Source organism: Pogoniulus pusillus, chromosome 17 (genome assembly GCF_015220805.1).
Source record: "Pogoniulus pusillus isolate bPogPus1 chromosome 17, bPogPus1.pri, whole genome shotgun sequence".
NCBI classification, from domain to species: domain Eukaryota; kingdom Metazoa; phylum Chordata; class Aves; order Piciformes; family Lybiidae; genus Pogoniulus; species Pogoniulus pusillus.
In genome coordinates, this window is record NC_087280.1 from 21,411,531 (window position 1) to 21,553,252 (window position 141,722).

General features: G+C 48.7%; 2 protein-coding genes and 1 long non-coding RNA gene across 10 annotated transcripts in view; 1 reads left to right on the forward strand and 2 right to left on the reverse strand.

Annotated features, from left to right (window-relative positions):
- Nucleotides 1-264: 264 nt before the first annotated feature.
- On the forward strand, nt 265-30,011 carry RGMA (repulsive guidance molecule BMP co-receptor a). Its single transcript, XM_064158041.1, has 4 exons — nt 265-428; nt 7,762-7,877; nt 23,190-23,701; nt 26,736-30,011. Exons 1-4 carry the CDS (start codon nt 415-417, stop codon nt 27,435-27,437), a joined length of 1,344 nt encoding a protein of 447 aa, XP_064014111.1. The 5' UTR covers nt 265-414; the 3' UTR covers nt 27,438-30,011.
- Nucleotides 30,012-37,174: 7,163 nt separating this feature from the next.
- On the reverse strand, nt 37,175-94,974 carry CHD2 (chromodomain helicase DNA binding protein 2). 8 transcript variants are annotated; one of them, XM_064158043.1, is made up of 39 exons: nt 94,134-94,908; nt 93,665-93,801; nt 79,057-79,264; nt 76,236-76,322; nt 69,929-69,990; nt 68,283-68,405; nt 67,835-67,984; nt 66,495-66,628; nt 65,624-65,849; nt 64,085-64,185; nt 63,411-63,455; nt 63,079-63,254; nt 62,305-62,429; nt 61,499-61,715; nt 61,107-61,196; nt 59,461-59,651; nt 57,917-58,105; nt 57,269-57,431; nt 56,773-56,925; nt 56,244-56,315; nt 54,986-55,135; nt 54,074-54,222; nt 53,491-53,587; nt 52,651-52,743; nt 52,017-52,190; nt 50,952-51,127; nt 49,367-49,408; nt 48,218-48,357; nt 47,043-47,181; nt 46,757-46,907; nt 45,046-45,168; nt 44,601-44,729; nt 43,752-43,892; nt 42,454-42,588; nt 40,825-41,003; nt 40,328-40,427; nt 39,602-39,818; nt 38,422-38,671; nt 37,175-37,522 (listed from the first exon to the last, which is right to left on the reverse strand). In XM_064158043.1, the coding sequence occupies exons 2-39, from the start codon at nt 93,724-93,726 to the stop codon at nt 37,189-37,191; spliced, it is 5,493 nt and encodes a 1,830-aa protein (XP_064014113.1). In that variant the 5' UTR covers nt 93,727-93,801; nt 94,134-94,908; the 3' UTR covers nt 37,175-37,188. The 8 variants fall into 8 exon arrangements, with proteins under 8 accessions (XP_064014113.1, XP_064014112.1, XP_064014115.1 ...); XM_064158042.1 differs by having other exon boundaries at nt 94,138-94,907; XM_064158045.1 differs by lacking the exons at nt 93,665-93,801; nt 94,134-94,908 and adding exons at nt 83,866-83,995; nt 84,944-85,612.
- A 42,568-nt stretch (nt 94,975-137,542) lies between these two features.
- The window catches only part of LOC135183164 (uncharacterized), a 4,432-nt gene continuing 252 nt past the window's right edge, over nt 137,543-141,722 (reverse strand). Inside the window, exons 1-3 of the long non-coding RNA XR_010305434.1 lie at nt 141,407-141,722; nt 140,875-140,984; nt 137,543-138,529 (exon numbers count right to left, since the gene is read on the reverse strand). The exon at nt 141,407-141,722 is cut by the window's right edge and continues 252 nt beyond it. This is a non-coding gene — a long non-coding RNA (uncharacterized LOC135183164). The remainder of the gene's footprint in view (nt 138,530-140,874; nt 140,985-141,406) is intronic.

Consider the following 141,722-nt stretch of genomic DNA (forward strand, 5'->3'; position numbering starts at 1 on the left):
GCTGCCTCTCACATGCTCCGGGGAGGGTGATGCGGCTCCCCGCGTCCCGCTGAGCGAGGCCGCGCTGCACCCCGCCGGGGCTGCCCAGCGCAGGGCAGGGGGGGGGCTGCCTGCGCCCTTGCGGTCAGCCTTCCCTTCCCCTCCCCCTCCCCCCCGCCCCGGCCTCTCCTGTCTTTGGTGGTTTGTTTTTTGGGTGGTTTTTTTTTCCCACCGGTTTATTTTATTTCATTTAGTTTTATTTTATTTCGTTTGATTTGGTTTGGATTTATTTGATTTGGGTTTATCTTTGTTTTATTTAACCCCACTTGGGGGGAAAAAAAAAAAAGAAAAAGAAAAGAAAGGAAACAAACCCCAAAACCCAAGCAAGCTGCTGCCGCTCCCCGCACCGACCCCCGCGGCGGGCTGGAGAGGCTGATGCGGCCGTTAAGGTAAGCGGGAGCGGGGGAGCTGCGCGGAGGTCCGTCCCCCCCCGGCTCCCTGCGCGGGACCTGTTGAGGCTGTCGCTATCGGACCCCGGCTGCCTCCTCCCTCCCTCCCACCCGAGCCCTTCCGATAAGGAACCTCGATCATCCCTTCCCATTTCCTCTGCCCAGCTCGCTGCCTCCCTCCGCCCGGCTTGACACTAGGCTGGCGGGCATGCGGGTGTTCGTCTGCCCTCCCTCCGGGTGGCTGCCACTCCACATGCGCCCTGCTGGGCCACGGCAGCCTTAGTAATTCCTAGCAGACCAGGGATGAGAGCTGGCAGTATCCTCCCCGGTTATTTACCCCTTGCCCTTGGGTGGCATATCCCGGGGCTGATCACGCTTTACCGTCCGCAGACACAAAGCTTCCCCATTCCTCCCGCTGGGTTGCGGAGCGCCGGGGTCTTGGCAAGCTCCGAGGGAGGGAAGGGGGGGGATGACAGCTGGACAGATGTGGGACATTGGCAGGGACAGCCACATCTGTGCGCAGGGAGAGGATGGGTCGCTGGAGAGTGGCTGGCTGGGGGAAGACTTTGCTGCAGTGCATAGCCCTCAACCTCAGACAGAAGTCGGGGAGGGGGGGCCATAGAGCCCCCAGGTGAGGACATTGCAGAGGCACCAGCCAGAGTAGCCCCTGTCGAGCCTTGCTTCCACTCTTGGGACCTGCATGGTGCCCTCCCTAAACGTTCCATACGTTTGAGGAAGCCGGGCTGTGTCTGCAAGACAGGTGCTTTGTGGTGTGGTGTGGTTGCAAGGCAGGAGATGAAAGTTTGGTGTTGTTTTGATGTGATTCTTGATTGCTGCCTGTTGGAGTAATTGCATCGCAATTGCTCAGAGGTAGAATCAATTTCCCCAAATTGAGATTTTAATGGGAGCTCGCAAGCTGCTGTTATGTCATGTGGTTAAAGGCGGCGTTCGATTGCATTTGTGTTATAAACTGGATACTTTCGCAGACGGTGCAGGGATAACAGCACCACCCAGTGGGGCCCAGCCCGGCCCCAGCCTCAGCCCAGCAACCCTAGCCCAGCCCCAGCTCTGCCCTAGCTTCAACTCCCAGCTCTAGCCCCAGCTCCAAATCCACCCCTGAGTGGGGTACACTCAAGACAACTCCACAGAAACACCTGGTTTCATTTACTGAAATACCTATAGGAGATGCTGGATTAAAGGCGTTTGGGGTTTTAGCTGTTCTTTTTTTTCCCCCATGATAAAGAATCTCACAGATGTTCAGGAAAAGCTTTTAAATCAGCTGATGACATTGTCACTTAGTGTTTCACCAATGAGACGCCAGGAAAGGTGTCCTGCAGTGAGTTATACTTCTGGCCACTACTGTCAGGAATTGGCAGAAGAGGACCTGGGAAAGGTGGTTTGGTTTCACAGGTTTTTTTTTTCCATAGGGTGTTTCAAACACCCCATTCTCAAAGGGATGAAGATGCAGATCTGCAAATACTTCAGATGAGATCCAGGAGATGTCCTTAGCTAACCTGTGGGTTACAGAGAGGGGAGATTAGGGAGCTGTGTTAGCATTTTCTTTTAGATATCCGTAGCTTTTAAAAGCAGGAGAGAAAGCCTGTCCCATTGCACAGAGTGGTTTCTGTCTCTGCTGATAAACTCCCAAGCTCTCTGCAGTTCTGTGCTGTTCATTTTTTGGCAGTTCAGACTTAACCCGTCTTTTCTGCTGAGCCGACATATGGCCATTTGAACTTGCTCTTGGGAACCTCCCAGCACACTGCATGTTCGTTTCTTTTTAGAGGGGAGCCCAGATGTGAAGAAGATACACTAAAGAGATAGTGCTTGATATTTACCCCAGCGAGGAGACTGGGCCAGGAAGACCAGCTCCCTGCAGAGAACTAAATATACAGATGGTGAATTCCAGCCAGCCCTCCAAACACTGCCGAACAAGGGATGGTTACAGGCTCCCATGTGTAGGAGTCAGGCCTCACCCCACTGGGCTTTGCTAGCAAGGGGAAGGGAGAGACAGGAATGAATGCCACCAGTCAAAAAAAAAGTTGACGTGATGAACTCTTACTTGCCTGAAAATATCCCTGCTTGTTTTGCTTTCTGTCATGGGTGAGACTGGAAGCTTTCCACCAGCCCATCTTTGCCCGGTCCAGCCTGGCTGGTTGTGAGCATTAAGAGGGGACTTTTATGGCTGTGAGCTTGGAGCAGGCATTTTGAAGAGAAAGCCCCACAGCAGGGATATACTCAGCAACTGAGTTAATATGCAGATGCAAAGACGCAAGTCAACGAAGCATTGTTTTATGTACTGGTGTGACAAAGCTGTATTTTGTTCCACTGGCCTCCTGTTAGCCAGACTGGTCTGTCTGATGTTCACAGGGGCAGCTGTGGGGAAATAGATTAGCTACACCAGCAAATTCTTCTCTGCTCTTTGCTATGCAGAAATGAGTCAGTTTCCAAAGCCCAGCTCCATGCCACCACCTCTGTCTGTCCCATTGCTGTGAGAGTTCAGAGCAGGGCACCAGCAAGACCTTAGGGGACACCTTTCCAGTCAGCTGCTCTACCAGGGTTGTACTGCAAGGCAACAGCTTAGGAAGGAAGGGGGGTTTAGGTGTATGTTTGGCATCTTCAAGGTGCACAGCTCAGGGAGAGAGCATCTGCTTGTGCTGTCAGCCAGGGAAACTGTAAAATGGTAAAAAACTGAACTATGCCTAAAAGGAGGTTTTTTAAAGTGAACTGCAGCAGTTTTCAGAACTGCAAACATCAGAGGTGTGGCTGTTACTGCAGAAAGATGAATAGGGGGTTGGGTGGGTTGGTTTTTTTGTTGCTTCTTGTTCAGAGTTTTTCTTTTTTAGTGAGGGACTTGTTCAGAGCACAGGTGTTTGGGTTTACTTCCACAAACATTTTGGGATCAGTTGTCCAACCTCTCCAGAACACAGTTTTGGGGGGTTTCCACCACAAACTTAATTTCTTCCACCTTTAGTGAGCATTTTGGTTTTCACTGCTCACCCCAACCCCTACCACTGCAGAACGTGTCAGGATTAGCTTTCTTCACGAGTGGTCCCATCTTTTCCCAGCCAGACCACAGGCAGCGTTCACTGAACACCTTGTCCCAGGGCGGAGCAGGCGAAGGCTCCTGCTGAAGCTGTGTGGAGATAGCTGCGTGAAGAGTGGCCACACAGAAAGTTCATGAAAGAGTCAGGAGCAGAGCAGCAGCCCTGACATCTATTCCTCTAACTGCTAGTTACAGTCCTCACAGATACCCATGTTTACTATTTACACCATATAATTACAGGTAGTGAATAATTCCATTAGGAAGGCTGCACGGGGAGGGATCCTCTGTAAACCTTAGGATTCAAATCAGACACGTTCATCCAGCCCCGCTGAAGCCCACAGCCACGCATGGTGTGACACAGGGCAGAGAAAAAAAGTTCAGATGAGCGATCCCAGCTGAGCTTCCCCTGGGAACTGGGAATCTTCCCGCTTATCCTGCAGACAGCTCAGCGGAGGCTTGTCGGCTGACCCCGGCTGTGATTTGCCTGTCATCCCTGCGTAAGGGCAGCGCGCAAGCATCACCGCCTGTGTGAGCGCGGAGGTGCCGCGGACCGCAGGCGCTGCAGCCGCGGTTCTGCTGTGCCCCGGGGCTTGTTTGCATTTTAGCGGTGGGTGGTTGCCCGCACGCTGTTTGCAAAGAGCGGCGGGCCCGGCGCTGCCGAAACGGGGAGCCCCAGCTGGACTTGGGGAAGGAAAAGAAGCTGGGAAAAAACATGGTCACTCTGCGTTTCCAAGCCTAGGCAGCCCCGTCAAGCTAGGCGGAGATCCTGATTGCACACAGGCTGCCATTCACGCCGCCACTTCTAAGTCTTTGATTCGGCTAATCAGAAAAGGTGAAGGTTCCCTGAAAAACGTGGAAGGAGAAGCAGGATTTCAGACTCGCACCTTATTTGGGGCCTTTTCCTGCTCTGCAGTTACGGTTTGGACACATCTGTTGTTTTCTCCAGCGAAATCCGCTGCTTTGATGGGTGCCAAGAACAGCAATCCCATTTGCAATGCATGATGCAACTGAGCAAAAGCAAGGAGAAATTCGTCCAGGCTGGAGCCAGGGGCATCAGGCTCTTGCTTTATGGCAGCGTAGTTTTCCCTACACCAAAGGCAGAAGCTTCAACATTTAAAGACAGTGCTTCAAAAGTGGGTTCCAGCCCTATTGTCCCTCTGTGTCGGTTTGCCACAAAACGGCAACACCAAAGTGGTACTTCAGGTCAAAAGCACCAAAGCAGCCTCGCTGCAGCTATTCAGCAGCTGGATTTTAGAAGTTCCTAATGCAGGTGGGAGGGGGGTTGAGATAAAGATAAATAGATCATGCTCTGTGTCATCAGCCAGAACAACAGCAGAAGTGGCGCTTTTCAGATCGAAACAGAAGCAAAAGTTGCATTGTAGGAGTACACAGTGCAAGCAAGAAGAAGGGATTTGGGGTCTGAGATCCCATCTCCTGGATCTGTGTCCCCTGCCTGGGCTCCCCCTAGCTCATGGACCATTCCCCACCCCACCCCCACCTCCCTAGGCTCCTTCCAGCTTCCCCAGGCCCCTTGCAGCTCCAGCTGCCTACACATCCCATCAGCAGGCATTTCTTCTTGGGTGGTAATAGCAGCTGGCAGGGGTTGGACATATTTGCCCCTGTTTGACATCCCCCACAAAGAGGTGCTTCGAGTAGGCGTCCCTCCCACACTGCCTTAGCTACAGGTCTGGATCCGGCCTGCCAGCTTTCATCTTCAGCCCGCTCTGGCAGCTCTTCTGCACACAGAGCTCCTTCTGCCTTTAGTGGACAGCACTTAGAGTGCAGCTGCAAGAAGATCAGGACCAAGACAGATCTCTGGTCAAGCAAGCAAGGCCTCAGGATTTTTGGATCCCATCTGGGTCCCAGATGGAGAAGTTACAGCATTTGAATTCCAGTTGCAGCCTGGATAAAGCCTCAGTGAAGCTCCTCCTTCATTTGAAGGCAAGGGGGCTCAGATTCTCCAAGGAGAAGTAGATAAGTGGTGTTAGATCCCTTTGTGGATATTTACTCCCATCCCCTCTTCCTCACTTCACCTTCCATGGGAGATTTGTTGTAGCTGAATCACAGATTCAGTCTGCAACAGAGGAGATGACAGGCAGATGACTCTTGGAAGCCTCAAGCTATCATCACTTCAGAAAGTACCCCTACAGGTGACGGTGAGGTGGATCAGAAGGGGATTTCCAAGGGCAACTAGAAGCCAAGTCAGGGAGGCCTATACCAAGCTGCAGGCAGAAAGACCTGCTGCAGCCCTTACAGAACTGGGAGATGGATTGTGTAAAACGACCAGCAACCTTTTATTCTTTGTACAAGATCCTCAGGTGAAAGGAGATGAATCATTAGGATGGCAAAGGGGCACTCAGACAGAGGAGGGCTGATGCTCTAAACCAGGGAAGTTAGAGCATATTAATTAAGCATATTATGCCCGTGGGCACTCTCCTTCAGAACTGGTCTTAGTTTACTGTGGCTAAAACATCCTTCATGAGAAATTTGCTAAGGGGATGCCTCCCTCCTGGCCTAACCCTTTTTTGAGTGGAGCAGATCCATGATGGGGCTGCAGGTCCAACCTGCCCATACCATAGAATCATAGAATCAAGCAGGTTGGAAGAGACCTCCAAGCTCATCCAGTCCAACCTAGCACCCAGCCCTATCCAGTCAACCAGACCATGGCACTGAGTGCCTCATCCAGGCTTTGCTTCAACACCTCCAGGGACAGTGACTCCACCACCTCCCTGGGCAGCCCATTCCAATGCCAATCACTTTCTCTGTAAAGAACTTCCTCCTAACATCCAGCCTATACTTTTCCCGGCACAACTTGAGACTGTGCTGTAGCATTGCAGGAAGTAGAGGAGAGTGGAATCCTGAAGCTCAGCAGGCCTTGTTTGTTCCAAGCTGCTGCTTTATTATCTACATGGTCAGTGAGCACAGAGAGTGCTCCCAGGACTGCCCCGTGGGCTGCCCAAAGGGTCTCTAAGGGATGCCTACAAAGTGTGATGCCAGGGCAGTTGTACCAACACAACTGGTGAGACCTTGTCTCAGGGAAGCGGAACATCCAGGTCTATACGTGGGCTGGTGGTACAGACTAGGCAGTTGTGGAGGTCCTGAGAGACAACAGGTACACCTTAATCCTCTCCATCAGTCCTCAGTAGGCTGGCAGCTGGATCTGAGGAGCCTTGGCAGTTGTTCCCTGTCTGAGAAGTGTCAATCTAACGATGTATGATGTTTGTTGTTTCTGAGTCACCAGGGCTTATTTCACCGCTGCCAGTGCCTGTGCAGGTGAATGACCTGGAAAGGTTGTGAAATGCTCACACCTACCAAGCAGCCAGGGCTCAGGTGGCATGGCGGAGCTCTTTGTACAGGGAGGACTGTATCTCCCAGTCGGCTGGCAGCCACAGCATAGCTCTTGATCCCTGCTCTGCGGGAGTGGCCTAGCATCTCCTGCCTCAGTTTCCCCCCTCTGCTATGCAATGGCCTCTTTGCTCCACACGGCTTCATTGCGAGGAAATCCAAAGCACTATCGTTAGACCCCTGGGAGAGAAGCAGGGAGAGCACGCCGCGTCTACAGACCCCCAAAAGGGTGAGACGAAGCCCCCTCGCCCAAATTGCGATGAAGCTGCCATCCACGACCGGGAGAGACGGCGCAAAATCCCAACAGCCCTTCCCGCAGCCCACACCGCCTGCCCGCAAAGCACGGGAGGATTTGGTAGTTCGATCCCCATCACTAGCCCCCTCGCCCGGGTCTCCGAAGCTCTTCCCAGCTTGCTGCCCGCCATGGCCGCGGCGCTCGGCGGCCGCTCCCCGCCCCTTCCCCGCCGCCAAAGCAGCATGGCCGGGGAGGCGGGCGGAGGGGAGGAGGCGCAGGCAGAGGATGCCGGCATTGGAAGGCGGCCGGGATGATTGATGGTTCGGGCTGTTTTGTAATGGGAGGGGAAGGAGAGGAGGAGGAGAAGAAGGAGAAAAAACTCTGTGTAATCTTGCAGTGCGGGGGCCACTGGAGCGCGGAGCTGGGGCCGCCCGTCCCTGCATCGCTCCGCGCAGCCATGTGGGGCTTTTAATTTTGGTTTTGGGGTTTGTTGTTGTTTTCTCTTTTTTTTTTTTTTTCCTTCCTTCCAATTATTTCTTTCGATTCATTTGTTTTTTCCCCTTTTGTTTGTGTGTTTGTTTTTCTGGTTGTTGTGTTGTTCGTGTTTTGGTTTCGTTGGTTGGTTTGGTTTTTTTTTTTTTTTGTTCGCTTTTATTTTTTTTTTCCTTTTTTTTTTTTTTCCTTTTTTTTTTTTTTAACTCTTCTTCCAGGGAGAGGATAGTGGTTAAAGCTCGAGCTGGATGGATGGGTATGGGGAGAGGGGCAGGATCCACAGCCCTGGGACTTTTCCAAATCCTCCCTGTCTTTCTCTGCATCTTCCCTTCAGGTAAGGAACAGCCTCTTTATTTCGAAGCATTTTTCCTTGTATTTCTCGCAGCCCTTGGGTAGCCGCCTCCGTTCCCCCTGTCTCAGGGCCTCTTTCTTTCTCCCTCTCTTTGCAGCAGTTTGCCACATGTTTAAAATACGCAAGTGGGGCTGAGTTGTGGGGGGTGTGCGCCCCCCCCTCCCCTCTTCCCATCCCCTTTTCCTTAAGCAGTTACGGTGGGTGTTTTTCCTTGACCTCATCTTCTTTGTCTCCCCGCTGCCTCATCCCACAAGGAAGGAGATGGTTGAAATCAAAGCAAGCCCCGGCAAAGGTTGTTTCTGACAGCGTCAGGCAGGTTGCGTTGTCCTCCCGTTCCCGGCTGTGCCTTGAAAGGAAGCGTGTGGGGGGGTGGACGGGCAGGGACCCGCACATGAACACCCCAGATGCCACCTTTCTGCCCTTGAGTGCACGGGGTGGTGGTGGGGGGAGTGGTGTCGCTGTTCTGAGCCCCTCGGTAAGAGAAAAAGCCAGAGAGCGGTTGCGGAGAGAGTGAAGGGGGTCGTTGCTTTGTGATTTGGGAAGATCGAGTGTCCGGGGGGGGCCCTCACGCCGGCAGGGAGCGGGGAGCGTGGCTCCGGGGCTCACCTGGGGCGGGCGGCGCGGCGGAGGATGCGCGGGCGGCACGGAACGGGCCCCTAACTGCTCCCCGCTGCACCTTCCCCGGCCTCGGGCGAGGGGTTTTGGGGGGGATCAGCGCCATTATTTCGCTGGAAAACTTTGCTCGGCCAGGCCCTGGGAGCTGTTGTGCTATCCGAGGGCGGGATGGCAACCAAATGGTCCGGCAAAGCATCGGCTCCCCCGGGCGAGCCTTTCCCCGCGCACCCCCGGCCGCTCGCACCTATAGCTGGGCTCGGCTTCCCCCCTCCCCATCCCCAGTTTGTTTGTATTGTGTCAGAAAAGGAGAGAATTTCAGAATTACAGCTGAAAACGCCATCTGTTTCCAATGAATCCCCCATAGTTTTTCACAATGTTTTTGGCAGATCTCTGCCTGCAAATTCCTTCAAGCCCTGAGTGCTTGTTTTTGTTGGGGGAGGGGAAACCCAGTCCACAGAGGCGGATTTGTTCCTTCCAAAACTCTCCAGTTTCTTTACCTCTTTTTTTTTTTTCTCTCTCTCTCTCTTTTTTCATTTGCAAAGTGGGGAGAAAGAAGAGAGCAAGCAGGAGAATGAAAAGCTCTAACACATAAACCTCCCTCCCCGGTTATCTTTTTTTAGTTTAGCAAAGCTTTTTTTCTTTTTTTCTTTTTTTCTTTTTTTTTTTTCCTCTTCTTTTTTAATGTATTTTTTTTTTCATTGCCTCTGCCTTTCTTCTGCATAACCGTAGGTGAAGCAGTCTTGCACACACATGCAGCAAATAAATAAATAACTGCTTTATGCCCTTCCTTTCCCCCCCCTTCTTTGCCCTGCTGAAGGAAAGCGAAGCCTTTTCAGCACTACCCTTAGCACTTGAGGTGTCTCTCCGGACCCCATTTTTCCCAGGGGACTTCCCAACAGGCTGGAGGCTGAAGCCGCCTTTTTTTTTTTTCCTTATATATGTTTTGGGGTTTTTTTTTCCTGGGAACTCTGGGGCTGCTCCCTTATGTGTTGCTTAACGCCCTTTTCGGAGCGTTTTGAGTTGCAAAGCGTCGAGGCCGTGAGATTTACGGTGCAAGAAAGAACTTGATAGGAGATCTGGCTGGCTGCTTTGTTTGATTCTCCCTTCAGCAGTCAAATAAGGTGCAAAGAACTGGCAGAACGAGGCAATCCGGAGCCCGCGGGAGCGGGGTGCAGGCGGAGACGGTGCTCCCCATGTGCAGGGGCTGGGAGCGCGCCGGGGGCTTTCGGCAAAAGCTTTTTGGGGTGGGAAGGTAGGAAAAAAGGGAGAGGATTTATTCCCTGCTATATCCTCTGCCCCCCTCACCCCGTTGTTTTTTTTTTTTTTCTCCTGAGCTTGCTGGGAATTTGTGGGTTCCCAGCAGGTTCCCTTCCTGGGGAAGCTTCGCACCCCTCCTGAGCGCCCTGAGTGCGCGGAGCTGCTGGAGGCTGCCCAGGTGGGTGCTCGGCGTGTCAGATCAGTGCCTCGCCGAGTCCTGCCCTATTTATTTATTTGCTTAAACTCCCCCCCCTACGCGCACACTCCGGGCTGGATTCCTGCTTGTGCTGCTGTCGCACCGATGGCTTCACCCTGCCGCCTCCTGGGCAGCCCCCGCTCTTGGGCTGGGAGCACTGGAGTGGGTGTCCTCTGTGTGGGTCAGGGTGACCACTGAGCTTGGGGCAGCTGGGGAAGGAGGTTTGAGCGGAGCAGGCCTCTGCTGAGAGTGTCCCCAGCAGAAGTCTTGCTCAAAGCTTGTGCCAAGTCCCAGTGTTGGATGCTCATGGGTTCTGTCTCCTGGCTAGGACCCTGGTTTCCTGGGGTGCTTGGCCAGCACCCCCTTGTGCCTCCCAGTACAGGCTGTGCTCAGTTTTCTTGCAGAGCCTTTTGTACTCTTTTGTACTTTCAAAATCTGGCCATGGGTGTTTTGCTCCAGATGTCAAGCTTCGCTCCCTCCCTTGTGCTCCACTGTGCTTTGGCTTTGCCGTTTCAAGAGAAACTGGGATTTTTCTGCCCTTGGTCCCAACATCTGGGCAGTGCAGTTGATTCCAGAAAAGGATCCTTCCCTTCTGGAGGTGTATGGGATCGGTTGATAAATGGCTTTTGTCTCAGCGGCAGGGAGGGATATGATTGCAGCAATAAGCTGAAATTGAGAAGGGGGGCTTAGAGGCTGTTAAAACAACACCTCCCCAGCGCCGGGAACGAGGAGCAGGGCTGGGGGCTGGGGAAGGTGGCAGCAGGGAAGGAGCGTGCCTGTGTGGGATGCTGTCAGGACAGAGAAGAAGGGGGAGATTCAGGTGTAATCCTGGAAATAGTCTGCCTTCCCTGTTCTGTTGCTTGTTTGGAGCCATCTCATGCTTATTTCTGTGTTGCCAGCAAGGCATTGTAGACAGCACCTTGATTTAATGTGGATGGGGTGGATGTGTTGCTTTTTTCCACAGAAAATCCCAAAATTCCTTTCCCTTGGTTACTGGGAACAGGGGGGTACTAATAGTGACTTTGGGGTAATTGTGGCCACAGCTGAGGTTTCCTTCTTTGTGGCCTGAACAGCTGTGCACATGAAAGTGCTCTCAGGGCTGGGCAGCCATAAAAACTTCCTAACCTGAGGGCTCTGCTCAGTCTCTGCACCAGCCTGCTGTCCCTAGAGAGCAGGGGCTTGGGCCCCAGTGACAACAAGTTTTGTGGTCTCTCCTCTGGCTCCCTGGTGGGTGCATCCCATAAAGGAACCCTAGGCTTTGGCAGAGCAGTACATGGCCCGGGCAAGCCGCTCCTCAGCCCATCCATCAGTCTTTCAGGAGAACCCACAGCTGAGCCCTACAGCTCTCAAGGGATGACTGCTAATGGAACAGCAAGGAAGGGCTTACTTCAGAAGGGCTGTGCTTTACCCGGGAAAGGGTGGACCAAATGATCATTGATATCCTTTTAGCCTGGTGCTCCATGATTCTGTGAAAGTCAGAGATGCAGGTTTGGTCTGTATGGGTGATCCTGATTCTGTTCCATATGCTTTTCCCGTTGGAGCAGACAGCAAACTGGGAATAAGAGAGAGTGCAGAAACCCAGGACTAAAAGCATTTGAGTCCCAAGTGGTTTGGAGGAGGCCAAGGTGAGCTGAAGGCTGCTGCAAGCCAGAGGTGGGATTTTAAGGAGGATGGAAGAGGCTCTGAGATGCAGCTGTGGTGGCCCCCTGACTGCTCTGGCAAATCCTGTCTTGATGCTGCAGATCAGGAGTGAGCTGTGCAGGCAGGGCCTTGAGCACAGCACTCAGAGTGCACTTGTAAGAGGAGAGCCCATAAATGCCTTTAAAAAGCTTTGTACCCTGCACTTGGTAACTGCTGGCATGAGAAGAAGAGGATATTTATTCCCTTGTCCGTGAGCTCTCAAAATAACAGGGCGTTCGATTGTAGCCTCAAGATTGCTTTGCACTCAAGTGCAGCCCGGCTGAGTAAATCACTGCTTCACCAGCTGAAATTCCTGCAGCAAGGGGGAGAATTGAATTATGGCCAACTGCAAAGCCAGATGCCATCCCCTTGATGAAGTCATCGGGCTCTTACTGCGGAGAACAAGCTGGCTCCTACACACACGCAGCCCTCGTAGGCGCAGACTGAGCTGCTCTGTCTAGCGGCCCGGCCGTGGTGTGTGGGGCAGCCGGGGGCTGGCGTCCCTGCAGATGCAGGAACAGTAAAGTCCTTCAGGGTGGAGCACCAGAAGGGTGTTGAGTCCCACTTTCTGCTGCATGAGCATCCAGGGGAGTTTGGCCTTTGAGTTCCCAGTAAGCAGAGCTGTTCCTGCCTGTGCAGGGTTTTTATGGGTCAGGCAGGGAGCAAGCTTCACTTGAGCCCGAAGTATTTTCTCCTCCCTCAGTTTCCTCTCCTTCCTGGACAGCTGTTGACTTTAGTCTCCAAAGCCTTAGTAGTGATCTATGGCATTCTGGTTTTCAGACAAGCTACCTTTTTTCCTTGCTGTGTGTGACACACTGCAGCCAGCACTTTCTGAGATGACAAGGACATGTGGCTGGACGTTCTAGGGCTGGATTCTGCCTCTAGGCTCTGCCAGACCACAGTGATGTGAGAGCATCACTGGGCTGAAGATGGGAGGGTGGAGGGCTAGGGGGATGGGAGAGTGGGTTTCAGTTAGAAAGTTGCTTTTTCTCTGAAAATTAAACCCTAAGCTCGGTGTGAGGGGAGGGTGAGCTGTCCATCAGACACACTGAAAGATAAATAAACCCCTGAAGGTCTGGGGCTGTGAAGGAGGAACAGATCTTGTGGCATCTATGGGGAACAAGAAGTGGAGAACAGGTCTGGTGCTGGGTGGGAGCCTAGCCTGCGGGAATCATAGTCAGTCAGGGTTGGAAGGGACCACAAGGATCATCTAGTTCCATGGGCAGGGACATCCTGCCCTAGATCAGGCTGCACACAGCCTCAGCCAGCCTGGCCTTAAACACCTCCAGGCAGGGGCCCTCAACCACCTCCCTGGGCAACCCATTCCAGCCTCTCACCACTCTCATGCTGAAGAACTTCCTCCTCATACCCAGTCTGAATCTCCCCACCTCCAGCTTTGCTCCACTCTCCCCAGTCCTGTCACTCCCTGAGAGCCTAAAAAGTCCCTCCCCAGCTTTGTTGTAGGCTCCCCTCAGATCCTGGAAGGCCACAAGAAGGTCCCCTGGGAGCCTCCTCTGCTCCAGCCTGCACAGCCCCAGCTCTTTCAGTCTGTGCTCACAGCAGAGCTGCTGCAGCCCTCTGAGCGTCCTGGTGGCTTCGAGGGGTTGCCCAGAGCCCCGCGGTGTTGTGAGGTGCAGCTCCAGCCCTGGCTGGGTGGCTGGTGGGCTGAGGGGCTGCCGTGTGGCGGGCGGGCAGCTGGCACCCCAGGCCCTGCGCGCAGCCCCACGCCTCCGCTGGGGATGCCGCAGCTCTTTGGCAGGCGTTTAATTGTGTAAAATTTGCCTCATCCAGATTTATGTGCTCCGGGCTTTCCTCCATCTCCTCGTTCCGTGTCTCATTTACCTCTGCGTTTGAAGGGTTGAAATTTCACAAGAGCACGGCGGGGATGATTATTCCTAGAGGGAATCCACACCTGTGAGCAGAAAGCGTTTCCCTGCCAGCCCTGCTGTGGCCTGGGCGAGGGGGAGGAGGGCGAGGGACCCGCTGCTACACCTGGGGGGCCCCGGGCGCTGGTGGGTGGCAGCCGTGCCTTCAAAGGCACCCTGGGAAAACAGCTCTGGCGTGGGGAGGGTGATGGCTGCTGGAAACTTGAAACACACGGCGGTGGGGGTGGCTGGCAGAGGTGGCCTTGTCCGGGTAATGCTGCTCCGGAGGGGTGGGAGCATGGGCGGTGCTGGCTGCAGGAGGAAGCCGGGGGTGATGCTTCATACAGGGGGTGGCAGGGTGAATCCACCTCTCTTCCCGTTGGGCTTGTCTTGGGTGAAGCCCTTTGCATCCCCACCTGTGAAGTGGATCCACGGGCTCTTGAGGGCTGTGGGTGAAAGTGGCTGGAAAAGTCAAGTGCGCAGCTCCAGCACCACCTTCCAGCCCCCGGCACGCTGTGGCGGGGAGCCAGCTTTGTTAGCACCCTTCTGCAGATGGAGAATCAGAGAGGATCACCTCCCTCCTTGTCCTCCATCTGCCAGCTCAAGGTGGAGCAAAACCTGCCTCTTCTGGACCATCTGCTGGAGCTGCTTCCTCCCAGCGGATGAAAGCTCAACAGTTGTGGCCAAGGCGACGCCGAAGCCCAAACCCCAGGCTGCAACGCCGCTGCTGGTTCATGCTTTCAGCCCATCACCCCTTCTGAATTTCCCGGGGTTTGCAGTAATCCTCAGTGTAGCATCACCAGCCGCTCCTGGCTAGCAGCTCCGCTCGGTGGCCTCTCCGGCGGTGCCTGCTCGGCCTGGGGGAGCGGCGCTGGCGGCGGGGCCGGGAGCGCTGCCGCCCGCTGAGCATGCCGGGGCGGCGGGAGGCTGACTGCCCGAGCCAGCCAAGGGAGCTGACTAAGGGACGGCAGCAGGCAGCGGCTCCTGCGGCAGCATCCAGCGCCTCCTGCTCGAGCTGCTGAGGACACGGATTCTGCTCTTCTCCTGCTCCTGCTCGCCCCGTGTCCCTCTGATGCCTGGAAAATAGAGGTGCGGGACTATGAACTCGGTGCTGAGGACAAAAGGGAGTTGGCGGTGGCAGGTCCTCCAGGTGCTTTAGTGACTGACGCAGGGGGAAACGAGAACAATCCTTCTCTGCCCCTTTTTCGACTGGAAAGAACCGAAGACAGCCTTGCCCCAGCATCCTCTTGAGCAAGACAAGGGCTGGTTTTAAAGGAGCTGCGTGGATTGAGGGATGCTCTCAGATACACTCCCATCAGCCGCGTCCTTTGCCTGGATTTAATGCATCTGCTGCTTTTGCCGGTGGAAGAGAACATAAAACCTAGGCTCCAGCATGGGAGGTGGCCCCTCCGAGCCAACTTCGCCATGCACGCCCTTGCAAAATATGAGCTCCAGCTCTTTAAGAGAGGCAGGTTTATTTTCCTCCTTCGGTTCCCTCCTCTCAGTCCTTCCCCCACTTCAGTGCAACTGAAACCTGATCTAATCCCTTTGCACATGGGTAATTTATTGGTCTATTGGGCTTTTCTTGATGGCAAATTGCATTGTCTTTCTTCCTGGGTTGAGGCTTTGGAGCAGTTTGCTGCATTCCTGCAGCTTTTTTTCTCAAGGCTGATCTTTCACACCCCCTCTGAGCACAGTCAAATCAGTTTTATTGGGCCTCTTTGTTATGCAAACAAGGCAATAATAACCAGGCTATTATTCTGCAAGATTGTGCTTGATTAACAGTTCAAAGGAGGTCGCTGGAGGAGCCCTCCGCTGCCATCCCGCACAAAATCCTTTCACCAAGCTTGGGTCAGGTGGCCCTTGGGTCTTGCTCACCCCACGGTGCCCTGTGGGGCTGCAGGAGGGCTGCCCCTGCCCCTGCCACCGCATCCATCAGGGCTGTGGACAGCACTGATGGGCCTCGTTTCTCTCCCTGGTGTGTCGAGGCGCCGGTTGATGTGCATCATAAAACAGAGCCATAGAATGGTTTGGGTTGGGAAGGACTTGGAAAGGTCATCCAGTCTCAACCTACTTTCCACTAGAGCAGGCTGCTCAGAGCCCTCTCCAACCCGTCCCTGAACAGTTCCAGGGATGGAGCATCTGCTGCCTCTGGGGAGCTTATTCCAGTGTTTTGCCACCTTCCTTGTGAAAAGAGTTTGTCTTTCTATCTGTCTAATCCCACAGATCATTCAGGCATCAAGATGTAGGTCCAATGTGGCTCGACCTACTCCAGAATCTCACCCCTGTCATCCTGAAGAGCTTCTTCCTCGACACTGGGGGAGTACAAGGGGTAGGGTTAGAGACTCTATGTCCAGCCAGATATCTTTCATCCCGTTTGCTTTTGCTTTGGTTTCCTAAAACCTTGCTGGAAGAGATGTCGCCAGCCAGGTTTTTAAGGAGCAATGTGATATTTTCTCTTTATTTGTTTTTCAATTTATCTCTTCTGGGGTCATTTTGGTGCTGGTGGTGGCTGCTGTCTGTCTAGGAGCTGAGCAGCTCACATCTTGAAGCTGGTATTTAGCACCTCGGAGAATTGTGCCTCTCGTCACTGAGGTGTCAGCATAAATATGTTTATTTAGATTACTTAAGTAAATATGTGTTTAGGAGCCTAAGCCTAGGTGCTCAGATCTGAGGCCAAAGGTAATTACCTTTTACTGTGTTCTCCAAAAAAGCCTTTTTATTGCATGTGTGAGGCTTGCACACCAACACTTCAGTCCATACATTTGGAAGGGCGCAGGGTGATGTATTTGTATTTCCAACCCGTTAGTGACCAAGAGGATATTAAACAACAGCTCCTAGCACTGAGCACTTGAAAACTAACAGATCTGGGTAACGTGTGCCCAAGAGTCTCACAAGAACTGCCTTTTCTTTACAGAATACTTTTGCTTACCTCAAATGCTGCATCCAGTTCCAGCATAAGAAGGGCACAGAGCTGTTGCAGTGAGTCCGGAGGAGGGACACAAAAGATGATCCGAGGGCTGGAGCAGCTCTGCTGTGAGGATAGGCTGAGGGAGCTGGGGGTGTGCAGCCTGGAGAAGGCTCCAGGGTCACCTTAGAGCTGCATTCCAATAGCTGAAGGGATTCTACAGGAGGGACTTTTCGTAAGGGTGTCTAGAGACAGGACAAGGGGGGATGGTTTGAAGCTGAGAGAGAGCAGGGTCAGACTGGAGCTGAGGAAGAAGCTCTTCGGGATCAAGGGGGTGAGACTCTGGAGTAGTTTGCCCAAGGAGGCTGTGGCTGCCTTCTCTGTGGGGGTGTTCAAGGCCAGGTTGGATGATGCCTTGAGCAGCTGAGTCTAGTTGAGAAGTGTCCCTGGGCACGGTGGGAAGGTTGGAGTTGATGATCTCTGAGGTGCCTTCCAACCTAAGCCATTCTGTGGTCCTGTGAAATTAATTTCCAGATTCCCTTTGCTAGAGGAATTGCAGGAGAAGAGATGAATTGGTTTGGGTCTTTTTTTGTGCTCGTTTTCTGGAAGAGCATGATTTGATGAACTGAAATGCAGGTAACCTGACCCCAGCTGAAAGGAAAATAGGGGGCAGTGATAATTAAAAGGCCGTTAGTTCGATGTGTGTGTAATATGCTTGAGCACTTAATGGTAACAGCATACAATATAACACAGAGGTGACAATGATCTTAAAGGTCTTTTTCATCCAAAATGATTCTATGAGAAGGGCCACGAGGATGATCAGAGGGCTGGAGCACCTCTTCTATAAAGAGAGACTGAGGGAGTTTGGGCTCTTCAGTCTGAAGAGGAGAAGGCTCCAAGGTGACCTTATTGTGGCCTTGCAGTATCTTAAGGGGGGCTACAAGAAAGCTGGGGAGGGACTTTTTAGGCTGTCAGGTAGTGATAGGACTGGGAGGAATGGAACAAAGCTGGAAATGGGGAGATTCAGACTGGATGTTAGGAAGAAGTTCTTCCCCTTGAGGGTGGTGAGAGCCTGGAAGGGGTTGCCCATGGAGGTGGTGGAAACTTCATCCTTGGAGGTGCTTTAGGCCAGGCTGGATGAGTGTCTGGGCAGCCTGTGAGGTGGCCCTGCCTATGGCAGGGGGTTGGATCTAGATGATCTCTGTGGCCCCTTCCACTGATTCTATAAAAAGGGCAGATCAGCAAGACCCCAACTGTGTGAGGCTCCTAAGCAAATGGGAGCAAGCTGGAGCAGGTGAACCACGGGGTAGTTGCTGACTGGAGGAGTGAAGTGCTTTGGCTCTGGAGGAAGAGGTCAGGGCACACCTTGGTGCCTTCTGTGGTGCAATGGCAAAGCAAAGGAGATGACCTCGGGAGAGCAGTGAGCTGTCCCAGTCAGTGTGCCCCGTCAGGTGTTGCAGGAAACAAGCCTGCCAGGCGAAGGTCTGATGGTGGGGCTGGGCAAACACCTTCCACTGAGGACTTTAAAGTGCAAACCGTTTAGCTTATCTGGAGGATTGACAAGCGACTTGATTAGGGCCTGTAATATCTTTGTGGGAAACAGGCTGGTTACTAACGGACCTTTTACTGCCTCGGAGAAAATCGCTGGGGCTTTTTATGTCCTTACAGCCAAGGCAGATAAAATCCACTTAGAAGCAAGACCCTTGTTTTGTAAAGGTCTCCTGGAGTAAAGGAACTCCTGGAGCAGTCTCTCAAGGGAAGGGAAGGGAAGGGAAGGGAAGGGAAGGGAAGGGAAGGGAAGGGAAGGGAAGGGAAGGGAAGGGAAGGGAAGGGAAGGGAAGGGAAGGGAAGGGAAGGGAAGGGAAGGGAAGGGAAGGGAAGGGAAGGGAAGGGAAGGGAAGGGAAGGGAAGGGGGGTGGCATTTCACACCCCGCAGACCACAGAAGTCCTCATGGGAGGTGTACGTGAACAGGCATGGGGCACCAGGCTACACCTGAGTGAGGGGGGCTGTGGTAGCCCAGGTGATTCAGTTTCTTCTGGCTTTAAACTTTCTGAAACCAGGTTGGATGGGGCCTTGAGTAACCTGGTCTAGTTGAGAGCTGTCCTTGCCTGTGTCTGGAAGAGACCTTAGAGACCATCTAATCCATCCTGCCTGCCACAGGCAGGGTCTCTAAGGTCTCTTCCAGCCTAAGCAGTTCTATGATTCTATAAAAACTTTGGTTTCAAGATACTGAAGGAAATTTTGTCTCTGGTTCAAGTGGCATCAAATCCTTGAAAGGAAAAGATGGATGGGGAGGTTTGGAGGTAGCTGGGCTGGGAGGGGTTGGAGTTGCCCATCCCGAGGTTGAAGGACCCTTTGTGATGGACGAGGGTGGTGGCATCATCGTAGACCTGGGGCTGTCTTAGAGATCCCAGGAGAGCCTCCTGCTTGAGAGGATTTGTTTCTGTGCTAAGTCATCTGTGGTTGAAAAACAGATCCATTGTGAGTCGATGGAAAATAGATTATGCAAAATTGAATAAACATCATTTCTTGGCCCGGCTACAAATGAGCCTGCACCACGCTGCCAAAGCCGCTGCCAGAGGGGACAAGGCCAGGCATGCCTGCTGGGAGGGGGACAGGGTCCTGTTTGCTCGGCCTTTATCAGGTGTGGTCAGGGGCTGCCAAACCTAATGGCCACTGTTGTGGTTGGGAAAAGGTCTGTGGGAAAGGCGAGGATTTGAGCAGCCCCCGTGGCACACCCCCTGTGCCACTGCGGCACCTGGCTGTAGAAACCTGGCCTTATATGGGGCCCTGAGCGAAAGGAGCCAGGAGCGGTGCCAGGACCCGAGCGATAGCATCTTGAAAGAGGAACACTCCCCCTTCAGGCCTCGGGAGGATGGAGATGGGCTTCTCTGACCTCCCTTTGCCTGGCAGTTCCTTAACTCAGTACCTTACACAGTTACGTGTGGCCCTGGGCAGCGCACGGTGAGGGATGCTTGGCACCAGGGTGCTGGGCAGCCATCTGTAGGCTGCCACCGTTGGTGGCTGCATCTCCTGATGCCAGAGGATGGAGCACGTCCTTAGGGAGCAACACAGTGTGGCTTTGTTCCCACCCTGCCCAGCAGCTGAAGGGCTGCAGCAGCCAAAGCGGGGTGAGGTGCGTCGCACAGTGGGTCCCTCTGCTTTACCAAGCTGTCAGGGGAAGCTGGCATGTGTGGGCCCTACATGTCCAGGGACATGTCCTGCAGCTCCTCCCGGGGCATGGTAGTCTGCAGTGACAGCCTGTTCAGCTGCATGCAACCCCAAGGCATCCCGGAGCTGCCAATTAGCATAACTACCAGGAGTGGAGTGATTTTAATTGCCCGATGCCACAACTGTTTGGGATAACCAGAAGTGGTGGCACTGGTCATGCTCCTGCAGGCTTCTTTTGACTCCTGTCTTCCACTGGGAGGCTCCTGGCAGAGCTACACTTGCAGCTTTCATCAGATGGGGTGAGCTGCAATTTCCTTATTTTCCACCCTGATAAACCCACATCCACCCCACCAGCATTTGGCCCTGAAATGCCACTGCTTACGTTGCCCCTGCCAGCAAACATGCTGGTTCCTGTCACTGCCCACTGTGCTGCTGTGTGCCATCATCCCCTGCACCAAACACCATCCCTTACTGGTCCCTCCACCTCTGTGCTAGCTATGGCATATTGCAGCAGCCACGCTGGAAGGTGTAGCCTCACAGAGGGGCAGAGCTTCTCTGCACCATTACTCTGCTCTGATGAGACATTGCCTGGAGTGCTGCGTCCAGCTCTGCAACCTTCAGTGCCAGAAGGACATGGGCCTGACGAGTGGGTCCAGAGGAGGGCCATGAAAATGACTTGGGGGCTGGAGCACATCTGCTATGAGGGCAGGCTGAGGGAGCTGGGGATGTTCAGCCTGGAGAAAAAAAGGCTCTGGGGAGATCTAATAGTGACCTTCCAGTACCTGAAGGGGGCTATGAGAAGGCTGCAGAGGGACTGTTTGCAAAGGTCTGAAGTGACAGGAGGAGGGCAATGGCTTCAGACTAGAGAAGAGCAGATTTAGATTGGGTGTTAGAAACAAGTTCTGCACCATGAGGGTGCTGGAACACTGGAACGGGTTGCCCAGAGAGCTGGTTGAGGCCCCATCCCTGGAGATAGTCAAGATGAGGCTGGACAGGGTTCTGGGCAACCTGATCTAGTGGAGGTTGTCTCTTGAGTGCCAGGGGAGTTGGATTGGATGACCTTTGGGTGTCCTTTCCAACCCAGACCATTGTGTGATTCTACTAGGTGTGTGCTGCTGACAGGACATCACCTCCACGATGTCTGTAAGTCCTTTAGGAGAAGCACCAAGGAGTACTCTGCATTGCAAGCTGGCTGGCTGTGATAAGCAGAGTGTCTCTGATGGAAAAAACACATTGCTGGGGTGGAAAAGAATAGCAACATCTGACCCATACATACAGAAGACTTAAGAGAAATAGGAGGCTGTGTTTCAGGTCAAAATCTTGCTATCAACTCACCTGTGCTTCGAAACATGGTCTAATGGCTGCAAACTAGACCACAGGAGGCTGCACCTTGACACAAGGGAATACTTTACAGTGAGGGTGATGGAGCAATGAAACAGGCTGCCCAGAGACATTGTGGAGTCTCCTCTGAATGTGTTCCTGTGTGACCTGCTCTAGGTGATCCTGCTTTGTCCAGAGGGTTGGACTCATTAATCCCTAGAGATCCAACCCCTAACATCCTCTGATTCTATGTTGGGAAGCTGAGTGATGATTGGACTCGATGATCTTCAGATCTTTTCCAACCTGGCAATTCTGTGAAGAGTTAAAGGCTTTCCACAGTGCTTCTTGAAAGTTTAAATGGGATGCTGCCAAGACAGAACAGTTCTCAGTGCTGTTGCTAGCATCTGAGCTTATTAAACATGAATTTTGAAGCTGTGAGGAACCTGTCACCGTTTCCTGTTTGCACTTCACTCTTGCAAGGCTGTCTCCTCTCCCTTTGCTTCTTGAAGCTGGGCTGCTTAGTGTTTGTAATCATTCTCCCATCCTGATCTTCCAGCACCTACTATGTTTAGGTTTCCAGCACTGTGATGTTTAAAACTAAAGCACACTGTTTTCCCTACAACAATACTGGGGTTTGTAACTTTTCTTTTTAAACAAATCTGGGATGGTTTTGGCACAGATGCCTCACCAGCCTCCTTCTAAAACAAACCCTGAGACAGGAGCGTGCCTGTGTGCTTGCAAGAGGCACTGCAAAAGCGTCTGGTAACGGTGGGGCTTTGCTTCTTGTCCTGCTGCTGCCTTATGTGCCTTGAGCCTGTCCTCTCCACACCCTCAGAGGGGGTTGATGAGGAGGGCAGAAAGGAAAATGCAGTGAATTTTAAGGGATGTGAGCCTGGGTTCACCCAGCAAGGCTCCGGATTGCTGTAGGCAGAGCAGTGCCCATGCGGTGCTCAGCAGTGGCCTTGTGCTTCTCGCACAGCTGCTTTCCACTCTGCTCTAGCAAGCCACTGCCCCGGGGAGCAGGCACTGGGGGTGAGGGGAAAGAGGATCCACATTTTCTGTGCCTTCCTCTCTGCCTCTCCAGGGAGCACCGAGGCTCTGGCTGAGCCCAGCAAAGGCAAGGCCCTGCCTTTGTCTTTACCTCGGCGTGGGCAACGGAGGGCGGGTGTGAAGAGGAGGCAAGGGCTCAGCTGGCATCCTCGCACCCTGCCACGCCGGTTTTTCTCCTCCACCTCTTGTTCTCTCTCAGTGGGCCGTGATGGGGAACAGACTTCCAGGGCTGGGCAGAGCCACACGGTGCTCAAGAAAGAGGGGGGTTGGCTCCTGCTTCTTTGCAGGGGGCATGGGGACATGGGCAGGCACTGTTGCAGGCACTGCTGTGGCTCTGAGGGCAGTGGGGTGGCTGTTGGCTCTGCTGCAGCATTGGTCACGGCACAGATCTTGCTCTAACCTCTGCAGACTGGCATGTAGTTGGGGCACAGTGGTCATGCCAGGGCTGGATGTCCCCATGCCTGCAGAGGAGGAAGTGGGAGGCAGAGAGATTTTTGCCCTGATAGAGCTCATTCTGAACACAAGGCGCAGCAATTGATGCAGCACAGAGCTTTGAATGTCAAACCCTGACAAGGCATCGAGACCCTCCTTGCCTCTCTCCCACATTAATGATCCTGCCTTACTCCTGCTGATGAATACATCCTATTCTCCCACACCCTGGTTTTCCCCTCCAGGAGCATTCATCTGAATGCTGGGTGCTCTGGCCCTTCTTGGCTTAAATTGGGGCAAATCCTGTTGGTTTCTTTGAGGGTGATGCATGAGAATTAGGTCATGAGAGTTGGGTCACGTCTGGTGGGCAAGGCCTTGTCACGCGGTAGAGACAGAATCATGGGATTGGGCTGCAGGAGGGAGGCACTGACCTCTTGCTGGGGGTAAAGCCACTGCCATGGGGTTGGGCTGCAGGAGGGAGGCACTGACCTCTTGCTGGGGGTAAAGCCACTGCCATGGGGTTGGGCTGCAGGAGGGAGGCACTGACCTCTTGCTGGGGGTAAGGCCACTGCCATGGGGTTGGGCTGCAGGAGGGAGACACTGACCTCTTGCTGGGGGTAAGGCCACTGCCATGGGGTTGGGCTGCAGGAGGGAGACACTGACCTCTTGCTGGGGGTAAGGCCACTGCCATGGGGTTGGGCTGCAAGAACAGCCCAGATTGTACCTTGCCAGAGGCAGGCTTGGGTGTCCAATGTGCGGGCATGCAGGCATTGACCACCTGTGTTTTCCTGCCCTCCCACAGTGACATCTCCATGCAAGATCCTCAAGTGCAACTCTGAGTTCTGGGCGGCCACGTCGGGCTCGCACCACCTGGGCACGGAAGAGGCGCCCGAGTTCTGCACGGCGCTGCGTGCCTACGCGCACTGCACCCGCCGCACCGCCCGCACCTGCAGGGGCGACCTGGCCTACCACTCCGCCGTGCATGGCATAGAGGATCTGATGGTGCAGCACAACTGCTCCAAGGATGGCCCCACGTCCCAGCCCCGGCTCCGGACGCTGCCCCCCGGCGACAGCCAGGAGCGCTCCGACAGCCCCGAGATCTGCCACTACGAGAAGAGCTTTCACAAGCACTCGGCCGCCCCCAACTACACCCACTGCGGGCTCTTCGGGGACCCCCACCTCAGGACTTTCACAGACACCTTCCAGACCTGCAAGGTGCAAGGGGCTTGGCCTCTCATAGACAATAACTACCTGAATGTCCAGGTCACCAACACGCCGGTGCTGCCTGGCTCCATGGCCACCGCTACCAGCAAGGTGAGCCCTTGGCGTGGCCCCGCGAGCAGAGGTGGGCAAGGGCAGAGGTGCTTCTGAAGGGCTGCTCTTTTCTGCCATCTCTCTCCTCCACACTGTGCACTTCTCCTTGGTTGAGAGCTCCTGGGAACTGGAGCATTTGGCCTCGAATATCAGATGCCCATCCTTCCTTTGTCCCCAACTTCGCTTTAATGGCCTGAGGGTCCTTAATGAGCACATCCAGCCCCAGCGTGCTTATTAGCAGGCTGAGCTCAAAGGGACGTAGAATCACGGAATGGTTTAGCTTGGAAGATCTTGGTTTAGCTCAAAAATCATCCAGTTCCAACCCCCTGCCATATGCAGGGACACCTCCCACTAGAACAGGTCACTCAAGGTCTCATCCAGCCTGGCCTTGAACACCTCTCTGGGCAACCTGTGCCAGTGTCTCACCACCCTCACTGCAAAGAACCTCTTCCTAACATCCAGTTTCAGTCTCCCCTCTGCCACTTTAAACCCATTACCCCTTGTCCTGTCATTACAAGACCTTGTCAGTAGTCCCTCCCCAGCCTTCCTGTAGCCCCTTCAGATACTGGAAAGCCACTATAAGGTCTCCTGGAAGCCTTCTCTTCTCCAGGCTGCAGAGCCCCAACTCTTGTAGCAATCTAGCGGGATGTAGCACATTGTGGCCAAAGTGGGAGACTGTAAATTAAGAGGGCTCCTACCATGGAGACTCTAGGTTGCTGTGAACAGCCAGACCAGGACTGATACCACCTGGGGGATACTCAAGGTCCAAGCAAACCCAGGACTACCCTCCATAGAGGCGCCCAGCTTGCAGGGAAGAGCCTGGGGGGAGCTGAGCTCCTCACGTTGCCTTCCCCTTTGCCCGGGCCTGTAATTGTCTCTGTGGTTTGCAGCCAAGTCAAGACACTTTGTGGGGCACAGTCTGTTCTGGAGGTGCTTTGTCAGCCTAAATAAACATCCTGAAGGTACAAGGCAAACACTGAGAAAACCCCAGTGAAAATAAGCTGCTGTGGTACAGCAGGACTTGTGCGATGCAACCTCAGCTTCAGGAGAGACCTGGAGCTGTTCAACTGTTGGGATGCTTCTCGGTGCATGAGCTCCAAAGCTAACAAGGCATTTTTTGTGCCAAAACATGGAGGCTCAGCAGGAGGCAGCCTCTTGCTTTTGGAAGGTGTCCTGCCAGATAGAAGCAGATGTGGGACAGGGACTGCTTTCAGCTCTGGGTGTGAGCTTTGCAGGGAAGCCTGGCTTGAGGAAAGTGGTTCTTAAGGACCCCAGAGACCTGCTGCTCCTCGGCTGGATCCCAGGATCACTATCTTAATTGAGCCTTTTCACCCCTTATCTGCCTCACAGGCTTGTGGTGAGGAAGGATTAGTCATGAGATCCGCAGCATGAGCTGTGGGAAGCATTGCTGGGTCACTGCTGGAAGACCACGTGCTGCTGGAAGGGGTGGGAGCCTCCCAGTGTGTGAGGCTCTGTGGTTTTGCATTGTGTTCTACCCTTCTTCCTCCAGCCAGAGGCAGGGCTGCACCCAGAGGAGGTTGCAGGAGGTCCAGCCTGAAACCAGGGCAAGTGAGTGAGGAAGGGGTAGCAGGGCTGACACAGGACTGGGAACATCTGGGCACCTAGTGGAGGAGTGGGTGGGAGAGTGGGACATGGCCAGGGCTCTGGACAGCTCTGGGCTCCTCACTAGCACCCCTGGAAGCTGCGGTGCTGGGACCCAGCATCGTACTCAGCCAAGTCCTTGGAGAGCCTCAGTTTTTCCCACCCCGCCTCAGGCATATCTGTCCTGCAGCTGCTGGAATCATCTTTCCTCCTGCCCCCAGGTATCAGTGTGCCCCTTTGTGGGCCCGCATTGCAGGAGGTCCCACTTACTGCCTTTCTCTCTTGGAAGGAGGTGCAGGAGGAAGAACAGGTCTGCAGGAGGTGAAAGAGGAAGCACAGCTTGCATGGGAAGAAGTGCGAGTTGCTCTTCCTTCCATGCAAACTCGACTTATCATTCTCCTTGTCAGGCATTCCACCCAAAGCCAGGTCAGCAAGGGAAGAGCTGGTGCTGTGAGGTCCTTCCTGCAGCAAGAGACTTATGTCTGAGCCCAGCCAAAGGTGCAGAGCTGTGCTGGGCTCAGTCCATACCCACATCACCACCAGAAGGGCCTGCCCACTCCACCATGGGGCACAGGTGTGTGGCTATGTGCCTGAGAGGGAGCACAACGTGTTCTGGGGCCAGAGGAGAAGGCTGTTGATCAGTGAGTGTTCAGGGACAGGAAGAGGTCCAGGATGTAAATGCCATGGCAGCCAGAGGAGCTCCAGCTAAGAGAGGCAAGGCTCATCTCCCTCTGCAGTCTGCCAGGCCCTGGAGGCAAGACAGTGCTGCAAGTGTGGGCATGCCACCGCGGGGCTGTGAGTAGCAATGCTCCACCCAGCTCCAGCCACAAAGGAGCTCCTGTCTTGGGCCTCGAGATAACAGCAGGGATCCAGGTGGCCCCTTCAGTCCAGCCTCTGGGGCTTGCCTCCAGGTGGTCCTTTCAGTCACGGACTCACAGAAACATGCAGGTTGGCAAAGCCCCTCAGGATCACCAACTCCAACCTAGAACCCTACTCTACAAGATTCACCTTAAACTATAGCCCTAAGCACCACATCCAAAGCCTCTGGGTCCAGCCTCTGGGGTTTGCCTCCAGGTGGTCCCTTCAGTCCAGCCTCTGGGGTTTGCCTCCAGGTGGTCTCTTCAGTCCAGCCTCTGAGCCTTGCCTCCTGGTGGTCACTTCAGCTTCTGAGTCTTGCCTTCAGGTGGTACCTTTAGTCCAACCTCTAGGCCTTGGCTCCATCCCTGTCCTGACTCAAGATGGCTATTTCTGGGTGCTGAAAAGTTAGGGGAACTTCTAGGCTGTAGCACCTGGCCATGATCTTTAGCCATGCTCCCAGCCCTGCTGAGCAGGTAACCTCCTCAGCCTCGCATGCTGCTCCTGGTGGTGGCTGCATGCTGTAAGGTGGTCGTTGCTCATTGTAACCCTGTTTCTTCCTTTCTTTCCCCCAAAGCTCACCATCATCTTCAAGAGCTTCCAGGAGTGCGTGGACCAGAAAGTGTACCAGGCGGAGATGGACGAGCTCCCTGCCGCCTTCGCCGACGGCTCCAAGAACGGTGGGGACAAGCACGGAGCCAACAGCCTGAAGATCACTGAGAAGGTGTCAGGGCAGCACATCGAGATCCAGGCCAAGTACATCGGCACCACCATCGTGGTGAGGCAGGTGGGCAGGTACCTGACGTTCGCCGTGCGCATGCCGGAGGAGGTGGTGAACGCGGTGGAGGACCGGGACAGCCAGGGCCTCTACCTGTGCCTGCGCGGCTGCCCGCTCAACCAGCAGATTGACTTCCAGGCCGTGCGCTCGGCTCAGGCCACCGAGGGTCGCGCTCGCAGGAAGGGGCCCAGCCTGCCCGCCCCTCCCGAGGCCTTCACCTACGAAACGGCCACGGCCAAGTGCAGGGAAAAGCTGCCCGTGGAGGACCTCTACTTCCAGTCCTGCGTCTTCGACCTCCTCACCACAGGGGATGTCAACTTCATGCTGGCTGCTTACTATGCCTTTGAGGATGTGAAGATGCTTCACTCCAACAAAGACAAGCTGCACCTCTATGAAAGGACACGGGACCTGGCCCCGGGCAACACGGCTCCCTCGGGGACCTCCGCTGCCCTCTGGGTGCTACTGCTGTGCTTGTGTCAGTGTTGGTTGTGCTTGTTGTAGAGGTTTGCTCCTTCACACCATGGAAAGGTGAGCAGGAGGGAAGCAGGGATGAGATGACGGTGCAGGACAGCCAGAGGCTGGATATCAGAGCTCCTCCGTCTGGCACCAGGGCCTCCACCTTCCCAGCTGGTGGGTGGGAAGAATGTGCTGCCTGTGAGACCAGTCAGGAGATTTTGCTGGACTGTCTCTTGCCTGGACCTTCTCACCTCCTCTTCTCTCAGTAGTGTGGGTGCTGAGCAGCCTCCACCTCCCTGCAGTGCTCCCCCAGGTGCCAGAAATGCAGATGGCCACTGTGACACTGGCGTGCGTGAATGTGGCTTTGTCGCGGGAGAGCAGAGCCCGTGAGGAGGACACCGAGCAGCGAGCCAGGGCCAAGCCTGGCCAGCACAGCAGGGCTGGGTTCCTGCGTGCTGGGGCCGCACTCAGCCCGTGGCCTACTTGTTGCAGAAGGTGATGCCAGGGGCTGGAATGCTGGGGAACGGCCCCACGCTTGCCTGGCCAGCAGTGCCAGTGGTGAGGACATGTTCCTCAAGCCTCAGCTCGCGTTTGCTGGAGTGAAAAGGGCATCTCCTGTTGTAGCCAGTTCATTCAGCTGGGTCGCTCAAAGGTTTTATTCCTGGCTCCCTTATCTCTGCCTGGACCCACTGAGGACTCTTGATGGCAACAGGAGAAACCTGGCCAGTATTCAAGCGGTTTCTGCGCCTCCTGCCCAGTGCTGGATGAGTCCCTTGCACCGTTTGCCCTCCAGTCCCCTCGGGCTGGGAGCGGGGAGGCTGCTCAGTGGGAGAGCCAAGCTGCAGCTGGCTCCAGCTCTGCGCCCTCTGGCCTGCCTGTGGCCCGGCCAGGCCCTGGGATGGAGCGGGAGCGGCGCGCTCTGTTTGTTTGCTGCTAGGCCTCTGCTCCGCTCCTCATCCTGTGAGGCTGTGACTTGCAACCCCATTGCAGACCAGTTGCACCTTAAGACCTCCTGGGCTTGAATCAGAAATGGGGCAATGTTAGGAATCCAGCCAGGAGACAGGATGCAGCAGAGGACCCCCCCCCCGGCTGCCTCTGAACCTCTGTTCCCTGCCTCAAAACCGTTGATAATCATCTTCACCACGTAGTGCTGCCCATCTCCTCTCCATCTTCCTCTGTGCTTCACCTCATCACTGGCTGAACAAACAGCAAGACCACCCTTGGTCTGGATCTTGGAGACCTCCTGATGAATTTCCCCTCCTCTCCTCAGGGGGAACTTCCCAGAAACAGGCCTCAAAACGCATCACTCTTGGGGCCATCTCCTCTCGAGGTCTGATGAGGCAAACTAGCACCAAAAGGGGTGGGAACAGGCTACCTTTGGCAGTCTGAACTGGTGCCATGAGGCAGTCTGGTGTAAATACTCAAAGTGACTTAACTTTGTTGTGTCCTAACAGCTCTAGAGCTCCATTTGTAAAGCAGCAGAGAAATGCAAACTTGTGTCCTTGGATGTAATTTATATTGTCTCTTTAATATATAGAGCCCTGGCATTGATCTCGTGTGACTGTACAGATGAAGAGATGTAATTGGTTTCTACGTGTTTAAGGAAAGAAAAGAAACAAAAAAAGATGTGTTTACTACTTTGCTCCTTGCTTTGTTTGCTGGTGCCCCCCAGGTGTTCTGGTTAGGGAGCTTTGGAAGTCACAGGATGGGCAAGAGTTTGGAGGCACTGAGAAGAGCAACCACTGGACCGTGGCACAGGGCAGTTTAGTCTCCCAATGCACTAATTGCTCAGCCAAGCTGGTTTGGGCTTTTTGTTCAAGAAAGAACCAAGTCTTTTCTTTCCCATGAAACTCAACATTCAGGTTTTCAAAGCCAAAAGTTGTCACCTTGGTTTCTTGCTGTGTTAACCCATGGGTGACAGCAGCTGAGAGATGCGTCCCTGTGAAGACAGGGTGCTTGCAACAGGACAGAGGGATGGGGTTAAGACTAGAGAAGGGGAGGTTTAGACTAGATAGAAGGAGCAAATTTCTCACAGAGTGGTTAGACATCAGCACAGGCTATGTGGAGAGGTGTTGGATGCCCCATCCTGGTTCAGATGGAGCTCTGAACAACCTACTCAAGGTGAAGATGTCCCTGCCCAGTGCAGGCGGTTGGACCAGGTGAAGTGCCCTCCAACCCAAAGCATTCTAAGCTAGATTGTGCCAATCTACTTCCCCCAGGACTCTCCCTCTCCTGTAAAGCAATCATCCAGCACGGTGCTGCTAGGGGTGATGTGCAGCCAAGGAAAGTCTCTCTGACCATGGTGTGGTTCAGTGCCACTGTCCAGTGGTGGCCAGCTGCCATCTAGGGGCTGGGGCATCCCTTTTTTGTTTTAGCAGCAAACAGTCAAGCACTTTATTTTGGTTATGTTTGACCCAGTTCTGGTTTAAAGGTGAAGTGTGGCCAAGACAGGCTCAATACTTGGAAACAAACAAATACATAGGCAAAGTGGGGGAGGGAGGGGGAGGAGAAGGCCTCTCCCCACCTCCTCCCTGTGATGAGACCCACAGGAGTGTCACCACCTGTATATACTGTAAATTATTTATTGAAACACAAGTAAAGTTTGAGGGTTTTTGACAAGGAACGAGTGGGTCTTGGTTTGTTCTCTGTGTGCTGAGTGCTGCTCTGCAGGATGCCAGTGCTGCCCTGTGCCTGCAGCTCTCTCCCGACCTGCAACCCTTTGGTTTCTGCCTTAAACTCTCCTGAGAGCTTCACTCTGGAGTTTTATCTCTCTACAGCCAGACGAGAAGAACAACAAATGGGGGGGGGGGGGAGGGAGGGAGGAATAGAGATAATCAGTTACTGGAAGGGTGCAGCAATGGAGGCCAAGCCTGTACCATCACCTTTCACCTGCTCTCCCCAGCAGCTGGGATCTGCACCCTAAGTATTACCCCTGTCAGTGATCCCCTCCTGTCTTGGGCACTGCTCTCGGTCTAGGCTGGGTCTGTTACTGCCCTCTAAAGAGGGAAACCAAAGCTGCAAATGTTAGTGTTCACTTCCCTCTTCTGAAAGGCTCCTGAACCCCAGCAGCTGGGGCCGGGAAGGTGCTGAGGCCGAGTGGGCCACAGGCACCAAGTGCAAACAGACATTGTTAGCAAAGCCATGTGGAAAGACCCAGCAGCAGAGTTTTGAGAGCCAGCCTGCAGCTCTCCTGGAGCCCTGAAGTACCAGTAGCTTTCAGAAAGGGCCACTGCCTGCACCAGCTCCCAGGAGCTCAGCTTTAGACCGGTCTGCACGCCAAGGGCAGGGAGCCAGAGGTGTGCCCTGCTTGCTACCCTGCCAGGGGGGCACCAATGATCTGCTCACCAGCCTTGGGTGGCCAGCAAGCAGCAAGAGCACCCGTGGAGCTGGTGAGACCAAGTGCTGGTGTAAGGACAGTGACCCCTGACTGAGCAGGATGTCCCATCCTTGCTGATCTGTGGCACTTCAGCTTCCCCAGGAGGTGAGCGAGGAAGGCACGGGCCATGAAGGGACACTGTAGCATCTCTGACAGATTCAAACCGCTCCAGCTCATGGTCCGTGGGTGATGTGGGTGCAGGTCCAGCTTCTGTGGCAGTCCCTGAGGGCACCAAGGTCCAGGTCCGTCTTTCTGAAGCACATCATGCTGTGCTGGGGAGCTGCTCCAGGGCCACAGATTGATGTCTTGGGTACAGTTTAAAGCACTGTTTTTGTCTGTCTTCGCCTATGCACTGGTCTCGGTCCGGAGCTTTGGGCTCCCCAGAACTCCGCATCCAGCCCCTCCGGAGCCCGGGTGGCCCCCAGCTGCTCTGCACACCCTGCTGCCTGGGAGTGCCCCAGCCGCAGGACATCGCTCGCCAGAACATGGGGCTTTGCTGGGGCCCGGCTGCCCTCTAGAGGGTCCAACAGCTCTGGCACGGCGCGAATGAGCAAAGGGAACCTCTCAGCCTGCCCCCATCGCCACCTGGGGTGGCTGTGGGGGGTGGCTGTGGGGGAGGGCTGGGGGTCCTGCTCCCCTTGCCAGCCACCTTGGGCGATGAGTCCCCTCACTGAGATAAGGCAGCGGCCACAGCTTAATGCTGTTCGATGTGGGGACAGCCCAACCTGGCCCCCAGCCCTTGCCAGCACCCTGGGCCACAGTGCTGCAGGGACCATGTCCTGCAGAGGCACTGCTGTGGGACCGACTGGGCCTGTGGAGATGTGAGAGGTTGATTCACACCAAGGGGGCATTTCCCCATCAGCTTTATCTCTTCTGCCAGGCACCCAGGGACAGAGCAAGAGGACACAGCCTCAGGCTGTGCCAGGGCAGGTTCAGGCTGGGTGTTAGGAAGAAGTTCTTCACAGAAAGAGTGATTGGCATTGGAATGGGCTGCCCGGGGAGGTGGTGGAGTCGCTGTCCCTGGAGGTGTGTAAGAGGAGGCTGGCTGAGGCACTTAGTGCCATGGGGTAGTTAATTAGAAGGGTTAGGTGACAGGTTGGACTTGGAAGTCTTTTCCAGGCTGGGTAATTCTGTGACTGTGCTTCTGTTGAGGCCCCAGGGTTTAACTGCTTGCAGCATGGTGCTGTTGGCAGGGGGAAGTTGGGATCAGCTGTGCCAGGGAGCAGACACCAGTGTCCCCCAGTGTCCATATCCTTACCAGCCTCATTGCTTCAGCTCCTCGGGCCTCTGCTTGTCCAGCTTTCCTGCAGGCACCCCTTGGTAAGAGAAGGCAGCAGTGCTGAGTTGAAAGGATCATAGAATCACAGAATCAACCACCCTAGCACCCAGCCCTGGCCAGTCAACCAGACCATGGCACTAAGTGCCCCAGCCAGGCTTGGCTTCAACACCTCCAGGGATGGCAACTCCACCACCTCCCTGGGCAGCCCATTCCAATGCCAATCACTCTCTCTGCCAACAACTTCCTAACGACATCCAGCCTAGACCTGCCCTGGCACAGCTTGAGACTGTGTCCCCTTGTTCTGTTGCTGGCTGCCTGGCAGCAGAGCCCAACCCCACCTGGCTACAGCCTCCCTTCAGGGAGCTGTAGACAGCAATGAGCTCTGCCCTGAGCCTCCTCCAGGCTAACTAACCCCAGCTTCCTCAGCCTCTCCTCACAGGCCTTGTGTTCCACCTGTCCTGGGTGGATTCAGCTCCCTGTGCTCTGGGCAGGGACACCCAGAGCAGCTCCCACAGTGCCAGCTGAGGCCCCTCTCCCTGCCCCACTGCTGGCAGCTGCTCACTCTTCCCTTTAGCAAAGCCAATTCTTGGACACTCTAACTCAGCCGGGAGCTTGCACTCTGGGCTGGAACTTGGCTCAGCAGCAGGGAGGCTGGAGAAGGGCTGGCCTCAGTAGCTCCAGGTGTGACCAGGTCTGTTCACAATGAGCTCTTGTGACATGGGAGAAATTACTCCAGTCCCTGCTCCTTTCCTACCCTTTGGGCCTCAGTGGGAACAGGTGGAAGGTAAAGACCAAAGCAGCCCACAAAATGCCATCACAGCCCAACCAGGCAGAGGCACATCCTGCCCAGGGCAGCTAGGGATGGGGTGGAGAACTCTGCTGAGGCAGCAGGAGCAGCATTGAGCCTAGGGGAAGGGCACTTCTCCCCAGAAGGGACAGAGAATGGATAAAGACATAAACTTTGGTGCTATGCCAACAAAATCCCGGTGGAAATGGGCGAGGAAATTCACAGCTTCTCTTGATTGGGTGGAAATTACCATCCAAAGAGGTTTCCAAGTCTCTACCCCCACAAGGCTGTGGAACTATGTAAGGCAGCCAAGAACAAGCTAAAGCCTGCAGGTTGAAAACACCCATCCTGGCGTGCCCGTGGCTGGCAGGAAAGGGACCTCTGAGCCCATGATAAAACCCAGGTGAGACCTCACCTGCAGTACTGCGTCCAGCTCTCAAGCCTTCAGTATAGGAAGGACATGGACCTGATGGAGCAGGTTCTAGAGAAGGGCCACGAAGATGATGAGGGAGCTGGAACACCTCTCCTATGAGGCTGAGGGAGCTGGAGGTGTTCACCCTCAAGAAGGCTCCAGAGAGACCCAAGAGCAGTCTTTCAGTACCCAAAGGGGGCTACAAGAAGGCTGCAGAGGAAATGTTTCAAAGGCCTGCAAGGACAGGAAGGCTTCAGACTAGAGAACAGATTTAGATTGGATGCTGGAAACAAGTTCTGCACCATGGGGGTGGCAGAAGAGTGGAACAGATTGCCCAGAGAGCTGGTTGAGGCCCCATCCCTGGAGATAATCCAGGTGAGGCTCAACTGGGCTCTGAGCAACCTGATCTAGTGGAGGATGTCCCTACTGACTGCAGAAGGGGTTGGACTGGATGACCTTCAGAAGTCCCTTCCAACCCAAACCGTTCTGTGATTGTTTTCTGCATGCCAGCAGCAGGACATCACCTGCATGATTCTAACTCTATGCTTCCACCAGACCTGCTGCCAAGGCAAGGGGGCTGCAGGAGGAAACCCACCCCACACCCACCCCCTCAACACCCCACCCCCCCCCCCCAGACACACCACTCTGGCTCGGTTCTGAAAATCTCAGTAACACTTTTTAATATACAAGAATCAAAAGTACAGCAGTTTTACAAGGTAGGAAAATTTCATACATACTATATAAACAACATATTTACAGCAGAAATCACCAGGACAGTGGCTTGGGGGTGGGTTTTGGGTCTTTTTTTGTTTATTTTTAAGGTGTTTTTTTTCCTTTTTTCTTCACAAATATAAATTAATATTAATTACTGGGGGTTGGGGGTTTTTTTTTGTTGTTTTGTTTTTTAGTCAACAGGTTTAAAAGTCCATGGGTTTTGTTTTTGTTTTTGTTTTTTTACAGTAAGAGTCTTTCTCTCCCCACCAAGGGGAGGTGGAGGTCAGGAAGAAATGAGTGAAAAGTAGAGTAGGATTTTTGTTGTGGATCACTGTTCCCAGAAGGCCTTCGGAGGAGCGCTGCTGAGTATCAGTTTGAGCTGGGCGCCACGCGGCCTGTCCCTGCGGCAGGTTTTGGGCTGCAGGGCTCCCATCCTGTGAATTCACAACTTTCCACCATTTCCAAAAGCAGCCAGGCTGAAAAACTCTTTTGGCTTAAAAGTCAAACCCCAGCAAGCTGCTACTTTTTCACTGCGAAGAGCAGAAATTAGCAGAGAGCTAATCCCGCGGCTGCCTCGGAAGGGAGAGCTGGACCAGATGTTGACACAAGCACTGCAGTGACCTTTGTGAGTGTGGATCTGTCCCCTCCAATCCCACCTGTACCCAAGTGACTGTGTCTGGTCATGGTCCCTGTGTTGTCTGTGTGCTCAGGGAGCATTCTCCCCTAAGTGTAGTTCTCCAGCTCCATTAAAGCCAAAGCCAGTGAAGATCCACCCACCCACCCACCATGAGTGTGTGACTTCAGTGCCAGGCTAAAGCGACAGCAGGGACAGCTCTTTGGAGGACACAGGTAAAGCTTTTTGCTGTTGCATAAGAAGGAAACCCCTAAGCAACCCCACTGCTGGAGCCTGGGATGAGCACAAACCCCCCACATTTGGCCACAGAAAATGCCTCTTGCTGGGGTGGGGGTTCCAAGTTTTCCTGCACCAACCGTTAACACTGGTCTGGCCAGCACTGCCTTTTGCTACAAGAGTATGGCACAAACTTTCCATCCTGGTGAACAAAAAGAGCAATTCTTTATGCACTTGTGAGCTTTCTTCCATTTTCACATTAAAAGCTAATACCTCTGAAAAGAAAGGACCTCTTTGTTGAATACCACCACAGCAAGCGTGTCTGCAATCACAGCTTAGTGAGAAACACCTCCCATCACCTGGCAGCTCCGTGGGGGGCTGTGGAAGACTTCACCTCCTCCTGAGCAGGTAAACACTTTCTGGGGGCAGGGCAGTGCCCCAAGGAAGCAAAACTGTCCTCCTTTTGGGGAACAGCCTGCAAAATAAAAGCAAAAGGGGAGAAGGGGAGCAAACCACGGCCCGGGTGCCCCCTGACAGCAGCAGGCTCAGCAAGGAGTGAAGGCAGCAGGCTGTGAGGGATGCACTGCGTGGAAAGGGGACAGGGGACATTAGTGTTGGCTTGCGTGCACTATCCAAAGTGCTGGCTGCAGTCAGGAAGCCAGCCCTGAGCAGCCAGCTCCCTTCAGTCTTCTGGGGAAAGGACATCACAGCTTATTAGGGTCAGATACTGGCAGCTTCAGAGGAGGCCCAGCTCCTGTCCCCAGCAAAAAGAAGAGCCTGGAACAGGCTGGTCTTTAATACTGAGCTCTGGGAGGCGACACATCCCCTGACACCACGCTCTGGGCAGCCCGGCTGTCAGCAGAGCTGTGCGGTCTCCAGGGATGCGACTCTACAGACAAAAGACTAGGACCTGAGGAACAATCACCCAAGCCACTTCTGGCCCTCTCACCACACCAACCTCTAGGCTGGACATTGTTCTGCATCACGCACAGTGGCTCAGATACTTGGAGGAGTGTTTGCTCTCAGCTCCTTTCTACTTACTCCTCTTTTCTCTCTGCCATGCTGGGCTCCTGAGACACTTGCTCCAAGGATTTGTAAGGACCCAGTCCTGAATTCCTCATTCTCTGGCTGCTCACTCAGGTGTTAGTCCCCAGGCACATTTCCAGTTTAGGCAGACAGAAGGTCTTTCAGACCTTTAGCAATTCAGAGCTACTTCTGACTGCTGGAATGGTGGCAGGAAGGATTCCTCTCTAACTCTTGCTCTACCATCCCTTATCCTTTGGGTTTCAGCAGAGGTTTGTGACCACTGTTTCATGAAGCACAGAGATAAATGACTTGCCCAAGGACCGGAGCACTTCAGTGGCAGAGAGATCAAGAACTGCAGGATCACCAGATGCTCAGAGCCCTCTTTTGACCTTGCAGCTCCCAGCCGGCATCTGTTAGTTGCTGGACCATCCAAGGTACCCATGTCAGGAGGGAAGAGGAGTTCTGCTAAGAGAAATACTCTTCTCACCCCAGTTTCTTTCCTGTTGGTCAGAAGTGAACTAAGCCTTTGCTAAAGGAGTCTGTCTTTTTGTTTTTTTTCCCTCCACTTATCCCAAAGCCCCTCAGAGAGCCAGGATTTGCCAGTTCCAGACCTGGAGACAGAAGGAAGATCCACCACACCTCTTCTGTTGCAGGGGACACAACAGCAACCAAAGCAGAGCCAGTTTCTTGAAATGGATAAAGACACAGAAATGATAACATGGTTGGGAAAGCAATGGATTGTCACCAGCATGGCTCCAGCTCCTTTGGAGTCACTCTGCAGGGACACCAAGTCCCTCTTCCAGCCAAGTTTGACTGCTAGGGGATTCTCCTCTCCCTCTTTCAGCCAAGCTTGACTGCTGAGGGACTCTCCCTCCTTCAATCAATCTTGGATGCTAAGGGACACTCACGCCCCTGCCCTTGAGTATATCCTCTCATTGCCCTATGCTGGTTACACACCAAGCCCAGGCCCAACCAGTTTATCCCCAAACCCAAAGCAGCATCTGTCAGGTAACATCAAGTCAGAGCAGGCACACAACCTTCTGCACCATCCTAAGCAGCATGGATCCACCTTTTTGGTTTGGGGAAACACTGGCTGGGGAGAATTCCCTTGGGTCCATCAGACGAGGAACAACAAAACAAAGAATGAGGCAGCAAGGACGTTTCCAACGTTCAGTTGTAGAAGAGGGGAAAGGAAATGGGAATCCAAACAAGAACCAAGAGTTAGGGAATATCTTCCTCCACCTACTCCCTCAACATCCTCCTTGACCCAGCAAGATGATAGCAGCATGTTCAGAGTTTCTGGGTGCTGGCCTGGAGAAACCAGCTGCTCTTGCTGTGCCCTCCCCATCCCTCTACGCTTTCCGAATGTTCCAGTTGTAGTCTGGGTTGTTTTTCTGTTCCAAGGACCTGTCCAGAGGTGACCTGTGATCGAGAGGCGACTTGGAGTCGTGGGGGGATTTCTGAGAGGGGGGAGAGCGAGGGTCCGACATGGCAGAGTGGGGCGGAGGGAGCGGCTGTTTGTAGTCTGCCGCTTTGTCTGTGTGGAAGGACCGGTAGTGGTCCGAAGGTCCCTGGCCATGGTAGCCCATGGGTGGCCTGTGGTCAGACAGCCGCCGGAAATCCTGCTGGTGGTAGTTCTGAGGCCTGAACTCGTCAGATCGCCGGCGCTTGGAGTCGTGGTGGTGCCTGCAGAGGGAAAATGAGCAGGTGGAGGTGAGGCTCCAGGGAAAGCCCTGGGCACCCCTGCTGGCAGCACTGCTGGGCAAGCCTCCTGCGAGATCACTGCACCACGTTAGGGCTTGGAAAGGACCTCTGGAGGTCTTAGAGCCCAACCACCCCTGCCAGAGCAGGACCACATAATCCAGCACAGGTCACACAGGAACACATCCAGACAGGGCTGGAAAGGCTCCAGAGAAGGAGACTCCACGGACTCCACAAACTCTACGGGGAGCCTTTTCCAGTGCTCCAGAACCCTTACAGTAAAGAAGTTCTTTCTCATGTGGAGGTGGAACTTCCTGTGCTGTAATTTACATCCATTGCCCCTTGTCCTATCGCAGGGTGAAAGCAAGGGGAGGCCATCTCTGTCCCTTCCTTCCTGACCCCCAGCCCTCAGACAGTTCTAGACATTTATTAGATCCCCTCTCAGCCTTCCTTGCAGACTAACCAGCCCCAGAGCTCTCAGCCTCTCCTCATCAGGGAGGGGATCCTTTCCTTCCTGACCCCCAGCCCTCAGACATTTATAAGACACCCTCTCAGCCTTCTTTCCAGACTAACCAGCCCCAGGGCTCTCAACCTCTCCTCATCAGGGCAGTGCTCCAGTCCCTTCATCATCTTTGTAGCCCTCCCTGAGACTCTCTCCAGTAGATCCCTGTCCCCCTTGAGATTGGGAGCCCAGAATTGGATTCAATGTTCTAGGTAAGGCCTCACTAGGGCAGAGTAGAGGGGGAGGAGAACCTCCCTTGATCCATTGGCCACACTCTTCTCAATGCCCCCCAGAATCCCATTGGCCTTCTTGGCCACAAGGGCACATTGCTGTTGCCCACCAGGACTCCCAGGCGCTCCTGCAGGAGAGGCAGGGCAGTTACCTGTCGTAGTAATCGCGGTGGCCCCTGTGGTCTCTGTCGCTGTTGTACTGCTCGTAGGGCCTCTTGCGGGACAGGTTGTTTGGTCGGTAGCTGCCCGAGCTGCGGTGGGGCTCCCCGCGAGACCGCCGGTCCCCGTAGTGGTGGTCCTTGTACCAGTGCTGCTCGTACTGGTGATGCCGTTCCCCGCCCCACATCTGGTTGCTGTTGCCGCCGTAGTTGAACTTCCGATCCCTCTGCCACTCTCCTCGGTCTGCAGGGAGGAAAGCACCACCAGTGAGGGGCTTCCACACTTTGGTGTGAAGGTACTGCTTGCTCAGCTCTCAGAGACATGGGAACTCTTGCTGTGCCACACTGCCTCATCTACGGCACGCTCTGTCACACCCCTTCCAGCCTAAGCCATTCTATGGTCACTGATAGAATCACAGAGCCGTTTAGGTTGGAAGGGGCCTCAAAGACCATCCAGCTCCAACCCCTCGCCATAGGGAAGGACACCTCCCACTAGAACAGGTCGCTCAAGGCCTCATCCAACCTGGCCTTGAACACCTCCAGGGAGGTTGTGGAGCACAGAAGCACCCAATGTGATCTTTGATCACATTCTGTGCTTCTGTGCTCCACAACTTCCCTGGGCAACCTGTGCCAGTGTCTTACCACCCTCACTGCAAAGACCCCTTTCCTAACATCCAGCTTCAATCTCCCCTCTGCCACTTTAAACCCATTCCTCCTCATCCTGTCATTACAAGACCTTGTCAATAGTCCCTTCCCAGACCTCCTGTAGCCCTCTTCAGATACTGGAAAGGCCACTCCAAGGTCTCCTCAAAACCTTCTCCTCTCCAGGCTGCAGAGCCCCAACTCTCTCAGCCTGTCCTCATAGCAGAGCTGCTGCAGCCCTCTGAGCATCTTGGTGGCCTCCTCTGGACTGGCTCAAACAGTTCCGTGTCCTTCTTGTGTTGAGGGCTCCAGAACTGCCCACAGTACTCCATGTGGAGTCTCACTCTAGCAAACCTTGCTCTGTCCCCTTACACTCTTTCCATCGTTACTACATCAAGTTTTCTACTCGAGCAACAAGTCTCTACAGCAGCAATAGATGTCCCATTCCATCACCTTTAAACCTGACCTGCCACAAGCCCCAGAAGCTTTTGTGTCCAGCAGCAAACAGGCATTAGGTGATGGCAGTGCTCACCTGTGTTGCTGAAATGCCTCTTATTTGGATGGCCATAGTTGTCACGTGGGTGCCCATGCATGGGCTGCTGGGCATGGGAAGGGGGCAGGTGGATCTTCTGGGAATGAGGATTGTGAGGCACGTGAGACTGGGACATCACAGAGTCGCGGCTGGAGCCCGACGGCTCCGGGCGGAACGGCTTCTTCATGTTGGACATGTCCTCCTTCTTCTTTTGCTCCTGCAAGGTAGAAGAGAGGGTTGCAGCTCAAGTGCCTTGCCACCACAAGATCCATACTACGTGAGCTGTCTGGCTCTGGATTTTGCTGTGGACTCCCCACGCTGTGGGGACAACACACCTCTGAGGACGTGGTGAACGACCTGAGCCCAAGCACGGCACAAACAGCAGAGGAACAAACTGCCGTGTGGGGGAGCTGCACAGGTTTGCCCCACGTGGCTGCTTTTACATCCTCTCTTTACAGGGCAGCACTCCCAGGCTTTTCACTCTAAAGGTCAACTCAACACAATGTGCCACACCGAGCAGAGCTTTTATCTTGGTCAGAACAGCCAGGACAAAGTGGCCAGTGGTGCTAAGTGAAGGGAGAAATGCCAGATGAGAGAGGAGGCAAAGGCAGCCAGACTGTCCAGGTGGTGAGGAAAACCACAGGCTGCCAGCAGCAACAAAGAGAGCCCATGGTAAAAGGCAGAAAGTTCTGATGCTTCTCAGAGAAAAGGCACTTCATATCTCACCTCCTCTTCCTGTGATCTTTTCTTATGAGCCATCTTGTAGAGTTTGTGCAGTTTCCTGGCATCAAATTCTGTGAATTTGGACACAAATATCCATAGGTTCCTGAAAGGATGTGAACATTTTCTGTTAATTGCTGCATCAGCAGTTTGACTGGCCATCACTTTCACATCAGCACCACATCAGCTCTGCCCTCTCTGGAAAAAGAGTCTCGACCCAACTCACAACAGGATGAGCAAGAGAGCTGGAACAAGTCGAGATCTTTTAAGTAAGATAAGGAAGTCTGCACTGATTTATCTAAAGCGGCTCTAAAATCACTCTAAATGACAGCAGTGCAACCTGCAGGCAAAACCCTCACCTCAGACTGGTCATTGAGTGGGCTAAAGCAGACAAGACTTCACAGGTTAAACAAGAGGCAAATTTCACACTCATCCACATCAAAGCCAGCAGCCTCTGACTACCATGTTAAATTTATCATAGAGCAACCACGATGATCCCTCACCTTCTCCACAGCTTGATATGATCCTGGTCATTGTAGGCTTTAAGGCACTCAGAGATGCGGTCCCCAATCTTTAGGAGGCAGTTGCGTGTGTGCTCCAGCTGCTCTTGTACTGTCAGTCCCTTATCAGGCTTGTCAAGCTGCTTCAGGGCTTTTTTGACTGGTCTCATCCTTTCCTTGCACTTGTAAAAGCAACAGAGAGCAGAAAGGGATTGATTTGGCACAGGGCTCTCTGCTGCTTCCTTGGTAATCAGACAGAGCTGCATCAGCATGAGGTATGACTTTTGTCTGCTCATTAGGCAAGGAGAAATCAGCTCTAAAACAACAATACATTAGACATGGCTGCAGCAAAGCACAGAATGGCTCAGGGTGGAGGGGACCTCAGAGATAGTCTACTCCAACCTCCCCTCCATAGGCAGGGACACCTCTCAACTAGACTCAGCCTCATTCAGCCTGGCCTTGAACATCCCCAAGGAGGAGGCATCCACAACCTCCCTGGGTGGCCTATTCCTACTCACCATCCTCCTACTGAAGAACTTCTTCTTAAGATCCAGTCTAATCCAGCTTCAAACCATTCCCCTTGTCCTACTGCTAGACACCCTTATGGAAAGTTCCTCTGCAGCCTTCCTGTAGGATCCCTTCAGATGTTGGAAGGCAGCTCTAAGGTCTCCCTGGAGTCTTCTCCAGGCTGAATACCCCCTGCTCCCTCAGCCTGTCCTCCAGCCCTTGGATCATCTTTGAGGCCATTCTCTGGGCTCACTCCAGCAGCCCTGTGCCCTTCTTGGCCACCCACTTTTAGAAAGGGGTTATTTGCTTTGCAAACTGTAACCACACAGACTCTGCTCTTGCAGGGACCCCACAGCAGGCCGGGAAGTGTAGCCAAGCACTGACACTGAACCAAGCACTCAGCCCCAGCTGCAGGAGTGCTCACTGGACATCCTCCCTGTCCACCCCCAGCTGCGGTTACTTCCAACTATTGCTTTTGCCAGAACTGGAAGAGGTGAGCTGAAAGCCCCACCTCTGTCAGCTGTGTGCACCAACACTGAGCACAGACAGTAAATCAGACAGGCTTCTACTGCCTAACTGCACCTTTCATGCACCACAGAGAGAACATTAAAGCAAAAAAAAAGCAGACAAAGCTGGCAGAGGGCATGCAGCAAATACACTGATTTGCATCTAGAGAACTGTTTTAAAGAGGGGTATTTATTTCAGCATTGTCCTGTGCAAGTCAGGCCAAGGAGACTCTGCCATGACAATTTGTACTCGAAGGCTATTTTTACAGCCAGCCTTGCAGGCACATTTGCTGCAAGAGCATTTATACAGCTAGGGAAGTGCTTACAGCTAAGACAACTCCAGACCTTCTACAGCTATACAAGGTCACTCTTAAAACTCCCCTGTACTTCCCTGCCTGGAAGAGCTCAGGTGGCTCCTTGGCTGTCACATAAGGCTGCAAGGCTTCTGTAACTTGTGGCTGTCAGAGAAGTCCTGGGAGCTTATCAGCTGAAGAAGAGAGTCCTTCTGCACACTCTTTTGAGATGCTGCCCTCTTCTGCCCTGGCATTGTTGGATAACAGGCAAGCAAACCCTGGCTCCCTTGCTGGGCTCCCTGGCAGTGCTGGAGGAAGATACTCACTATGCTGAATGTCTCCTGGTCCAGGTCATCATCCTCGTCCTCTCCAATAGGGATGGGTTCACTGCCTGCAGTAATGTGGACAGGACCTTGCGACCTCTTCCCTTTACTTCCAGATTTGGCTTCGCTACCTTTAGGCTTTACAAGGAGAAATTACACACATCAGATGATGAGCCAGCTTGCAGGATCCCAAGTGATCCAACTAACAACCTCCACACTATTGTTACTGGCAGTTGTTAAAGCTGGGCACTGCTCCTACAACTTTTCTCCCAGGCTCTCAAACCGTGGAGCTGCAATGTCTCTGTTTAGCCTTACGTCACTCCTGAGGGAGTAGAGAGAACCCAGAGCCAGCATTTTGGACATGATTATGGTTTTCATACTCATGGGGAGGAAACCAGCAATGAAGGCTTGGAAGACAGGTTAAGCTAAAGAGTATCTGCCTCTTGCAAAGGACATGTCTCTGAGGATCTGCAGCTTCATGAGTCCTCAGACTCTCTGGAAAGCAACCTCACATCGTGGTCTCTTAGTGTAAACTTTGATTTCTGTGACCTATGTGCAGTCAAAGCCCTTCAGAATCAAAGGCATACCAAAAATCACTGAAAAGCAAACTTCCCCCTACATATGTAACAAAACTTCTTGGTTTGTATGATGAGCTCAGTGCCAAAACACCCTAGGCATGAAGTACAGACCTGTTCCTTGGACAGGTACTTCAGGGCATTACTCTAGAAGCTTTTACTCCTCTCCCAATTTGAACCCAGCCTCAGGGCAGCTCTACTCAAAATTCAGAGGACATTTTAGTCTGCAAGATACCATTGATGTTCAAACACTCATTCTGGACAGCAACAAGGATAACTCACAGTCTTGATGGTGTGGGCAGTTGGGTTCTTTGGGGTGAGTTTAAATTAAAGGGGAATACAGACAAGGAGCTGCCAAGCCTGTGATAAATCACAGCTGAACAAAACTTTGATCTGAGTGCTCTGGGCCCTTCCCCCACTCTTCTCTAACATCAGCTATCTGGCTGTCACAGGGACAGCTGTACTTTAAAGGCAGCCTGACAAAAATCTCTTCCTTTTTGCTCACATCCCATCAAGCTCTAGGATCTATTTATTACCTTTTCTGCTTTTTACTGCAGTTCTTCACAATAAGAACGCAGGAGGGATGAAAAAGGGATAAGAGCTCACCCTGTGGGGCTTTACTGATGTCTCTTCACACAGAGCCTTTAATGAATCATAAGCCTTACAGGTTGCCCTTGTGCTCAGAGAGTTCCTTATCTCTTAACTGCTCCTGAGAGTACCACGTACCTTCTCCTTTTTGTCTTTTGACTTCTTTTTCTCTTTATCACTTTCCTTTTCTTTCTTAGTGCTTGTCTGTTTTTCCTTGTTCTCTTTGTTCTCTTTCTTCTTCTGTTTCTTTTTAACTGGGCTCTTCTCCAAGCCATCCTCCTAGAAAATCAGTCATAGCACAGCGTTGGAGTCCCTCACCTCACAAACACTTCCATCCATAAAGCGTCCATCCTTGAAAGGCAAGCCATTTTTGAGGGCCACCCAACTTTGCCCTCAAACCTCTTTAAGCAGACAGCAAGACTTGCTTAACCAGCTGCTTTCCACCCAAACCCTTGACAAAAGGACATAAAACCCAGACAAGCCCCAGTCTGTAGCTAGCTGACAAACTGCAGATAGGCACCGCTGGCCTGTGCCAGCCGTGCTGCAGAACGTGCAGCCCCTGAGGTAGATACTGATCAGCACATGAACAAAAAGCCTTAGACTCCAAGCCAAACCACTCAAAGGCAACAGCATGACCTTGCTAAACTCCAGCTTCCCCACTGGCTGGCATACTGAAAAGGAGAGGGAAACAATTCTTCTTTCTCTCCTTTATAAGGGCAACAGGCTTTGTCCTGAGACAACCTTTTCTTAAGGCAGAATGCGGATGCGTGTGGCCATTCTGGGATACCCCCAAACACATCAAGCACTAAACTGAAAGTGGGGGTGGGAAAGGTCATCCCTTCACCCCAGCAGCTGCAGGTATTCTGTTGTGAGTCTGCCAGTGCCCTCTGGAAAGCACTCTGAGGACATCTGCTAGGGATGCCTCACAAGGTGAGTCTCTGCATTAACAACACAGCTGAAGGAAAGTGATCTGCCAAGTTGACTCACCTTGACTTCACCTTCTTCTGACTGGTTGTCTGAGTGTCTGGGAGGGGAGAGCTCATTCCCATGCTCATCTTTGACTTTGGGAGCCTTGTTCTCTTTCTTTACTCGTGGTTTCCTCTTCTTTAGCTTGCCCTGGTGAGAACACAGGTCAAGTGAGGTCAAGCAAATAGCTGCAGCTGCTTCCTGGGGACACAGCCCAGCTCCTCAACACCATGCAAAAAACTGCAGGTCCTGCAGGGTAGCAAAACCCCTGATGAGCCTGAGTCTTTCAATAAGTGTCACAATTACCAGTCCCTTATTAATCGCCGTTTCAGCATCACAGTGCAAGCAGATAACAGACAAGTTCCTATTCCTTCACACAGATGATGTTCAGTAACCTGGGAACTTGAGCTGTCTCCCACCATCCTGTTCATTCTGAAACCTTCAAAACCAAAAAGCCACAGCTCACCTCTTCTCCATCTTTCATGTTTTCTTTCTTGTCCAGGTCTTTCTTCAGCAGTTTCAGTAGATAATCCACTCGTGTCTGGAGCTGCTTTCCCTGAGGTTTCTTATCTGTCTCAACAGGCAGGATCTTTGATAAAGAAGTTAAAAATCAATTAAAAGGCACCCACCCTCACCTATCAAACCCTGACAAGAGATACACACTGGCAGCAGTCCTTCCAGGCCCAACAAAGGGTTAGAGATGCTGCACCTTCTAGGGGAATAATAAGAATCCTTGAATGGGGTAGGTTGGAAGAGACTTCAAAGATCATCCAGTTCCACCCCCCCGCCATAGGCAGGGACACCTCCCACTACAACAAGTCACTCAAGGCCTCATCCAGTCTGGTCCTGAACACCTCCAGGGAGGTTGTGGAGCACAGAATCACAGATCACATGAGTGCTCTTCGATCACATTCTGTGCTTCTGTGCTCCACAGCCTCCCTGGGCAACCTGTGCCAGTGTCTCACCACCCTCACTGTAAAGAACTTCTTCCTAAAGGTTCAAGCATTTCTTCTAGCTCCTACATAGACCCTTCCTGTGTATCTAAAAGCAAAGCTCCTACCAAGCACCCTTCCCCTGGGCCTTCTGCAGCAGTGAAAGGACCTCAAGGCAGCTCCCTAGATTCTCTACAATCTTTCTTGGAAGTGTGCAAAAAAGTAGGGAAAAAACCCTTTTCCTTTTCCAACCATCTTTGGGATCTTTAGTTCCTTTGAACAGAGTCAACCTTCCCTGAGACATTAGATTTGTTTGTGACAGCCTTGTCACGGCAGGCTGGGTCCCCTCTGGTAACCTGAGGCTTTGCTGCAGCAATGACACAGATGTAAAATTTCAGTTGAAAACAAGGCTCTCAGGTGCCACTTCATGGAGGAAGAATCTCAGTTTGCCAATTAGGTTCCCTCCTACTATACTTCACTGGAGGCTGGGTGGTGTGCCTCAGGAAATTGTTCTCATTGTAGAATGCCTTCCTTGTAGGAGGGCTCTCAGCCACAGCCTGATCCTTTCTAAAAACACTGGCAGGGATGTGAGAGGAATGTCCAAAGCTGGTGTAGAGATTCTCCATGCTCCTCAGCCCCGTGCTGCAGCTCACTCTCCTCCCATTGTGCTAACACAAGGGATGGCAGCTTATTTTTAACCTGGATCATTTCAACGTGGCCCCCATAAACAGTTCTTATGGGAATGACTGAGGAACAGAGGAACTAGATGGAGGCTTTCCAGCTGGCTTTGCTGCCACAGCCAGTCGTGTAACTATACCCTCAAAGCCAGCAGAGGCCAGGCTTGACATAAGCACTGTCAAATCTGTGAAAAATTATTTCCACACCAGAAATTGAGACTCAGCTTCTTGTGAGATGCTGAAGGAAATATGAAGTCAGGCTTATGCCCTGCCCCCTCTATACCGTGCACGCAACCACACATGTCAGCATTACCAGTTTCTTCCTCCATCATTTCAGTGTGGTTCATATGGTACTGTTCAGAGAAAAAAAAATGCCTGCCAATCAAATAACACAACTCTGCTTTCCATCAAGCATGCAACATTCCTGGGAGGTCACTGTTTTCCTATTATTTATTATTATTTTTGGAGTGGTTACAAACACAAACAGCTGGTTTTGGAGTAAAGCAAAAACATCTCCTCTATGAACACCACGACAGGCCCAATGCAAGCAGCAAGCAAAGCAGCCTACCTTATCAGATAGCTTCAGCTCTGGATCTGTTTTAATCAGCTCCCAATTTCCATAGCCATGCTCATAAATGCCCACCAACAAGCGGGAATCCTCCTCCACTCCCCAGTCGACATCAAAATGGGCAGCTTTGACGCGGCAGGTCAGGCGGTACCTGAAGGCATTGCAGACAGGAGATACTGTCAGTGATGTGGAGGATGAAGCATATCCACAGATCTAGGCTCTTCCTCCACTACAGAAGCCAAACTCCCTCAGCATCTTTCTGCATTGCCTTCTTAGCCAAACTCACTTCTTCCTTTCCTCTGGGTCAGCAGGAATGGATTTATGCAGCATTTCAAACTCCTCTTCGTGCTGGATGATGGATTTGACATTGACTTGGACACCAGAAATCTTGATAGTAGGACCTCTTCTTTTTCCAGGTCCTTTCCCTGCTCCACAATAAAACACAGCAACTAAGAGAACTCTTAAGAGAAAGAAGTTCCTCTGTGAAAACATCTAGACACAAAGAGATCAACAGCTTGCCTGCAACCTCTTATTCAAACCTAAGGCTGTCTGCTATGGCAGGCCCAGAAGAAAATAAAAGGCTTTTTCAGCTAAGTCACTTAGTTCTGCAATCCAAACACCTACCAGGATCATTTTCTTCAGAATCATAGAATGGTTTAGGTTGGAAGGGACCTCAAAGAGCATCTGGTTCCAACATCCCACTATAAGCAGGGACACCTTCCACTAGAACAGGTCACTCAAGGCTTCATCTAACGTAGCCTTGAAATGACACTTTGCAGTCTGAGCAGAAGACTCAGGAGTTGCTGTTAGTAACAGCTGCCTGACAGACTGGTCAGGCCACATCTTGAGTCCTGTGTCCAGTTCTGGGCTCCTCCATTCAAGAGAGATGTTGAGATACTGGAATGTGTCCAGAGAAGGGAGATGAAGCTGGTGACGGGCCTGGAGCAGAGCCCTGTGAGGAGAGGCTGAGGGAGCTGGGGGTGTGCAGCCTGCAGAAGAGGAGGCTCAGGGCAGAGCTCATTGCTGTCTACAACTACCTGAAGGGAGGTTGTACCAGGTAGGGGTTGGTCTCTTCTACCAGGCAAGCAGCAACAGAACAAGGGGACACAGTCTCAAGTTGAACCAAGGCAGGTCTAGGCTGGATGTTAGGAGGAAGTTGTTGGCAGAGAGAGTGATTGGCATTGGAATGGGCTGCCCAGGGAGGTGGTGGAGTTGCCGTCCTTGGAGGTGTTCAAGCAAAGCCTGGATGAGGCACTTCCCACCATGGCCTGGTTGACTGTCTAGGGCTGGGTGCTAGGTTGGACTGGAGGAGCTTGGAGGTCTCTTCCAACCTGGTTGATTCTATGATCCTATAAGTGTGTGGCTGCTCTTTGCTTCTAAGTCACAGCAGAACAGTTTCCTCCCCAGCTGCACGAAACACCCCTAAAAGCATCAGGATCAACACACAACCCTCTTGCTTACCTTCACTTGGATTTTCTTTCAGCTGCTCCTCATACTCCTGCATTGCTGACACACAGCTGTTGTGGATGAGCTCCCCTAACCGCTTCAGATCAGCCACAGACTTATCCACCAGCTCAGCATCCCGGGCAATACACTCCAGCCTGGGAAAGGGGGAAAATCCATTTGATAAAGGATATCTCCTGCCAGCAACCCCCTGAGCACTTGTGCCACAGTTTTTAGTAGTCAGTACTGTCTATGTATGAATGTAGCAAACATATACAAGTCAAGTTCCTGCAGGAAACAACAATTTTCATCTTTTTTTAGGTCTACCAGGTCCAAAGTGGTCCCATCTTTTGGATTTTTTAGTATTAAAGCCTACTATAGTATACAGTCTATCTTGGGCACCACAGTCACTCTGTGTCTCTCTAGTGTTACTTCATGCCTTCCCAGTTCCACATTAACTCCATTTGATGGTTGAAAGCTGCCACCTGCTGTCCCTTTTGCTTGGCTGAAGTTAGTAACACCAAAGCTCCATACCCAAGCCTTGTGTTTCACAACAGAAGAATCCAGCCAGCTGAAACAACACAGCCATGTCTCGTACAATACAGGCAAGGATCCCTGCCTCAGCTCGGAGACCTCAGCAAGGGTCACAGCTTTCCAGAGCCACCACATGTGCCCATCTCCCTTCCTTCCTCACTCACAGCTGGCTCTGCAGACACACATTTGAGGATATTGTGTGTGCCTCTCCCTACTCCCCTTCAAGAGGGATATGGCAGTGAGAGAAAGATGCTCCCAATCCAGTCTTGAAACTAACACACATGGAGAAGCTTGGCAAGCATTTTGGGTAGCATTTGCTGTTCAGACAGCTGCTCCCTCTCCTTTCTAGGCAGAATGGAAATGCCCCAAGGGCCAGACGATGCCAGCAGGAGGATGCTGTGTGCAGCCCCCTGCCACTACCACCCTAGTTGCTTTTCAGCCAGCACTCATCAGCGTCCATCAACTGAGTCATGAGGGACTGTATGGCAGTTTTTGGTTGCTGATCACACGACAGCAAGGCTTTGTGCTGTCTGTAGAGGTTATATCAAACACCCAGAGCAACGTGGGTATGGCTAGAAATACAATGTCCCCCCCCAGGATAACCCTCTGGAGCAGGGCCAGGCTGTGACTTACCGTTCGAGAGGCAACCCAAACTTCTTGTAAGCCTTGATAAACCTAATGGAAAAAAAACAAACAAACAACAAAGAAAACAAAACCTAAAGCTACTGCCATGAAAAGTGGCTCCAATATCACAATCATTAAATATAACACAAGTATTAATTACAGACTGCCACATTATCAACCTTGCATTCCACACTGGTTAGCTAAGCATCAGTCAAAGGCTGGGAAGTCAAATCCATTAACCCTCACAAAGAGTTTGGTGACCTTGGCTGGAGAAGAAGATGACATTATTATGAATGGTGGATGTTTGACAGAGGAGTTAAAAAAGAGGAGAGTCATAACTGTAGTGTAAAGAAGATGGAAAGAAAGCTTTGGCTCACACCATGTTGCTAATAATTAACTTCATTTTTTCCCCAGAAGAAAAGAGGCATTAAATCAATGTCATTAGGAAGTTTAGTGCTCAGGCTGTAAGAGCCCATCACAGGAGAGCCAACTGTGATGCAATCCATCAGAGGGGTTTGCAGACAAGGGTTGTTATTTATTTTCATGTCTTATTTTTGTTGTGAAAATCACTGCCATGGCCAACTTTAGGGCAAGAGTCAGACACCATTGTTGCAACTGAACAGTGCCTTGTGCTGGGAGTAGATCCAATGGCTTCAACTACAAATTATTTTTCAAACTGATTGGTTGTTTTCCCTTCCTTTTAGTTGTTTGTTTTTTTTTTTTCTTTGGCTCTTTCAACCCTTTCTGCTATATCACAATAACCAGAATGACTGCTTTGGCTCAGATTGCAACATCTCCTTCCTCCTCTATGGTTTCAATACAGGACAACTACTGCAATCCAAAAAAGTCTGATCATTGCCTGTTTAAAAACACAGCAGAACAGGGGCAAGGAATCATAGAATCAACCAGGTTGGAAGAGAACTCCAAGATCATCCAGTCCAACCTAACACCCAGCCCTATCCAATCAACTAGACCATGGCACTAAGGAAAGCTCACAGCCCTCTCTTTTCCATCTGAGCAGAGCCATAAGAGCCATCTTTGAGAAAGGGTCAAGAGTTAGAAGCTAGAAGAAGAAAATAATGCTCTGGAATTCAGTCCTCAGCTGACTTCAGGGACACAATGCAGAAGAGGATACACAACCACTGGGACCTCAAGGACCAGTGCTTCTCATGGGGTTGTTTTGTCAGAGCTTGGCTTCCACTTCAACCTTAAATCAGCAGGACTACTGCCAGAAAAACGTCAGCAGGCCACCAGAGTACTTGGCTTCTCCAGCCCTGTATTTCATGCTATGTAAGACCACAGGTGTTGTAACAGGGAATTAACTCAACCAACTCAGCCCAGGAAGTGCAGTTACACCAAGGATTAATTTTAGGAGGGCACTAGCTTCACTGCAGCCTGGCTGAAGACAATCCAGACCAGAATGTTCAGCAAATTGAATTACACCAAGGTGCAGAAGCTGGCCCAATGAACCAGCTCTACGTAAGCCACCGATGTGCTTACAGGTGATCCCCTCCTGGATTAATGTGAGGCTTTCTCTACCTGCATGGCATTTCCAGATTTGTTTTCTAAACTGTCTCTTGTGCTTGGCACTGACCTCCTGATTTCAGCATCAGTAAATCCTTCCACTGTGTCTTTCCTGACACTCCGAGGACGCCCCCTGCGCTTTGGTCTCTTCTCATCGTCGGTATCATCAGTCTCGCTTTCTGATCCAGACGATCTTTGGAGCCTTCTCTTGGTTTCTGCATCTGATTCACTGTCATTTGTTTGGGCCTGTATGTACCAGAAAGAGAGCAATACATTAACAACCTTTGCTGTCCCTCCCATGCAGTGTCACTAGCTCACTCTCAGTCTGTAGAACACCTTGGCATCTCTTCCTGAGGGTGCAGAAGCTCACAAAATCAACCCAGAGAGCCTGCACATCCTTGCAGATTCCAGGCTCTGGTGGTTATCCTTCTTTTAGAGGCTTCCCACCAGTAATTTCACATTTGCATTTTGATTTACTGAGGTATGAGATATATCAAACCCCACTGATTACTGTGGGTTTGTGACACAGTCTCTTAGGACACCTCAGAAACTAAACTAGAAATTATCCAACATGAATTATCTGTCTCTTTAGTTTTCACTTTAAATGTTTTCCCTCAGCTCATCCCAGAAAACCATTCATAATCCCTTAAAGACCCATATTCCTGAAAGCTTTCCTTGCACAGTCTGTGTTCTGTTGGATGGGGGTAGGTCTCATCACCTAGAGGAGAACTTGGGAAGACACCATCTCTTTTGAATGCAAGACACCCAGCTAGGCAAGAGCAGCCCAGGGATTTGGAGAGAACAAGGGAAAAAACTGCCAGAAAATGGCATCAACTGCAGTAAAATCTGCATTCCACAGCTGGGTATTCTGCCCTGGGCTCACTACAAGTTGTCTTTATTTGGTCTGCTAAGGCAAGGTGAGCTGTACCAGGCCCACCGTGGGCCCTCACACCACGTTACAAAGCACGGGCCCAAGACATGGTGCCAACAAGAGGTCCATGTGCCACCTCTGTGCCTCACTCCTGAACAGCTCTGGAGCAGCGCAGGCAGCAGTGGGACAGCAGAAGGCTTCCCTTGCGTGTTGCCTTTGCCAGCTCTCATCTCCTGCCTCTCAGTTCCTCAAGCTGGGCTGTACCTTTTTAGTGGAGCTCCGGATCCGAGGCAGCATGTAGATTTCCTCCAATTCTTTCTGCCTTTCTTCCTCCTCCACCTTTTTCCTCTGCTCCTCTGGAATGATATCATCCCAATCCTTCTGGGACCGCTCGTCCAGCTCCGTCTCCTCCTCCTCCATGGTTGCAAAGTTGGCCACCTTTTATAAGCAAAGAACACTTTTAGAGATCCTCTCCCCTGGCAGAAACACCCTCGAGCTGTCTGCTAAGCCTCAACTCCTTCCCCATAGGAATTTTGCCAACATTTCCATAACTGCTTTATAATTGATCCCTATGTCACTGCATTCCTGGTTCCTTGCCATGTCTTTGGGCTAACAGCTTTTGAGGAAGTACGTGCAGTGTAAGGAGTACTGCTGAGCCTCTCTGACTTATTGGGTTTGCTTCCAAATTTGGTAAATTCTGCATTTTCTCCACAGCCTTCCAAATCACTTGTTGGAAACGAAGTGAGCAGCTCTGCCTCTCCCCAGCTATCAAATCCAGGCAACCTGCGTTGCACAGGTCATGTCTCACCGGGCCTGATTCGTTCTCTTTGTTCCTGGCCGTGGCAAGAAGTGAGAAGTCACAATCCTGCACCCCAGCAGAGAGCTGCAGGGTCCATACCTTGAACTGGGAGAGGAGCTCGTCTGTAGCACTGGTGGACACTTCATTCTCCCGTGTTTCAGCCAGGCGCAAAATCTCGTCAATGTCCATCTCCTACCAGCCACAAAGAAAGAGTGATAAAGAGGAGGGTGCTGAGCACAGGAGGAAATAAGAGGCTTTAAGAACAGCCTCGTGGGGTGCAAAGCTACACGTGCAGCTTGCTGATATGAGCTAAATAAAGTGCAAATATCTGCAGGGTGTCATCAGAGAGGGCAGGGATTAACCACCTCGAGTGGAACAAAAGAGTATAAATAAGGGTGATACAATTAGAAGAAAATGAACGTCAAGGCTGAGCAGCAGGGAACATTTCCAGAGTGAGATGTATTAACTGTGGGCTGTTTACCTCAGGGGAAGCTCTGCTGCTCAGGCTGTGAAGAGAATTGGTCAAAGCACTCAGTACTAAACTGTCAAGCAGCACTGCGCTGAGGCAAGGAGAGAGTGACCTATTTGACTTTGCTGTGCTCCTGTCTCTCTATGAGAACGACCAAAAAAGGATGCTGAAGAAGTGCTCTGAGGAGGCAGGGAGAGGAGTTCTCAGCAGGCTGTGCTTTAACTAGGTAATGCAGCCTCCAGAGCCAAGGGACTCTTGGTAACCCTGAAGAACAAGGTGCTCTCTGCTCAACCCTCTGATCCCCCAACCCCAGAACCTTCTTTTTTCAGCTTCTGCAGACTCAAACATGCCCTCTTCACTAACCTGCTCTCATGCACAGAGCAAGTACAAAGAAGGAGCAAACACACCTGAGCCCTCACACACACCTGCAGAGGACTACAGACAGCTAAGTGACTTCAATTTCAAGCTACCTGAGGCTCTGACTCTTCCCCTTCAAGCTCCTTGAAAAGATCTTCAGCTCCAAACTTCAGAATAGCTGTCAGCTCCTCCTTGTTGAAAGGATTTGAGCTGCAAGAACAAACAAGAAGGAAAATGTGTTTTGAGCTGTTAAGTCAGCACTGCTAGAGTACAAAACCATGCCAAAGCTTTGCCTAATTAAAGCAAGAGGGACGTTTTCTACTCAACACTACAAAAAGCTTTTGTATTTGTCTCTTTCCCTGCTCTAGCACAGATGCTGCTGTAAAGGGAACAATGGCTGCGTGCTGGGGGGGAAATGAGAGTCTGAGGTCATTGCCAAATTGTTCTACCATCATCACCAGGTTCTCTCAGACCAGGATGATCTCTAGAAGGAAGACAGAAGAAAAAGAGGTGATGCATGAAAACGAGGATCTTCTTCTGGTCATCTTTATGCTATGTGTCCAAACTGAGAGCAGCCTAAGCCACATGTGGAAGCTGCCATTATTTATTAGCCTCCTGCTCTGCATCCTATCGAACAAATCCCGACAGATACCAGCAGGTGAAGCTGATTCTGCCTCCTGACACAATCACACTTACTTGGATCTCCCAGAGTTGTTGTCCAGAACAGTCCTGCCAGTGGTGTCCATACGCTGGATCACCAAATGATCCAGCACCATTTTCTTCTTGGCCCTCTCAATGATCTCCTCCTCCACCGTCCCCTTTGTGACCAGGCGGTAAATGTTCACCTGAAGGACAAGAAGAGAACAGATCTATTTCCTGCACCTGACCATGCTCTGCTGACACAGCAATGCACCCCTCAGTGGTTTCACAAGAGACCAGTTTGCTGATGCCCTTCATACACAGATGTCTCTTTCTTGGACTAAAACCCACCAGATGCTTTTTATGTCTGAGGGGGACCAGCAAAACTCAGGCTGGTTAACACAGATCCTGTAATGTGGCTAAGCACAGAGTAAAAATCTTCTGAAGCAACTATTCTAAACCCAAACTAGCATCAAACTTCTCCCACATCTACTAAAATCCTAGTAAAGGTGGATGTTCTACTGTCATAGAATGGCTGGAAGGGACCTCAGAGATCACCTCCTCCAACCTGCCCACCGTGGGCAGCAACACTTCTCAGCTAGCTCGACTGCTCAAGGCTTCATCCAGCCTGGCCTTGAACACCCCCAGGGAGGAGGCATCCACAACCTAGGGCAGCCTATTCCAGAGACTCACCACCCTCGTATTCCAAGTTTTTCCAAGGCAAAAAATGATCAGAGTGCCCTAGCAGAGAGGTGCAACACCATGGGCTGGGTTCTTGGTTTGGAACCGTGCTAGGATTCAAAAGTAACAGAAAGGACTTGGACCAGTACGTTTGGGCTGATCTTCTGTTTCCTGGCTTTTAAATGAGTTTTGTCTGAGTTGGGATTGGACATTTTCAGAGGGTCTGGGAGCCTGTTTAGATACCCACACTGAAACCACAGAGAAAATGACCAAGGCAACTCTTCTGACCTGCTTCTTCTGTCCAATCCGGTGAGCTCGAGCCTGAGCCTGAAGATCATTTTGTGGGTTCCAATCCGAATCAAAGATCACAACAGTATCAGCAGAGGCCAGATTAATTCCCAGCCCTCCAGCTCGTGTTGACAACAAGAAACAGAAGTCCTGGAGGGAAGAAAAAACATCCGTGAGCTAACTGTGAACACAAAACAGCAGTGGTGGCTTCAAAGTCATGCAAGAAAAGGGAGGGAGGGCTCTGTTGCACTCCTCTAGAAAAGGAATTTCCTTCCCACACACCCTGCTCACACAGGCTCAGCACCTCTGGACTTCAAGGTGAGGCAGTGCTGGCAGGGGTGGAAGTTGTGCTCTTCAAGGAAGGGCCTGGCACGCATCCTGATGGGACAGCAATGCTAACAGCTCAGGGCAAGGGCACCTTGGAGTCACTTCTGAAGGTCAGAGCATGCTGCACACCACACTCCTACAAAGGCAGAGGCAAACCTGTACTTTTTGTTGCCTGAAGCCTGCTGGGGGTGAGATCAGCAACTACAGACTGAGTCCCTGCTCAAGGGCATAGGGTGTCAGGTTAGAGCCAGGACGTCTGAGCCCCTAGGAAAGGGGGAAGTGCAGATTCTGTGGGTGTTCCTGCTCCTTCTCCACTCACTGTCTCCTCACTTGTGTCAACTTTCCAACCACCTAGAGGCACTGACCTGTACCTCCTGTGTCAGCCAAGAAACCTCCTCCAGCCCAGGCTTCTGGAGTGAGCAAAGCTATTTGTTCCAGCTGGGCTGACTGTGGCACAGAAAAATGCCTCACACCAGTCACTGTGAGTCAGCAAGCCCAGAAGAGAGGCCTGAGATACCCTCTCCTATTACGCTGGAGACTTTGCTGCTTGCCAACAGTTAAAATCTCTCTTCTGCCTCTGCCATTTCACATCCAAAACCAGCTTCAGACTGGAGAAATCATTTAGAAACCACCTCATTTCCTGGACCATGGTAAGAGAATTGCTAAATTCTGGCTCTTCCCAGCCTCTTTAGGACATCCTGGAGATGACACCTGTAGCTCTGTTCTTTGGATGTAGGACATTTAAAACAAGAAGCCTGGCTAGCTGCAAAACCTGCTGTATCTGTGTCTTTAAGAGTATGTGGAGTCCTGTAAAAAGAAATTAACCCAACTAATGCCCTCCTGGAAGTCACAATCTGTGGCTCAGCCATAAATGCCCACTCAGGCAGTCCACCCAGACCCTCTTGAAGCAGGACAGCCCCAGCTGTGGTACCTCAGAGCCGTCAGCGTTGAAGTGGTCCAGTGCCTGCTTTCGGATCTCCCCTTTGATCGAGCCGTCCAAGCGCTGGAAAATTCAACAACAATGATAAAAGAGAGAAGGTAAAGGAGCCCTGAAGAACTGTTGCATCCAAGTTCTGGGAGCTCTACAGCCCCTTCCCTGCCTGCAGCATTTAATAAGCAAAAATAACTGCCAATTAAAAAGAAGTGCCCTGCCTTAGCCCGCAGTGTCGCAAGGGCAGGAGGGTGACACTGCGGCTCTCGTTACAGGCTGCCAGCCAGGGATTCTCTCCTCTGGGTTTATCATAGAACAGAGCCCAAAGCAAAGGCCTGCCTGTGTGTTTTGCAGAGCCATGGTGAGCTGAAGGGACTTCCCAGCTCCCTCCAGTGTATTTCAGTAAGTGCAACTCATAATCTCAGCCCACAGCCTCCAAGAAGCTCAGCGATTCCCATCACCCAGGCTCCTTCTCTGTGTTCTTGGATTTTCCATGAACCCCACTGCTTTCCACGCTGATGTTTCTCACCTGAAAAGGGTAGTGCTTGATGGTCAGGTACTCTGCCAAGATGTCCAGCATCCTCACCATTTGGGAGAAGATCAGCACCCTGTTGCCTCTCTCCCGCAGCCTGGTCAGCAGCTTGTCCAAGAGAATCAGCTTCCCACTGCTCCTGACCAGAGACTGAAGGAGTAATGGTCATTCCAGCTGGTGCCTTCCAACTTTACCCTCAGGTACTCAGATGTGGCTCTCTCAGGGCCTGCACACCTCTAATCAAATCATCTGGATTTACCCAAAGGCCACACAGAGAAGCAATCATCCAAGACAGATCTTAGATTGCACCTCCCACTCAGGATAGACACCAAGCATTGCCTTCAGTGCAAGGGGACAGCAGGGCATTGGGTGGCCCAGTCTTAGCTGTGGAGAAGCAGCAGAAGCTAAAGCTTCACCAGCTCTTATCTTGGTGGGAGGACAGGAAAAAGGGCAAAGTAGAGCAAAAGCAATGGTAACCAAAGGCACTGCCCACCTGCAGGGTCTCAAGGCCATTCTCCCTCTCATTTTCCTCAGGAGGTTTAATAAGGTAGCAGTGGTTGCAGCACTTTTTCAACTCCATCACAATGTTCAGGAAACCAGATGTGCTCCCCCTCGTTCCCTTGGAAAGAGCTTTATAGTTTCTTGTCAAAATCCACCTACAGGCAAGAAAGTGAAAGCTCTAAATCATTCCACGGTGCAGAGTGAGCCTGCTGGAGTCTCACAGGAACAAAACCTTCAGGAATGTCTTGTTCAGGCATCAATCTATTTCCCTTCCTCCACCTCTCTTCACTTCCAGAGTGAATACTGTTGGCTCCTGACTAGAAATCTCAACCTTACTTTCCTGTTGGTATTACTACAGATTAATATTAAACAGCACCACAATTTTGTGGGGAGCTTTATTCTCCCAGGAAAGACACAGCCTCTGTCTTCCAAAGCTGGCCAGCTGGATTGTATCACTCCACAAAAGCATCTCCATTGGCCTTAGGGATGCTTTTCCAGATGGAAAAATATCAACTACCCTACCTCAGATGCCCAGTGTGAAGCTCCTGGTACTACAGCTGAAGGACACAGTACATTGAAAGACATTCCCAAGGCACACAGAAGTCTCCTGGCACTCCCAGTAACCTCAGAAGGGACTCACTTGTAATACTGTTTCTGCAAAGCAGACATCTCCACACGAAGGATCTGCTCCACTTTGGCTGGCAAAGATTTCTCCACATCCTTCTTCACTCTGCGTAGGAGAAACGGCTCCAGGACTTTGTGCAAGCTCTGGTAGCCATTCTCTCTACCTTTCCCATGATCCTCTTCAAAATCCTCCCAGAACTCAAACCTAGCAACAGAAATGAGAAGCAGCGAGGGTCAGAATCTCTCTTGTCTTGTCACATCAAACAGGAGCTGCACAAGAGAGGAGACCATCACCAAGGGGCAGTGGTTTCAAAGTAGAGCAGAGCAGATTCAGATTGGATGTTAGGGACAAGTTCTGCACCATGAGGGTGGTGGAACACTAGAACGGGTTGTCCAGGGAGGTAGCTGAAGCTCCATCCCTGGAGATATTCAAGGTGAGGCTCAACAAGGCTTTGGGTATCTTGATCTAGCTAAGCATGCCTCTGCTTACCGCAGAAGGGGTTGGACTGGATGACTCTGGAGGTCCCTTCCAAATCAACCCATTCTGTGATTCCATAACCAATTTAATGGAGGCACATTGGAGGGTGAAGGCTTCTCTTTGGCTAACTAAATGGATTGATAGCAAAGTTAGAAACTCTCTGGGCTTAGATGCCTTCCTAACACCTTATCTTTTGAGTTCCACACTGACTCCCAGGACCCAAAATCCCAAGTTTTCTAGTATTCTGCTCTGCTGTCTCCTGCTGGCATTTACTCGACAGCAGTTTCTGACCTGTGCCCCCTCTCAGGCAGGGCTTTGACAACTGTGCTGTTTTTCACACTGCTCTAAAGACTCTTCTGTCATGTGGAGATCTGCTCATCTCCTCCACTTGGGAGACCTTGAACCTTTCCCTCACTCTCTGTGATCCAACAAAACAGCACCCTGATCTAATTGAGGATGCCCCTGCTTACTGCAGAGGGTGTTGGACTAGATGACCTTTGGATGTCCCTTCCAACCCAGGCCATGCTATGATTCTATGATTCCATAAATTGGCAGTCAAACATCATTTGAGTGAGTTTTGGGGCATGCTTGCCTTAGCCTCAGCAATGTAAGACAGCACCTTTTGTTTTCAAGAAAAGAAAACCTCTGTGATAACATGGACAGGAGGACAAGCAGCTAAGACTGCACAGTGTTTGAGCAATGCTCCCATAAACTGGGTGGGGAGAGTGGCTGCCCCACAGCATACTGCAAACCCCACCAATGTTTGCTCCATTTACATTGCTCCACTGAGTTGAATTCAGGGATTTAACTCCCTCTATTTAGTCATTTCACCTCTGATTTTCCCCACCAATGTTTGCTCCATTTTCATTGCTCCACTGAGTTGAATTCAGGGATTTAACTCCCCCTATTTAGTCATTTCACCTCTGATTTTCCCCACCAATGTTTGCTCCATTTTCATTGCTCCACTGAGTTGAATTCAGGGATTTAACTTAGGGGCTTCTGCCACTCTGCACTCCCTCGAGCCTGTTTCAACAGATAGGAATGGACACAGAGGGATTTTGAAGGATCAAATGGACACTTACTTCTCTGGCATGATGAAATGCAGCAGGGACCAGAGCTCTTTGAGTGAATTTTGAAGTGGGGTGCCAGTGATCAGCAGCCTGTGGTTGGACTTGAAATCAATCAATGTTTTGTACAGCAAAGAATCATCATTTTTCAACCGATGGGCTTCATCCACACCCAGAAAGGCCCAATTAATACTTCCCAGAACGGTCTGGAGGGAAAGAAGAAAACAAAAACAGGTCCCAAGGAGATGCTGGGTCAGACAAGCCCCACAACGATCTTGGAGGTCTCTTCCAACCTGGTTGACTCTATGATTCTCTAATTCTCCATGCCCAGCAGCACTGCAGTGTGTGCTTTCCAGGATGTCCTGCCCTAGCCCTGCTGCTGGATACACTACCAAAGGAGTTGGGCCCACAAGAGTTTGTCTTCATAAAATCTGGGACCAAGATGCCTACCATGGCTTTATCTCCCTGGAAAGGAGAGGTCAAAACAGCTATACTGTGCAGAGCTCCTGCAGAGTCTTTCAGCAGGTTTATCTATTTCTATCCACCTCTGCTTTACCCAGAAAGCACAGTCCTGCCCCAGCCCCCAGCTCCTCCCTTTCCCCATGCTGCTGGGGTCCTGTTGTAGCAGTAGCTCCACGGGAGCAGCAGGAGAGCAGACAAACAAGCCTGTAAAGCTTAGGTAACCTGACAAATTTTATTAGTAGTAGTATGAGTTTTAAGCTTTTTGTTTTCAGCTTGGACTCAGTGAAGCCCTGACAGGGCTGATGAGCATTTCCTAAGCAAAGAGATTTCTCCTAAGCCTAAAACCCCAGATATCATAACCACTGTGGCCAGCAGTTCAGTGGAAGGTTTTGTACTCTTAACTAGTCTAAAATTAAATCAGTGCCCTGCCTGGTCTTACAAGTGAAAAGAATAACACAGAGCACAAGAGAGAAGACATTGCAGTGAGTGTCCTGCATCCTCTCTGCATTAGTGGCAAGCATAAGCAAATAGTAGCCATGTGTTCTCCCATCACCACAGAAGGAAGAGGTAAAACCCATTAGCTGTGGACTGGCTTCCCCCTTTGCAAGCATTAAGAAACGTGTGTCCAGCAGGTCTAGGGAGATTCTCCTCCTCCTCTACTCTGCCCTGGTGAGACCACACCTGCAATACTGTGTCTAGTTTTGGACTCCCCAGTTCAAGAGAGACAGGGATGCGCTGGAGAGAGTCCAAGAGAGAACTATGATTGGAGGACTTGAGCTTCTCTGCTCTGAAGAAAGACTGAGAGTCCTGGGGCTGTTCAGTCTGGAGAAAAGAAGTCTGAGAGGGAATCTTATTAATGTCTATAAATATCTGAGGGGTGGGTGTCAGGATGAAGGTGCCAGGCTCTTGTTGGTGATGCCCAGTGACAGGGCAAGGAACAATGAGTACATGCTAGAATACAGCAGGTTCCACCTCAACACAAGGAGACACTTCTGTATGGTGAGGGTGACAGAGCACTGGAACAGGCTGCACAGAGAGGTTGTAGAAGACTTTCAAAACTCATCTACATGAGTTCCTGTGTAACCTGCCCTAGATGATCCTGCTCTGGCAGGGAGGTTGGACTCAAGCATCTCTGGAGGTCACTTCCAACCCCTGACATTCTCTGATTCTGTAAAAAACATCCTTGGACTATTACCCACCTTATCCTTGAGAAGGATCTCATATGTTGTGATAAGTGCATTGAACTTCAACCTTTTGGACTGAGAGTGGATCCACTCATACTCACGGATCTGTGAGAGGAGACAAAAGTTAACACCCAGTTAACATTACTGAAAGGGAAGAATTAACAATCACTGTTCTAGCGCAGCTGTGGCAAACCTCTGATGTTCTAAGGTGTCATTTGAGGAGCTCAGGGTGCCCAAGGAGCAGTTCAGTTTAGTGCCCAGGTTGTTCAGCTGTCATACACCCTGCTGCTATGATAGTGCCTTCATCTGCCAGATGAATGCATCATCTCTCTGGTGACACCACTACAGTCCCAGCAGTTGCCTTCCACACCATCAGACCCCACACCCTTTGCTTCCTGATCGCTCACCATGTTCCTGCTCATCAGGTCTCCGATGTAAACCACCACATTTATCTCAGGTGCCCACACTTCAAACTCTCTCTGCCATGAGGTGAGAGTGGACAAGGGTACCACCACCAGGAAAGGGCCATAGAGCTGATGCTGATGGAACAGGTATGACAGGAAGGATATTGTCTGAATTGTCTTGCCCAGGCCCATTTCATCAGCCAGGATTACGCTGTTGTTCCTGAGAAAGAAGAGAACAGATCTAAATGCTGCACATGCTTTCATCACTGCTCACTTATGGTGCACCAGCATCAGGAGCAATCCACGACAGGGACAGAAAGGGGGCAGTGCAAAACCATCGATCTGAATCCTGCACCTGGCCAATAACTTGAAAAAAAGGAACACCTCAAACTGGCAGGCAAGGACAAAGGCTAAGGAAGAGGGGAGTCAGTGGCCCAATTTTAGGACGACATCTCTCAAAGGCTTCAACAATGTGTAAGCATGCCAAGCCAGGAACCCTTTTTTTTTTAGTTAGGGGAATGGAAAATGAAGGCTGATAACCTGCCATGCTCACACAGCAGCCAAACCCTACATGTAAACAGGCCCAGGCAGGCAAAATGGCTTTTGTTTTTGCACAGGGTTTCTTGAGTTCATGCCCCAGATAGTTCCTGCTTGCAGCGTCTGCAAGGCAGCTGGGTGTGATCACATCTGAAATCCTGAAAGCTGCAGAAGCAGGGTGGGTAAAGACCTCCCTTGAAAACAATAGGGTCAGATCCTACTGGGGCAAAGCTCCAGAGACAAAATGCACGTCGCAGAGCATCTGCACATACTTGCACCACGAGTGAGCAAGCCAGTTGAGGCCTTCCAGCTGGTAATCTCGCAGCTCCAGGTTCTCACCACCAATGTAAGAAGGTTGTTTCTTCAAGGCAACGAACCTTGGCCTCTGTTTCAACACCTGGAAAAGAAGATGCTGTGAGCCCACAGGAGAAGACAAAGTAAGGCTGAAAATCCAGCAATGGATTCCTATCTGTTAATTTCAAGTCCATCCACATTTTCCTTGACAGTGATTATGTTTACACACCAGAAAACCACCCCATAGGTTTCTGCTTTGCCTGCTGTCCTCTGGTCCTGACAACAAGAGCTGGGAGGCCCCTGAAGAGCACAGAAAGCTGAACATTAGACACAACAAGCTCCACTTTCTTTTTTTATCTTCTTCTTTTCCACTCCATTATCTCTGTTCCTTTCTCCACTACATCAACATCTTGCATCTTTTCCCAGGTGTGATTTTTTTTTTCATCCAACTGACATTAAAACTTTGCACTTCTGCAGAAGCTCCTTCTGAGGAGGAAGCACTTTGCAAGATTAACTCAGCCTCCCACTCCCCAGGGGGACATAATGTTCTCCCTGTGCCCAGAGTAAATGAAACCAAAAGGGGATTCGTATCTCTTGCTAAAGCACAATACAAGAACAGCAAACAACCACTGGTGGGAGGCTGGGAAAATGTTCTCTGACACTTATCCTGACAAAATTTCATGTTCCAACTGCTTGTGTCATCAGCCAGCCTGGAGAAAGCCAGCAAGGGGAGAGAAGAGAAGGAAGCAAACCTTGCAGTCCCGGGTAGGAATCGTTTTGGAGTTGTTCCGATTGTTGAAGCTGTCGATGCAGTGCTGGAATTTCTTGCTTATCAGAGCTTCATCTTCCCAGCTGCACTCAGCATAGGGCAGCCCCATCCACTTACACAGGTATTCGGGGTCATTTGAGGATGTTTTGCGACTGTTGGCTGCAAAATATGCAATAAGAGAACAGCCTCAGCCCCTGTGGTTGCGTGGCTGAACCACAAGCACAGCTCACGGGGCAGACTGAACCACGCGTACGACCACAAGACAGGTCTTGGCTAGCAAAATAAGCTTAGAGGAACCAAAAAATGCTCCTTTACCTGGGAAATCTGAATGTCCCGTCGCAGACTTGCTGGTCTTCACAGCTGTTTGGAGACAGAAAGAAGAGCTTGGAGCGCCGGCCGCCAGCAGAGGGAGCAGAGCGGGCAGGCTGCCGCTGCCTCGCACCCCTGGCGCTTGTGTAGGCATTGCATGGAGATAGGTTAAGCAGCCATTCCAGCCAATTCTCAAAGCAGCTGGTTGCCAGCACCTCTGACCCACAGGGCCATGATATTGCTGAAGTGCTCAGCAAGCCTTGATTTTAGTTTTAACAAGTAATCTTGAAAATCCAACCCCTGAGCTGCTTTGCTCCACATCCTCAATCACACCATGGCAAGTGGCCCTCACAAAACTCTGAGAGGCTTGCACTACTGCTTTGGCAAAAGGAGAAAGGCAAAGAACTTCAGCAGCAACAGCTTCAACATCTCCTTGGAAATTTGTGTATCACCTCATAACTCCAGGCAGGGACAGTAATTTGTATGGCTTGTGATCACAAACCTGTAAACAGGGATTTCTACTCTTCAAAGCCTGAATGTCACACCTTGCAATACATCCAGCACTAGTTTTTCTCCAGAGATACTGGAGGGCAGGGAAGAAGCACTCATTCTGCTGCCACTAGAGATTAAAAATCCCACATCTTACTTCACCCCTTTCCAAGAGTGTTGGTTTCACTTACCAATGACTCTCTCCACTATTTGATACTGTTTGTTCAGCTCTGAAGCCAGCTCCTGTTGGCAGTTGAAATACTCTACATCTTCAGGTGACACCTTGCCCAGCCTGGATGCAAAAAAAAACAAACAACCCAAACCAAAACCCACTATAATGTTTCTGTCATAATGCCACAGATGGAAAATCTACTTTCCTGCATGGTTCTGCCATTGAGACAAGCCACTGAAGCAGACTACTGCTTAGATGATGTTTCCTAAAGCTTCCTATCATTATAAATCATGACTGAAAAGCAGATGTCACAGATGTTCATACTCTTTTCCTGTTAACTGATGCCTTATTCTGATGCAGGAATCAGTTTCCAAAGCAGGCTCAGAGACTGAAGCTACTGCTCCACTTTGTTCACTTTGGAAACTCAGGACAGCTCCTGGGGAGGTCAGGCACAAACTGATGAAAAACTTGCACAGAGACAAGCCCATGATTAACAGGAGTCAGTATGGCTGCAAAGTCCTCACTGCACTTCCTGGGTCAGGTAAACCTGGGCACCATTCATATCACAGGATGTTAGCAGTTGGAAGGGACCTCCATAGATCATCGAATCCAACCCTTAGGCCAGAGCAGGACCATAGTCTAGCTCAGGTCGCACAGGAACACATCCAGACAGGGCTTGAAAGTCTCCAGAGAAGGAGACTCCACAATCTCTCTGAGAAGTCTGTTCCAGTGCTCCATGACCTTTACAGTAAAGAAGTTTTCTCACTTTGAGGTGGAACTTCCTGTGCTGCTGTTTATATAGAATCATAGCATCAGTGAGGGTTGGAAGGGACCACAAGGACCATCTATTTCCAAGTCCCCTGCCATGGGCAGCGACACCTCACATTACATCAGGCTGTCTAGAGCCTCATCCAGTCTGGGCTTAAACACCTCCAGGAATGGGGTTTCCACCACCTCCCTGGGCAACCCATTCCAGGCTCTCACCACCCTCATGCTGAAGAAATTCTTCCTAACATCCAGTCTGAACCTATCCATTTCTAGCTTTGTTCCATTCCCCCCAGTCCTATCACTACCTGACAGCCTAAAAAGTCCCTCCTCAGCTTTCTTGTAGGCCCCCTTCAGATACTGGAAGGCCACAATAAGGTCACCTCAGAGCCTTCTCCTCTCCAGACTGAACAGCCCCAGCTCCCTTAGTCTCTCCTCATAGCAGAGGTGCTCCAGCTTCTCTGGACACCTTCCAGTAAGTCTATATCCCTTTTGTAACAGGGACTCTGGAGCTGCTGTCAGCTAAGCAATTCTCAAGTCTAGGAAGTGTCAATATCATAAGTTTCATGCCTCTTTCTATATCTTTCACCATCATGACCATAGACATCACCTTTCTAAGGGGGGATGTTCATCAGTGGGCAAAGAGAGATGTGAATGTTGTGCACCAAACCCCAGGCTTTGACTGCAACTTGCTTTGCAAGAAGAAATCAAACGTTTTCCGTCACAACTCTGCAAACCTCCGGCTACAACAAGATTTGCCCAAGGCCAGAGGGACGTTTGGAAGAAAGCCTACCATTGCTTGATCTCCTCCTCTTTTTTCTTGAAGTTCTCCAGCTTTTTCAGGCCCTTCACTTTCTGCTGCTGCAGGGACTCTTCACTCTCCCACGTGCTGTGGATGTATGACCAACCTTTCCATTTGATCAGGTACTGAACCTCTCCTTCATCCTTCTCAGGATCGAAGTCGGCGCTCGGGTTGCCGTTGGCTTCGGTTGCATACACTGTGGTGGAAGCACCAGTGGCTGCAGAAGAAAGCAGACTGCACTCAGTGCCTTTGTTATCAGGCACTGGACATTAGGGCAGAAAGTTTATTTCTCTAATACATCTTTTGTGTCAGCACAAAGAACATCCTACAGATTCAGCAAGCCACTAAGACGGGCACACAAAAGTTCTCTGCACAACAAAATCTCTTTTAACTCTCTCTATCAGAAATGCTTTAAAATATAATTCAAAGGTCTCCTGCAAATGTTCACCACCGTTCAGTTTTACAAAACCCCTTTTGTCAGGCCCTGAGAACAAAAACAGCAGCTTTATTTTCATTATGGCTTTGTCAGTGGAACTATGAAAAGTGACTCTACTGGAAGATCTATTTTATACCTCAAAGAAGAGAGAAGCAAGAATTGCAGAACAATGCACGCAGCTCTCAAGCGCCTGCACGCCAAATGGAAGCTGCCAAGCACCTAAACTTGACAGTTGAGGTTTTTCAATACTTAATTTTACAAAAGCTTCTGGAAGACATAAATAAGAGGCACTGAGGAAAGGGGGGAGAGCAGTGAAACAACCCTTGGCCTCACTCTGAAGTTGTAAAAGCACTGCACCAGCTCAGGAGAGGCTGTGAGTGCATGTGACTGACATCAGCAATAAAGGCCTTTCCCAGAGCTACACACCTCCTTTTTTTCCAAGCCTGATGTCCAGGACTTTCTCAATAGTTTCACTGTTGTCTTGCTGTTCATCAGCTCCTTCCCCAGTCATCTCAATCAGGTCATCAGAATCCGTCTCAAAATCATCATCTTCTTTGTAACTGAAAGAGGTCAAAACCAAATTGGTCCAAAAGCCTTTGACTCTTCCCAGTCCAGACACACACAGAGCAGCATGGAGCGGAGCAAGCCTTCTCCAGCATTTTCCCTGGGCTCCAGAGCATGCCCAGTTAGCCAGTCAATGTTTTCCTGAGAGACTCAGACAGCTACACTTCATCAGATTACAGAATCAGAGAATGGTAGTGGCTGTAAGGGATCCCCACAGATCATCCAGTTCAACCCCCTGCCAGAGTAGGAACACTGAGGGCAGGTCATCCAGGTGGGTTTTGAAAGTCTACAGGGAAGAAGATTCCAGAACCTCTCTGTGCAGCCTGCTCCATTGTCCTCACCATACAGAAGTCTCTCCTTGTGTTGAGGTGGAACCTGCTGTGTTCCAGCTTGTACCTGTTGTTCCTTGTCCTGTCACTGGGCACAACCGACAAGAGCCTGGCACCTTCATCTTGACACCCACCCCTCAGATAGTTATAGATAAGATCCCCTCTCAGCCTTCTCCTCTCAGTATTAATTAAGATCAATACTCTATCCTATCCATGTTTTTTTTCTGACCTTGGCCAACACCAGGTACTTCATGAGATGTTGCAAAAGCAAGACCATGGGCAGTGAAAGATTTTAACAACGGAGATTGCAGAGCATCGAAAGGCTGCATGGGTACCTCAACTGCCCTATGAACTGCATTTCTTCTCTTTGATGAACATCTAACCACTAGGAAGTATTCTTCAGGTGCCTCATTGCAAGTTCCTTATTAGGACAGCCAAGAGGTGAGAAGGCATATTGGGGCATGGATAATGCTTTACCTCCACCATGGCTCAATGCTCTGTCTCCAGGCATTATCCATCAGCCAGTCTCACACAACTGGTCCAACCTCTCACAGCTCATTTTACTCCTCCTGATCTATTATTTGTAATTTCTAGTCTCAGAGGGCTTTAGAAATATTATGAAAAGCTCCTCACATTTCTCTAAGGGGTAATTATTTCCTCCTTTACAGACAGCAAAACAAGGTAAGGAGAAGTCAGATGTTCACAGCATGAACCAGCCAAAGGAACCTCTCAGACAACAGATATCTGCAGGGCGGAGGAGAGTCTCTCTGCAGAACCACATAGGGACTCAGCGCCTAGGGCAGGGAGTCTGGGGTGCTCCTCATCCCCAGGCAGCCAGCTCTCATCACCAAACAGTCCCATACTTTTTGATACCTGACATTTTTGGAGGCTCTTCGTCGAGTTTGTCTCTTGGGGGTTTCATCATCTTCGTCATCATCATCATCTTCAGATGAATCCGGTTTCTTCCTCTTCTTGCCACACTGGCGTTTGTGAGGCTTTTTAACACTGGTTTTGGCCACTGTTCTGAAATAAGAATTCATAAAGCCATAATCCAGCATGTTCCACCCAAACATCCACTTCAGCAAGCTGTTAAGGAAGCAAAACTCTCAACTATCAGATTCCTGGGCTTTAGTCTGCTCTAACTGCCATGGAAACCACTGCATCACTCACTGGAGCATGAAATGGGGAGACAAGAGAATAACCAGGTCCTAGATTTACTAGGTAATCTCGTAGGGAAAAAGCCCATTTTCTTTAGCACCAAAGAGAAATCATCTCTCCAGCACAGGCAGAAAAAGTGACAGCCTGCACCAACACTCCTTACCTCCTTTGGGCAGGTCTTCTCGCTTTGATTTTCTTCGGTTCAGGCTCACTCTCTCCACTGGTGCCTTGCTCCCCTCCATCTTCATCCTCTTCTTCAACAGAGATCTCTCTTTTCCATTTATTTCTACAGCCAGAAATGTAAGTCAGGAAGGGCAACCATATTTCAACCCAAATCCTTGGCTAAGCTGATATCCAAGCCATACTATCAGGCCATGCCCATGAGCAAAATGTGCAAGCTTCACTCTTGGTTGTTCAGTGCAAAAGGTGAGGGGGTTTATGGTGTAATTCTTTGCCCTTAGGAAGAGGCCTGGGTCACCTAGGTTTTAGTTCACATACTGGCAGTCTGTCTTGAGTGCCCGTCCACATACACTACAGCAGTGTTTGTGGCAGAGTTGTGCTGCTTACAGCTGGGTGGGCAACAGCTTTGGGTTTATTTCTTTTTATTTTTCCACTTCTGCTTTTCTGAAATGAGCTGGAAAGTTCTTAAGAGAAGTGCTCACTTTCACTCATGGAGTATAAACCACAACATGCTCTGTTACATGATCTCCTCCTAGCCTGGAAAATGGAGCAAATAAGCCTCCTGTCATCTGAACTCAGGCAATTAAAGCTTCCAAGCATGAAACCAAATCACATCATACCATTAATGGAAGGAAGTGTGTACTCTGTGGGCAATTCAGAGCAATGCTTCAGCTCCAAAATGCCTTTGAAGGAGGCAAGAGAGGATGCCCTCTCTGCAATGGAATGTGGAGATTGTTCTCCTTGTTCAGGAGAGGTCCATAATACCACAGTCCTCCTCACCCCTTACTACTTTTCCTCCTGCACTGATGTGTGCAACTGAATGAAAACTCAAGAGATAAGAAACAGAAGAAAGGGAGCAGGATTTTGTGGCTGCATATAAAGTTTTCTCCAGCAGGCAGCTTAACAGTTCAGTTCACTTCTGTGTTTGGAAAAACTCAGAAGTACTTATTATATGGAAAAAGGCAGTAAAATATGACTGTAAATTAACTCAGTCACAGTGAACAAACACCCAAAATATCCTTTGTGGAAATCCTTTTCTTTTAGCCCATATCACTGATGAAAGACCATAGAGGATAATAACTTGGCATTCTATTCTCTGCTAATCAAAAAGGTGGGTGGAAAAGAGAATGAACTATTTTAGGAACAAGTTCTGTACCATGAGGATGGTGGAACACTGGAACAGGTTGCCCAGGGAGGTGGTTGAGGCCCCATCCCTGGACATAATCAAGGTGAGTTGATTGGGCTCTGGGCAGCCTGGTCTAGCTGAGCATGTCCCTGCTGACTGCAGAGGGGGTTGGACTGGATAACCTTCAGAGATCCCTTCCAACCCAGACCATTCTATGATCTTATTTTAAGTATCTCTGAAGGAGAGTAAGTAGAAAGACTGAGAGCAGTGAGGGAACTTGACTTGTTCAGATTCCATCAGAGGCCAAGTGGGAAAAACATAAACAAAAGCTAGGTTGGGAGACTGTATCCAATATTCACCCTTCAATTTCAGCCCCCTAGAGTATTATTACTGGAAATACTAAACAATTTCTTTTGCAAGCTCTCCAGGTCCAAAGAACCCAGCTGTGAAGGACAAACCAAATCAAAGTGCCACCATTCCAAACCCTCTCCCTAGAAACTTACATTTTTTTCATTTGCTTCTGGCCTCTTCTCTTTGGGCTCTCATTTTCAGATTCGCTACTTGCCTTTAATTGAAAAGAAAGAAAATCAGGTTGTAGGCTTCAGCTCTGGACTGTCTCTCAAGGATGCAACTCGAACACATGCACATGGTCTGAGCTCAGACAGAGCCCCACTGCTCTTTCACTGCAGCACAGGAAGGGAGCTGTGGTGCGACTGTGCACATTCCCAGCACCCTTCCCTCTGCACTGCTTCAGCTGCAGGGTGTTACAACGCTGCTGTGCTCTCAGCATGAAGAAGGTATTTCTCTGCAGAAAGGCTGGAGAGCTCTACTACAACATCTGTCCTGGAGTCCCTGAGCTCAGCATGGGTGAGGCTGCAACCCACCTACCCTTCATCATCAACCTCCAGCACCTGGCAGATTGCACCCCAGCAGTGGCCGTGGCCAGGCAGAACTGCAGGGTGAGCAGCACTCCACGGATGACAAACCCATGGGTGAATCTAACCCAGCAAACATTGCCCTGCAGCCCAGAGAGAGCTCAGCTGCTGGTACCTCTGTCCACAGTGCACGCTGAACATCACTGCTATCTGATGTCCAAGAGTCAGGCTGCAGCATAACTGTGTGCTTGCAGGGCCTGCTGCAGTGCTAAGGCTCAGCTGCTTTCCAGGCCTTTGAACTGAGAGGGCAGTAACTGAGCATGCTCTGGTGAGCACCCAGACCTTTCATTTCAGCAGGTATTTGGGGGTGTTCAGGTTTATTTTCTGTGGCTGAAGTCACACAAATGCACCACAACCTCTGCTTTCATTGCAGACACTTTCTATGAGGAAGGAAGTGCTTATAAAAAGATAACGTTCTCATCACAAGAGTATCTTTGCTCCTCTGAGGACCTGACTGTGTCAGAGCCTGCCCTGCTGCTTTCCTCCTAATCCTCCAGTCTCCAGCAGTAAGTCTCTCTGACTAAACAGATCAGGAAATACTCTACCTACCTGCTGTACTATTTTAAACACGGGTGCCACTAACTGCTACATACCAAGACAGCTACAAACAATATCCTTAGGCAGGTTGGACACAACTCCATTTTCACAAAAACTAGTCAGCCTAAAAGCAGATTTTCACACAAGTACCACCCCTCAACCGACAGACCACTTTGCCTTGTACACTGGTCCCAGAAGCAGCAATGTGAGGTTTCTAAAGGAGCATTAAAATGATAGAAGCAGCCTCCAACTGACTGGAAACCTTCCGCTTCGTACTGCTTTCTGCAGCAGTAATCGGCTCTAGCTCTAAGCAATGCCTGTCCAGCATCACAGGTACTTCACTTTGCACCTCCTGCTACACCCACCACCACCACCCCCATTCTGGACACAGCCAGCAGAGCTGTTCACACAGTTTTGTGAGAAGGTGTCAGCTGCAACACGAAAAGGTTGAGGCTCCAGAGAGCCAAAGTCCACCCCTTTGCTTTCTTTATTTCCAGTTTCCAGTGTCCCTTCCACCAGCAGAAATTTCCCTCTTGCTTGCATCCCTGTTTCCATTGAAATGGACTGGAATCCTGCCTGCCACATTAGACCAGCAGCTTTGCTGAATTGTACACATCACACAGGAACACCTTTGCACCATCTCTTGCTCTGAACGTCTGCCCATCTACCTCTTTCACAGCCCTGCAGGAGATCTCCTCTCTTTCACCAAGTAGCCAGGAAGCAAGTGACTGACAAGAACCACAAAGCACCCTGCCTGCCCTTGTAACAAAGCTAAGCAGTTAACAGATTTCAGCTGCAACAGGCAAAGTTTAAAAGACCTCAGCCTGCCTTTTTTCCATCTCTTCTCTGCCCTCTGAAGCACGCTGCTTTGTCATTCCAATTCTGACATGTTTTGGTGAGAGCAGTCCCTCAAAGCATGTTTACTTTCTGCTGCCTTTTGGCAAACCCCAAGTGAAGAGAGGTGGATTTGCCTTGAGCTCTACGTCAGAGCAGATCACATTTGGAGAAAACCAAATAGAACCTTTGGCTCTTTGAAACTAACTCCACTTCTTTGCCAAAATCCCATTTTAAAGTCTCTAGTGTACATTCCCTAATGCCTTTGCTCTCCTGCTGCTCTGTCTCTGCCTCTACAAAGCCAACGTTCATCTCTTAACGACTCTCCTCTCCCTCACTTCTTCCTGCCTTGAAAAACGTAACTTGTGACTGCAGTTCATCTGCCTTCAGTTACATTTTTCAAAGACATCATTGTCTCACTTGGCTGCACGTCAAGCCTAGCTCTGTCTCCTCTGACACAGCCAGTCCCCAGCCTGAGTCATCTGCCTGCTTGTGCTCCTACATCCTCCCTGCACTGGCGCTGGGAAGCGCAGTGCCGGCAGCAGCCACCTGTGACCGCCTCTCTTCGCTGCTCGCTCGCCTACCACACACCCGTGTCTCACTGGCTCCTGTCATGCTGTCCCTGGTGTGCCAAGCTCCAGCCCCCGGCCAAAAGCTGCTTTTCACCATTTTATTCAGAAAGACTAATTGATTAAAAACAAAACAAAACCAAAGCAGAAGCACACTTAGGCAATCTCTTCATTCTGCTTAAATCCACATTCCAGGATGCAGCTGCAAAATCTGTGCTGAGTTCTATGTTCCTTTTCTTTCTCTAGAGACATTGCAAACCCATCTGGATGTGTTCCTGTGTGACCTACTCTAGGTGATCCTGGTCTGGCAGGGGGATTGGAGAGGATGATCTGGAGGGCCCTTCCAACACATTAACACTGTGCGATTCTGATCAGCCCTAGGTCAAGATTTTCACCTCTGCCTTGGGCTCTTGTTACACCCCATTATCAACATCAACCCACAGGCTCTGGCTGGTGGCCAGTTCCTTAGCTAAGGAAGCGTAGATGATAACCAGAGAGCTGGGAGCACACCAGGTTCAGAGCATGCAGCTGAGGTGTCACCTGCACCCCAGACTGCCACTCACTGTCATCAGGAAGCAGACTGATTGGGCAATCACATGCAACTCGAATTTTAGTGCTGTCACTTCCCTGAATGACACAAGTGAAGCTGACAAAATCCATCTCCAGGACCCACCAGGGCTTTTTGTCAGCCCAGTAAGATACTGAGGGGCACACTGCTCACCCTCAGAGCTTGGGTACCAGCACTGACAAAGCTCTGCTGGGCTCAGGCTGCCCCTCTGGGGTGCCACTTCTGTGGCCGAAGGCAAAGGTGACCTTCTCTCATTCCCCCTTTCTCTACTGTGCCAGTCATTGCTTCTAACTGGGCTAGGAACTGGCCTCTTATGATTTGCTTTCCCCAGTTCCAGCTGAAGGCATCAGCCTTCTCCTCCATGCTTCACTGCCTCCTCTCATGTAATTTCTTCTTCTCTCCCAGCACACAAAGTGTGCACACTTTTCCCTGAGTCAATATCTATGGAGCAACACTGTACAGAACACAGTGATGCTGCACACACAGCACCAAGCAGAGCAATGCAGCAGCACCAGCTTTCAAGTTCTGGTCCTACAGGTTGTCCATGTGTGTCCTCACCACCAGCCCAGGCAGAAAAACTTTGAGAGAAGACTTTAAGCCATAGGCATGGTCCACGTGAGCCTCCTGAGCTCATGCTGCCTACTAGGAGAGATAAAGATGTGCTTAAACAGAGGCAAGAAATATTTCAGACTACAGTTAAAGTAAGGATTTGCTCATTTCAGGCTTCACAGAGGCCAAGCTGTAGGGCTGCTGAAAAGCTGGAGAACCTCAGCTCACCAGGTTAGTTTTATTACCTCTCTCAGCAATACTAGTAGCAGAACATGAACTTTGAGCAAAGAGAAGATGTAAAGCACTGATCAGAATGTAAATGAGCAGAACCTGGGTTTCAATAATCAAACCAACTCTACTTTGGGAACACCTCTGGTGTGCAATTTGTGGCCTCTCTCACACTGATCATTGACTTCAACCTCAAATTACCCTTTTAATGACAAAAAGATTGTGTCTGCTTTCGGGCACATTTATTTCTCAGCTGCCCTAGAATACTCTGAAAGGCACCTGGCTCTGCACATCTCGCTTCCCCTGGCTGAAACCTGAGGCTGATTTATGAACTGCAAAGAAAACACACAGGGCAAGTACTGCTCTGACTAGAAAATTCACACATGCTCTTATTCCTGGAGACAGTTCTGGCCCTGCCAGCAGCTCTGTACCCCTATGCAAAACTGCCCTTTCACTTTGATTTCTGCCCATGTCTCAGTATCGATCACCAGTTGTCACCCTCTCAATTGCAGCTCACAGACCTGCACCACAGGCTTGGTGACCTCTGGGCAATACCAAAGTTCTCAGAGGCAAATCACTTCTGACACAGAAATAACCCTGCCCAAACCGCTGCTCTCAGAGGACAGAGTTGAGATGGAACAGTGCCCCCAAAACTGAGCCACCTCCACCTCCATGCCACCTTCCCCCACCCAGGTTGAGTGATGGGGCAGCAGGAGGGCAGGTGTGATGATGGCTGGTTCTTGTTCTCTGAGCCTGCCAGGCTGCCTGGTCGTTGCTGTTCGCTAACACTGCAGAGAAGCGTTAGGGAAGAAGGCAATTAAAAGCTCCTAGACACTGTGCTGGAAGTCCCAAGCAGCAAGCAACAAGAGGAGGTCACTGGCGACAGGCTTAACCCTGTAAAGGTAAAAAGCAATCTTAAGAGGTGTCAAGTGCCTTGGGTTTCTGCCCGCTCCAGCAGCAGCGAGGAGTGCTCAGCACCATGCAGGCTCGAGCTATGCTATTTCCTCCCTTCTTGGCGTTTTAGGTCTTCCAAAAGCAAGACTCTCCACATCCTCCTGCTCTTTGCGAGGCCCCAGCACTGTGCTCCTGCCACGTCACACCCTCCGTCAGACTCTGCTGCAGATGGGAGTCGCCCTACAGGGATGGGTCAGCGTTGCTTTGGGGGAAGGAGAGGGGGAAGGAGTGTTCCAATTTTGGCTTGCACTGGGATCATTTGCAGGACTTGGATTTTCTTTACTTTTTTTTTTTGGGGGGGGGGAGGGATGTTGTTTTTTGTTTTTTACAATATTTTGTGGTATAGCAAAGTTTTTTTTTTTTACATCTCAGATCGAGTTCGTTTTGGGTTTGTTGTTTTTTTTAAACTTTCTCATACCTTAAGTAGTAGGAAATAAAGATATTGAAAAAGAAAACAACATTTGCAAAACCACGTAATATTGTAAAACAAAAAAAAAAGATGGGACTTACCTGAGCCCCTAAGAGGGCACTCGGGCCTGCAGCGGAGGTCTGTGGTGGGTGTGACATCGGCAGCACAGTGCATGCCAGGGCATCGCACAGAGAGGTGGCCAGCGAGCCTGGCCCTTGCAGAACTTGAAAAGGAAAACAAAAGCTAAGTCAATGATGTGCCCCGAGGCCCTTCCTAACCTGCTGCTACGTGGGACATCCAGCACAGGAGCCTGAAGCGGGGCACAGCTGGTGGCACTGGAGGTGCTGCAAGGTTCAGAGGTAACACAGCAGAGGAAGGAGATGGAGGTGTGTGCGTGCCACGCGACTCGGAGCCCTCCAGCATCCAAATGTGTGTTTTGGAAGCGAAGCACCAACATCCTGACCATCAGAAAGCGCCACTGGGCTCCTGCTCTGCTCAGAATCTGGCCCTCTTATCTTCAGGTTCCCAACAGTAGGGGTTTGTATCTAGTTGTAAGCCCCAAGCTTCACCTCTGGCTTACTAAGCCTCTGCCCTCTGCTATAGCTACTCAACCCTTCTGAGCACCTGCAGATGAAAATGCAGAAAGTCTGATAGATGCAAGTGAAGGTGGAGGCTTAATCCTACATCTTCTGAAAAAAGGAAAGTTTGTCTGCCAGGCTTTGACCACCATCACCTCCAACTGAAGCATAAAAGACTCCCCACTATTCACTCAAAGACGAGTGGATGGTTCATAAAGCTGAATGCACACAAATGCTGTTATCAGCAGGATCCATTCCAGGTCGGGCAACAATGGCTCTTTTGTTGTGACGAGGTGTTTCTGGGAAGTTTCCTTTATTCCTAGTTGGATTTGTGTTGTGTTTTTGTGGGTTTTGGTTTGTTTTGGTTTTTTTTTTCCAGACAGACTCATTCTCTCCAGGACGTTTCTACAGCAGAGCATGACTTGCATTATGTCCCATTCCAGCAACCAGATCAGTGCATGCAGATCTCAGTGTCCCGCTGACTCCAGAGGGCCAAGTGAAAACTTTAACTGTAAGCTCCAACATCCACGCATCAGGCTAGGACTCGGTGGTTACAAGGCAATGCAAATAAGACCTGCCTTCGTTCTTTGGGATTGCTGGGTTTGATATGTTCAGTAATCCCTCATCTTTTGGGTTTTTTTTTCCTTACCTCATCTTTTATATTAAATCGCGACGGCTCTTGTCTGCTCCGGTTTGACCTCCTAACCCCATAAACATCAGGATACTCTTCCCACATCTGCAAAATAAACAGACCATCAGAGGGCCTGCTTCACCCCCCTTACTTCTGACATTTTAGAAGTTTGATGGTGAATGTTGTTTGTTTGTTTGTTTTTAATTAAACATAAACCCATTAGGGATTTAGCAACCAGTATAGGAAGGCTTTAAAGAACTGGCTGAAAAGGATGATGAGTGTTAGGGGATGTCTGGTAACACTCTAAAGCACTGTGTTTTATCTCAGCTTTATGGTGCTCCATCTTTCCATCGGGGTGAAAATTACTCTCCAGCTTGTTCAGGCTGAGGGATAGAGTGTTGATAGCCAGTCCTCTACAACCAAAGGTGCTGAAGGTAGAGAGGCAACACCTTGCATGTGAAATTAATGGACCTATCACCTCAAAAGGGACAATTCACTGTTGCTGGCAGTTTCCATTACCATTTCTCTCCATAGGGAATACCCCATCAGCTGCCTGACATCACCAGCAGCAACCTCAAAAGCATATTCTGTGGCCCAACCTGGCCAGAATACCCTGTCCTTTGGCAAGACAAGGCAGAAGTGCTTCCACTTCTCCTGAAGGCACTGATGCGAATGCAGCTTGGCAGTACAGGACACATGGATGTGCAGGGACAGCTACTGGGAATGGTTGTGTTCCATTTGCTGTAACCAGGCTCCACACAGTTTACAGAGTGTGTAACAGCATGCACTTGTTCTTGCTGGATGGACAGGAGGAGAAGGGGGAGACAAGAACTGATGCCTAGAGGGTTATGAATGCAGAGCTGTGTAGGCGACACAAGACACCGGCAGATTCCCAGGGCAGATACTAACCACCAACGTGTCCCTCTCAAAGACCGACACCAGCAACCCCTCTCTCCTTCAGCAGAGCTTATCCTCTGACAGTTTTCTAAACTTATTCATTCCCCTTCAGCTCATCTCCCTCCAGTTCTCAAATGTCTGTAAAAGCCACCATCAGGAAAAGGAAACCAAAACGCACTGCCAGATGCAGCAGCGACTTGGGATTAAGAGTCTGATGAATACAAGGCTGCACTCCAACTATTCTTTGTGCAACTGTTAAAGGAGTAATGGGATAACACTGCCACAGACAGACTGCTCTGTGGGGCAGGGAGATAAAATCACATGAAACAAACCCTCAAAACCAGTCCCCCAAACCACCTGAAGAATTTGACTTTCAAATGGCACAAGTTTTGGATGAGGGATCTACTCCCATGCCAAATCTGAATAGCACCCAACACAAATTAACCTCATCTTCATGGGTGTATCTAGACAGAAATACCAAATAAACAATAATATCCTAATTAATTGCCTTGGTTATTCAAGGGGAACAGGTATCAACATGCCTGGGTAAGATTTAGCTACGGAAAACACCCATTAACAGAGAAATTAATGAAGGGAGAGGCTTTCTCATTAGAGAGTGCCCTGACCTTTTCATGTTTCATCCATGCTAAGTGTGGCTATGCTCCCTCACAGGGTAATTTTGATGTTTATTGCTAGGGACATGCTCTTAGAGGCTCAGAGGAAAAGAAAACTTCCTTCAATCCCTGCTTATCAACCACAAAACAGAAATATGGTGGCACCACAGCTGCCCTACAAACACATCCTTCCTTGCTGGTGCCTGAACACATCAAGTTTAGCCACAACCTGAGCTGGCAGCCGAATAATTTGTGAGAGGGAGAAGCTATTAGCAAAATCCTTTACTTCTCCCTTGCAAATAGGTGAGGGAGCACAGGCTGCAAGCATTGCCCTTCCTTCTCAGTCTTTTCTTTACACACATAGCTACTTTCTCCATACAACTCGCTCTCACAAGCAAGCTGTGCAAGTCCAAATTGCAGCTAGAAGGAACGGGAGAGTTACACACAACAAGCAAACAAATCGACCTGACCTAACCTGATTTTCTTCCCTCTAACCTCACCAACTTTCTGTCTCCAAATGGGTAATCCAGCTCCTCTTCCTCACCTCATACTACACTCTGTTCCTCAGGTGTCTCCATTGTCCAGGTAAAGCACATAAGGCACAGCTCTGCACTGGGGAGGTGCCAATCAGGGGAACATCATACACACAGAATCAGAGAATCTATGATCATCAGACACTTGTAATCCCTTTTCCTGCTAGGAAGAACCAGACAGAGGGCAAACCTGGCTATTTGAGAGAGGTGTTGCTAAGTGGTAGCTGGGAGGCTGCAGGGGAAAAAAAAAACCACAACAAAGAACCACAGTTCTAGGCATAATAAATAAGTTAAAAGCCTTTCCCCCTCTTTCTCTCCTTTTTTTCTGCTTTCCTTTGCTTCTTTCAAGAAGGAAGACAGTGACAAAAAAATCAATGTAGTCCAAACCTTAGACAAGATTTCTCCTGATTATATACTACATGAGTAAGCTTTACTGCTTCTGAGGGAGAGGGGAGACAGAAAAGTGGAGTGGAAAGACAAAGAGACAGGATGAAGTGACAAGGTCGTGTTGTGATGACAGATGTCTGCCCCTCATTCGCACCAGTCAGTCCCACCACTATCTACCTGGTGCACAAAGGGTTGTTCCATCAAACACACAAGCTCCTGCTCACAAGGATGACACCAGCACAGACCAAACAGCCAGCAATTGACTTGAAGATACCAGAGTCTGGAAGCCATTTGGTCAACGTGCAAAGTGGTGGGGAAGCTGAAGACAGCTGTGTTAAGGTCCTGCTCTCTGCCCTTTCATGGTGGGTGCAGGGGTAACATGGCTGTGCAGAGCAGCAGGGGCAATACCTTCTTAACATCTGCTATCCTTTCCTTCTTAGAGGCTGGTTTTTCTTTGGTTTCAGGAGGGGTCTGCTGGGATTTCGAACATGTTGATTCACTTTCGGATTCAGATTGACTCTCTGAGGACTCCGAGCTGCTGTTTGACTCGCTGCCCTGTTCACTTTCAGACTGGCTTGCAGAGTCAGAGCCAGAGGCTTCTTCAGATGCCGAGTGACTGATGGTAGAGAAAGAAGAGATTACATTTTAACTGCACTGACACAGCCTGCAAACACGCAGCAAACAAACCCGAGCCACGTCCAAGCTACAGCAAGAGGCTTGGCATAGCCAAAATGCAAGCGTGTGGCCTCCAATAGACACCCTGCACTGGCACACTGAAGCAGAAGCAATTCCTTCCCGGGACACACAGAGTGGGAGTGCAGCCTCCAAAATCACTGCCCAGTGTCCTGAACAATCCTGCTTAATTTCTGAAAGAGACCAGCACCAGAGACTGCATGCATAACACTACGTATTGTATTAAATATCATGCTTCTTGCAGAGAGAATAAATTCAGCAACAGAGCAGGAGAAAAGGGCTTACAGAGGCATGTGCTGGGGCAGTTCCTGCTCAAAGGATTACACCAGTGCTGGGCAAACAGCATTCCTCAAGCAGTACATAGTGGGAGGGGGAAAACTTCACACAGGTGCTGGGGTTTTATTTCTTCATGTTAAAAACATACAGAACATTCACTTCAATGCTAGCCCCCCACATAAAACAAGAGGCCACGCTACTTTAGGTGGCTAAAATACTCGAATAGCTTTGCCCCATCATTCCAACACTTGTTTCTTTTTCATTGAAAACCCAGTTAAAGCAAACTGAACACTCATTACAATGCACAACAGAGGAGACAGGAAAGGGGAGCGTCACAAATCCCACTCTGCCACGCACCAAACTGCAGCGTGACAAGAAGGAGATTGCAAATGGTCTTTCCAAGCCAGCTGCTGAGCTGCAGCTGGATGCTTCTGTAACATTGGATGCTTCTGTGATATTTAGTGCTTCTGTGATATTTAATGCTTCTCTAACGTTTAATGCTTCTGTAGTGTTTAATGCTTCTCTAACGTTCAATGCTTCTGTAGTGTTTAATGCTTCTCTAACGTTCAATGCTTCCGTAGTGTTTAATGCTTCTCTAACGTTCAATGCTTCCGTAGTGTTTAATGCTTCTCTAACGTTCAATGCTTCTGTAGTGTTTAATGCTTCTCTAACGTTCAATGCTTCTGTAGTGTTTAATGCTTCTCTAACGTTCAATGCTTCTGTAGTGTTTAATGCTTCTCTAACGTTCAATGCTTCTGTAGTGTTTAATGCTTCTCTAACGTTCAATGCTTCTGTAGTGTTTAATGCTTCTCTAACGTTCAATGCTTCCGTAGTGTTTAATGCTGCCGTGATGCTGAAGGGTGTGCAGCAGCTAACGCCACGAATAAAAGAGACAGGAAAGCTCTGCAGGGAGAACACAGGTTTTAATTTCCTTCTTTTTCGCACAAAATCACCCAAGTAACCAGGTGCGTTGACGGCCCGGCCGAGATTTCACCACTCGAGAAAGAACACAAAGGCAAAAGCCCCACAAGCACAGGCACAGGGGGCAGCAGCCCATCCCTAGCCTCGGCTGCCGTCCACAGGTACAGCCCTGTTCGAACAGGGCTCATGAACGCCACGTCAGGATGTTTTCTGCTCTCCATAAAGCCTCTGAAGGTCCCTGAGGAATCGCAGCGGGCTGGCCGCGGCAGCGCTGCAGCTCCGGAGTTCGCGTCCCGGCTGCCGTCTCGGCGGGAGCGGACAGAGGGCAGCAGGCAGCAGGGCGGGAGCGCTGCAGAAGGGACTGCGGCGCAGAGCGGGGCGCGCCGCCAGCCTGCCGGCCGCCATTTTGCACCCGGCCCTCCGCCACCATCTTGCGCGCAGCCGGCAGCTGCTGCTCGGGGGTGCTGTAAGGCAAGAGCGTAGAGTACGCAGGAGAAAGCGACATGGTGCAGAGTGAGCGCTTCTGAGGCTGAAGGACTAGGAACTAAGCTTCCTCAGCCGTGCTGCTGGTGTCATTGTCCCCGCGTGGTTTTGAAGGGATCTCGGCGTCACATCGCTTCCTCCCAGCCCGGCTGGAAAACCAAGTTGCACAGCTACCCTTCCAGGCCACCCAGGCACTCTTGCCTGTCCCACTTCTGTGCATGACAACCAAAGCAACAGCCCCATACACAGATGCTCTTCTACACCCTGCTGCTGGATGTCCCTCCCTTTGCATGTTCTGCTGCTTCCAGTCCCCTCTTCTCCATCCCCGTGCTCTCTGCTACACCCCACTGCCGATCACGTCTCTTCTTGCTCGCCCTGGGAGTTGGTCGATGAGCTCTTTAGGTCCTTTCCAACCCCTGACATCCTGTGATCCTGTGCCTGCCACCCTGCAGCTCTCGGAGCAGCTTTGCCTTGAGCGGATGCCACACATCTGCTGGCATCAGCTCCCAGCGCCCCCTCAAAGGCATGGCTTTGCCACCGAGCCTACCTGTAGCAGGCAAAGGCCAACGCTCAGCGTTAGAGGTGGGACCTTTGTTAACAAACACTGCCACGCTGCTGGAGGAAGCCGTGCTGCTGCAGCTCTGCCTTCCACAGGCAAGGCTTTGGCAGGACACCACCCCACAGAGCCTCCTGCAGTGAAAGAATGTGATCCGCAGGCACCCAAACCTCTACTGCCCTGATCCCAAATGGCCAACACCAGGCTCTTGTGGAATCGTGCTGGCATCCCATCTTCCACAGGGATGCAAGAAAGAGGAAGACACTTTTTTTCCTTCGATCATATTTATTAGCAGTAGCTGGAATAAATTCATAGAATGGTTTTGGTGGGAAAGGACCTCAAAGATCATCCAGTTCCAACCCCCCCCGCCCCAGCCATAGGCAGGGACACCTCCCACTAGAGGTAGCAGCCCAGGCTAGACTGAGCTCTGGCACCATTTGTTTGAAGGCTGAACAGTAATTACTGATAATTACCGCCCTGCTCCCACTCTGGAGCTCTTTTGTTTCAAAGGGCCCTAAGCTTTACTTCAAGGGCATAAGAACAAAGCCTTTCTGCGTATCAATAGCTTGTGCTTTATCCATAACATTAACTGGATACTGTAATTGTGTTTGGGTTTGTTTGGGGTTGGTTTTGGTTTGGGTTTGTTTGTTTTTTTTTGGGGGTCCAGATGTGACCTGTGTCATCTGAGCAGAGAGCAACTTCTTAATGATGACTGTCAATTATCTACCAGTTTGGGTGAGGAATTGAGTCTTTTTGAAGGCTGCTACAAGTTATATACATATATCATAGAATCATAGAATCAACCAGGTTGGAAGAGACCTCCAAGCTCATCCAGTCCAGCCTAGCACCCAGCCCTATCCAGTCAACCAGACCATGGCACTAAGTGCCTCATCCAGTCTTCTCTTGAAGACCCCCAGGGACGGTGCCTCCACCACCTCCCTGGGCAGCCCATTCCAATGGCAAATCACTCTCTCTGTGAAGAACTTCTTCCTAATATCCAGCCTATACCTACCCTGGCACAACTTGAGACTGTGTCCCCTTGTTCTGTTGCTGGTTACCTGGGAGAAGAGGCCACCCCCCACCTGGCTACAATGCCCCTTCAGGTAGTTGTAGACAGTAATAAGATCACCCCTGAGCCTCCTCTTCTCCAGGCTAAACAGGTCCAGCTCCCTCAACCTCTCCTCATAGGATTTGTGCTCCTGCTCCCAAGACAAAAGGAGATGTTAACTTAGATGGCTAATTCCATAAAACAATCCTATCACCAGGACAATCAGGAAAACCTCTTTGCTTCACCAGACTATAAAGGATTTGCAACATTAGAGATCAAGTCAGGCCTTACACTCTTCATAACTGGAGATTTAAGTCCTCTTTTCAGAAGCTATTTTGGGAGTATGCCCTGCTTTAGTGTGCCTAAGTTAACAGCCAGACGAGACCTACTTTCAATTAGGAGGGTAAACTATAAATAAGAGTCACCAAACATCATGATTCAAACAGTTTACTGTCCTCCAAATCCAAGCAGAGAAACACCCTGAACATCACGAAAGCTACAGCTGGACTGTTGGGAACTCCCTTGAAGTGAGAAACTCCTGTAAAAATGGGAGATGTGCAAAGGCTCAGCCAAGAATGTTCCTCTGGTTTCTAAGAAATACTTCAGGCTATAATTCTGCTTTAATTAAGAGCCTGCCTCTGACTTGAGGGAGAAGAAAACCAAATTAGCCCTTCCTAAGAAGGATGATTTGGTTCCAAGAAATAAGTAGCTGAACAGCAGCGATAAGACCCTTTACAATCAGGCATCAAAGTTTACAAGGCAATTAATTACAGCAAGCCTGAAGCCTCCAGCCTTAGCATTTAATATTGCATTTATGACTTCATTTTATAGGGGATCATCTTTGCTAACAGCAAAAAAAAAGCCCCAAACCCACAACTTTCTAAGCTCTTGAAAATTACAAACAGTAGATATGTTTGCAGAAGGTGGAAGACAACACACGATTCTGGGACCAAGAGTTGAAAAGGGAATTGCTCTAACTGGGACCATTCCATGCAACACTTTAAAATCTGGCTTTGATAGAACTTGAGTTTAATCAAGCAGATAAAGTAGGATTAACGACCCACGACCATCCCACAAGCCAAGTTACTCCTAGGTTTAATAACTCCAACACTAAGTCGTGAATCTAATCAAGTTTCACTTAGCAAGCTGAGCACTTGTGAAAATGCCCCGGGCAGGCTCAAGGACAGAGAGCCTCTCCCCTTTCCAGCCAATCCTCACGCTTCACCTTTCCAGTACTCACCTCACGCTTATGCCAGCTCTGAGCAGCCTGATGAACATCTCCAGAGCCTCTGGAACACGTCAGAAGTCTAGTCCGGAGTTAAACTGCAGGCTTAGCGAGGAAGCCTCTCCAGGAACCAGGAACACTACATCTGGCAGCACAGACGAGTTGTTGAGAGAAGGGGCAAGCAAGTCCCCCATTTTGGGCCAGCAGCAAGTCAAGCTGCTCAGCTGGGACACCTCTGGCTCCTCAACGTCCCTCTCTGGAAAAGCCAAGCCAACTGCCAGCTTGCTCACAACATTCCAAGTGCATAGCAACCTCGGAACCACAGGGCAGCCCACTGGACCTGCTGCAACGGACCCGCGGCACGGCAGCAGGCAGCCATACTGCAGTCTGAAGGGAGCAGGACGTCTTCTCCAGACCACATCTATCTGTTGGGTTTAGGTCTAGCAGGAAAAGAGCCAAGGCTGCCAGTCACGCCCATCCACCAGTGGCACTGGCCATTGCTCTACTCCAAAGCACAGGCCAGCACAGTCAGTGCAGGCAGCCAATTTCCAGCTGTCTTCCTAAAGTCGCCTACCCACACACCGTTGTGCACACAAAGGGGCAGTGGCAAAGCTAACACAGCAGCTCAGCAGGACACCTTGTTGTTCACCAGTATTTCCTTTGAATATTCCATCTATAAACGTGACCGTTTATTGCTCTGTATTACATAACGTTATTAAACATGTGTGAAATGCCTCCTGCGTGTGTTGCACATAAAACCCAGCACCACCGGTTAACCTTGATGCATGCACACAAGGCTCACAGGAGCTGTAAAAGAAGCACCAAATCACATTTCACCTCTAGGCTAAACAAGCCGGGGAGAGAAACAAAACGAGTCATTATGGCTGTACATCATCTGATGAAGAGGGGACAATATTTGATAGAAGAGGATAATAGGTGGACAACAGAGGACTGAGACCTTCATGGGATCTATCTCTGTCTTTCCTTAAGTCACCCTTGCCTTGAGGGGTAAAAAAAGTTAAATGCTATGCTTAGCCAGAGACAGAGAGACATTAGAGGGAGCTCAGAGGATAGCTGAGTGGATGACACTCACTGTGAAACTGCAGCTAAATTCAATTCCTGGCTTTTTGACTCCTCTTTATTTTATTTTGGAAGTCTGTTAGGAGAGTGATTGGTGCTTGCCTGTCTCCCAGGGCAGAGATTTTCTGAGTGAGAAGCACTGAGAAGGGTCTATCGGTGACAGAGCTTGTCCCAACTTCTTTCCTGCAGGCTCAAGGGGAAATGAGGGAAAGGGAGGGGAAAAAAGAATATTCCTGCTACTCTACTGGCCCTACCCACGCATGGTATGGATTTCTAACGTGATCTGCCTCAAAGCAGGAACTTAAACTAGACTGTACCAAACACAGCCAGGCTCTTCAGACTGTTTAGAATGGCATCTCAATCAACTCTGAATAATCACAATATAATTAGGCCGGCTCCGGGCAGGCTTCCAAGTGGCACAACAAACACTCTCAAGGTTACAGGGTTGCCCCTGCCATAACTAACATGTACTTCAGAAAACCTGTTTCCCCCCCGCCTCGTTCTGGGAGTGGCCACTTTTCCTCTCAAACAGGGAAGGGAGGATTCCCGTGGAGAATACACGCTTCTGCCACGTGCGACTGCAAACCCTGCTGCTGGAGGCTGGGTGCCCATTACACTGACACAGCACTAGCACGACAGGACCCTGGTGCTTCTGCAACAGCTGAGGGATCGCACACTCAGCAGGGACCCTGCCTCGATAGCCGTCGTATCTGGCTCGAAAGAGAGGATGAGGAGGAGGCAGAGCGAAATCACAGGCAATGCGGCCACTGCTATTTGCCCCAGCACGGGGTTCTCAAATGCCAGAGGCAGAGCAGCCCCGAGCACAGCGAGCTAAATATATCCCTCACTCCGAGCTCTGCTGCAGCTCCCCGCGAAGCTATCTTGAATGACAAGCATTTTCCAGAAGTGGTTTTTTTTTCCTCCACTACAAAGACTCCACATTCCACTTGCATAAGCAAGTAAAGGGAGCACTTCATTCAGGATTGGGAAAGCTGGCTCCCTGCGCTCTCATCTTCCAGCCAGAGGCTGAAAATGCTTAGCATGTTTAGTGGGAAAAGAAAAACCATAACGGCACAGGAACAAAAGGAGTCAAACCCCGTCTGCTTGATTAAGGAGGCCATTGAGAATGTCCAAAGGCAGCTTCCTTCCCCTCCCCTGCACAGAAAGGGAAGGACAATTGCAGTTGTCAGGGATTTGAAAAGGGATCATCTCCGCTCACTGCTCCACATCCACCACCGCAGCCGGGTGATGAGCCCAGGGGCACACACCTTCCTACAAGGGTTAACTCCCTGTGCCACTTTGCCATGCCAGCCACAGCCTCTAGTCAGCTGTCACAGCAGGGGACAGCTGGGCTAAAGCTCAAAGGTAGCACAAAGGAAGCTGCACACGGGCAGCATCCGACTTCTTGTCAGGAACTTACAGATGTAGGAGAGTGCACGCACATCATTTTGGCTTAAATTAGTACAGAAATGGTGATGGTTGGGGTCTTTTCTCCCTTAACCAACGTTTGCAAACTTCCTTTAAGACCTCAGGGATTAAACAAATGCAGTAATGTGGAAATGCAGGACCCCAAATCATTAACAAGTGCACAAAGGTGCACAGACTCCGTTTTGGTTCCAGATAACCTGCGCATCAGAAAAAGGGAGCTTGACCTGGCCCGAGGGTTTTATTCCAAGTGACTGCTAAAAGCTAGTTTTAACAGATTTAAGGCTCATCGTTAAGCCTCAGTTTTAGAGACAACACATGGCACTCAAAGCTGGTAGCTGGTGACAGCTCCGTAGTTATAGCAGAGCAGAGGTTCCTCCCCCTGCAAGAGATGCAATCGACTCCTAGAATTAATGCATTAGCAATTCTGAGTTACTCGGTCACATCTACCCGCAGTAAAGCCTGCAAGAACAGAAAGTTACAACACGACTCCTTCCCAAGGAGCCAACTGTTCTGCACTCAGTGGATTTTCAACATTGCAACACATTTGTTCATAGCCAGGGTCAAGGTGCCTGAGCAGTGAAGTGTTCAGCACTCCCATCTGTGAAGCACCCAGCGTTTGGCAAGTATGCTTGCAGATTAAACACTTGTGCAAGCCTCACCAGCAGAGCATCAGAAGGGAATCTGAGATCATTGTTTCAAGGTTTTTATTTTTTTTTAACCTAAGAAATCAAGGCCAGGAAAATGAAACCACAGCCCAGACATGAATACAAAGCAAGCCATATGTTGAAAAGGAGAATTCAGCAGCAGTGCTGCACAAGCAGTGATGTAGTAAGAACTAATGCGAATTTGGATAGGCTCCCATCAACGTTTTGCTTCCTGCAGCAGGGACAAGCCAGTCCCTGCTCCAAGAAAAGGAGGCCTCAGTATTGTGACAGGCTTAGAAAAGCCTTATTGCAAGTCGCCAGAGGTGGACTTTTCATTTAAGTCTTTTTCTTGCTTTTGTGTCGAGGATCCTTTACAAGCTCTAAAGGCAGCTTTTACAAGCACATTGTCACCTGTTGAAAGAGCATCCTCAAATGGCATTTCAGCACAGGTCTTTCCTTAGAATCATGTAAGAGCCCATGTCAGTAGAACAGCAGAGGCTGTGCTAGAAGCCTGCTTATATCTAATTACGGTAATTCAGGCCATCCCTTCCTGCAGTGCTGCTCATGGTTGCATTTATTTTTCTCAAAGGAAAGAAAATACAGAACAAAATCTTCCATCCACTATCACTACCCTCCTGGCTAGGGACAATGAGAGATTTAGAAGCAGTTCTCCATCTTCAGATCTTGACAGGCTAGTGTAAGATTGCCATTCTTGCTGAACTGTCTGTGACAGGAAACAAGATATAATGGATGTGCACACACCTCCAGGTTGTGTCAGGAGGAGATGCAATTCCAACACAAGCTGACAACCCCACCCAAAGCAGGTTCACGAGCAGCAAGGCCATAGCATCAGAAGCTCCAGACCCAGCCCTACACTCCTGCTCACAGTCCCAATTACTTTACCATGTAGCTATCACTGCAGCTGCCATCTGCTCCTTAAAAGTAGTGGTGATACGCCTGAGGAAACAGACAGGTCAGTATAAAAATTCCTCAGACAGGCTTAGCAACTCAGTAACCTGCTAATCATATGAACAGCTTTCTGAAAGGAGGGGTGAAGCATGGAAACAAAAGGTGGGAGCTGGTTTCTCGCCATACCAAGTTAGATTAAAATTAAGCATCATTGCCTTCCAGGCCCTGCCTCTGAGGAAGTTAGGAGTGGAAAAGTTCGTTCTCATGCAAATGCAAGCGTGGCTATTGCAGCCCAACTGCAGGCAGCAGCTGCTCCCAAGGCACACACGTGAGAGCTCACATAGAGACCTGCCACCCCCTGCAAGTGCTCGGATGTGACCCTGCGGCACTCTTAACACTTGTTTCTCCTCACGCCGTGAGAGAGTTTGGCTTCAGCGCACATAGGAAATGGGGGAAGGTGCAGATAAGGGCAGCTGTTGTCCTCAAAGTACACCAGGTGAAACATCAATCCAACAGAAAGCGGAACAAGCTCTAATCTACGATCTTAGCCGCATCAACCCCTCCTGGCTGGGGGCACCGATAAATGCGGGCAGCAGCGGGGTGGGAGCATGCCTGCACACACCTGCACACAAGTGCAGCACAGAAACGTTCTGCAGGGCTACAGAATCACCCAGGCGAGCTTTTGTTCCCATTTTTATTCACTGAAATAACCATGCAGAGAAGAGGTGAAACCTTACTAAGTAGCTGAAAATGTTCAACTAAACCAAACAACCCAGAAGAGAGTAAATTGTTGCTAAGTGTAGCTTATTGCTGTCGAAGCCTTTTTGTTTGGTTGGTTTTGGTTGCTTTGTTTTTTTTTTCCCCCAGCACTATATATATCATATCGATTCCTGGCAGCGATTACAGAACAGGAAACGGAGAAGTCGAAAGTTTCAGAATTATGTCTTTATAATTAGATGAGACATTTCCTTGGAGAGGGTAACGCGAAACAGAAGCAACAAAGCGAAGCAAGAACCACCTCCTTTGTGCTGCGCACAGATTACATCACGAGTCAGATGAATTCCTTACACATTTTGTGTCCTGCACTGATCAAGCATTTTCCCTAAAAAAAAACAGGAGGGGGTTCATAAAGTGTTAAAAGCTAAAAAAAGGAAAAAATAATCCTGGCTAAAGAATCCACAGCAATACAAATTAAACCGAAAGACTCAGTCCATATGGTATGGTCATAACAGCTAAGAAAAATAACCTGTTCAGCCTGAAGGAGAAATTGAAGTCCACATAGAGAGGCTTTTTAATGAAGGTGTTTAATATTTCTACTCAGCTAAAAGAAAAATCAGCTGTAAAGTGTATATTGAAAGCAAGATGGGTTTCAGTGATTTATGGATGCTGGAAACTATAACGCTGTTAAGAAAAAAAAGGCCAGATGTTCCAGGAATATTATAGTGTTCTGCAATTGCAATTCCTTTTGAAGGAACAAGAGAGAAAGAGAAAAGAAAAAAAAGGGGGGAGGGGAAAGGAAGGAAAAAGAAAAAGAGGAGGAAGGAAAAAGAAAAAGAGGAGGAAGGAAAAAGAAAAAGAGGAGGAAGGAAAAAGAAAAAGAGGAGGAAGGAAAAAGAAAAAGAGGAGGAAGGAAAAAGAAAAAGAGGAGGAAGGAAAAAGAAAAAGAGGAGGAAGGAAAAAGAAAAAGAGGAGGAAGGAAAAAGAAAAAGAGGAGGAAGGAAAAAGAAAAAGAGGAGGAAGGAAAAAGAAAAAGAGGAGGAAGGAAAAAGAAAAAGAGGAGGAAGGAAAAAGAAAAAGAGGAGGAAGGAAAAAGAAAAAGAGGAGGAAGGAAAAAGAAAAAGAGGAGGAAGGAAAAAGAAAAAGAGGAGGAAGGAAAAAGAAAAAGAAGAGGAAGGAAAAAGAAAAAAGGAGGGAGAAGGAAAAAAGAAAATTAAAAAAAAGGAAAAAGGGAGGTGAGGGAAAATAAAAGGGGGGGAAATAGGAAAAAAAGGGGGGGAAATAAACGAAAATCAGGAAGAAAAAATTGGAGAGGGGAGAAGAAAGGAAGGGGGGAAGTAAAAAAAATCAAGAGCTGCCCCCAAAACAACCCCGGTCCTTTTCAAGTCGCTTTCTCCCCAGAACAGCCTGCCCTACTGAAAATAAAGACAAGGCAGGCGACTTTGCCCCCCGGATGAGGGAGCGAGGGCAGGCGGCGGCCGCCCGGCCCCGTTCCGCAGCCGAGCCGCGGGCTGGCGAGCGTGGGAGAGGCCGCGCGGCTGCGCAGCCATCAGGCGCCGCCATGGCTCTGCCCCCGCCTCAGCCGCCGCCCGCCCCGCCGCCTGTTACCAGGCGAGCGCAGCCAATCGGCGTCCCCAGGCGGCACAAGGTGGCCTCTGAACTCGCAGCAGCAACTTCCTGCTGCTTCCCGAGCGCACACAGTGCAATGCAGTATGTCTGTCAGCTATGCGGCACAAAGGAACAGCCATTTTGTGACTCAACTGGACCCGCACCAAAATGCCAGGCGCTGCAGCCCTTCCTTCCCCTCGTGCGGGGAACCGGGGCTTTCTCAGCGCTACCGAAACCAGAGAGGGCTGCTCGCCGCTTTTACGCGCAGCCAGGAACGACAATTCTTGTTTCACGCCTGAGTTTCTCTCCTCGTCACCCCTGCCAGATCCTCTCTCGCATCTAGCTCCATCTCCATAAAATGGCTGCCAGTGAAAGCAGAGCGTTCTGCTGTGCGAGGGCTGCAGCACACGCTGCAGAGCAGCCCGGCTCTGGAAGGTGGCTGCACCCAGAAATGCCACCATTTCACACCTCACACTCTCGGAACAGCAACAGCCCGAGCTGTGACTCACTGCAACCTTTCCCCCACCCCAAATAATAGTAGTTTATTGCTTGAGAAGCCAGCAGCTGGATGGAGATACACAAGGGTTTGTTCAGCCCTGCAGCTTTCGCAGCAGAAACTATTCCCACACTTAGCCGTTTAGGAGCTGGGAGAGCAACTGCAACAGATGCAGGCTAGGGGCAAGGAAGGGGGAAACAATGTATCCAGGGCACGGTACTTGCCATCCCCTAAGAACTCGCTTCAAGACTTGAGGGGAGGGTCCCCAGCCTGAAGCTGACTTGAGGGTTGCAACACAAATGTATGCTCACAGCACCTGCCTTTCACCCACAGAGCATGGAAGACGCCAGCAAGCACACCTGGCTTTTGTTCAATTCCCAGATACACAGGTGGTGGTTATCAATAACTGCAGCACAGAAACTTTTATCCTAGGTGCAGAAAGTTGCATGAAGCGAGCCAGCTTCAAGCTTGGAAGGAATTCACAAAGGCCAGAGGTGTGGCTGTCCATCTAGCAAGGCACCAGGTACACAGGTCACAAACCGAAAGGAATTAACACTTATCTCCCTCCTCAGGAATCATCACCCACTTGGGGACAACTCCCAGGTATTTTTGTTTATTCAGCACAGGCCTTTGCATTTCCTTAGGACTGGAAAGGTTAAAGAGTCAATTCCAAACATACTTCTGCTCAGGACACTAAGGTAGCGCATAACCATTTTTTTTTCTTCTGCACTAACACCTTCCTGAAGTCCTGCTTTTCTGCTTGGCCAGCCAGGGTGAATGACTCTGGTCATATCCACCCTTGCCACCCATCTCCATCCACCATCCAGGCCTCCCAGCAGGGTTTGTGTCACAGGGCTTCAGGTATTTCCATGGATGCTGAGCTGTGCTCACAAGTGGGTAGAGAGAGGGCCAGCAGCACGTGAAGTGCAGCCACCAGTGCATTTCTGTGCTACAAAGCAAAGTGGTGGCTTTACTTCCTAGAAATCATTTCCCCTACAACTTGAAGTCAACCTCAGGAAGTAAAGCCCATTTTACGACATTCAGCTGACTCACAGCTCTGAAATCAGCTCGACAGGGCTCAGGCACAAATATCTTGTGCTCAATTGTTCCCACACTCTAGGTGAGTGGATGTTACCCACAGCAATTTTATTTTGGGAAAGAACTGTGGAGGGGGAGAAGGGCAACCTCACACACAACAGGTGTTGATGTAAACGGATCATTTGTGATAAAGAACCTTACACTGAAAACACCAAAAACCACAGCAGACACTATGCAAACATAATGCTTCTAAACCCCAAAAAAACTCGAAGGTCTTCTGCTTGATGTCTCCAATTTAATCTCTTACTTTGCACATTTCTAACAACGATGAAATAATTTAATTTCCTAGGGAAAAAAAAATCCCATTATTGCTCTTGCTGATAATCTACACTTAAAGAAGAAAAAAAACAAGCATAAGGACTTAAACTGAATCATAACTTGGTTGGTTGTTTTTCAGAATTGACTTTTCAAGCATCATTTTGTGTGCAATAATGTCAGCATGGCACAATCTGAAGTGTTTTTAAACTGCATTATTAAAATCACCCTACATAGGTGCTATATATAATGCTTCACCAGTTCCCTGAGGCTAATCGAGTTAATAATCACTTCAAATTAAAACTTACCCATACCCATTTTAGGATTTTACAATTTCACTGCAAATTTAATACATCCAGAAGAGCATTCAAGTTTATGCTGCCAAGAGGTTACAGTAATAAATATTAACCCCACAGTATTTGAAGTTTGTGTGTCTAAGGAAGGTTAAACACCAGCCATCAAGAACAGCACTGAAACACCTTGCAAACATCACATAGAGCACATGTGATACAACAGACAGTTCACAATTCCTTTTTATTCACGTTGGTTAAAAATTACTGAAGACAACACCAGATAAAAAAAAAAAAAAACAAACAGAGCAGGCCACCGTTGGATTAAAATTAACAAAATGTCAAACTCGAGTGGAAGCAAAAATGCAGATAGTTCAATTTCCAATCTCCAAAAAAGCTGACCCTTTAAATACAAAATGAGCAGTTCAGTCGTTATAAATCAGCATTCCTAGCAGACAAGCATTCCCCACTCTTTCACACTTTTCCTACGGCAAGGCTGAGTGTATAAAAATCTGCAAAGAATTTTGTTACTTGACAAAAGTAAATAAAAATACTCGGAGCGAAAAAGACATTCAACAAACCAGCACAGCATTTGGGAGCCTCTCGGTAACAGCCCCAGTGTGTATTTTATGCTACCAAATGCCATCACCAGCAGGAGAAAGTCTGGTTAAATTGTAGCAAAATGTTCCAAAATACCTAAACAGTATCAAAGTTCCACGAGCTCGAATAAAATTTGAAGCAAGGGGTATGAGACAAACAGGCACTTGTCAGTTTCTATTTTAAAATAAGCTTTTTTTCATTCATCTAACTTTTTCTTGTGCCTATTTACTATAAATTACTACTACACCAGGCTTCTGTATGGCCCTCAGTTAAAGTTTAGACTTCTGAGATTCTTCAAAGAAAAAAATTTGCCTTGTATGTAAAATGGTGCAATGCAGCAATGGCTAAACCCACAAGGTCATTTTTCACAGCACAAAAAACCTAAAATCCGAAATTCAAAAGCTGGAAAAACATCTTACAGAGGAAAGGGCTGCCCTGAATAAAGGTACAGTACCTTTTGACTAGGACATGGGCCCTTAAGTCACAACACAACTTTCAGAAATTGCTACCAAAAAAAAAAAAATTAGGGTGTGGCATGCTAACAATCTCAAGGTCATTCCTTAAAAAGGAAGCAAAATCAGTAAAATGTTTTGTATTAAGCACTGACAGTAACCCAAAGCTGTCAAAGTAAACAGGGTACACACAGGTTTTACCCAAAAAAAAAAAAAAAGTAAGTTGATAGATCATACCTCGATGCATTGCTGTGGACTGAACCCTCCTCTCCTTGGCTTTTGTCCTTATTTCTCATCATCTTTTTATTCTTAAATATTAAGAGGGGGGGATCAAGGGTGTCTGTTTGCTTTGAAGTCCTGTGCCCAGGTATTTACTGTCAAAAGTTGAAAGAAAGGTAAGGTCCCAGTTCGTTTCACTGCCTTTCATGATCAGGAACAAAGTCCTGACGCTGCAATGATATTGTTACAACAATACACGACACGGAGCAACACGGCAAAAAGGGCATTTCAAACAAATAAGCCTTTTTTAGAACAAAAATCCCAGAATAAACACGGCAGAGGAGCATCCTGCAAACTTTCCCAAAGTAAGGCTGGATGCGAATAATCTCTGTATCTTATTGCGTCATCTCAATACAGCTCAAATCGGGCGAAAATCAAAGTAGTCAAAACGGCAGAAATATAAAAATCATCATTATTAATTGCTCACCTACCTGATCCGTGCACCGCCGCCAGGACCAAGTCGATATTAGTTTCGGGGAGTGGAAAAACATTAGATCCAAAATATTTAGAGTTATAACGATAAAATATAAATTTCGGAGAATGGAAAAAAAAAATATATATTCTAATCCCAAAAAATATGTTGCCGATGAAGCAAAAGAAGCGATAATCAGTACAAAAACGTCCGGGGGAAAAAGCTCATTAGGAGAGCGCACAAAAATGGAGGTACGCCATGGCTTCTAAGCTGGAAAAACAACGACCTGGGCTCTCTCCACGGCTTCTTCTTTCCAGCAAGGCACGAAAAGAGAGCCCTCAAAAGCTGCTTTTCTGCCCGAAAAAGGTCCGCTCGGCCCCCGATTAGTGCCTAGGAGAGGCAAGGGGCTGTGGGGGCCCCCTGAGGCTGCCCGAAAGTTAGGGAAAGTTGCGTAAAGTGTTGGGGAAGGCACGGAGCTGAGCGCGCTCTCTCTAAGGCACAGCCGCCATCTAGAGCTCCTTCCCAGCTCTGAGCTCTGCCTTTGATTGACACTCTCTACATTTACCCCACAACTCAGGTGATGTACCATAGACCCACCCCTTCATTTCTACCAAAAAAAGAGATAGCCTCCACCTAAAGGGTGCCTGCTACCCCCACAGCCCTGGCTCCTTCCAGCTACCCCAGCTGAAGGGGCACCTTAACCCCATGTGGCTCAGGCACCCTTTTGAAACCAGAAAGAAATGGAATTTGTGCCTTTTGTTTTAAAGATTGCTAAATATTTCAATGCCTGGGCTAAAATTACTTCCTCCCTGGACAGGAAGTGGTGCTGCTACAAGCCATTTTGAAAGAATGGCAGTGGAGCTGACAGCCATGCAGCCACCAACAACCCACCTTGGGGTCCACCACACCCAAAGGGGTAGCTTTTTTTCAATCCAGGGGCAGTATCCCCAGACAACGGCTCCACCATTTGTCACCCAACGCTTGCACCCAAAGCTTGGGGCAAGAGCTCCAGACGCTCCTAGGAAAGCCCCAAGCTGATGGTCTCCCACTCCAGCTCGACAGCGCCTCCCTAGTGGTCTTCCCCAACAACAACAGTCCAACAGCTACACCATTTTCATCAGCTTTGCCAAGGCACCACTGTAAAATCAGCCCAACAGCACCAAAAGGCAGTCCACTTTAACCCATTGATGGTCATTAACAGATTTTTAACACAACAAATTAATCTAAAGCCATGGAATAGCCAAGCTGTAGAACTAAAAATCAAGCTACATCTCCAATACAACATCCTAGGATCAAGATGATGTAACACAGAGGAACTGGAGAAGACCCAAAGCATCCCCAACTCCACCTGTATTATTCCCACAAGCAACTGACTCCTTAAAGCACAAGGACATCTTGCATGTTGTCAAACATCACAACAAAACAGTCAAATCAAATGCTGGGGGGAAGGAAATACTGGGCTATTTGGGCTTCTGTGAGAACACCCATGGCACAGAATCCCAACAGCCTGAAAAGACTGGCTTCTACCAGTAGCACCAACATGGTCCTCATCAATTACTGCACGATTGCAACTCTCATCCTCCACCAATCTATCACCTTTGCACATCACACTCCACTGCCATAGTCCATTCCAAAGAACTCCATCCTGAATGTTCACAGAAGGGCCCTTGCACCTAAACTACAAACCGTAACATGTGACCATTCCAAGAAATTTTGGCTAACACCAAAGGAATCCACTCAATTGAACAGGGGGTCCCTTTAGGATGGTGCCAGTATCCAACTCCACCATACAACACATGGCAACACCAAGCGTGTATCACCAAAATGGCAGCGATCACACAGGTACAAACCATTCATCATGGAAAAAACTCGTACCTACAAAGACAGCCAAGCAAGCCAAATGGTACAAACACACACAATGGGGGCTGGGTTTGTTTGTGTTTTGATTTTAGAAGAAAACACCTAGGTTATCTCAGCACCAGGTTTGTCATCTTGGCCCTCCAGCATAAAAACAAAGACAAGTATGAAAGTCACATGAAACATACAAAGGAAGGTGGCTACAGTAACTATTTGATCCAAAAAAATCAACTTGAAAGGAAATTAGTTTTGAACATTAGCACCATTTTAAAACTCATTTGTAAAGGTTAACATGTCATCCACAGCAACAGCAAAAAGAACTCCTTTTTCCTCAGATACATGCCCCAATACCACACAGCTAAGTCTACATTAAACAGCAGTGAAGCAGATTGGACATTCACACAGAACAATTTTAGGACTGTAGGAAGTATGTCATCCAGGAAGTATGTTGAAGAGTTCCTGTACCAATATACAACCAAAGAAACAGACCTTAAAAATGTTACTCAAAACACTCAGTTACTCCTTTATTGTGGCAATTGCTCAGCCTTCACTGGATAGCAATTTAATCTTAAAATAACTTGAGAAAGTTCAGCAGAAGTAGCCTGACAATGGACCAAGTACTGAAAAACCTCCAACATTAAGCACCTGAGTGAAGAAATGAGTGAATAAAAATTCATTGGAAGTCATGGCAAAGTGAACACAATTTGCAAATGAAAACCACATTTTAAATCAAGTACAGCAGAGTTTTACCTTGCCTTTAGTACTTAGCAGCTAAAGTATTTCTCACTTTAATAGAACCCCAAATGTAAACCCACTTTAGTATCAACGTAATAAAATACTCAGCCAGAAAGGACAAACGCAAGGTGTGAAAGAAACCAAAACCTTTTATTAAGTCAATTTTTTAAAATTACATTTTCTCCAAAGGGGCAGCAATAGATCTCTTACCAAATGCACTCTCCTCTTATGCATACAGAACCCGAAAGTCAAATTTTGCCACCCAGTCCTCAAACAGATCCTTCATTGGACAGTCACTGATATAGTCCCCTGATTAATTCAAGTGCAAAGTCCATTTTGATAGGATGATCACAAGCCAGATCTTCTCTGGTTTAATAACACGAGAGTCCATGTTTTAACATCTTTTTCTTGGACAGACAAATCACAGCACTCATGCATCAGTCCATTTCCTCAACCTTTCAATCAACAGTGGGACTGCCATCTTGGTGTCTCATTCGTAGACTCCTTTTGACACTCTTCATCTGATTGGATTCTTTATGGAAAATTAAAAGAAAAATGCTGTTGGAATACAGGTCATATCTTCAAACTAAGACATTCAACTACTGTACCTTGAAGATTAAGTTTAAACATATGATGTTTCATTCCATATTACACATTCCAGAGTATCTACTTTGAACATGAACAAACAATGGCAAATCATCATCCCAAGAGTCAAAGAAAGTAAAATTTGACCAAACCCATAAAGAAGTAGGGAAGGAATGATTAATAGTTCAAGAAACTTTTCAGGCTCTCTAAATTCCACTGGAAATTTCTCCATAGCATTAAAAGACTAGAAAAATCAATAGTGGGAAATCAGATATATTTGCTCTGGTGTCCATCTTGATTGGCCTAACCATTTATTAAAGCTGATGCTACTTAGTTGAAAATCAAGTTTATTACAATAAAGCCAAATGTTTTAACTACTGCCCGTGCTCCTTTCCTAAAGGATAGATCCATCACAACTACTATGAAAACTGGTTTTCTGTATACAGATGGTGGCTGAAGACAAGATATTCCACCATCTGAACCCAGTTTTCAGCTCATGAAAGACACACAATGTAACACCAAGCACACAAATGGAAGACTAGTTTAGTTACTGGTGAGAAAGGACATGTCATAAGTTAGATAAAAATGGTAGCCAGTTATATTAGTTGCCTTTAGCATGGCCACCATACTACTCCTGATCTATATTTCAACTTCACTGTATATAACAGCAACCAAGCCCCACAGGTGACTGACAAATTACTTCCATGTGAAGAAATACAATCCAAATGTCCCCATCTTTACATCTTCAGAGTAAAATAAACTCATGCACTTAAACATTACTCTTCTCTAAGTGCAAAAATCAAGTTGAGGAGGTTACTAAGCATTAACAGCATCGTTTTCAAACCAACACTAATTGTAGAAGAGACACACGTGCAAAATTGGCTTTAAAATGCTTTCATGCTTTTGAGTATCTCACAAGATAAATTTATTCTTTCAAATGTGCCTAGCTTTGACCTTGGTTTAGTTCAAAGGCCAACTCCACCACTGTGCTGTTGCCCTGATAACCCTGGGCAGACTGTCACAAGGGATGCAGAAATTACCCATGGTACAGCAAAACCCAGTGGAGCCACCTAGTGGTCTCTGCCTCACCATTCCTGTTTCCCCACTCCCCTTCCGAAATCACCAGTTACAGCAAACAGCAATGGAACCAGTGCAACAAGCCCTGCTCTTTCACAACTGCCTGGGTATCTTGTTTTATATTCCTCTATAGACTTCCTGCTCTAAATACAATGTAAAAAAGTACAGCAGATAGAAAAGTGGAACACGGGATCTGGGACTTCATTGCCCCCTGCACTGTGCAACACATGTAGTTGTAACAGTATTCAACCACAGGAGCTTCACTGCTTCCAGTACCAGAAACTGAACATTCCAGTTCGCAGAAATTCTTCATTTTAAGTACTCAACTCACCCTCAGTGAAGACGGAATTAAATATCTTTTAAGACTTTTATTCTTTCTCCACACTGAACCAAATGGTCTTTCTTTTGGGTTGGTTTGGAGTTTTGGGGTTTTTTCCCTACTTTTTACTAGTATGACAGCCTAATTTCAAAGATAATTTGAAGAGAAAATAAAGCTCTGGATAATTTTTAATGCTAATGTCTTGAGCAAAGCACCAATACATGACAAAAAAAACCCAAACACCACAAAGCAGTTCATTATCATTACAATCAAATATTCGCAAGTACTAACGTGAGCACAGTGGAAGCCCCTTAAGACAGTTCAAATAATTTTTATAGTCACTGTAAGAAGCTTCACATAAGGAAATTTAATTACCAGCATCACCTTTCTCCACCTATTAAAAATGTAATTTAGTTATACATTAGTCAACCTTGAAAGGCCTTTTTTTAGTTGGGTTTGCCTTCTGCCTTGACATTAATGGCACCTGCCAGAAGCAATTTATGTGTAAATTTTCCTGCTAGGTTCACCTCCACTTGGTTGTACCAAAAACTTGGTGAGTAACCACCACAATTTTGAACTCTTCTCTTGACCTTGTAAAATAATTAGCAGTAAACAGAACTGAGGATATATTATAATTAAGAACAGACCACAACAGCCCTTGTTCTAGAAGTTATTCATACATCAAAAAGATGCCACAGTAATGGCCCAAAATTGTAATCCCTACATTTTTTTCATGTGAAGTCTACATTTACTTGAAAATATTTCACAGCATTTATTTATGAATTAAGGCAAATTTTACTAAGTAGCCTCAATAATGGTGCAAAAAAATATTCCTCCTCCTTCACTAAGATATATGCAGTGACTCTACATTTAAGGTAGCCAGAGATTTTTTTTTTGGCTAGTTAAGTATTTCAACTCTTTTTGTATCATCAATTAGACATCATCTACCACTTAACATATTTGTTTCCAAACATAGTATTTTGGTGGTGGTAAAGAAGTCATGTGAGTCATGTAGTACTTTCATTCTCCTTGACAGCAACATACTGAACAGTCCCTATCAACAGAGAGGAACCATTCAGGGCCATGCCTACAGGTTTAAACCAACAGGTTTGAAACATCTGAGTTTACAAAGTTTTCCTTTTTTTTTCAATTAATAATTTGTTGTTCTATTATTAAAAGATGACACCAATAAGACATCCTTTATGGCCAAAAACATGGCTTCAACAATCTCATGTCTACTGTAATCTTGCATTTCTCAAATGTGAGATTGAAGGCCAGTAACACAATGTACAACACCCACACAGCAGCCCAAGTGGGTAAGACACCAACGCATTTAGCAAGCTTTCTGCAGTGAAATCTCACATTCTGAGGCTTACATTTAAAAGCCAAGGTGGCACACTGCTAGTACAGGGGAGTCACTCCAACAGAGATGAATGGAGAGAATTAGGTTTTGAGCAAACCAAATATGAAGTTCAAAGTTCATTACATTAGGGTTTTATTCTCAAAGGGATGCTGCTGGTAACTTCCACACCAGAGGAAAAAGCAGACATGCCCTTTAATGATATCTAAAGTCCACAAACATGCTACATCCAAACTTAAACCTAAGTACTTGGGGACAGTCCTTGATCTCTTTCTAGCACTATTAGATATGCTTTTTACTGTTGTTCTTAGCCAACAACTTATGTTGAATCAGGTATTTTTAGTTAAGAAAGGCTGCTTGCCAAGTTCCTCAGAACTGGAGATGAATTTCAGGTGAGATTTGACTTTATTCACAGATGCACCCTTTGTGGGCATTTTTAAAGAACAGATTTCATTGCACTGAGCAAAGAAGGTCAACTTCAAAGCAGCTCTTAGTGTTTTCAAGCATTTTCCCCCTTATATTACAAAAAATCAAAATCAGGGCTTCAGATAAAATTATCTGTGTTAACCAGAGCAGGTAACACCAGATCTTTCAAGATGCACACGTGTGGATGTTTTCACCAACACACTGTGAAGCAGCTTCTTCTGAATACAACTGTTTAAATCAATTAGCAGTTTCACAATTCACCCTTTAAGGTAAGGTTTATAAAACAAGAATTATTCATTGTTAACTAAAAAGCCACGTTCTTGATCAAGAATATAGATGTGAGAACAGCTACTTTGCAACCCAGTGAGAGAAAACAGGGAAAATGCATATAAGGGTGTAGGAAAGATGAAGATTAACATAAAAAAGGAAACTGAGTCACATGTTGAGAGATTCCAGGAGGTGACTGGGGACAAAGGGCAACACTGGACAGCAAAGGAAGAATTCTGAGGAACAGCTTCAAGGATTAACATCTACTGCTACTATAGCAAGAAATATGCTGTTCTACACACCTGCAATGTGAAAAATTGCTTAAGACTTTTCAAAGGATCAAGTAATAAAATCCAAAGAAGACAGAAGAGATGAAACACTTAAAGATAACTAAAACTGAGCACATATACACACAGTAATAATTCCTCAGAGAGAATTCCTCAAAAGTTCAGATTCCATTTTGCTTCAGAACTGAAATGTCAGTGGTCAAACTGATTCAAAATGAAAGCAGCATTAGGCCTCAACAACATGGTTTATTGAGGTTTCCATCTTACCCCCACATACTTCCTTCTTCCTTTCAAAAGAGCTCTACATTAGTCTCCACATCACATGAGTAGATCAGAATGAAGCTCAGGACACTGAAGTAGAAACAGGGAGTAGCTGCTTTTCTAGCACCTAAGGCAGCACAGATGGCAGTTTGTACAAGGTAAGTGTGGCTCTGAAGGTCTGTAACATACAGGCCATTGGACAGAAAAAAATCTGTTATCTATCCTCTGAAACAGTAAGGCCATGCGTTTTCCAAGACAGGCTGGACCCGATGATCCTCAAGGCTCCTTCTCACCTGGAATTCTACAGTTCTATGAGTATATGCATCTTGGAACAACATTTTCTCAGGCTGTCTGCAATCTGCAGGCATGACTCAAGCAGGTAGCACATCACACTGGAAGACCTGGCTCAAAGAAACTGTCTCTTTTATAAAAAGGCAGATACTCCAAAGCATGATTCTACAGGAACATGGCTTCCACTAAAAAAAAGTTAATTAGTACACACAAAATGCAATAGATGCCTTAAGAATGGAGAATCAAGAATGTAATAAATGCCTTAATTAAGAATGTAGAATCAAGGAGTCTGAATACTAAGCAGACAAGAGGACAAAGGGACTTGGGTCTTTCCAGAAACAACTTCCTAGAGTCACAGTATGTGCCAGGTCATCAAGGCCAAATTCCTTTTGGTTGAGCAAACTGAGGAAAATCCTGTCCCAGTGTTCATCTAGTATAGAAACGAATGATTTTTTTCCTACTCAAGCCTGCCAGTTTTGCATTGTGACTGTATGAGGAATGACTCCTAAATGAAGTCTATCAGCTTGCAGTTTCACACAGGAAATGGTATCAGCATTACATCCCATTTCCTGCAAAGCTGAAGTTTTAGAAATGAAGAACAGAAAGAGGGCAATCATAGAACAAAAGACTCACTGGTACTGACAGAAGCATAGAGAGACAACACAAGATGCTTGTAAGACAAGTTCTTCCTGCTATGATGCTTGCTTTCCACACCATTTGTTATCCAAATGGTGCATAACACTTCTCTGTAGGGACAGACATTTGTCTATCAAACCTTTCTGAACAAGCTAATCTATGATTTCATAGTTCTCCATGACATATGGAGTCGTATCACAGAAGACCAAAGAACTAGAAATGAAAGATCTTCTCTAGCGGAGACAGATTGAGAGCACTATGGAAGTAAATACAGCTTCACTTCCTTCAAGCCCAGCAAGAATCACCCTTCTAACTGAGCTTGCTAGAAACACCAAGTACAGACACAATTACAAGAACTTCACAAGGTATTCAGCCAAAAATTTCATCAAGGAAAACATCACAGCCACGTGTGCTTGTGTTTTTTTAAAAGCTAAAAAGTTAATGTTATTAGGAATAAAAACTTACCAGTGCTTCAACCAAGAGCAGTTATTCTGCTTACAGTGAGTATAACAATTCCTCAACATATCTGTAGAGAAAATGATATAAACATTTGGATTAAAAGCAAATTAAAAATACTCCCAATAATAAAATCCTTTAAGGGTCTACAAGATCAGAATAGTAGCCTAAAAGTATCACAAAAGCCCTACCCTCAAATGAAAAAACTCCAGCACATTCCCAGAAGATCACAGCACACAGTACAAAAGACACTTTAAAAAAAAAAAATCAAGTATCACCAGGCAACCAGTTATCAAAGAACCTGTGCAAACCACCCAAGAAATCCATCCTTGTACATAAAACCCTTGAGAAACAAAGCAGCAGCAAACACCTTTTCTGAAAAAAGGTAATAGGGCATCAGCTGAAAGTACATTTAAAGTAACTGCTGTGCCCTTCACATCATTAAAATACTCGTTTCAGTGAGAGATGTCATGACACAGATGCATTAGAATTAACAGACTGATGAAAAACAAAGTTACCTCCTTTATATCGCAGTTACCTGCACACAAATCTAAAAATTCTACTTTGAAAATGCTTATTGGCATCCACATCAATAAACCTCTCATCAAAATCATCTCTGCTGCAAAGGCAGCAAGATTAAAGCAGCCCCTAAAACTTTAAAACAATGAAGCTCCCTTTTTATCCTGTGAATTTCAACTGCATGAAGTCAGCCACTATCATGAGACATACAAGTTCTCCACTTAACACTGTGATTTCCTGGAACCTTCTTAGATTGGAATATAGCCTCATATAAAAATTAAACCTGGGCATAATTTTCTACTGTCTCCTAAACTCTCCTCTGCAAATTGACAGACACTCATACGTGTAGAAAGGAAGCTGTGCTGAACAGAATTGCAGATTCTTTGTTGATGTAATGTGCTTGAAGTTATTAATATGGAAAAAAACTATTCAGAAAAAAAGTAAATTGTAAAAAAAAAGGCATAAACATGTAGAATATCCAAAGGAACATGAAATTTAGAGGTTTAACATATGCATTTAAATGCAATCCAACAGCTGTTATGAAATGGAAGCATGAAGTTCAAGTGCTTCTAAAATGGTGGATGGGCAGATTGGAGAAGAAACACAACATGGCTGGCTGCTGGAATTTGATCAGCCAAGAAGCATCTATCAGTCATGCAAAGCATAAGAAATGAACCATGTCGAGAGGTTTACTTCTGCCCTTTAAATCTTTCTGTCCTGTCACACACGAATAAAAGCCACTCAGAAACTAAAATTTAACATAGGAAGACTAGGAAAAGTTACTGATTGAGAGATTTTAGCAGCTGTCAGCCATTTATCATCATTTGCAGCACAGTTAAACATGCGTCATCAGCATCCAAGTTCATTCCTGTATTGAGTTAACATCCAGTTAGGGTAATTTCATGGAATCTCTTAACGAGGATACTTGGTAGGACTTTGTCTCACCAGAGGGGAACAGCTTCCTGAACTGAAAGAGTTCCTGACTTGCCCAGAGGACATTCTTCTGACCTCAGCAAAATTTTACTAAAGGAATTGAGTTTTGTCAGGGTGGTATCACTGACTACTAAAATGACTTCTCTATTTCAAACCAAACAGATGAAGTGAACAATGAGTTTTGTCAAAGCTGCACTAAGATGCTAACATAGTTTCGTTCATGGCACATAAGAGATCATTCTTCCACTACAAGATGACTTATTACTGTATTTTGTGCTTTTGAATTTTAGTATTTTAAACATTTGCTTCTGAGCTACGGAATGCATCAAAAAACATGAAGATTCATGGCAAGAGCTACAAATTAAAGAGCTAGTAAACAAAACTCTCAGATGAAGAAAATTAGCCTCAAATTAACTCCTGTATTCCCTATTTAACACTCAGTTTAATGTCAAACTAAAAATCTTTTAAGCACTCACAGTAATTGCTGTAGCCCCCAAGTGACTAAAATTCCATCCTCTATAAAATAAGCATGGATTTATTTTTAGGCAGTCTTATTTTTAAACTCAAGAATGAGACCTAAAGTACAGTACAGCCTATGACACATAAACCATGCCTTGCATCATACAGCCATGACTTCTTTACCAAAGGACTGGCATTGCTACCTCTTCAGCATCACAAAAGCCTACCTCGTTCTACAGCATGTGATGAAGTCAGAAGTTCCAAGGCTTTTTACCTGACATCACACCTTTTCTTGGGATAAATTATGAATCTTGGCAAAGACGGTACCATGCCACACCAATGTTTTTCCATACGAGCTGTCAACGCTACAAATTAATCCTAGGCAAATACTTCATATGGCTTTTATCACCAGACACAACAGCTTCCTCTACTGAAAAAGACTCAAGAGCGTTCTTCTGGCCTTGTTAATTCTCATTAGTTCACTGTAGGGTGGGCATGAACTCAGAATTTCCCTCGAGTTCCCAGGAGTGTGCATCTAGCCTACTGAGATGTACCAAGCTGCCATTTATGAGATAAAAACGTCTTGTTCCTACAAGGAAAGGCAGCTCCAACGAATACACAAAAATAATATGGGACATATAAAATTGCTTTTGCTACCTATTCAGCACAAACAGCATTATGACAATACAGGAAATATTTTAAGATCATTAAGATCAAAGTGCTCAGCTTAGTATGCATCATGAAATGCTCAGGTCCACCAAAAAGACTCTGCTCTCGAGCACTATTTTTAGGCTGGTCAAGGAGACTCTGCTCTTGAGCACTTTATTTTTTAGTTTTGAAAATATTCTTCTTTTAAGAGCAGGTGAATTAGAAGTTGCAGCTTTAGACATTTAAGGATTAACATTAGAAACACATCTTGAGTTTGACAAATTTGATGCCATCATTACCACTGAACTTACATAAATAAGCCTGGTCACGCCTTTATCGTAACAGACTTGTGTAGTAACTGACTTTGATCCTCTAAACTGAAAATTCACACAGGGTTTCAAATATATTCTGCTGTTCTTCTCAAGTTACCAGATTATTGCTAACAGAAACATCCAATTCCCAAACTTCACATCAAGTTACATGATGGAGTTCTAGAACATAACTAAGAGCCTGGTTCATTAGCTGTTTTGTTGTAGGACACACTGTGTGGTACATGCCTATTGTCTCTCAGGTTTTGAGTCCTGCCTTGCAGATTAGCAGTGACTCACTAAGAATGAAGGTTTATTACCATCTAAAGAGACCTTCTTAAAAAGCTTATGCAAAATGGGTCCATGACTTCCCTCGTATCAAGAGGCTGGCCAAAGAGAAGAGTTGCACTCAAGTAGTGGGTTCACAAGATCTGTACTCCTAAGTTACTGTGCTAGATGATGTAATTTTAGAAAGAGAAGTATTGAGAGGATTTTTGAGAACCCAGATACACATCTTCATGAAGACGCTTTTACGCTTTGAGGTCCTGAGTATGAACTGACGTGCAATAGCACGGTAAGCTGCAAAAGGAACCAGTTAAGACAGGCAAACAAAATCCAAACTTTTAATTACATTGTGGTGAAAGTTTGACTCAAATGTAGTATCTACCCTGTCTTTAAACACAGAACAAAAATAATCAGACATTAGAAAGCTGGTATGCTTATAACGCATGAAGGACAGCAAAGTTCATAAAGACTGGGTACACATTTAGTCTTCCAGAGTAAAATTTACACTGAAAGACATTTTCTCTTTACTTTACGAAATCAATTTATTGCAAAGGACAGCTTGTGAGTGTCACTGTATCAATGCACTGATCTGAAGGGAAAGCACTTCTGAAGTTTAATTAGACTGAATGTCCTTATTAGAGATGGTAATCCTCAGCAACAGCTTTATTTTACAATGTTGTTGACATGATCATCTCAGATTCTTAAGGAGAGTCTTGTTTACAAGTGACCATGAAAACCTTAGAAATGTGTGTAAGGAGCCCTTCACATTGCTGCATTTAGTACATATTGATGGTTTGAAATGCACTCAAACTTGAAATAAGATTCGATGAGGTAAAACACCACAGCTGAAATGCTCAATGTTTATTTTGCAGGGAAAAAGAAAATTACTTCCAGAACAATTAAAAAGAAAACAAAAAAACAAGCCCACCACACACTGTAACGTACCTGATACGGGCAGAATTTTGTTCAGGGTCTTTCACTCAACCAGCCATCTGAATATCCAAGGATAGCCTTTAAAGAAAAAACAAAACCAGGTTTGTCTGAAAACAAACAGACATGCAGATTTTACCCAGCTTTAACATTCTCAACTACTACAAACTTTTTGAAAACACAGAAGGGGTCTTACGGCTTGTAAGCATTTTACCTACAACAGAAAATAAAGAAATACTCTATCCTTGCTAAGTATCACCAGTCAGGTCTCCAAAAATTATAAATGGGTTCCTAAAAATAAGCAGGACCCCCAAATCTCCTTCTGTGTGAATACCTGAAGTTTAGGGTTGTTACCATCAGATACAAATTCTACAATATCCCCAAATCGCAATGCTACAAACTCATGAAGTGCAATTTGCACATTTCAGTGCATGTTTCTACTGTTGAAGTAGGACATACTGAACTTCGGGGTTTTTATGTGTATATACATCTAGTAAAAAATAACCTATTAATCAGCCTGAAACTAAAATTCGGACAAAAGTAGCAGCAGAAACATCAAGACAGTCCCCTACACCTGAAAAAAATAACATTTTCAAAAAGTCGAGCTAATTTATACAGTCCATCTCCTCCAATTAAAAATTTAGACTTTTTTAATTCCCACCTGCACAGCAGTGAACAGGCAAACACCGAGATGAAAAAAATAACAAGGAAACGAACACACTGCCACAAGTTAAAACCACTCTTACCTAAGAAAACAAGGTCCAAACGATTCTTCTGGAAGCCAGTCAGGAAATAAGGTATTGTTCATGGAATCTTACCTAAAAAAGAAGAAAAAAGTATGGACATTTTCAGCAACTTGTTCTGGGATACCAGAATAAATAAATTACTGATCTTTAAGTACTTAACTTCAGAAAAACTTTTGATAGCAGTAACTGTATCTGTACAACTCAACTCTAAAAATAAAAGTACATGAGGCTGTCCCTACTTGGCTGAAGGAAAACATGAAGAGTGACTGACACCCAGCATGCATGAGCTGTATTTTTGCAGGAATAACTGCAATCTGCTCTTCGGTCTCCCATTACTTTGATTCTGAATTAATTAAATGGGTTATACATTTAATGTTTAAGATTTTTTTTTTTTCCTTAAGACAATTTATCACATAATACCCCTCAACCCTATGACTTTTTTAACATTGAAGTCTTTAAAAGTAAGTTATGCAAAATTAAAAACTCTAGTGCTAGCAAAGTCATTTTAAAATGGCTTCTGTCACCAGCTTCCCTGAATTTCAAGCCATAAGGTAGTTCACCTCCTCCAAAGAGCTGTCTGTTTTTCCCCTTCAGAACACCATTTTATAGCCTTCAGCTTCTGTAACATTAAATCAGATCCCAAACTCTGCTCTTTAACACAAGGAGCACCACATTTGCACAAGCTCTAGCCCAACTCCTCTCGCCTTTTGCGCAAAGGGTTTAGCATTTCTATTTTGAAGCATATTTATCAGCACTATTTCAGACTCTAGAAGAAGTCTCAATAATTCTGTAAATATGAGAAACAATTATAGAAATAAGCATTTTAATATTACAGTAAAAGATACCTAAAAAATACCAAAAGACTACACTTTACAAATACAAAAAAGTAGAATCATTAAATAATACGTTAAGAATTCAATTTATTTTCAGAGACAGCTGCTACTTTATCTTCGGTACCTGAGGGAAACAAGTCAAAGCTATAAAATATATATATATATATATATATATCCCTCAGTATATTAAAAAGAAAAACGCTAACCAAAAACCACCACAGCAAACACCCACCTAAAGCTAGAACTTTCTTTTCAGCAAAGTGTGTCTGTCACAACCTGTTCTACACTGCAGAACTGTTGCTGAGGTTATAAAACCATCATAATCCAAACGTAAAATAAAGATACCGAACACTCTGCATGAAGGTGAAAGAAGTCCAATGGTGGCTAAAACTTGCATTTCTATTTCCAGAGAAACACAATACCCCCGACAAAAAAAAGCCAACTTTCATTGCTATAATGACAGAGTCGTATTTGCAGAGAAGTACCGGGAAAATGTAGATTTACCTCCAACTGCAACATTTAAAACCTGCACGGAGTTTCATAACCCTGTACAAGTGTATAGCAGATAAATCCAACAAATATGGCGATACGCGATCTCCAATTGAAACTAAACAACTTATTATTTACCTCTCGCTCTACTACAGACACTTTACAGACGTTTCGAAGTACAGTTTTACCCTTAAATTGCTAAGTTGTGAACGTAAGCCGACGGAAAACAAATAGCAGGCGTTCCATTTAAGCCTGCATTTTTCACAAAGTCGTGCGCTAGCTGTTGTACAACTTTTAAATTATTAACTATAGAGACAACGATTAAAACGCTACGTAAACAGAAAAGCCTGCGAGCTCGCTGAAAAACGCAGAAACTAAATACTAAACCCAAACCCGACACCAATCAAACGCTTTTCACACCATACACAAATCCATTCGCTTCCTTATCGTCTAATTCGTAGTTAAGTAACTACCTTTTCTTCTCGTAGCGTCGTCAAAATCACAACTATAGTGTTTTTGCCAACTTCAAACTGTACACTTGGCATGAGCGAGCTTTGCCCTTCTTAAGCTTTTAAGTTCTCGTTTCGCCGTTTTAATTGCAAAAGCATATTGCACCTAAGTCTTCGGAGTTTCCTTTAAAGTTCTGCACCTGAACTGCTGTTTTTCAAGTGAAGGAAATTTTTATCTATTGTTTCGGTAAAGTACTAAGCTGTCGTATCCGCAGCCTGTTTTTTTCTTGCTGGTTTAGAAAGAGTTAAAAGGCAACACCCCACAAAAAAACATACCAAGTTTTATTTTTTAAGAGAAAAAGACATGGCGTCTTTGTCCTTACAAACTATGAAAACATATCCCTAGCCGAGCAGCAAGGGGCTCTTAAAAGAGAGACGGGTTTGGGGCTAAACATTTACCTGATGATGTAGACCAGTCTTCACCTTTCTTCCCCCCCCCCCCCCCCCCCCCTTGACTGCTGCATTGGAGTTAGAAGCTGGTTTGCAGATGCCCCCTTCCATGCTGCACTGGAGGGGAACAGGTCTGCAGCCCCCCCTCTCCTCACTGCTGCATTGGGGAACCCGTCAGTAGCTGTCCCCATCCTCCGTGTTGCATTAGGGGACGGGGTATGCGGAGCCCCTTCGGTGCTGCAAGAGCAGGGGGGAGGGGGAACGCTCCGCAGTCCGGGAGCGGATGAGTGTCACCGGGGTGGTCGACGGGCTGGGCTCCCTCTGCAGCACCCCATCTCCCGTCGCTCCCTCTCCAAACCGTGCGGCTCCCCTCTCACCCAAAACAGGTTAGGGAAACGAATGGGGGTCCCCAAGGCTCCCCTGAGGGAGAGGCGAGGGGGGGCAGGGAGAGGCAAGCGCCCCCTCCCCCTCCCAGCTCCAAGGACATTTTGTTTTTCCTCCCAAGGACAAAGGACAATGAGAAACGAGGAGACTCAGACACTTACCCGGTGAAGACCAGCCCGCTGGTAGGCAACGGGGGCCCTGCGAACGGGACACTGCTCCCCTTCTCGCCCGGCCGGATGCGAAGGACAGCCCTGCGCCCGCTCGGCGAGGGAGAGGCGCGGGCAGAGCTCCGGAGCCCGGCGCCATTACTCTCCGCCCGTCAGCAGAGCCGTTCGGCAGCCTGGCTTGCCGCTCTCCGTCGCTCCGGAGCCCCCAGAGTGCCGGGCCCGACTTAACCCCCGAGACCGCCACCCGGGGCTCTCGCCGGACCTTCCCGCTCCGAGCGGCGGGAAAGGCGCCCGGGAGCCCGGCTGCAGCTGCGGCTGCTTCCCCGGCCATCTTGTGCCGTGTGTGAGCGAGAGTCTCTCCCGTCTCCTCTCAACTCCTTCCTCCCCTCCCCCCCGCACAACATGGCCGCCCGCTCGCTACTCACTGCGGCGGGAAAGGGGCGGGCCCGCACCCCTGCCCCTACCCACGGCGCGCGGCGCCCCCCTCCTCGCGCCGCACCGCCCCGCCCTGGCCTGCGCGCGCGCCGCGCGCCGCTCCCCATTGGCCGCGCCGCGCCCTCCCCGCCAGGCCCGGCGGCGCGCAGCGCTCCCATTGGCCGCCCGCGCCCTTCTCCGGCCTCCCGCCCCGAGCCCGCGCGCGTCCCGGCCGCGGCCTCCGATTGGCCCCTGCCGAATGCTGGCTCGCGACGCCGGCCGCTCGCCATTGGCTCCTGGCTGCCTTCTCGAGCGCCCGCCCGGAGGGGGCGGGGAGGAGCTGGCGCGGGGAGTCCGCCCCGCCGGCGCCCTGGCCCTGGCCTCACCACCTGTGCGAGCCCTACCTGGCCGGAGGGTCCTCAGCGCCCTCCCGCCTTATCTCAGCCATGACACCGCTCGGTCTGAGCACCGCCGCCTACCCTAGCCCACGCTTCGGAAGTCTCCTCGTCCTTCGGCCTGCCCCGGAGTGCCCCGCGCTAACGTAGACCTATCTGCAGAGAGAGTCAGCCTTCCCTACAACTGGGGAGCCCCTCTCATCTAATGGCCCGGTTTACTTTTGCTGCCGTTCCCACAGAAAACATCTCTGTTCTCACCTCATCAGCTTTTGACAGGCACAGGATCACAGGATGTCAGGGGCTGGAAGGGACCCAAAGAGATCGAGTCCAACCCCACGGCTGGCTCCCCAGCGAGCCAGGCCTGGGCGCCATCTCCACCACAAAGTAATGCCACAAAAACTCTTGCTGTCTTGATCCAAGTGCAGATAACTTCTTTGGGTATCCTCAGTATCCCTCGAACTGCTCCTAGACTGCTGGTGGGGAGAGCCAGAGCAACTGCATCACCTGGCTGTCTCTGCAGCATCAATCCCAATCCTCACACATGCCACTCAGAAACACCACAGACACCCAAATAAAACTAGGTGTCATGCTTTTTTTAGCCAACACCATAGAAACTGCCTTGCATACCAACCTCACTACAACACCATCTCCTATTTTGACTACTGCCATAGAAACCACTTTGGATATCAGCTGGATGGAAGGGGGGCATCCCTCACATTCTTGGTCACTGTCATAAATGCCTCTCCCCAGCCACTCAGTTATGTTTCTCAGCAAGAGGCACACCCACAAACATGACAAAACAGTGTAATTAATAATTGCTACCTCAGCACCCACTTTGCTTTTCTCCTTTTATTTGCACAACTTACTCCATTAAAAGGAGGCAGATGTGTCCTTTTTTATTTTTTATACTAATAATGTGGGTAATTATTGCAGCAATTAAACTAACAATGCTTAAAACTACTATGGAAGCTTTCAGCAGCTCATCTGGCGCTTGAAACCATGCAGATGGACTTACAGAATCAACCAGGTTGGAAGAGACCTCCAAGATCATCCAGTCCAACCTAGCATCCAGCCCTATCCAATCAACCAGACCATGGCACTAAGTGCCTCATCCAATCTTTTCTTGAACAGCTCCAGGGACAGCAACTCCACCACCTCCCTAGGCAGCCCATTCCAATGGCTAATCATTCTCTCTGTGAAGAACTTCCTCCTAACTTCCAGCCTATACCTCCCTCAGCACAACTTGAGACTGTGTCCCTTTGTTCTGTTGCTGGCTGACTAGGAGAAGAGACCAACCCCCAACTGGCTACAGCCTCCCTTCAGCACCTATCTGCTGAGCTGAGTCCTGGAAAAGTCAGAAGTATCTGGTTAGCTGAAAGGAATCACTCACTAATGTTCCTGAGGAGAAATGAATTTGATCTAAGACATACTTCCTTACAAAATACAGGGAAAAGCACAACCTCCTTGTATAGGAGTGGAGGAACAAACAAATCTACTGGCTTGTAGACACTGGTGAATAAGCTGCCTGACATCTTTAAAGAAGGGAGGGTGGTGGCCTACGTAAAGGTACCACAGCATGGGTGTGGTAGCACATCAGGCACTGCTTCTCACCAGCCAAGAGCAAATGCCTTTCTTTTTATTTTCCCTCCACAGGAGTCACTGAAGTTCTGGTCTGCAGAGACTATGGAGAGCAGAGAGCCTCTTCCACAGCTTCACTCCTACCCAGACTCTCGCAAAGGCTAATCCTCTTGCTCTCAGTGGAACCACTCAGGCGTAACTCTATGTAAAGGTGTTTGCATGGATAGAACCCAGATGTTGTCCTCCTTGGAAATCTACCAACGGCAAAGGATGGGGAAAGGCAGCCAAGGAGAAGGCAGGAACAAGATAAAAGTAGGGCGCAGCAAAAGCACTTCTACTTAGGTCAGCGTTTTCAGCCAGCACTGCGAGGTACAACACAGCAAGGACCAAGATTAGAGGTTTAATGTACCATTTGCAGCCTTCCTATTGTTTCTTCCCAGAACACAAGTAACATTTCTAGAAAAATATATGAAGTGTGATCACTTGTAATAACCACACGAAAGGGAGAAAAGAGAGCAGGCACTCAAGACATAACTGCACTTTGGAAGAGCACTACAATTCCAGGCACAAGAGTTTAAGTTTGTAACTTAACAAGCCTACCCCATACACTCAAACTCTCACCTGATTTTCTCTAACTATACCAGGCTGACTACTATAATAAACTCTCCTCTTAAAATAAAACAAACCCCCAAAATAACAAAACAAAACAAAAGCACCTATTTGTGCACGCTTACAGATGGAATTAGCTTTGAAAGCTGCTGTACTGCTGCTGTAGGCAACCAAAAAACTCCTGTAAGTCTAATATCCTCATTAAATATATTCCATGCTGTTTTGCTTCCTGGCCACCAAGGCCTAAAGCAGCTCCAAAGAAGCTTACACAAATATCCATTCCCTCTTCTGTTTCTTGGCTTCAAGCAAGCTGTGGGGGTGTGTGTGTGAACATAAGGACAGTCCCTCTGCCTAGAGCCGTGGCAATAGTCAGCTTCCCTGCTCCTGTACTGCTATTGGGCTCTTTGCATTCTTCACAACAGTGCTGGACTCCTTCCTCACAATTTTATTGCCCATGGTCAGCTCTGTGTAAACACAAAAGTCTTATTCCTGCTGCCATTGCAGTTCTATTTTTTTTAACTTCCAAAAGTCTGCATTTCTACACAACTACAAATATTCCTCCATATGGTTTATTTTCTCTCTTTCAGAGGACACATTTGCATAGAAACATAGAACAGCTTAGGCTGGAAGCAACCTTAGAGATCATCTACTCCAACCTCCCCACCATGGGCAGAGACTCCTCTCAACCAGACTCAGCTGCTTGAGGCCTCATCCCGCCTTGCCTTGAACACCCCCAGGAAGGAGGCAGCCACAGTCTCCCTAAGGCAGCCTGTGCCAGAGCCTCACCACCCTTCTACTGAAAAACTTCTTTGTAAGATCTACTCTAACCCTACTGTCCCTCAGCTTTAAACCATTCTCTCTTGTCCTATCACTAGATACCCTTTAAATCCCTCTCCAGCCTTCCTGTAGGATCCCTTCAGGTATTGGCAGGCAGCTCTAAGGTGCCCCCAGAGTCTTCTCCAGGATGAACATCTTCAGCTCCCTCACCCTATCCTCACAGCAGAGGGGTTCCAGCCTTTGGATCATCTTTGTGGCCCTCCTCTGGACTCTCTCCAACAGCTCTGTGATGGGGGCACCAGAACTTCTTGCTCTGTGTATCACTAGACTAAATACTTCAGCCCCATTTTATGAATCACATGTCTGATAATAAAGAGGCAACATAATGTTTCCATTACTAATTTGGAAACTATTTTTTGTAGCTGCATCTGCAGTTAGAATTCCAGATGGAGGCACACAGCCACACTTTCTGGTATTCACTTGTACTACTTTCTTCTACAACCTTTTTTCCCTTCCCCTTAGCTCCCATGAAGATTGCTATTATCCTTTAGGGACATCAGGCAAAAGCATGCTGTAATTTCACAAGGCAGTGTCCTTCCTTTGCCCCAACATGCCCCTTCTACCCAAAGACACCCAAAGACTGGTGTGGAAGCTTCTTCTTTGCAATGCACGAGGCACGAATGCAGCACAGAGCTCTTTGGAGAGAAATATAATGGAAAGGGCAGAGATTTGGCAACCAATATTTGAGCAAAAGTATTGTATCTGCTTTTTGAAGCGGAAGCCAGGACTCTGAACAAGAGTGAGATGTCCAAAGTCACCAAACTTTTCTTCAGCCACAACTCTATCTATTTTCAGGAGGAATCAGTAACAATTTTCTAGGCCCTGAGCCAAATGTAAGCGTTTAGACTGCTTGATAGAGATTATGCAAGCAGGATATCAGATGCCCTTTGAACACAGCAAGCTGTCTTGTGGTAGGCATTGAACTTCCTGCTACTGGGTGTTCACAGAAATTGTTGGTTTGTTCTGAACAAAGTAAAGTCCTATTTTCTGGTTTTGTGTGTAATCTCTAAGGTCTGAGAATGGCTCAGACTGGAAAGGACATCAGAGATTATCTACTTCAGCTTCTCAACTAGAATCAGCTGCTAGAGGTCTCATCCAACCTGGCCTTCAATGTCCCCAGGGAGGAGGCATCCACAGCCTCCCTGGGCAAGCCTGTTCCAGAGTCTCACCACCCTCCTGCTGAAAAACTTCTTCCTATGATCCAGTCTAACCCTGCTCACCCTCAGCTTCAAGCCATTCCCCCTTGTCCTGTCTCTAGACATCTTTATGAAATGTCTCCCTCCAGCCTTCCTGTAGGATCCCTTCAGGTAGTGGCAGGCAGCTCTAAGGTCTCCCTGGAGTCTTCTCCAGGCTGAACAACCCCAGCTCCCTCAGGCTATCCTCATAGCAGAGGTGCTCCAGCCTGTGGATCAACTTCTGTTCCTCTTCTGGACTCTATCCAGTAATTGTGTCCTCCTTGTGCTGAGGACACCAGAAATGGTTGCAGTATTGGAGGTGGGGTCACAGGAGAGCAGAGTCAAGGGGCAGAATCCTCTCTCTCACCTCGCTGACCACACTCCTCTTGATGCAGCCCAGGGCACGATTTGCAGTCCGGGCTGCATGAGCACACTGCTGGCCCATGGTGAGCTTCTCAGAATGTATTACTAAAACAATCTGCTTTTTCCCTGGCTCCTTTCTCAGTAATTCACCATTAAAATCACAATCACCATCCAAGCAGATGAAAGCTCACCTTCTCTCAGCTCTGTGCAAACCCAGGATTCTGGAGCAGCGTCCAGACAGATGCTGTAAGAGTAGGGCTGTGCCTGCACTGCTGTTACCTGTGGGCTCCTCACAGCAGTGACCCAGAGCAACATCGACAGCAAATGTAAACACCAAGTTCTCAGTGCGACACCAACTCCCCTGTGTGACTACTGAAGCTGAGGACACTGTACAGATCCTTGCTGAAGCTTTTTGCTACTGTCACAAGTCAAGCAATAGCAGCAGCCAGGATAAAAACCCAATCAGCTCATGCTATTCATTCTGCTCTAAGTCTGGAACTGAATTCAAACCCAGACTTTTGTTCCAGCCTGTAATGAATAATTGCAAACACATCTACACAGAACTTTTCCAGACACCCTTTCTGTTCCTTGGGTTTCACACTGAAAACTAAGATTATGTTAATAGGGTGGTTTTGCCAATGCTTTCCTGGTGCTCATGTTTAGAAAGATGAGTCTTATTAGCAGCAAGGAAAAGATTTATTAACATGAATAATTAGAAACAACTTTTTTTTCAGTATCATAAACATATGGCAAAGAAAAACCCAACAACTTTCCATCTGCTAAGCCAAACTCTATTGGGTTTTGAATTTACTCAAAATGAATCAATTTTAACCAAGATTGAGCTCTTTTGATTGCTGCTCTTAAAGAAAAGCTATCAAGAAAAAGCATACATATGTAATGGAGGTGAGAACTCAGCATCTTCTGTGGGATTTAACTGGCTTTTCTTTTTTAACTTGTTGGTCACGATGCATTGTTACTGTACACAGGATCTTGTGGCCTCAGCTCACATGTTAGAGCTAAGAGCTGCTGAAAAACCTACCCAGGTTGCTATTTCGGTTCTGTATGAGTTCCTGTACACAATGAAGCATGTGAGAGACCAGAAACCGTTGCCTAGTGAGAAGATTAATTCTTGAGCTTTATATTAATTTAAGGAAAATATTTTTTTTTCTTGAGGAACCAAGTGCACTTTTCTTAAGGAGGTTTGAAACTTAAAGTTCTTTGTTCTAATTAGAGATTGCCTTCAAATTATCTATTGCTGCCATCTTAAATGCAAGCAAAAGTAACCACCTCAGTCCACTTATGCTGTATTTGGTCATCATTTAACATGCAGTGACTGCCTTAACAGTGTACAAAATGTCTGGGGAAGATACAGTACTTCTTATTTTCATGAAATCTAGAGTTTAAAGCTGTAGGCTGTTTTCAACATAAAGAATCTGGGAGTTTGTTTAACACTGTCTTAAAGTAAGACACTGGACCTTTGAGCAACAGATTTGTTTCTTTAACCTGTTATGCAGCAAATTATCTGGTTTTTAAAGTCAGCTTCTAGGTAGCAAACTATTCTGCTTGGCTTGGTAAAATTTTGTAAGAGGACTGGGACGTGGCAGAAAAAAACACTGACTGAGCATTCTGCTTGTGTCTACTTAGACATTAGAATTTATACAAGTGCTAAAAAGGTACTACAGGTGTTAAAAATGACACAACTTGTCTGAGTACTGAAATCACTCTGAAAGCAAAAGAGAAACTCCTGCACCTTCCCAGGAAACTACAGCTACAGAATGCAAAGATAGCTTCTGTGACTTGACACTTTAACTTCTCTGTCCTGATAAGTTTGCTACTTGAACACTTGCAGAACTGGAAACATGCAAGGATTAGACATGGTTATAGCATGGACCTAGGTTGGAAGGGACCTCAGAGATCATCTCCTTCAACCTGCCTGCCATGGACAGAACACCTCACAACTAGGCTCGGCTGCTCAAGGTCTCATCCAACCTGGCCTTGAACACCCCCATATTGGTCAAGGTTTAAATCACTTTAGAAGGTAGAAACTGCAAACTGTTTTTTACCTTACCATGCCAGCTGTACCTACGTTCTGCAGTTGTAGGATCTTTCTGCTGAGCTGAGAGATGTTCCTTATTTTATGATGAGTCTGGGGAAAAAAATGGCATTGGCAAGATTTAGAGAGCCATACTGAGTCTTACATGTCAAAGTAAAGACATTATTCTCCCATTTTCCACAGACCCAATCTTATGGTTCAAAATGACAACATGTTCAAGGTCCCCCACAACTGTTACATAAAGAGTCAGTAGAAAACTTTCAAGTAAAAATCTTCAGAATATCTGCATTTTAAATACAGTTGCGGGGGAAAAAAAGAGAGAATATCTAGACAATGACATTAATCATCATTTGGGCGCTATTTTAAATTTAGATAATGTGAAATTCTGGCATGATTACTTCTGTGGGCATAGTTAAAGTTCATTTTCCACAGGCGTTCGGCTGTTCGTCCCTGCGATTGATTTGCTGCAACCGTGGGCCAGTAAAGCTTGATTGCTGAAGTGTTGGAGGAATAGCAGCAGGAAAGGGAAAGCAGACTTAGCACAAATCTGTGTTTACACACCAGAAACAAGGACAAACCCACCTCACCTATAAGCCTGAATCTGAGTTCTAGTGAGAGCCTTGAAAAGTTTAGTGGACAAGCAGAACGTGTATGCCTTCCTGGTAAAAGAAAACCTCCCTTTGAAGCTCTGGAATCAAAGGGCTCCGTACTAACCTTGCAAACATGATGAATTTCACTCAAGTGGGATAAGATGAATTACAGCTAACTCTAAAATGAAAACAACCCAGGCCTCCAAAACCACCAAAGGATAGAATGGGGAGGTTTTACTTCAAGCCCGTTTCCATAACAATCTTCATTCTTGTCTCTTGTGCACAGGTAGCACCGTAGGGCATTTTATTGATTGCTGTATAATAGCTGGCAAAATGATGCATTATTCAGCAAATTGCCACATGCAGTTAACAGAAACCTTGCTTTTTTATTGCTGAAATCTTACAGGCATACACTTCTGTACATTCTCCAGGCAGCCTGACAAAACACTGACTCACCCCCTCGTAGTGTATCACATACACAAAAGAGAAAGCCACAAAGCCACTCATCTTTGCAGCTCAGAACAAACTTCTTCCTATTTGCCAATACTTGCTAGATGTGCAGCCCGATCGATTTTTGATCTGGTGATACTGTATCAGGGACACGCTCGGATTAGAATGTCACCTGAACAGAAATAGCTTCTGTGTCAGACTGATGTTCCCCATGAGCTTTTGTATTTTCTTCCTGCAGCTGATTCACTATAAACTGGCTCCTGCCAAAGCTTTATCCAGCTAGGGGAGCAAGCTCAGCAGCCCAGAGACTGAAGCAGTTTTGTGCATGTCGTCCATTTAAACTCCAGAAGTAGCAGCTGTAACTGTTGCAGGCAACAGATTTGCATGCTGAAACAAAACCTCTTTCTCTTTGACCAAGCCATTAATGATGATAATCTCCTCTCAACCTGAAATCCTTCACAGTGTGATTTATTTTAGGTATTTAGTCAAAGCTTAGCATGAGAAGGTGAGCTGGTAAGAAAGTGCAAGCAGCCCAGGAAAACACAGTTGGTACAGTCCTGTCACAAAATTAGGTCAATGGCTTTTTGTTCAATTAAAGCAGCAGAAGTAATGCAGGACCTCTTGAGTGAGGCAGCCACAGCTCTGAAATATCAGACTACAACTTTCATCCCAATTTCACCTCACAGAAGACCCAAACAAGGTTCCACGTGCCCAAAATACAACTTAATTTTCTTCAGGATTTAATAATGGATTTCACAAGAAGCCATTACTTGTCTGTATCAGTATAGTGTGCTTTGCTTTAAGGTCTAAAACATTTAATCTAATGACAAAGGCTGTTATTTCTTGTGACTCCAAAAACACTGCTCTTAAGCTGCATGGCTGTGCCTTTAATTCAGCACCGAATAATTACATCTGGGTCAGTAAAATCACTCTAGGTTTTTCTTGGTGTGTCTAAACTGAATGTTGTCCTCCTAAGGCTTTGGAAGCAAATGAAGTGAATTTAGGAACAAGCATGTATGTCAGTACTTGGAAAACACAACTGAAATGAACTAACTCAGTTCACAGAAGGGAAAGAGAACAAGATAAAGCAAAGGTCTACATTTCAAGAGTCGGAGCAAGCGTGCAGTTTCACACATGCAGGTATAACTGCAGCACCGTGCTTTCTGTTTTCCCCAACATTTCTTTTTCTTGACTGTTTATATCAATAATGGCAAATGGAATTAATAGAAATCACGCTAGGTGCTTCACCTCTTATTAGTCAATATTCTGTATACCAAAGGGGATGAACATCAAGAGACCAGATGTTAGACTTAAGTAGAACCAAATCACAGGACTGCTTTGGTTGGAAGGGACCTCAGAGATCATCTACTCCAACCTCCCCATCATGGGCAGGGACACATCTCAACTAGAGTAAGCTGCTTGAGGCCTCATCCAACCTGGCCTTCAACACCCCTAGGAAGAAGGCATCCACGACCTCCCTGGGCAACCTATTCTGGAGACTCACCACCCTTGTACTGAAGAACTTCTTCCTAAAATCCAGTCTAAACCTACTCTCCTTCAGCTTCAAATCATTCCCTCTTGTCCTGTCTCTAGACACCCTCATGAAAAGTCCCTCTGCAACCTTCCTGGAGGATCCCTTCAGGTAGTGGCAGGCAGCTCTAAGGTCCCCCTGAAGTCTTCTCTTCTCCAGGCTGAACACCCCCAGCTCCCTCAGCCTATCCTCGCAGCAGAAGAGTGTATTCTATTGGGAAACCAACATTTTCTTGCAACAAGCCATGCTTGGACTTGATAGCAGAGCTCTACGTCCATTGGTGTACATCCATGTCACTGGTGCACAATGGACAGCTTCCATTTGACCCACAGATTTAATGTAACCTCAGCAGAGAACAAAAGAGCAATAAAGAAAATAAATGATCTTGAGGAGATCAAAAGGTTTCCTTACATTGCTTTTCTGTAATGAAGGAGCCACTGAGTCAGAAATCTTTGCAAGGTGACAGGCTTGAAAAGAAGCCATTCTTTAGACTCAGAGAGAGATCAGAGACCTTGCAGAACTCAGCTGCAGAGGACTCTGACTTACTCTTGCTTTTAAACATGACTTAGGCTTTTGGCAGTCCTAGTTTGGACTGGAGTACCATGGCTAGAAGTGATCAAGCTTTTTGTGGGGTCTGCTCTGTTGGTAGTGGGCAGTTGCACACCCAGCTAGCACTGCATGCTGTGGCATCCCTGCTCTGTGCTATCCTCGGGCAGGGGCTGCGCTATTTTTGAGCTCTACCTTCCTGCCTGGGCAGCTGGCACAGGTGCTGACTGCTTGGTGGGCAAGCAAAGCAGAAAAGCCTTTGCACTCACTTTGTAGCTACGCTTTAGTGGAAGAGGAGAAAGCTGCAGGTTACGGCGACAAATCAATGCCTCTGCTAAAGCACCAACTGCAGCCTCCTCCCCAGTGCAGAAACTCTAGACCTGGAATCTGTTGAAGCTGAACATCAGATCAAAAGCTTAAGGCCTCTAACAGCACAATTTCATATGCTGGTGCCTCCTTAAAAAATCCAGGATAAAAATACAGCTGCATGAAAAATAAATGAGCAGCTTTTCCTGACTCTGAAACCAGAAAGCAATGACACAAACCCAAAATCAAATGCAGCAATATAGCTTCTATTCCCAAATGCCAGCACTAATGCTCCCTCTTCCAGCTCCCAAAGACTTGTTAAACAAATGAGCCTTATAATGTATTTTGCAAGTGAGAGATCCTGGAGTGGGAAAAAAAAAATGAAAAGAAAAATCCAACACAGAAGACACTTAAAGGGAAAAAAAAAACACAAACCCAAACCAAACCAAAAAACAACCCCAAATACTGCTGCTTGCTCCGAGTTTTAACACTGAAGGGGATTGAGCCTGACCTAATTTCTGCCACAATCAGTGTGTTTTCCTCTTTGGATCAAACAAGCGAGAAGTTTGAGCTGTTCTATCAGACCTAACATCTCCGTTTCTGGCAGTCAGGTCAGCTCCGGGCAGCCCAAAGGGCTAGTTCCATGTGTGCACAGCACAGACGGACCCAGGCAGCTTTGTACGCTAGGAACCGACCTCAGCGCACACCTGCGAGTCTGCATTTCCCCGGCACGCCTCAGCTGTGCCTCCCTGGTGCTCGTTAGCCTCACTACAGGCGTGGTGGCGTTTTCAGAAGCATGTCACTCTCCTGCAACCTTTCGCTCTCCTGCAACCTTTCGCTCTCCTGCACAGAGAGCTGATTTTGGTTGCACGCTGCAAAGCCCTGAGGAGAGCTTTTCTCCCTTTCCCCTTCTTATTTGTTATTCCTTTGTGTGAAAAACACGTTTTTGATCGAGCAATTCGTGGCAAGAGGCTACAAACTAGAAGTTTAAACAAAAAAAGAAATAAAGCCTTTGGTCTGAAGAAGGGCGAAAGTCGAATAAATGAACCTCTTGGTGGGAAGCGAGGAGGACACAAAGCCTGAAGCACACAACATGTCTGCTGCGGCCGCGGGAATGCCGCCTCACAAAATGGCGGCTGCCTCTGGGGACAGCTGCCTGCCGCCGCTCCCGTCCCTGCGGCAAACAGCAGCTTCAGCCTGTTGCTCCTCGGTCGTTCTGCCGGGCGCGGGGGTTTTAACCTTTCTTTTTTCCTCTCTTTACATTCAGTCCCTCCACGACTCCCGAGAGCCCTCCGCAAAGCCGTACCCTGGCGGAGCAGCAGCAGGGAGCGCAGAGCTCTCCTTGCGCGCAGGACCGGCCCTCGCCGGCCGCCTGCAGCCCCGCACGGCACCCGGGACGCGTCCCCACGCTGCTGGGGAGCGAGTGAGTGGGAGCCAGCTGGGTTCCGGCAACCTGTACAGTGCACGTTAATCTGCTGATTCAGCCTCGATCGCCTCAATCCTGCCTTTCCAGAATTTTCTCCCTCAGCTTCCCAAACATAAAGGGACTTTTGTGCTAGGGCTGAGCCGGAGCGCTGCTGGGCTCCGTGCAGGGCGCCATGTGGTGTTGGGTTTCTCGCTACAGTCCATGTTTTTATAATGATGGGGGAAGGGAAGCAGGGAGCTGCTGTTACCAGCATGCCAATAATCTGTTGCAAAAGGGACCGGAGCTCTCCGAGCCAATTAGTCCTGCGGTTAACCGTTTGACTGCTGGATAAAGCCTCCCGTCTCAGGCACAGGCAGAGAAGGCTGTGTGGGTACCCACAGCATCGAGCCCTCTGCAGATTGGTTCAGGCCTCCAATTTTCTACACTTTACTACTTCAAAAGCATAAAGTGACCACGGACACTCCCCCCCGCCAGTCACCTCATCCAAAGGCAGGACAGCTACATCCAGCACACGCACACTGCACCACTTCTAATGAGAGCTGGATGTGTCTCAGGACCTGTGCCAGCCTGTGGTGGCAGCACGAAAGCCACCCCCAGGAGCTATGTGTCTGAAAAGGATTTTGGCCAGGCACAAGTGCCTGCCATGGCAGTGGCAAGCCTGTGCTGCCCACTGTGGGGCTGGGGCATCGCCCTAGCAGAGGAAACTTGGCTGTGCATTGCAACATCTCCCAGCAACGCTGCTGTGGATGGAAAAACACCTTCAGGTGAGGCAAACTCTAAGAAAACAATGGCATAATCTTGTCCCTCTCCCACTGGGTATGTCTCCAGCATCCCTGAGCTGTGCCCAGACACAAATGAATACTTTGGACCTCCCTGCAGCAGTTTTGGGTTTCTAACCCCTTTACTGCATTAGAAGAAGACTCCTCAAAACTTGTTCTTTTAGTGCCCGAGGCAGACCAGCTCATGGCTTGCTGTGCACTGCTGAACAAACCAGGGAAGAAGCTGCATGGGGAAGTCTCAGCCTCCTTTTTCTCCAGAGTCAAGTCTGAGCATAGCCAGGGAGTACAGACAAGCTACTTCTACTGCAGAGCAACAGCAACGTGCTCTCACTTGACCCACTGAATTGGTAGACCTATTTTTGTTCTGTTTATTCATTCCATGATGTATCTGCAGATATTGGATCAGACTCCCAGGGACACCAGGAAGACTATCAGAGTTTGCAAAGCACAGTGTAGCACCCCAGCATACTGAAACCAGGAGATCCACCCTGGCATACTGAAGGCAGCCTCTCCACCCTGGCACACTGAAAACAAGCTCTCCACTCTGGCACACTGAAGGCAAACTCTCCACTCTGGCACACTGAAGGCAGGCTCTCCACTCTGGCACACTGAAGGCAGGCTCTCCACCCTGGCATATTGAAAGCAGGCTCTCCATGCTGGCATACTGAAACCAGGAGATCCACCCTGCCATAATGAAACCAAGCTCTCCACGCTGGCATACTGAAAGCAAGCTCTCCACTCTGGCACACTGAAGGCAGGCTCTCCATCATGGCATACTGAAAGCAGGCTCTCCACTCTGGCACACTGAAAGCAGGCTCTCCACCCTGGCATACTGAAACCAGGAGATCCACCCTGCCATAATGAAACCAGGCTCTCCACGCTGGCATACTGAAAGCAGGAGATCCACTCTGGCACACTGAAGGCAGGCTCTCCACCCTGACATACTGAAAGCAGGCTTTCCACCCTGTCTCAACAGCCCAAGAAAGGAGCAGCTTTATTTGCTTGGGAGGGGCCACACATACAAGTGCTGTAGGTCTGCTTCCAGTCTAAGCAAGCACTGTGGTGTACAGGAAAGGCATGTTCTTAGATCTCTATCCTCCCCAATGGATGAAAATTAAGTCAGAGCTCTCTTATTGCCAAGGAGAAGATCCAGTGCACATGGAAATTGTATCCCATTTGTACCCTATCAAAGGTCTATAGCAAGGTAGCACCATAACCTATATCACTTTTAAGCTCCAGGCAGATTTCTGACTATATCAAAGTCTAACTTTGCATTCAAATTAAAAACACGAGGGAGTGTGGGGTGTGTGTGAATCTGCATTGCTAAGAAAATAGATTATTTAGGCATGTGCTCTGTCAGAGCTCTGGCTATACAAGAGATTTCTTGTTCCTGTTGCCTCCCACAGCTGCATTCACTAAATATATCCTGGGCAGAGAGCTGCATTTCTCCACCTCTTTCTCAGCCCACTGGGCTTCCACAAACACCACCCCTGGGACATGCAGTCAGGCAGCAGCGATGCCCTAGTTACAGGCAGGCACCATGAAGGACAGAAGTGACTAAAACTGCCAGCAACTGGGTGAAATTGTTACACCCACAGGTTATTTTGAGAGGGAGTGCATGCATTTGATCAATACTTCAATGTTCAACACAGGATGGTTTGTTCTCCATGAGGAAAAAAAAAACATTTGTACATCAGAATTGTTGCTGGAAGTTATTCCCATTGGATAATTCCTGATAGCTTGTGGAAGGAACTGGTGCTCTCAGAGCAAGTTCATGCAGAATAGTCAACTCTACTAATAAAAAATCAAAGCCTGGTAGATCTCAGGGGGAGCAGTAGTCTTCAGTGCCTCAGGAACTGGATGGCCTGCAAAGAGCCATCTCAGTTTCACCCTCCATCAACTCAAGGATCTGTGGCATTTTGTCTTACCCAGAGAGCAGCCCTGAGGAACAGGACCTGAGGGTCTGGGGTGATGAAAAGCTCAACATGAGCCTGCAGTGTGAGTGCAGCCCAGACAGCAACCCTGTGCTGGGCTGCAGCAAGAGCAGTGTGGGCAGCAGGGCAAGGGAGGGGATTCTGCCCATTATTCTGCTCTCCTCAGACCCCACCTGAAGTCCTGTGGGCAGTTCTGGAGCCCCCAACACAAGAAAGACATGGAAGTGTTGGAGCCAGTCCAGAGGAGGCTACGGAGATGCTGAGAGGGCTGCAGCAGCTCTGCTGTGAGGACAGGCTGAGGGAGTTGAGGCTCTGCAGCTTGGAGAAGAATAGGAGACCTTGGGTGGCCTTTCAGTATCTGAAGTGGGCTACCAGAGTGCTACAGGAGGGACTATTGACAAGGTCTTGTAATGACAGGAGGAGGAGGAATGGGTTTGAAGTGACTTAGGGGAGATTGAAGCTGGATGTTAGGAAGAAGTTGTTTGCAGCGAGGGTGGTGAGACACTGGCACAGGTTGCCCAGGAAGGTTGTGGAGCACAGAAGCACCAAATGTGCTTCTGTGCTTCACAACCTCCCTGGAGGTGTTCAATGCCAGGTTGGATAAGGCCTTGAGCAACCTGTTCTAGTGGGAGGTGTCCCTGCCTATGGCAGGGGGTTGGAACTGGATGACCTTTGGAGGTCCCTTCCAACCTAAACCATTCTAGGATTCTATATCTACCTCCAGGGAGGGTGGGGAGGAAACAACCTACAACCAAGTTCTCACAAGGCCAAGGTGCTACCTTTATGACCTCTATTTCACTCTCTACGTTTCTCCTATCCTCAACTTGCATCTTTTGCTGGAAGGACACATCCAGCACAATGGAGCCTGAATGCCAACTGTAGCCTTCAAATACTGCTACAATCACAGCAACACAGAAGCTGAAAAGCTGCCCTTTCTGGTGTGGTTGATTCTGTAGTGGATCAAATTCATGAAGAAAAAGACTCACCCTGATGGCATTCCTCACTTCCAAGCTTTGAGCCAGCAGGGATTTTGCCCCTCCTGGTTCCTACTGCTTCCATTCCTCACAATTCCCTACTTGTTTCAGCGCCTCCAACTCCTCTAGCAGCAAAGCAAATTTGTCAGAGTCTGGTCAAATATTCAAGCTCTCTCCTTTTAAGAAGTCAGGAGGAGTAGGCTAGATCTTACAGTGGAACCTCATAGGAGGAAGAATTAAGTATCTCATGCATGACCTTAATCCACAGGATTTGGTAGGTAGTTTTGTCTTGTAATCTCACTGCTCAGACCTTATCAGGCATTCCAATCTTATCTGTAGCCCTAGAATGTTTTTGCAACAAAAGGAACCCAAATTCATTTTGATGTAATTATGCAGTCACACAAGTCACATGCTTGCCGTGGCATAAATATACCGATCTGCTGGGAATAACTGGGAGGCTTCCACTGAAGTGTTAAACCCCTCCCCTCCGGGAAGGGAAGGGAAGGGAAGGGAAGGGAAGGGAAGGGAAGGGAAGGGAAGGGAAGGGAAGGGAAGGGAAGGGAAGGGAAGGGAAGGGAAGGGAAGGGAAGGGAAGGGAAGGGAAGGGAAGGGAAGGGAAGGGAAGGGAAGGGAAGGGAAGGGAAGGGAAGGGAAGGGAAGGGAAGGAAAGGAAAGGAAAGGAAAGGAAAGGAAAGGAAAGGAAAGGAAAGGAAAGGAAAGGAAAGGAAAGGAAAGGAAAGGAAAGGAAAGGAAAGGAAAGGAAAGGAAAGGAAAGGAAAGGAAAGGAAAGGAAAGGAAAGGAAAGGAAAGGAAAGGAAAGTCAGTTTGATGAGTGTTAGATGTGGAATTGCAGCAGGGAAAAATGGCACAATGTCATAGAAGCAAACCAGGTTGGAGGAGACCTCCAAGCTCATCCAGTTCAACCTAGCACCCAGACCTACCCGGTCAACTAGACCATAGCACTAAGTGCCTCATCCAGGCTTTGCTTCAACACCTCCAGGCACGGTGACTCCATCACCTCCCTGGGCAGCCCATTCCAATGCCAATCACTCTCTCTGACAACAACTTCCTCCTAACATCCAGCCTAGACTTCCCCCACCACAACTTGAGACTGTGTCCCCTTGTTCTATTGCTGGTCACCTGGGAGTGTACGAAAATCTTTTAATATACCCTGGTTCCAATCTGGAAAGTGTAGCAGTCTAAACTCCAGCATCCACGTAAAGCAGGGACCTAATTTTTCAAAGCACTGATATCATCTGAGGTATTTTAAGCCTTCAAAACCAGAGAACTGGTTCTTAAGATGGCTACAGGTTCCTACATTTAATCAGAGCTGAAAGGTAGAAAATTGTGCCGGGCTGGGTTTGGGTTTGTTTTTTTTGGTGTTTTCCCTACACATTCTTCCCTTCTCTGCTTTTCTTGCCTTGCAGAAACAAGCTGTCCTCAAAGACTGATCTAATTTTGTATTTGGAAGCTGGCACTACTCTAATTAGCAGAGTTGCTGTAGAACTGTGCCCTGCTGCACCCGTTGTGCGCTGGGGACAGAAGTGCTTGTGCCTGCTCTGATCTCCTAGCATCTGCTGGATCCTGTGGATCCCTGAGCACACACAGAAAGCTGCAGTCTCCTTTGGATGCTTTTAAGAAGGAAATGCAAAACGTGAAACCAGATGTTCAGCCCGAGCCGCAGGGAAGCCACAGGAGTGTGAGCTACCTCCAACAGCACTGCGGTTCTAAAAGCAAACAAAGGCATAAGAACCTGGGCTGGAAGGTTTCAGTCCTCAAACACAAGGCAGTGACTCACCCGCATTCCTAACTGCTCAGGCGAGAGAGGCAAACCCTCCTCCTGGCAGGCTGGATCCTGAGCCTCTTGGGCAAGCTGTGGTGGTGGCACACTGTGGGCAGACACAGCACAGGGCCATATGAACTTCAGAGAGGAGTCCTCCCTCGCCAGCCTCTCTGCTGGCTTGCCCTTTAGGAAATATTTGGGAGTTGAGGAGGTCTGCTTTTCACAGCTGACAACACAATGGCAAGGGCTACTACCGACAACTGCTTTTCAAGAGCTAAATTCATCTTAGGTACTAAGGTTTTCAGAAATTGCTACGAGGCAGTAGTTGACCTTTTTTTTTAAACAAAACCCCCAACCAGACCAAAAAACACTCCCAAGCAAAACAAAAAAGTCACCAAACAATCCAAGGACAGCTAAGTCTAAAAGTTGAGAGCCAAGCAGTGTGTAAGGTGCTGCTTCTAACCATGTGGGGAAAATCCAACCCAGTGATATGGAAACTCCTAATCCTAAACATCTGTTTAGTCATTCCCACCACACACAGCAAACCTGACTGATGAAGGACAAGCATACTGCAGATGACAGACAGCATGCAGCCAGGCTGCTAAACAGCCAGCACCACCCTTCCTGTGTGACTCTCTGGGGTGTGGGGAATGCAGTGCAGGTCCCCAGATGGCAGCTGAACTGCTGAGTGGCAGCAACAGAGCCATCAGCAAGCAGGGCTGAGGAGGAGGTGGTGGTAGAAGGGCTGGATGTGAGGAAACAGGGCTGAAAAGAAACACAGAAGGCAGAGAGCACTGCTCATGTTCAAGAGAAACTTCAGGAAGCCACATCTTTAAATTATAAAACTCAGATAGGTTATGATGAGGTCATGTAATGACAGGACAAGGGGTAAAGAGTTTAATCTGAAAGAGGGGAGATTCAAACTAGATGTCAGGAAGAAGTTGTTTGCAGTGAGGGTGGTGAGACACTGGCACAGGTTGCCCAGGAAGGTTGTGGATGCTCTCTCCCTGGAGGTGTTCAAGGCCAGGTTGGATGAGGTTTTGAGCAACCTGTTCTAGTGGAAGGTGTCCCTGCCTGTGGCGGGGTGCTGGAGCTGGATGATCCTTGAGGTCACTTCCAACCTAAACCATTCTGTGATTCTATGAGGAGACAGGCATCACTGGGTGATGGTGCTGCAGTCAGGGCTGCAAGAAGGGCTATGCCAGTGGCCAGGGAGAGGTGCCTCAATGCCATGCTTCATCTGGAAGCCTTTAAGGAGAGGTAGTGGCTAGGTGGTCCCCTCTGTACCCGTGCCAAGTCTCTGCTGGGTGAGGTTCATATGTCTACGTGATGGGGGATGCCAGATTATAAATGTAAAATTCCCCTCTGGCTTCATACTCCAGGAGGGAAAACAAAGGCTGACATTCATCGTGTTCCACTCTGTAACAAGCTCTGTAATTCTCAGGTTTGCACTGGCTGCCAGATAACCCCAAAAGAGATGTTCATTCACTGCTCTTGGTGCTGAGCTCCTGAGCTGAGGGTGCAAATCAATCTGTCACCTAACAAGGAGGGCTTGTTTGCTTAACAGTTATCAGAGTAGGTCTGGCTGCTGGTGTAAGAAGAAACCTTGACAACACAGGCTGCTAGCAGAGAAGCACAAAGCTGTGCTATTAATGCAAGTATCAAGCTTCTCACAAACAAAAGAAGCTATACTGGAGCTAAAGCCATGCTCCAGACAGGACAGAAATGCCTGTTGCACTCACGCTGCTGCTCGAATTGCAGCCTATCCCCAGCAAGCAGGCAAAGCACACGGATTGATGCTCCGTGCTGCTGCAGGTCTTGCTGGTGGCGTTCGAAACACTCCAGGCATTTCAGACAACCCTTAGCAGATTTGCCCGTCGAGGCACCACAGCTTGCATAAAGGAAAAGGAATCTGTTTATCAAGTTGCAGCACAACAACTATCCGTCCAGTTTATTAGGTGGAAACAACAAAAGCAGGGGGAGATTTTGCTGACATGATTTCTCCCCGGCTCGGCACGCTGCCTTGGTGAAGTGACTGCTATGATCAGCCCAACAGCAAACAAACCACGCCAGCTCGCTGCAAGATCCTTCCTTGCACAGAGAAACCAGCGCAGGAGATGGACCCCGAGCAGATTGTTATTACCGAGTGTTTTGGCTGGCTTGTGCTGCCGAGAAACCCCAGTTCGGCCAGGCTGCTTAAGAAAAAGCAGCATTTGCGCCCTGCTTTCGGCATGAGAACAGAACTCGCACCGCGCCTGGGGAACAAAGGTGCTTCCCCGGAGCCTGGCGCGCTGCCGGCATGCCGAGCGCGTAGCCAGGCAACGGCAGCCGGAGCCGAGCCTGCGCCGCGCCCGCGATGCTTTCGCCTCCGCAAACAATTCTTGCCACGTAGACAAGACCGTGCAGGCGAATGGAAAATTACTGCAGGCTTTTTCTTAAAGGGCAAGGCTCTCCGTTGGTGGAGAAGTTGGGCTGCAGCCCGCTTGCCAGCCCGGCCCTGGGCAAGCTTTTCGTGCCCTGCGAGAAGGGCTGGAGCGCGTCGGGAGCGCTGCGGGGCGTTCGCAGAGGCAGGTTTCACTTGCGTGGCATTTCAGCTGCCCGACGAGATAAAAAGAGGGGAAGGAGAGAGCTAAACTGCCGCGAAGAGGGCATGGACTCGGCAACTAGAGACAGGAGGAGGAAGAAGCCAGCAGTTGCCTTTCTGAAACGGCTTTCACCACAGCCTCAGGCATGGCGACTCGATGCGGTGCAGCTTGCCCTAGCTGAGAGCTGATACCAAAGTGATCCTCTTGTGCTTGGCAGGAGGCATGTTTGAGCAACTGCCTGGCAAACTGACTTTAAAGGCAGTCCAGACTTACTTTGCCAGTTGTTAAGACTATTATCAAGACAACAGCAATTTTTGAAAGCTGTGGCCACGTTTACCTTCAGTTTCTAGCTCAAAAAAATCCCTTTTCGGTTTGCTTTTGTTTTTTTTTTCAGGCAGCACCATGCCTGCCTAGCTTAAAATACCAAGCTAAAGAGCTACAGAGGTTATCTACAGCAGCACCAAACACCCCATTCAATTTACTGCACTTTTGTCATCTGAAAATCAGGGATTTGCAGACTCACCCCTGGGGCAGGCACAAGAGCTGCCCAGCAAGAGGGTCCCAGCCCTGCTGAACAAATACTGCTCTTTGCAGTGTTCAAAATTAGCTTCTGTATCCATTACGAGTTTCATTTCACCTCCTCAAGACACGGACCACACAGCTTGTTCCCCTGAGGCACCCATAGGAAACCAACTGTCTAGCCTGAAGCAAAAGAGCAAGGCAGACCTGCTCCTCTTGCCCTAACCTTTTTGCTCACTGCATGCAGCTGTGGCTCATAATGGCCCTGGTTTGGTTCAAGGATGCAGCTGTGGCTCATAATGGCCCTGGTTTGGTTCAAGGATGCAGCTGTAGCTCATAATGGCCCTGGTTTGGTTCAAGGATGCAGCTGTGCTTTCTACTCCCTCTGAAGTTGCCTGCAATTTAAAATGTTGCTTGCCAGACCAGTTCTAGGTCAGGTCCTGTAGCAACATGGCTTTTGCTCCTCCCCATCTTTGTGTTTTAATTCACCTTCTCTGTTTTTTTTTTTATCTCAGATAAGCACTAGTTAAAGTCTTAGTGCAAATAATTCCATTTTGTTGTATCTAGCAAAGGAAATGAAGACCCTGGACCTAGTTAGGAGACTTCTTTGTAAAGGAAACTTTCCCCCTCCCTTAAATAGAAACCTTTGTTGTGGAGCTGCTTTCATTGCAAGCTCCACTGGGAAAGTCATTACATTTAATAGAGGTTGACCTCATTTTGTAGTCCTCAGCATTAAAGCTCATAAGGAGGGAATGTGATTAGAAGCAGTGACTTCCAAATAAAGGTATTCAGTACTTGTTGCTACCTCCTTGTTACCTAAGGATTCATTTACTATGGTTTGGAAAGAGTAACTTGAAACAGCTTTTGGCAGATAAGTGAAGTCAAGTCAAATGCAAAGATCTGGTTTCCAAGAAGCTCTTTACAAGCTGTACAGAGAAATGAAACCCTTCAAGAGCGCACAAGGCTTCCTGCAGAGAAGTAGCAAACATGCATTCCGGGTGAAAGCTAAGCTGGCTCTGAGTCTGGAGTTACAGAAAGACATCTGATGGTGGAGAGGGCTGGTGGCTGTGCAGGGACCTGCCCATGTGGCAGCTTCTTCTTGGCTGGAGGGAATTACTGGAATTTTCTAGCACATTTCCAATGCTGTGGTGTGAGACAAAGAAAGCAGAATGGTTTGAGCTCAGTAAACACACACAGAGCAGTGAAGGCAGAGGTGTCCCAGCTTCATTAGCTTTCTGGCTTTACTGATGCAACCTGCGTTTCCATGCACTGCTCACAGGGGACTGGGCAAACACTGCCACTGGCCACCACTAAACAAATACAGGCTCCAAAGCACTGCAGTGCACTGCTGCAAGAATGATATGGACGTGCTGGAACATGTCCAGAGAAGGGCCATGAAGATAAGCAGAGGGCTGGAGCACCTCTCCTGTGAAGATGGGTTGAGTTTGGGCTGGTCAGTCAGCAGAAGAGAAGGCTATGAGGTGACCTTATTGTGGCCTTCCAGTGTCTGAACTGACTGTACAAGAAAGCTGGGGAGGGACTTTTTAGGGTGTCAGGTAGTGATAGGACTGGGAGGGGAATGTATCCAAGCTACAGGAGGGTGGATTTAGTTTATGCATTAGGAAGTTCTTCACCATAAGAGTGATGAGACAGTGGCAAGGTTGCCTGGGCAGGTGGAGAAAGCCCCATTCCTGGAAGTTTTTAAGGCCATGCTGGGGGTGTCTTTGGGCAACCTGATCTAATGGGAAGTGTCCGTGCCATAGGCATGGGGGTGGTGGAACTGTATGACCCTTTAGATCCCTTCCAACCCTGACACAAAAAAAGCTGCTACATGGATTTTCACCTTGACATCTTCTGAGCTTAACACACCTGTTCACAGCCTGCTTTTGCATTTGGTGCCATGGTCTAGTTGACTGGATAGGGCTGGGTGATAGGTTGGACTGGATGATCTTGGATGTCTCTTCCAACCTGGTTGATTCTATGATTCTTTTCCAACAGTAACCCTTACACTTTTCCAGACTCTAGAAGTCCACTTGACATGCACATTGTGAAGTCATTTTCCCAGCTTCGGTGATGTTCTCATTGCTCCCCTACACCGTGAGCATCCCCTGTGCATCTCCAGTGCTCGGAGTGCTGCTGGCTGAGTTTCATCTCCCTGCTGAAACACTGCTGCATTGCTAGGAGAAACTCTCCTTATGTGAAAAGAACAATTTCTTGCTAGAAGCCCTAAGCTGCCTTAAATATCCCCTTAGACTCCATGGTTTGAATAAGCATTTCTGCTTCAGCAAACCTCAGAACGTCTTGGGTTTTGCACAGTGCTCCCTGCCACAAACAACTGAGTTCAGCTCTGCTCAAAACTCAGCTTTGGACACACTTCCTTGAGAAACCAAGACAAATGGTGGTGTCCCCTGCTGAAGCACTTTTCCGTGGTGCTAAGTAACAACTCCTTCCCTGGGGCCCTGTGCCTTGCACTGAGAGGAGCAGTTGCTGCCTGCACCTGCGGTGGGTTTGCTCTGCTGCCTGTTTGTCCTGTGGTTAGCAGCACAAAGTGTGTTTCAACGGCAGAAAAGGGAAAGGCAGCTCCTCCAAAAAGGTCACCAGAAACTCCCTGAGGACCAGAGCTTTTGTTTCTCCTCTATGGGAATGGATTTCCTTTCTGTAGAAGCAAAAGGGATCATAGTCATGAAAAATGTGTGAGAAACTACAGCAGCCAGGCACAGATCCAGAGGGCTGGGAGGACACATCATAGCCAGTGGCTCTCCTCTTGCAGTCCCACAGGGATGGAAGGATGCAGCTTAGTTAAGACACCTTTAGTATTCCACCCTACTTAGCTGCCATGCTCAGCAAGGCCAGCACTATTCTGGCTCAGGCAGCCTGTTCCTCTCTCCTTCAGGTACCTCTTACATCAGATCAGTGTTAATGAATCACACCAAACAATTCCCACCACACTGCAAGCAGTTACCCTATCCAGTAGCATTGCCCAGGATGAATTAGAATCACAGAATGTCAGGGGCTGAAAGGGACCTCAAAACCTCATCCAGTCCAACATCCACCCCCCCCACCCCCCCCCGAGTAGGATCTCCTATACCAGATCACACAAGAACATGTCCAGGTGGGTTTTGAATATCTGCAGAGAGGGAGACTCCACAACCCTCCTGGGCAGCCTGTTCCAGGGCTCTGTCACCCTCATAGGGAAAAAATCCCTTCTCATGTTTACATGAAACTTCCTATGCTCATCTTCCACCCATTGCCCCTTGTCCTGTCCCTGAGCATCACCCAGCAGAGCCTGGCTCCAGCCTCCTGCCACTCACTCTGCACATATTGATAAGCATTGCTGAGGTCACCTCTTAGTCTCCTCCCAGCAGCACAGCCCCAGCTCCCTCAGGCTCTCCCCTCAATTCCCTTAATCATTTTAATGGCTCTGTGCTGGGCTCTCTCCAGCAGTTCTATGTCCCTCTTGAACTGGGGGCCCAGCACTGGACACAGTACTCCAGATGCAGCCTCAGCAGGGCAGAGTAGAGGGGCAGGAGAACCTCTCTCAACCTACTAACCACAGCCCTTCTAATACACCCCAGAATGGCCTTGGCCTTCCTGGCCACCAGAACACATTGCTGGCTCATGGGCAACCTTCCATCAACCTTCCAACCCATCAACTAGGACCCCCTTCCTCTTTGAAGTCCTGGGACTCCAGTAAAGCCAAGAGCAATCTTGCTGCCCATGCAGTGCAGAGAAGGTTAGACTTTCTATGTTTATTTTTAGAGCAGTAAGTTATTTTCAGACAACCTTTCTGTCAGTCTTGGCCTCGTACATAAGCTGCCAAGTCATCTTCTCCAAGCTCCGTGGGCATGGTTAGCAGGGCTGAGTGTGATGAAGTGGTGTCAGCACTTCCATTACAGCACCTTTCCCCTCCTCTGGCCCTGCTATAAATGGGACATAAAAATCCAGTCCTGGCAGAGACATTCCAGAGCCAGCATGGAAAACAAGTCACCACCTTCACCTGATTGCTGCTAAGATTTGTCTGGCTGGGGAGAGAAAGTGAGGATGTAAACCATATTTTATCCCTCCCATGCCAAAATCCTGAATGTAAAAATCCAGCTGCATCAGGATCAGGTTACTCTTGGGGAACTATTTTAGGGTTTGGGGTTTTTTTAAACATATGCCTGGTAAATGGAGAACTGAGCCTTTCCTTCCTCCACCCCTTCTGCAAGCCAAAAGCTTGATTAAAAAGTTGCCATGGTCAATCCAATCAAGGAAGGCCACGGATAATAGTTGTTTTAATTAGGCACAAGCCCATGGCAGCGTTGAGCAGGGGAGATGGATGTCCCTGTCACCACCCTCAGCCACATGCAGCCACCCAGGGTGTTGGGACAGGGAACTCATTTAGCTGACAACTCACCAGGAACTTTCAGCCAGCCCAGATCTGGCTGAAACCACCTCTGGTCATGGAGCAGGAACCTTGTGGTGTTGGGAAACAGTGGCCAGGGCTGGAGGAAAGGAGGATGGCTCCTGGCAGCAGGGCTCATGCCTATGGAAGATGTTTGTTAATGAGTAGTTTCTCTGTCAGCTGCTGCTCAGAGAATGCAGCCCCTTCTCTTGGGGAGATGCTTGCTATTGAGTGCTCCTGTCATCAGCCAAGCTGCTGGATTAATCCAGATTTCGACTCTATCTTCATTTCCCCCTTTTCCTCTGCTTTTCAGATGGATCCATTCCCCAAGCACAGAAGCCAGCACACAGGGAGTAGGAGCAGGGGAGTGGGGCAAAAAAGTGCAAGGTGCTTCCTGCCAGCTTCACCAAACACTTACTTGGGTTGGTACAAGGTGACTTCAGAACAGCTCTGTAGTGCCACAGCCCTTGGCTTGGCCAGTTCCTCTCTCCCAAGCCAGCATGCAGTGAGTGCAGTGTGTAAGCAGGGGAAGAGGAAGAGCATAGAGACCACTCTGCATTGCCTTAATGAGGGACTAAATGGCCATATAAGGGGGCAGGTAGGGATAGAGGAGCAATAGGAAGGAGCCTACCAACTCTGACCCTTACCAGGAAGTTTTACCATTCCTGGTTTGAATATTTCTACATTTTCTATCACCAGCATCTATTTAGAATAGAATAGAATCAACCAGGTTGGGAGAGACCTCCAAGATCATCCAGTTCAACCTATCCCCCAGCCCTATCCAGTCAACTAAACCATGACACTAAGTGCCTCATCCAGTCTTTTCTTGAACACTTCCAGGGATGGTGCCTCCACCCCCTCCCTGGGCAGCCCATTCCAATGGGAAATCACTCTCTCTGTGAAGAACTTTAGTTACCCCAGAAAAGGCAAAGTCTGGAAACTGCTACAGGCTCCAGCCAGCAGGAGCTGGTTGTGGTCTAAGGGAAGGCTGCAACTGTAGGATGTTTGGGACATGCTGAAGACAGAGATTTTATGGAGTCACATGAGACAGCAGCCAGCCAAGCTCAGCCCTGCCCTGCTATCCCACCTCCCAGGGGAACGCTCTGCTGCATGATCCGGCAGTGCCTCCTACACCACTTTTGAGCACCGCTGCTGAATCCAACCGCGCTTGAGAGACACACAGGAGAACCAAAGAAAAGCTTCTGCGTGTCTCCTGAAAACCCCTCCCCTCAGCTGACCTCCAGGCCCTTGAGCTGGGGGCAGGAGTGCTGTGAGCATGGCCATCTGCCATCCTGCTGGGTGGCAGCTGCCCAGCCAGGCTGCACGTGTGCCTGAGCCTGCTAATGAGCATGCATTTAATTGCTGCACACATGCTGCGTGGGGCAGCTGCGATGGGAGGCGTGGGGAGGGAGTCAGGACACAAGGCTGGTGGAGAACCATGTCCCACTTGTTGGCTTTAGGGTGTAAATCGGGCATAAAAGGGTAGAAGATGCCCATTTCTCTGCAGGAAACAGAATGCTAACTTGGCACCCCTGTGAGAGCTTGCGAAGGGTAACTGGTGGCATGGCTATGGAAGGCATTTGAAGATCACAGACAACATCTGCTTGGAAGAGACCTCCAAGCTCAATCCAGTCCAACCTTTGACCCAACACTTTCAGTCAACACTAAACCACATCCCTAAGAACCAGCTTCACAGGCTGCTTGAACACTCCCTGGGATGGTGACTCCAGCACTGCCCTGGGCAGCCTCTTCCAATGTTTGAGATCCCTCTCTGTGAAGAAACATTTCTTAGCATCCATCCTGAACCTCCCTTGGTGCAGCTTGGAACCATTTCCTCTAACAGAACGAGGAGGTCCCTCAGCAGGCTGAGTCAAACATCAGCGTCCCAGCCTTATCCCTGCTTCCTGCTGTTAGCACCAAGACTTCTCTTCCACTGAGTGTTCCCTGTGCCAGCAGGTCACTTGGCAAAGCTCTGCCATGACTTGCACCTGGCTGACATTTGATCTCCTCTGGGGACAATGACACATTACCACGAGTAAAGGAAAACCTTTAATGAAGAAATGCAGGTAAATAGCAAAGGTAGGTGAGAGATTAAAGCAGTGCTCAGAGGACGCTGGGTTTCACAGGGACTCTGACCTCACCTCCAATCCATGTGTTGGCTCAGCACTGGAATTTACTCCTGCTCAATAGATACGTGATAAAACACCACTGCCCTGCTGGGAGTGTTGCATCAGTTCTCATCTCTGCTGTTCAAGCTCCTGTTAAAGCTACCATTAAAGAGCAAGGCAAGCAATTGGCACAGTGTCAGGCCAGGGTGGGGTTTCCTTATCATCTCACCTGGCTGTATAAATGCAGGTCTTGAACATGCCCCTTTGGGAAGTGATATCTCTCTCTCGAGGGGTGTGCCAAGCACTGGTTAGTGCATGATACACTAACCCCATTTCCTTCTTCCCGGTTGAGGCCGAGACTGCTCTAGACCCCAGGCCCTTGGCCAGTGCTGGCTGGGGGAGTTTTGCACAAGCAGGTGTCCACATCTCAGTCCTGATGTCACTGTGAAATGCTGAGGTGCCCTCATGAAAATGAAATGCAGGAGAGATTAAATCAGCCCTGAAACGCCTTTGCTCTGCCAGGCATTTTGTAACCAAAGCTGAGAGGTGACTATGGCTCTCCTAGGCTAAGAGCAAACCCAACCCTTCTGGCTTTCCCCAACTGTTGGTAAGATGGAAGCACAGGCCATGGCTTTCAGGGCACGTGTTGCAGGCTTTCTTATTCAAGCACAGCAATACTATATCAGTGAATAAAACTATTTCAGCAGGCAGGCATAAGCTGGCTCCAAAGGCTGTTGCAATTAGGAGTTGTTTCAGTGATGAGTTAGGCAATCATTTTGATTGCATTGATTTCCTAGTGCTTGAGAATACCCCAGCAGAGAAAAGAGAAATGATGAAAAATCTCCCATCTCCTTCTTCTTCAAATTGACACCAGCAGATTTAAATCCCTCCTGTTGTGAGCTGAAGGTAAAACTCCTGCAAAAGAAGGAGAAAATTAATGTCTGCTTTTCTGTCTAGCACCAACCACCGCAGTGGATAACCACTGAGTGCATACCTACATATAAAGCTATATGTAGGAAGAATCAGACCTGACATCCAGTCAAAACCATCACAGCGTGAGAAAGGAAACCTGTCTTTGCCACGCTCTGCTTAGTCCATAGCAGTCAATTGGAAAGTAATTCTCACTTAGGAGTTAAGACATCCCTGTTGCAACGAAGAAGAAAGGAAGAAAGAAAAAAGGCAGTAATTAGGAAGTCAAATGAAAGGGCTGCTAATCTGCCGTACCTGCTCCGAGTGTTAACGGCCAGGAGAATTAAACTACAGATGGTATTCAAATGAACAGGATGAAATGAAGTGCAAAATAGGAGAGAAAATGCACCTATACTCCCACAGCTCCCTTTAGGCAGCCCAGAGGAAGGAGAAACCTATTTTACTATCCAGCAGGAGGTCCTTAAACCTTGAGTCTGCTAAATCAATCATAAAACCATCCTAGTATGCCCCTAAACTGCCCTAACACACTCCTAAACCATGACAACACCCCCTAAACCACCCCAACACTCCCTACACCACCGTGACACCCTCCTAAACCACCCCAATGCCCTCCTACACTACCCCAACACCCCCTACACCACCGTGACACCCCCCTAAACCACCCCAACACCCTCCTAAACCACCCCAACGCCCTCCTACACTACCCCAACACCCCCTACACCACCTTGACACCCCCCTAAACCACCTCAACACCCTCCTACACTACCCCAACACCCCCTACACCACCTTGACACCCCCCTAAACCACCTCAACACTCCCCCTACACTCCCCAACACCCTCCAAACGACCCCAGCACACCCCTAAACCACCCTAACACCCACCAGTTAATAACATTGCCATTATCAGTGATGCTGGAACTAAATCATCCCCATGCCCATTCCCAGCATTCTGAAAGGCTTGGGAAAGAGTTCTTATGAGCCACACTGAGAAGTAATTTAAAACAAAAATAAAAGCATAAAAAAGTGGCAGAGGAACCATCAGAGGAGTGGGAGGGCAGGGGAAGGGGAGAGGGGAAGAAAAAGGGAAAGGAAGGGGGAGGGGAAAGAACAAGGGAAGGGGAGGGGAGGGGAAGGGGAAAGAAAAAGGGAAAGGAGAAGAAGAAGGGAAGGGGAAGGGAAGAGGGGAAGAAAAAGGGAAAAGAAGGGGGAGGGGAAGGGGAAAGAACAAGGGAAGGGGAGGGGGAAATAAAAAGGGAAAGGAGAAGAAGAAGGGAAGGGGAAGGGAAGAGGGGAAGAAAAAGGGAAAGGAAGGGGGAGGGGAAGGGGAAAGAACAAGGGAAGGGGAGGAGAGGGGAAGGGGAAAGAACAAGGGAAGGGAAGGGGAGGGGAAGGGGAAAGAAAAAGGGAAAGGAGCAAGAAGAAGGGAAGAGGAAGGGGAAGGGGAAGAACAAGGGAAAGGAAGGGGGAGGGGAAGGGGAAAGAACAAGGGAAGGGAAGGGGAGGGGAAGGGGAAATAAAAAGGGAAAGGAGCAAGAAGAAGGGAAGGGGAAGGGGAGAGGGGAAAGAACAAGGGAAGGGAAGGGGAGGGGAAGGGGAAAGAAAAAGGGAAAGGGGGAAGGGGAAGGGAAGGGGAAGGGGAGAGGGGAAAGAACAAGGGAAGGGAAGGGGAGGGGAAGGGGAAAGAAAAAGGGAAAGGGGGAAGGGGAAGGGAAGGGGAAGGGGAGAGGGGAAAGAACAAGGGAAGGGAAGGGGAGGGGAAGGGGAAAGAAAAAGGGGAAGGGAAAGGGGGAAGGGGAAGGGGAAGGGGAAGGGGAAGGGGAAGGGGAAGGCTCGGCGAGAGGAGCATCGTAAACCGTGGCCGCTGCCCCGCCCGGGCCCGGCAGCCGCGCTGGAAACCGACTGCTGCCACCTGGTGGCCACTGGGCCCGGGGCGGGCGTCCCGCTGCTGGGCAAGATGCGTCCTGGTGTCCTGCTGCAGAGCCTGGGGGAATCCGGGAAACTGGGAGAGAAACCAAGCCTAGACATTCAGGAAGGACTCGCAGGGGCAATCAAAAGAGTGTTTTCCTCTCTGCTCACGCAGGACTGCTGTCAGGGTTGAGCTGGGTTGAAGCCTGGGTCTGCAAGCTGCAGCTTTGTTCTCGGGCAGCTGAAGGGCATCAGAACACCCAAACGTTCCAAACTGCCTGAGCAATGAGGTACTGTGGGGAGGTTTGGGGAAGTGTGTGCGAGTGGATGGGAGGTGCTGTGCCTCAGGCTTATGAGAGCAAGATGAAGTGAAAAGTAAGAAGCAATACCCCTGAAAGTGAGAAAAAAAGGAGGATCCTGAACAACCTGAACCAGACGTGGTGTGTGATCTGAAATAGCTCTGTGAGATCTGGGCCAGGAGATCTGAAGAAGGAAACTGCCCCAGTTCCTGCAGTCCTCTTCAGAAAACAACGACTCTGTGTATTTGTAAATGCACCGAGACAAAGAGATTAATCATTCAGCATCATCTCTGCAAAGAAATTAATTGCTCAGCACCTTCCCCTCCCCCTTTCTTCCTTCTTCCCCTTTTCTTTCCCTATCCCTTCCCTTCCCCCTTGCCTTATCCCTTTCCCTTTCCCCTTCCCTTCCCTTCCCTTCCCTTCCCTTCCCTTCCCTTCCCTTCCCTTCCCTTCCCTTCCCTTCCCTTCCCTTCCCTTCCCTTCCCTTCCCTTCCCTTCCCTTCCCTTCCCTTCCCTTCCCTTCCCTTCCCTTCCCTTCCCTTCCCTTCCCTTCCCTTCCCTTCCCTTCCCTTCCCTTCCCTTCCCTTCCCCTTTCCCTTCCCCCTTTCCTTCCCCTGTCCAAAGAAATTATTAACCCTTGACTTAAAAAAAGAACCAACCTTGAGGTCAACACTATTTTTATCTCATCAAAACTTTAGTTTCTTCTCTTTTTCAGCACAGCACACATGGCTGTGTGGCTGTCTTGCACAGCTTTCATCATTCTTCAAAGGGTAAGAGAAGCTTCTTTGCATAGAAGCTTGGTTTACTCTTAGATTTATAGAGCATCGCTCTATAAACCCAAATCACAGCAGCTGGGCTGTGAAATTCTTGCAGACACAGGTGAAAACGCACAGGGAGCAAAACAGAGAGCAAAGCTTTTCCCTTGGCATCTTTTCTGCCTGAGGCCAGCAGTGGTTTTCCCAGCAGTTGGTGCAG

What these genes read in the sequence shown, in the direction of transcription:
- RGMA (XM_064158041.1), top strand. An exon ending in TCTCTGCATCTTCCCTTCAG is followed by an intron (nt 7,878 to 23,189) that starts GTAAGGAACAGC and finishes GCCCTCCCACAG; the next exon opens with TGACATCTCCATGCAAGATC. An exon ending in TGGCCACCGCTACCAGCAAG is followed by an intron (nt 23,702 to 26,735) that starts GTGAGCCCTTGG and finishes TTTCCCCCAAAG; the next exon opens with CTCACCATCATCTTCAAGAG.
- CHD2 (XM_064158043.1), bottom strand. Translation starts at nt 93,726, where the DNA reads ATGATGAGAAATAAGGACAAAAGCCAAGGAGAGGAGGGTTCAGTCCAC. An exon ending in GTCCACAGCAATGCATCGAG is followed by an intron (nt 79,265 to 93,664) that starts GTATGATCTATC and finishes CTCTACCATCAG; the next exon opens with TCACTCGGCATCTGAAGAAG. An exon ending in AGCTGAAGCTATCTGATAAG is followed by an intron (nt 45,169 to 46,756) that starts GTAGGCTGCTTT and finishes TCTTTATCAAAG; the next exon opens with ATCCTGCCTGTTGAGACAGA.